Here is a 144,179-nt window from a genome sequence, read left to right on the forward strand (position 1 = left end):
TGTCTGACTTATTTCGCTTAGCATCATACTCTCAAGATCCATCCATGTTGTCACAAATGTTCCTATATCATCTTTTCTTACCGCCGAATAGTATTCCATTGTGTATATATTCCACAATTTCTTTATCCATCATCTATCAAAGGATATTTTGGTTGTTTCCATATCTTGGCCAACAAAGCAGCAAGGAACATTGGAGAACATGTGTCTTTATGGATAAACGTTTTCAGATTTTTTGGGTAGATACCCAGGAGAGGGATTGCTGGATCATATGGTAATTCTATTCGTAATTTTTTGAGGAACCTCCACACTGCCTTCCATAAAGGCTGCACCAGTCTGCATTCCCACCAACAGTGTCTGAGGGATCCTTTTTTTCTACAGCCTCTCCAATACTTGTTACTATTTGTCTTGTTGATGATAGCCATTCTGACTGGGGTGAGGTGATAGCTCACTGTGGTTTTTATTTGCATTTCTCTGATGATTAGTGATGTTGAGCATTTTTTCATATGTCTATTTGCCATTTGTATGTCCTTTTTGGAGAAATGTCTCTTCAGGTCCTCTGCCCATTTTTCAATTGGGTTGTTTGTTTTTTTGTTGTTGAGTTGCATGAGTTCCTTGCATATTTTGGATATTAGCCTCTTATCGGAAGCACTGTTTGCAAAAATCTCCCATTCGGTTGGTTGCCTCTTTATTTGGTCAATGGTTTCTTTGGCTGTGCAGAAGCTTTTAAGTTTCATATAGTCCCATTAGTTTATTTTAGCTTTTACTTCCATTACCTTTGGAGTCAAATTCATAAAATGCTCTTTGAACCCAAGGTCCATAAGTTTAGTACCTATGTTTTCTTCTATGCAGTTTATTGTGTCAGGTCTTATGCTTAAGACTTTGATCCATTTTGAATTGATTTTGGTACATGGTGACAGATAGCAGTCCAGTTTCATTCTTTTGCACGTGGCTTTCCAATTCTCCCAGCACCATTTATTGAAGAGGCTGTCTTTCCTCCATTGTATATTTTTAGCTTTTTTGTCAAAAATTATCTGTCCATATTTATGTGGTTTTATGTCTAGGTTCTCACTTCTATTCCATTGGTTGATATGTCTGTTTTTCTGCCAATACCATGCTGTTTTGATTATTGTAGCCCTGTAGTACAAGCTAAAGTCAGGGAGTGTGATACCTCCAGTATTGTTCTTTTTTCTTAAGATTGCTTTGGCTATTTGGGGTCTTTTGTGGTTACAAACAAATCTGATGATTTTTTGTTCTGTTTCTTTAAAAAACGCCATTGGGATTTTGATGGGGATTGCATTAAATCTGTATATTGCTTTGGTTAATATGGCCATTTTTACTATGTTGATTCTTCCAATCCTTGAGCATGGAATGTCTTTCCATTTCTTTGTGTCTTCTTCAATTTCTTTCAAAAATAGTTTTCAGCATATATGTCCTTCACAACCTTGGTTAAGTTTATTCCTAGGTATTTTATTCTTTTTGCTGCAATTGCAAAAGGAATTGTTTTTTGTATTTCTTTTTCTGAGATTCCATTGTTAGTATATAGGAATGCAATGGACTTTTGTATGTTGATTTTGTAGCTGGCAACTTTACTGTATTCGTTGATTGTTTCTAATAGCTTTTTGGTGGAGTCTTCAGGGTTTTCTATATATAGCATTATGTCATCTGCAAAAAGTGATAATTTAACTTCTTCATTCCCAATTTGGATGCCTTTTATTTCTTTCTCTTGCCTGATTGCTCTGGCAAGGACTTCCAACACTGTGTTGAAAAGCAGAGTTGAAAGGGGACAGCCTTGTCATGTTCCTGAACATAGAGCAGTTTTTCACCATTAATTATGAGATTAGCTGAGGGCTTGTCATATATGGCGTTTATTATGTTAAGGTATTTTCCTTCTATACCTATTTTATTAAGTGTTTTAATCATAAATGGATGTTGTATCTTGTCAAATGCTTTTTCTGCATCAATTGATATAATCATATGATTTTTGTCCTTTATTTTGTTTGTGTGATGTATCACATTGATGGATTTGCGGATGTTGAACCATCCTTGTGCCCCAGGGATGAACCCCACTTGGTCGTGATGAATGATCTTTTTCATGCATTGTTGTATTCGATTTGCTAGAATTTTATTTAGGATTTTTGCATCTGTATTCATCAGAGATATTGGTCTGTAGTTTTCTTTTTTTGTGTTGTCCTTATCAGGTTTTGGTATCAGGGTAATGTTGACCTCATAAAATGAGTTAGGGAGTACTGACTCTTCTTCAATTTTTTGGAAGAGTTTGAGCAGTATAGGTATTAGATCCTCTTTGAAGGTTTGGTAGAATTCACTAGTGAAACCATCTGTTCCCGGACTTTTGCTTTTGGGAAGGTTTTGGATGACTGATTCAATTTCATTATTGGTGATCGGTCTGTTTAGATTTTCCAGTTCTTCATGGTTTAGCCTTGGAAGGCTATATGTTTCTAAGAACTTATCCATTTCTTATAGGTTATTGAATTTGGTGGCATATAGTCCTTCATAGTATTCTTGGATGATCCTTTGTATTTCTGTGGTATCTGTGATAACTTCCCCTTTTTCATTTCTGATTTTGTTAATTAGTGACTTCTCTCTTTTTATCTTAGTGAGTCTAGCCAAGGGTTTGCCAATTTTGTTAATCTTTTCAAAGAACAAGCTCTTTGTCACATTAATTTTTTCTATTGTCTTTTTGTTCTCTATTTCATTTAGTTCTTCTCTGATTTTTGTTATTTCCTTTCTTCTGCTGACCTTGGGTTTTACTTGTTCTTCTTTTTCTAGTTCTTTAAGGTGTAACATGAGGTTATTTATTTCGGATTTTTCTTGTTTCTTGAGATAGGCCTGTAATGATATAAATTTCCCACTTAAAACTGCCTTTGCTGCATCCCAAAAATTTTGGTAGGCTGTATTTTCATTGTCATTTGTTTCTATGTATTTTTGATCTCTCCTCTAATTTCTGCTTTGACCCAGTCGTTCTTTAAAAGTATGTTGTTTAATCTCCATGTATTTGTGTTTTTTCCTGCTTTCTTTTTGCAGTTGATACCAATTTCAAAGCCTTGTGATCAGAGAATATGCTTGGTATGATTTCAGTCTTCTTAAATTTGCTGAGGCTGATTTTATGTCCCAATATATGGGTCTATCCTTGAGAATGTTCCATGTACACTAGAAAAGAATGTATAGTCTGATATTTTAGGACGAAGTGCTCTATATATGTCAATTATGTCCATTTCATCTAATGTGTCATTTAGGGCTGCTATTTCGTTATTTATTTTCTGTTTGGATGATCTATCCATAGCTGTCAATGATGTATTTAAGTCCCCTAGTATAATTGTGTTTTGGTCAATTTCTCCCTTTAGTTCTGTTAGTAGTTGCTTGGTATATTTTGGTGCTTCCTGATTGGGGGCATAAATATTGATGACTGTTATGTCTTCTTGTTGTATAGTCCCCTTTACCATTATGAAATGTCCATTTCTGTCTCTTGTTATTTTTGTCACCCTGAAGTCTGTTTCATCTGATATCATTATGGCTACACCTGATTTTCTCTGGATACCATTTGCTTGGAGTGTCAATTTCCACCTTTTCACTTTGAGTCTATGCTTGTCCTTGTAGCTGAGATGTTTCTCTTGGAGACAGCATATGTTTGGGTTTAGTTTTTTGATCCAATCTGCTACTCTGTGCCTTTTTATTGGTGAGTTCAGTCCATTTCCATTTAGGGTGATTATTGATATGTGAGGATTTCCTGTCATTCTAGCTTTAGTTTTCTGGTAAGGCTGTGTCTCCATTGTTTCTTTGACTATTTGTTGTTGTCTATTATTTCTGTGTGGTGGTATTCTATGATGTTTCCATCTGTTTCTTCTTTTATTACAGTATCTATTTCAGTTCTGGATTTTTTTTTTTGAGTGGTTACCCTTAAGTTTATGTAAAAGAAAGTTTGATATTTAGAGTATTCCATTTTCTTCAGCACGCTTACTTTCTCCATTCCCATATTCCAGTTCAGGCCTTTACTCTCCCCCTTTTTATGTTTTGGTTGCCACAAATTGTTCCTGTTGGTGGTGGTCGAATAGCCTCCTTTAGTATTTCTTGTAGTGCAGGTGGTGTATTAGAAAATTCCCTCAGCTTCTGTATGTCTGGAAAGGTCTTTATTCCTCCTTCACATCTAAAGGATATCTTTGCTTGATATATTATTCTTGGCTCATAATTTCTCTCTTTCAATAGTTTGAATATTTGGTTCCACTCCCTCCTGGCTTGTAGAGTTTCTGCTGAAAAATCTGATTATAATCTAATGGGCTTTCCTTTGTAGGTTACCGTCTTCTTTTCCCTGGCTGCCTTGAGGATTCTTTCTTTGTCGTTGATTTTAGACAGCTTCAATACAATGTGCCTTGGAGAAGGCCTGTTGGGATTGAGGTAATTAAGTGTTCTATTTGCTTCTTGGATTCGAGGATCCAGTTCTGTCCGCAAGTTTGTGAAGTTCTCGTCAACAATTTGTTTGAATATATTCTCTGTTCCCTTCTCTCTTTCTTCTCCTTCTGGTATGCCCGTTATTCTTATATTGATCTTTCTGATGGAGTCAGAAAGTTCTTGTAGAGTTCTTTCATTTCTTTTAAGTCTCAAGTCTCTTTCTTCTTCCATCTGTGTCATTTCCAGGTTTCTATCTTCGATGTCACTGATTCTTTCGTCCATCTGGTCAACTCTACTACCTAAGCTGGTTATTTCATTCTTAATTTCTTCTATTGAGTTCTTAATCTCCAGAAATTCTATTTGGTTCATTTTTAGAATTTCAATCTCTTTCATAAAATGCTCATGTTGTTCTTTGATTGTGTTTCTGAGTTCATTAAACTGCCTTTCTGTGTTTTCTTTCATCTCGTTGAGTTTTTTCAGAACTGCAATCTTGAATTCTCTGTCATTTAAGTCACATATTTCCATATCTTTAAGTTCCTTTTCAGGAGACTTTTCACTTTCTTTTGGAGCTGTGTTGTTGCCTTGGTTATTCATGGCAATTACTGATTTATTATTTCTCTTCCTAGACATCTACAGGAGTGGCTTCTGCAACAGGTTGATAGGAAGAGGTCTTTCTTTTGTTTTCCAGTACTTGTTGGTAGAACGTTTTATTCTTCTGACTGTAGCCTTTTTATTCTCTCTCACACAGTAGTGCTATGGTTTCTCTGCACTATTTCAGCTTGTCACACAATGGGGGGATTCCCTAGGAGACGGGCTTCTCCTCTGTTAATAGTTTGCCTGGGTCACATGGTGCAGTGTCCGTGTGGGTATGCGGAGAGCTTTTGAAGTTCCAAAGCTCTTCCTGCACCAGATTCAGAGCCCGTATGTTTCAGCAGTTCTGTTTATTCCTGCAGGGATCTGCCTAGATAGGTGGGGCCAGGTGAGGTGTGAGTTGTGAGAGGTGGCCCAGAGCAATGGCAGCAACCACCACCACAACCGGTCCTGCTTCCACAGCTCCCTCCCCTCTGCTGGAACTAGTTGGGCTGCGAATCTGTGTCTGTGGTCCACAGTTCTCAGAACAGCAAATATTCTGTTCTTTTGATCTGACACTGCTACTATTCCGCTTCTAGCACCGGCTAGGTGGGAGTGGGGTGAGCTCTGGGAGGGTAGGGAGGGGGCAACTAGTCTCAGTGCCTAAGGCTTCTGTTCTGTGTGGCAGTGAGGGCTTAAAGCACCGTTTTCAGCCTTCTTCCCTCAGTCTTTTCTCTGAGGTCTCTGACGTGAGTGTTGGGTTCAGCCGTGTTATATGCTGCCCCCTAAACCTTGTGGGCCATAAGTGGAGCCCTAGTAGTCCGAGTTCTTCCCTCTCCCGCAGCTGCGGTAGTTGCAGGATGCAGCGAGCTCGGAGCACTGAGCACGGCTCCGTTTCTGCACTTCTCCCTCTACCCTCCTCCCCCGCTCGCACGATTCGCCCACCTTTAGGTGAATTCAGTAGTGGGCCTCTTCGTCTTGCCTGTCTGCTGTGCAGGGAGTCCTTTGTGGAGTTATTGTTGTTCGATTAGTTGTAAATTCCAGGGGAGCTTTACAGAGGGTCACCTGATGCCGCCATTTTGATGACGTCAAAATCGATTCTTTAGTTTTCTAATGAGAGAAATGTTTTCCACATCATACTGGATTTACATCTTGTGGAAATTGTTCCTGAGACCTCTAGCACAATGAGTTAGCCATTCCTTCTTCTCTATTATTTCCTACCCAGATGGCACAGAAGATTCTTTATGTTGATGACGTCTTGACATCGTCCTGTAATTTACTTGTGTACTTATCACCATCCTTTTCTGGATCCTACTGTCTACATGGTAGGACTTGTTTACTTTACATCTAGCAGTGTACCCAGCTTATAATAGGTGCTCCATAACTATTGTAGTGAAAGCTGGAATGCCTGAATGCATCTTGGCATGTACTTTGTGGTCAGATACTTCTTTGTTCCATAGATGGAAGAGGGATCAGATAATCTTAGGGTATGGAATGAGAAGTTCCTGTGGGGGAGATGTTGAATAGCTCAAATGTGTGGAACATCCAGACTGGAATCACCAGCAGACAATTGACTAAAATAGTCAAGTGTGGTTTGACTAATCCAACTATCCATAGTAAATAAAACTTGGGTGAGTTCTTTAGGCATCTTGAAAATCACGGAAAAGTGGTTGTAAAATAACTAAATCCATTGCATGGGAAGAGAATTAAGTACAGTTTGCTCTATAGTTAAGTGGTATGATATCCAGCCAATTATAAATGATATGGAGACCTCTTGTGTAAAGCCTGCTAACTTTTTCTCAGTAAAGATATGGAGAAAATTCTAAAGCAGATTAGAATCATTTGTTTTTTGCTATGTATGAACTCCCTGTTTATTTTGTTGTTTCAAGTGTCCTAGGTCCTGTGGTGATCTGAGCCAAGATTTTGACTGCATTAGAAGTCTTACTATTCTTTGCAGAAAAATCTCAGTCTTTACTCAGCATCTTTATCGATTAGATTCCAAAGATAGTTTGATTGTAGTAATGAATTGGTACAAATGCTCTTAGATAACGTTCTGTTTGTGGCCCTGCAATTCTTTGTCTTTCTTTGATATTACAAGGCATGGCCTCTGTGGGGAAGAGACTTCTCTTTTTCTCAGCAGGTCCACTGTGGTAGTGTGAATTACCATCATTAATTCTTCATCTCTTCCTCTACCCGTGCCCTTTAGATGCAAATGGAAACTTCTTCCAAGGTTGGCTAAGTGTACTTTTCCATCTCTAACTTGGAGCTTGATCTCGTGCTTTGCTTTGGTGAATGGGATATTATTAGCAGTCAGGAAACAAGCAAAGACTTGAAATGAGCTTGCATGGTTTGGCTTTTCCCTCTTGTGTCTTTGCCACTGTTACGTGAAGCGTTTCCCTTAGACAACTGCTGTCCTTTCAGTGTGGGCACTGGAATGAACATACTTAATGCAGATCTGAGCTCAACCTGCATAGGACAGATAAGCCCAGTGAAATTCGCAGTTTGAAACAGATTCAGCTGTCTTCCCAACACGTGACCAGCAGTCATGTGAGTGAAAATAAATGACGGCTGTTTGAAGGTAAGGGTTCCGAATCGGATGCGATTTTGCCCCTCTAGGGACATTTGGTGGTCTGGAAACATACTTAGTTGTCACAATTTGAGGGATACTATTGGCATTTAGTGGGTCGAAACTAGAAATGCTGATAAACATCCTACAATGTATAGGACAGCCCCCCACTATAAAGAATTGTCTGGCCTTAAAATGTCAATAGTGCTGCTGTAAGGAAATCCTATTTTTCAGGTATTAGCTAATTGATGCACCCCCTCCCCCCATCTGCCCTCTTCTACTGGATGCTCCCTGGCCCAGTAGAGTCAAAACCGGTCAGAGCCCACAATCAGCACTCGACTAAGGTTTGCTACTGAGCAGAATTTTATGCCTTCGAGGGCATGACTATATTCTATGTGCTCTCTTGTGTTTTTTTTGGTCACGATACTAAATGGATGTCAGTAGGGCCCTTGTGGGGTAAATCCAACTATCTTCTTATCTTTTTCTTTTCTTTTTCTAGGATCTCTTCTGATTTCTTGCTCATTCATGTTGTCTCTTTTTGGATGATCTTGAACTTGCTTCCAAGTCCCATGATATAGGTTAGGTTCGATTAAGCATGAGGGCTTTCTGCAGCTTGCTTAGCTGTAAATACGATGGTACTCTGATTTCCATTCTGCTGTTTTTTTAGTGTATAGGGCTCCCTGAGGAACCCCATGGAAAGAAGGTATTTGACATGACAGGCAGTTCTTGCTCTCAAGTGGCAACACCACCAAGTAGCTTGAAACCTTTCCCTGAGGTCCTCACAGGCTCACAGCTGTTCAATTGTCTGGTAAACATGTTAAATTCTATAGAATTTCAAAGAAGAAGTTGTGAAAATCACTGGCAGAGACTTCATGGAGAAAATAGGAAACATTCAACAAGTATTTTTTGAACCAATTTCAAACAGGCACCATTGGCTTTTAAGCATTTGACACGCTTCAAAATGTACGTGTAGTCTCAACAATTTTTCCTTGTCTTGTCTACAGTAACCAAACCAGACGACTCTCTGCTTTCCAAATAAGCTTGTGGCTTTACACTGCCATAGTATCGTGTGTGCTCTTCTTTCTGCATCGAACTCATTCCCCTGTATTTACAGACCCCTTTACACTTTAGTGTTTGTAACCAACCTCTAATGCCATCTTCCTGGTCTTTTCTAACTGTGTTATTTTCTCTTCTTTTGAACTTACAAATAATTGCATTTGTTTATTTCTTGGGGTAAATGGGATCAAATATATAGTGGTGGAATGAGAACTGACTCTGGGTGGTGAACACACAATGTGATATATAGATGATGTATTACAGAATTGTACACCTGAAACCTATGTAACTTTACTAACCATTGTCACCCCAATAAATTTAAATTAAAAAGAAAATTCCCGACAGATATTAATCTTTGGGATTCAGGAATAAGAAATTGGAATTCCCAGGAATTCCTGGGAATTTCTGAAGTCCTAAGTTAATCTTAAAATACTTCATTCATACTTTTTATGTGATGGATTTCTTTAAAAGTTGTGCAGTAAATAGGAAATGTTAATTTAAGACTATTTACAAGAAGAATAGTTATAGTACATATTCAATCACTGGAAAATACCAGCCAACATTATTCAGTAGGGTTCAAATAGTGTTAACATTTGGATTTCTAAGCGATATTAATAGCACTACACAGAAGCACCTGTCAAAATTGCCAATTTAAGGACTTATTTTCCTACCATTACTTGTAATTTCTTAGAATTTCACTCATAGGATTTGTTTACCATAAATAACGAATATAAACCTATTACTACTTATTTCATTTGAAAAAAAATGACCGATAACATAGATAGGGCCATGAATATACACTTACAACAAGGCAACAGGTACGAGACTCACTGACCGAACAGGTTATGAACCCTTCTCTCCTACTTGCTCCCATGTCAGTTCCTGGAAATGTGGACTTTAATCTTCCAGTCTGTGTGTCAGTGTTTTCTGTCTTGCTTTCAACTTGACATCAGGAGTCCCTGTCACCAGGAATGCCTTTATTAATTGTTAAACTTTAATTTTTGCAGGAGAATTACAATACTTTTCTATCTTTCTGATTTCTTGACTGATTGTTATTGGTAGTTGGAGAAACATAGGTTTCCCAAGAAATGCCAGGAAGAAATCCCAGCACAGAATTACCAGTGGCCCTCCGCTTACATATCCTTTCTCCTATGTGCACATTCAGACTTGTACATGATACACGTCTGCTTTTGTGAAGAGGACCAACGTGCTAACTGTAGGCCTTTAGCAAGATTCATCTAAGAACTGAGAAATGTCAAGCTGCAGGCGGTAGGGAATAGGATGGCAATAAGTGAATTCAGAGAGTAGAAATAAATTATAAGATGCGAATGGAGTAATACAAGTTTGAAGAAACCTGACCTAGGATAGGAGAAGGAAGAGTAGGGACACGGCTTGATAGTGACTTAATAAAGACAATAGAGCAGAGAGAATGGTTTAAAATCTGAGATATTAAGCATGGAGACTAACAAAGTTGTGGAGTATTAATAGAAATATGGAATTTGAGAACAGAAGCTAACCCTTAGGAGCGCAAGCTGATATGCCAGGAACTGTTCTACTCACTTTTATATATTATTTAATTTAGAAGTAGAGTCAGTCAAAAAGGGAAGGTAATATGTTTGGAAAGAAAATCTAGATTTGAAGGAGACAGAATATTGAGTGGTGATGTCCACTTGGCAATTGGAAATATGGGACTTGAATATAGGTGAGAGGTCAGGGTTGATTATGCAAATGTAGTTTTGAGTAATGACAATAGAGATCTGCTAGGCTCATGACTTCCTATGCTGACAACATGACCCGTAGCCTTTGATTTAACTGGGGAAGTGACTTTTGGAAATTTTTGGAATGTAATCAAATTGCTCTTTTTAAAATCAGTATCATGGGTGATTTATTATTCGAATCAAGAATGAGCAACAGATATGGTCTTAGGCTTAGAGATCAAGCTTCAGCGCTATTCTCAATTCTTATGTTGGTTCTGTGAGTGATTAAGTAATTCACTCTTGGACCTAAGAGAGTTCAGAGGAAGAATTATGATCCAAATGCTCTGACCCCAGGAATTTTCCCCACTGACATCTCTGGGATCTGAAATGTAAACCTCTTCAGGAAAAAAACTGAGGAAGAGTGACTTGCTAATATAACTAGTAAGCACGGTTAGGATGGGCTTGGTCAGGGATAGTGTATTAGTATATGCGTTAGCAAAATTATTTTCTCCTGGAAGAAAAATTAAAAAGTGATAAAGAGATTAGGAAAAAACATAAGAAAGTGGTTAGAACGTGAAAACACTCCTGACCTTCTTGCTCTCTGACTTTTCTCATCCCATTTAATTTTCAGTTGCGTGCTTGTACTTGCTCCTTAAATTCCTTTTCTTTCTTGACATCTATATTTATAGCTGTTCTTTTGCATAATAGAATACCCTGCTTGCATGAGTTTGATGTGTCTACTTTAAATATAAGATGAAAGTAGCTTCTCTCCAAGCTGCATCAAGAATATTTCCCTCACAAGCCCAGGAATAATGTAGTTAAGATGCATTAATGGAGTGAAAGCTATTCTTCATTTCATACACCCAGCACTCTTCTTTCAAAGGACAGTGAGTTTATTATTCAAAGCCACATTTTACTAGAAGAATTTTTGCCAGAGTTAGCCACTCAGACACAGCAGAAATGAAAATTGTATGCTGCTCCTAGCACAAGTGCAACTGCCGTATTGAACATTTTAGCAGATTGTACCAGTGCTATGATTATAGAGAATCCATTATGAGAAGTTTTCTAAGTTACCGCCAACGAATGCATTGAATTTCAGTCAGATATGGTACATGTTGAGTTATAATTATTCATGGAGGCTCTATACCCTTCTTTGAAGGGTGAACGTAACAACTCAGTGGCCCTCTTTCTTTGTGTTGCATTCTTTCAGTTTAAGTGACCACATTACAATCTCCTGTTAATTTTTGTCCAAACTCATTTTACTATCAAATAAATGATGTCATTTTGGAATAATTTGTTCAGCTACTATGATTTTAAGATTTCCATTTTTGTTCACTGAACAAATTCTTAATTATCTCAGGGCAATTGAAATGCTCCACAAATCTTTGTGCCGTCAAAGTTATTTCTGTGAATAATGCACAAACTAACCTCTTGGGAGCCCATCTCTATTTGAAAGATTTACTAATGGGCTGCTTCTTCCCCTTGCACATATGCTGGTTTATAATTTACAGCAGGCCTCCAGGAGCTGTGTCTAATCCCACAGCCCTGCTGCACGTCATAGCACACAGCTCTCAGCCTCCACAAATCCCTGGCTAGGAACTCTGTGTTCTCTTCTTTCCCTGCAGTTTATGGTATTTTGTTTCTATGGTTTTAGTATTTCCAGTTATTTAATTGATCCAAAACATGTTAAGTTTTCTGTCATTAAAAATCTTTCAGTGATTTTCTTCTTTGAAGGTATTGATTTACATCTTCTATAATAATTTTACTTTTAAACCCCAAACATGTGGATTATCATTATTTCTTTTTATAATCAAGTGATTGGTTTAGGAGTCAAAACAAATGGAATGTCTGAGAGTAATTTTTAGAGCCGTTTCTCCCATTGCTGTTGATTACCACCCACCTGTGTGCCAGATCTGCTCCCTTCTCTGCCAAAGCAGATTTTGCTTCAAATCAAGGATGACTCTCTTTGGGAATAGAAGTTGTCTTTTGTGTTTGTGGTTCTTAGGCACATGTTCACACTTGGATTTGTGGAATGGAAGAAAGCCAAATTAATTAAACTTTACTCTTTCTGTTTTTGACAGGCAGTTTTGAACAGGCTGCCATCAAATTAGTTTAAAGCCTCCTATGTTAGGGGCCTCTAGTAAAAGAACTGAACTGCTTTATGTTATTTTTAGTTTTGAAATTCCCAAGTAATTTAGAGGACTAAATTTAGGAATATATTTTGAGCATTTTATTTTTAATCAATTTTATTTTCGCCCTAAATACAGCTCAATATCTCTTTGTGATTTTTTTATCTTTTCTGCTAGTTTATTCATTTTTGTAATTGCTCATTTTCCTTCATCCTGCGTCCAGTTGGATGCAAACTAGATATATCAGCTTTGGGATCTGAAACTGGCAATGCTTTCTGATCTCTTTCTTTCAAGAGGAAATTTCTCTTAGTGAGAACCATCTTCTGCTTATTACATTTAAAGCATACCCTGTAATAGGGACATTTCATTTAATAATGAATGTTTTATCTTTCTTCACATTGCTTCAAATGTTATTTTGTTTTTCTTGGTATAATCCATAGGAAAACATAATGTGTTCTCTGTCCTTGATATTTGAAAGTTAGTTTTTGCATCTGTGCTTCTGTTAATTAAAAGCTGTTCTTTTGCAAAAGAACACATCATCAAGAGCAAGTCCTTTGTTACCCTAGTCATTCTTCTAAATCTTTTTGTTGTTTCTTGAGCTTTGTCACATTCTTGGGGCTGTCTCAAAACCATTCAGTTTCCTATCAAGAAGGAAGATTCAGGCTACCTTGAAGACAGCAAGGTGTGATCCCCATGGAAATATAGCATTAGACCAAAATGACTAATTTACATTGGTAATACAACATTCTCCCTTTCCTATTAAACTTTTTGTCAGGAAAAATGATTAATCATGTGACATTTTCTTTTTCATTACATTCTCTGCAATGAGACTATAAGACTGTGAAATGCCTATTACATTTCATGAATTATGGCCAAGTGCAATAACATTTTTGTTTTTATTTTATTTTATTTTATTTGAGGAATGGTAAGTCAACTATGAGCAAGTATTTTATTTAAACATTAAGAGAGGAAAAAAACATTTTGGAGAGCATTCCGAAAAGGTAGTTGACAGAACTTCAGAGAGTCTAACAAAAATGTACCTTCCATCAACTTTTGCTTAAATTCCTCATTTTGACTTCTCATCCCAGTGCACATGGAAACAACAGCTGCCGCCAGAGGTGTGGAGTTGGAGACTCCGGGACAATCAGATGGTGTGGGGATTATACTCTGGCAGTTTCTCGATCTCTTTCTAGGTCTCACTTTCATCTCTCGCTATCACCAAGGAGTGCGAGCAGCCCATGGCAACCTGCTCTGCAAAAATGCCGTCGGGCGTCTTCCCCTACCTGAGCTGTGGTGAAAGACTGGGCTTGTGACCTATAACCCAGTTCCCTGAAGATGGAGGTGGAGGATGGGCCACAGCTGATGTGGTCCATAGCCACGATGATGCTGTTCTTCCCACAAGCCAGGCTCGGGCTTTCTCCAGTAACAGAGGTCCTGGCCAGCCTTCGGGTACAGAGTACGTTCATGGGACGTGTTGGTGGCTCCGGAGAAAAACAGACACCCCCGTCACTGACAGCGAAGGATCAGGTAGAGCTGGTGTAGATCTGGTGAAGTCACACAGCTTCTCCAGTCGTGGCACCATCTCGTCCTCCTGCTTGGTGCGGCCCAGCCAGCTGTAGCCTCGGAAGCCCCAGGAGAAGATGCGCTTCTGGGCGTCCAGGACCAGCGTGTGGTTAGAGTCGCACGCTGCGTCTCGTACACCCACGTTTGAGACTGGCAATATCGGTCCTCCTTCGTCTTCTGGATGAAGATGGCCACTCGCTTGGGTACCAGCTCGGGGTCCTACTCTATCCGCTGCGCCTGGGTGATGAACTTTCCGTCCGAGTTGTGTCCCACCTGACCATGTTCAGGGCACCCAAAGGTTTCCTTTGCAGTCCATTTTCACATGGAATTCAGCCCCTTTGGGTAATTAGTTGGCTGTGGTACATTACCTGCGTGGGGCTGGAGACTGCAGCTGTCTGGTTGCCGAGGCCCAGCTGCCCCATCTTGTTCTTTCCAAATGCAAAGACCAAGCCGGTTTCGGTCAAGGCCAAGGTGTGGTTCCCCCTACAGGCTGCTGACATAATCATTTCGTGGCTGAGATCTTCAATGAGTCTGGGGGCTTTAACTCTCTCGGTGCTGCCTCTTCTCGTTTCGACCCCTTCCATGTTGATGAGGAGGCTGTGGGCAGTTGCATGACTCCGAAACCACTGTCCGCACCTGGACCCCCGACAGGCACCCATATGTGTGGGGCCCCCACAAATTCTCAACAAGATTGCGGTAGACAGCCTGTTGTTTAGGCACTTCTTTTCCACCAATCAGGTCCCAGTTGGTCGACCGCCTCAAAATCAAAAGGCGCCCTTTGCCCTTAGACCCTTTAAGTTTGGTGGGCATCTTGCCATGCTCCTTCTCCGTGAGGACCAGCGCCGTGCTGCCCGCTTGGTCGCTGCAGGCCGCTCTGTGTGCTTGTCCCCGCTGAGGACCCCATCGAGCTCCAGGAAGTCCTCGTCACCGCCACTGCGCGGTCGCCGTTGGTGCTGCGTGTTGGATACACACTTCCAAGCTCGGCTCTTCCCAGGTGGTCACTGCCGCCTTCTTTCTGGGCACCGTAGCGCTGATTGGAGTGATGAGAATCCAGAGTGCAACTAAAAGACGAATACAGGGCGGTTTTTTTTTTTTTTTTTTTTTTTGGTTTACGCTGTATTGTTGGCCAACTGCCTCATTCAGTTTGATTATGCAGCATTCTGACTTATGGTTCAGTTAGAAAACACAAATGCAGAATACTAAGAACCTATCATTCAAAGGCAACATCAATCTCACCGTGCAATTTTCCCATTAAAACAAGATCACAGTGAGATACACCAATATCATAATATGAACTGTTCTCATTAAAAGATTGATATTCAAATTGGACAAGGAGCAAATTGAAACCAATCCTACTCAAAATGATTTATTGCATTTTCCCCCCTTCAAAACATGCCATAATACTGACAGGCCATTGGGCAGTTATATGATTTTTTAATATGGATACAAAAGACATAAGATATACAAGGATCATGCTTTTGAGTTTCAGAATGTTGTATCCATTACTGGACATTAGGTACCTGTCAATCATGGTAGGCTGGCTGTAGCCCTGGGACATAGGAAGGAATCCTGGTCCAGGAAGCTGGGATCTCCTTCCATTTCTTGGGCAATAGGTTGGGCTCCGTGACTATGTTTTCCTTTTTGCAGCTTCCTGCTGCGAGATCCTGCATTCTTATAATCTTGTTTGTCACTCTCCTCTTGGGCATCATGACAACGTTTACTCTGTCTTCCCTGGGAGAACAACTGAACGTTGGGATTGTGGGAAATCTGAGTTGAAAATGTTCTGCAAAATCCCTTTGCTAATGTCAAAGTTTTTGCCGTTCACTTTGGTTCAGGGCTACGGCAGCTCAGCTCAAATTCTTAAGGTGACTCTAAAATGAATTCTGTTGTCTATAGGTTTCTTGGCTTACCAGTAGGGAATGACAACCTGCTGGTTGATACACTGCCTTTGTACCTTGGTCACTTTCATGAACTTATAATCACCTTAAAAGCAGCAGCTCTGTATGAATTTATCGGTGTATTCCCCACAGTTTTAGGTGTGTAGCCTTACACTAAGTAGTTATTCAATAAATATTTATAGAATTGAATTGAGAGCCTAATAGGAGGAAATGAGCCTACATTCCATAGCAGATAGGATTTTAATTGCCTTCACTGTTGAGCTTACAATGAGGATATTAGGAACCACTAAGTGGCAAATTCTAAATGTCTCTTGTTTGTTCAACTAACATTTATTGAATCTACATGCCCAGTATCATGCTGGGAGCTGGGAACAGAGAAGAATCATTAAGAGCCCAGGGCCTCCAGGGGCTTGCAGCAACAGGATATTGTTAGGGATATGTAGTTGGAATAGGTGTTAGATTAGTGCAAAGTTTAGATCACAGCTGTTGCTCAGGTCAACATAATTGGTAATTCTTTCAGTCCCTTTAGTCAGACGCTATTCTCTATGGCTTCTCTCAGGCCTTATATTGCTGATCACAAGTGGGGCTTGGTGACTGACTGTGTGAATCTGTGTCCAGGTGTTACTGCTGTGGGGAAAACTCCTCTAAAACATGTGACTAGGTGGTCAGTAGCATCATCTCCTCTTACAGAGAATGTTTTCAGCTCTAAGACTTTTTTTTTTTTTTGGTTCTTTTAGGCTTACAGTTATGGAAACTAACTCTTTCAATTTCAATTCTTATTTTCAAAATTTACCCTGGATGCCTGATAGGAAACAGGGTTGATGTGTGGGAACTTCTTTGTGTAGTTGTGTTGCGCGGGGCGGCCTGCAGGGTCTCTGCTCCCGCTCCCCACATAAGAACGCAGGATATGGTGAGGCCAAAAAGGAACACCCAGGGAGCCATAGGTAGGGGAGTCATACCACTATAGTCTTGCTGGCAGCTGGGTTGGAGACAAAGGAAGCAGGAGCCACACTGTCTGCAACCTGCTGTCCATTTCTCTGCAATCTGCAACCCGCACTCCGCCGTGCTAACTGCAATCCGCGCTTGCCAGCTCAGCTACCATCTTCTTGCTAGCCCCCATTTTTCTGCTAGTGTAGCCTCGGCAGTTATATTAGTGGCCAATGGCTCACTGGTTACAGCTGACGGCCAACCAGGCACAGCTGACAGCTATCTACTACCTGAGCCAGCACCTTTCCACATGAGGCTGAAAGCCTGGAAACTGCTCTCTGGGGCTCTGTCCCCACAAGTTGCTACTGATTTTAGCTGTTGTAGTGCTAATTGAGCTTGCCCAAGATCTGTTAGCCTAGACAGAATCTTGGGAGAATTATAAAAAAGGAAGCTTTTCTAGGAAGATGAATTAGGAAGAGGCACCCTTTTCCTGGAGACTGATGGAGCCCTACACCAGAGTGCAGGGTTTAGTCAGCAGAGAGTATGGATTGAATTTCAGCTTCATTCATACCCTCTGCCAGATCCCTTTGTGCTTTAGACAAAAGACAAAACTGTAGACTATAGCCCTGACACTCGAAGATGAAATGAAATTTAATTTGCGACTCTGTTATGATACCCACTTAGTTTTTAACCTTTAAGAGAGTGCTGATCCTGTTTCCATAAAGACCAACCATTTAAAAACTTACTCTGCTAATGACATGTTTCAGGACTCATTTCAATACGCAAGTTCTCTCACATAATGGTTGAGCGAAATTGATGCCTTGAGAGAGCAGCTTAGTGCTTACCTCATGAGTTCTCTGGGACAGGTGTGAATGGAAACCTTGGGGAAAAGAGCGTTAAACAGTCCGAGTCTTTCTCAGTGAGTGACAGGTGTGTAGTACATGTTACCATCTTTATGCTATTTGATAAATAATATTTATGCTCTGCAGTTTACATTGCTTTGCTTATTTGTGAGGAGCCTAGCAGAACTATTATATTTTTAACTGCGTCACGGTATATTCTGAGATCTCAGTGTTAAAAGGCTAGGTTTCTCTTTACACTTAACTGATAAAGGAAAAGAGCGGTCTTAATACTAGTGAATCTAAGCAGATGGCTTTGTGGTGTCAGTGACACAGCAGTTGACCGCCTTCACTTACCCAAGTAAGCATGTGTTGCGTGCTAGGCATTTAATATTACTTAATTTGAATGGATTGAGAATGGCTTAAATTCCCCTCTATCTATTTGTACAACAGAGAAATGTAAACAGTACTATGCTGACCTACCTTGATTCTTTCTGACTCTTTCCCTTACAATATAAACTCTGTTGAGAGAAGGATCTTGTTGTCTGGTTCATTTTAATATGCCCAGATCCTGTAACAGTGTCACTACATTAAGTATATTTTCAATATACAGTCTTGAACAACTAATGAATTAATGGTTCTAAATTTGTATTAAATATAAAATGTGCTGATTTTTCACACTTAAACTGGGGCTAGTTGGGACATCCACAGACCAATTGCCAATTCAACTTAGGATATTTTCTAGTGAATTTTTAATTCATATAAATATGATAATGTTTAGATAAAGCATGGAGGAATCCTGCAGGGAATAAATCAATCTATACCACAAATTAAGAGAATATCAGGTATGGATGACTGGAAATAAGAGGTGGTTTTATGGCCCTGCCATTTTCCTAGTCCTAATCCTTTTTTTTTTTTGTGGGGGGTGGTGGTGGTGGTGGTGGTGGTGATTCTGATCAGAAGGACGTTATAGAAATGGGAATGGGACAATTTTAGAAAAATATACATGGATTGAAACGGGCATTTTATAAAGCTTGGATTTACAATAAAATTATATTATTAATTCTAATATATATATTTGCCTACTTTTAGTATCAGTAGACTAAATTTTCTGGCAAACTGCTTATGAGAACCTAACCTTCAAAGATATAATTTATTGTGTGTAAATAGATAACTGTGTAAATTCTACTTGCCAGACACATCTCTGGTTTATTTTAAGAATATGTTTTGAGTTCTAACATGAATTTTCTATAATTGGAAAAAACGGGACATTCTTGACCTGGATTATCTAAAATCACATACGAATGCAAATCAGGCAATTGTTAGCATTTCTATTTGCACTGCTAATTAATTGGCAGATATTTGTAGCTCTAGAAGCCAACACTTGTAAATTATTGCATTAGGTATTCAGAAAGGCAGAACATATTAGAATGACTCTGTGACAGGATCACAATTTGAAGTGATATATGTCTTGTTTTATAGCATCCTGAGGATAGACAAAATAGTTCGGTGTTGTAATTTGATTCATATGAGGCTGACATAGAGTTGACTTTGCGACATGGCATGAAGCAATAACCTGTCATGTTTTAGAATCTCAGGGAAGGGACCTTTCCCCCAGATCTCTCTCTCCTACTTAGGAATGACCAGACATCCCCTTTCCTCCAGGCCAGTTCAGCTTTACATCTGTTTCCCTGGCGTAATTATTAATAGTACCTCCTTTTACATCAAAAGTGTCCCTTTTTTGACAAGAAATTCTTTGGACACACTACTGCCAATAATTTGCCTTGAGAAGCAGACTTAATCTTTTATACTTTAGTGTAAATACAATTTAGAATGTTTTCTAAAACTAGATTTTTTATTTAAAAATTTAGATCAAAAGATGGCACAGTCTCTAAGAAGGTAAAAGGGATACTTACCTTGAAGTTTGGGAAATAGATAGCAACTTAATGTATTGTACAATTTTCCCAGAGAAATACCTTTCAGGAATTTACTTTAAATGTATTTAATCAATTTTATGTTTCTTATTCCTCTTTCATTTCCCTTTGATATAGAAACTGAAATAAGCAAGTCTAAAAACATAAAACCTGGAAAAATTATTTTCTCTTAGGTAGTAAATAACTGCCCACTTTTGGGTAATTTTTACTCATAGCATTTCAACTTTATTTTAATGTCTGTCTCCTGCTTCTCTCTTTGAATCTGGGCTATTGCATTCCCCTCTTTGTTAATCATTCTCTCTTTCCCACATATGTCAATCTCAGCCTCATTCTCTCTCTGTCTCCCTTGTCTGTCTCATTTCCCTTCTACCACTTCCTGTGTTTGATACCCTTTTGCATTTCTGCTTGCTCTTCAAAAACACGTCCAAGACCTCAACATATGTAGCATCTGAATTTCAACATATGTTTATGTAATTGTTGGTTTTGGACAGCTGTAATTTATAAATTTTCCTGTGACCTCATTTCTATTTGCAGAACTTCTATGCTTTTTGATCAGTCAGCAGCATTTTTTTGAACATGTGTGTAGACTCAGGACTTTGATAAGCGTTAGAAGGTTTAGTAAAATAAAGCAGTAGCTCATACCCAAGTGGACAGTTACAGTGTAGTTAGGGAAGATTGATTTTAGTGCACAGTACAAGTCAGAATGTGGACTGCTCCCAATTTATAAGTAAGGTATATTTCAAGACTATTTGGAAGAGTGTCACATAGAAATAAGAATACTTTCTCCTCACAGAAAAAAAAAAAATATTGCGTGGCAATAATATTCCAGACTAGAAAAACTAGTTGTGCTCATTAGTAACTGGATTCATGGTGCTATAGAACTTAAAAGCTCCTAGGAGAACATAATCCTAAATTTTAACTGGGATAGTAGAAACACATCCTCCTGTAGCACAGGGGCTGGGATACGTCTCTAGTAGCTGGGGGATAAATGAGAACCATGAAAGTAAGAGGTGTGACCATCATTTGGATGTGGAGGTGGTGTTCACAATTAGGGCAATTTGACAGGAATAAGGTCTCAACCTGTGTCAGAGAAGGTACAAGAAGGTCCAAGGAAAAGACTCATGAAACGAGAATCCATGGAGTCTGTAAGAAGGGCATAGACTTGAACTGAGCATTAGAAAACGTGATGGCTTCTTATCCACATTGTATATTTTCTACATATTTACTCTAGTTAGTTATTTCTTAGGTTAGTCTCTCCCTTCATCCCCAGATGTCTTAATTGGTTTAAAGTCTGCCAGTTGGCTATTCTCATTTATTGCCATGTCTGTGAAGCTTCTCTCCAGATGACAGACAGCCAAAGTGGCAAAGAGAAGATAATCTTTAAGCCATGACTTCAGCATTACACAACTGATGTACGCTTATCTGAATGAGGACCACCTCTGCTTGTGGATGATCTTTAGAGGTATATAAAGGCTGGGAAAAGTATTCTTTGATGCCTCTCATAAACCCAGGACACATTTTTGCACTGTTCAATTTTATGTTAAGTTTTGTAAATGCAACTCTGCCACGTAAAATTGGAAAGGTCTGCTTTTCTGAAAAGTTACCAGAATGCATTTGAAAATGCAGTTTCAGCAATCTGGATATCAGACCTGTATGAGAAAGCATGTGGTACGGTGGAAGGAGCATTAGATTTGGAGTCAGAAGACCCAGGACTTGGTTGTGTTGGCTCAAGTTATTAGGCCTGTGATCCTGGTGAAGGCATTAAGCTCTTTGAGGCTCAGTTTCTTTATCTGGCTGAAGTAGCTAATAGTACAAACCCATTTTTCATATAGAAGGTTGCGAGGCTCAAATGAGATAAAGACTGGAGGCTCAAATGAGATAAAGACTGGAAATGACTCTACAAATCTACAGGTCACTTCAGTATTCTCTTGGCCCTGAAATACAATGTTGGGGCTTGTGTGCCAGGACATCTACAGTTGGATGGTCCCTCAAGATACCATTAGGCGATCCTGCTGCCTTGAAGCAGACAATTAAATGCAGAAATTGAAACCCAGACAGGACAACTGACTCGGACGTTGTCACACAGACTGTGAGAAGTTGAAAACTGAGGTAGTGTTTTTTCCTTCATCAGACTAGCTTCTACCAAACATAATGCATCTCATTGGAGCAGAATAATTTTAAAATGTCCAATTGTTTTTGCCTTAAAAACAAACGAATATGATGCATTTAAAGAAGAGATATGGGATGTCTGTTATAGTTACCATTTTCAGAGTGTGAGTTTGAGACTTAGGGTCTCAAACTCTTTTGAACATCCATAACTGTATTTCTTTGCGCAATATTTAGTCAGTTTAAAATACCATTAAGATGCAGAAGAGTTTGTATTTGACTCTTTTTACCTGAGTAAGATCATTAGACATTGCACAAGTTACTCATCAGTGCCAAATTTATGGTAATCAGAGGTGGTGTGAGTATCCGGTTAACAAATAGAAGAGTATTTACCAAGTTTGCTAATTAAAGCAATTTATATTATTTAAGTAAACAGAGGGCAAGCTTTTACTGAGCATTCTTCCCAAATGATTAAGGAAGATGGATGGAGCTCAGCCTCAGCTAGCTGAGGGCTGTAAATTAGGGGAAAAATTACTTTTATCCTACATTTACCTCACTTTATCCCCACGGACTTAGGAAGCTATTAGTGAGGTGTGTGTGCAGAGAAGCAACAGACTACAGCATATATTCCTCTCCTGATGAGTCACCACTCTAGCAGTAATCACAGCAACTTAAAAAATAATTAACAAAATAAAAATAAAATCAATAAACAACCAGCAGAATTGTTTCTTAGTCCCAGTTCTAAGAGAGGATTTATCATCTGTTTATCACCAGTGGCCACAAGATGACAAAATCAGAAACTTTCAACCTTGCCTGGCTGTTCTCTTTTCATTTGCACCATTCACTGTGGTCAAGCACTTCTCGCAATTATGTATGAACCTTGATTATGGCTATCTGAGTAGAGTAGAAGCTTGAGAAAATTATCTGAAGTGATATAATTTAATTGGCTTACTACTATGTTTGATCTCTGGCAGTTGAGTACAGTTCTCCATTATAAAGTCTCAAAGAAACAAATACAAGTTTTGCAATTTACTCAAACTTTTCCAGTTAGAAGAATTGAGTTTAAGGCAATTAAAATCCTATCTGCTGTGGAATGTAAGCTCATTTCCTGCTCTCACAGTGTGTGGGGTAGTTGGCTAGGCAGCTTTGTTCATCTTGGTTGGGCGTGAGCACAGGGAGTTAGCCATCCTTGGCTGATCCAGACTGGCCTGCTGTGGACAGTGGGTGGAATCCAAATCTTTTTTTTGTTTGTTTAGCCATGATTCAGAATCTTTTTTTTTAATTGGGATGACAATGGTTAGTTAAGTCACATAGGTTTCAGGTATACAATTCTGTAATACATAGTCTATATATCACATTGTGTGTTCACCATCCAGCGTCAGTTCTTCTTCCATCACCATGTATTTGATCCCTTTTACCTTCATCTGTTATCATTTGTTTCTCATCTGTGTGTAGGCTAACTGAGGCATAATTTTTATGACTATAGCAGAGGCACAAAATCATAAACAAATAAGTGCTTTTACAAACCTCATTTACTTAATGTCTTCTAGAATTTCATTTGCCAAAGGAAGTCACATGGCCATGCTCAGAATCAGAATGGGAAAATATGCTTTTTGATAGAAGGAGGTCAAAGGTCATGTGACAAAAGCTATGAACACAGGGGGAGGTGAAGAATTGGGGCCAGTAATGCAATCAATGGTTGGTTAGAGGACAATACTATGTAATTATTTTAGCCATCTCTATCAGATAAATAAATACGATTGAAACACATACTTAATAATATTGACTTTAGTAGATAGAGGTAATTGTATCCTATCTTCTTAAGTACTCACGTGTGCTAAAGGCTATTAGCCAGCTAAGATGTCTTTTGTGGTCAATTGGAATCCTAATGATGCAATTGCAATTTACCTTTAATTTTGCCAGACAGATAAACTAAATGATTACTGAAGAACAATCCAGGATTCCAAAGGCATCTCTGAAGAATAGGCATTCATAAATTGTATCCTTAATAAGCTGACCATACAAAATATTGCTTCAATAAGAGTATTTCTAAGAAACCTTATAGTAATTATATGACCATGTAGGGGATGATGTCAGGTGCTTTGTCATTGTGCTTCCCCTCACAAGGCCATACCACAAAGTATGCCTTACAGAAAGAGAAGTCAGGGGTGAGAGTTTAGTCTGACCTAATACAGAGCAGAAAAATCAAGTGTTGTTCCTAGATGTGTCTGGATTCAAAAACCTGTTCTTGTTCCACTGCAGCACACTGCTTGATACATATTTCATATACCAGGGGTGCCAAAAATGTGTACAAGTGGACACTTTGGTCAATGTTGCTCAAGCAGTAGTTTGCCATAATTGGAAGTGTCTGGATGCTGATGGTAACCACTTTGAGCACCTCTTGTAAATGCAGAAGTCAAGTGTGACTTGTATTCACCTTCTGTTATCAGTATATATTATTACCATTTTAATAGTTTTCCTTTCTTAAAATGTGTATACATTTTTTGCCACCCTCTGTATATTTATATTAGAGTAAAATAACTTGTATGTGTTTATTGGATAATATAAGATTACCTATTTTGAATATTTTAGAATGTTGTTCTGTTTTTTAAATGGACTTATTGAAGTATAATTTACAGACAATATAATGTACCCATGTTATCTTTGACGAGTTTTGGTAAATATATACAATATTGCAGCTGCTACCACAATCAAGATTTAGAATAGCTCCATCACCCCAGAAAGTTTCACCATTCCCCTTTGTAGTCATTCTGTATCCTCCACCTCTGGTTTCAGACAACTATTGACCTGCTTTCTGTCACTTTAGTGTTTTCTTTCTAGAAATTCAAGTAAATGGCATGATATAATAGTCTTTATGTCTGCCTTCTTTCATTTACCGATTTTTTAAAAAAATTTTATTAGGGAATATTAGGAAACAGTGTGTTTTTCCAGGACCCATCCTCTCCATGTCAAGTTATTGTTTTCAATCCAGTTGTGGAGGGCACAGCTCACTGGCCCATGTGGGAATTGAACCGGTGATCTTGGTGTTACACTCACTGTGCTCTAACAACTGAGAAAACCAGCTGCCCTCACTTACCAAGTTTTAAGATTTATCTAAGTTGTTTGTGTATCATCAGTTAACTCCTTTTTATTGCTGACTATTATTTCATTGTGTTAATATATCACATTTTGTTTATAATTTACCTGGAGATGGACATTTGGATTGTTTCCAGTTTTGGTCTATTATGATAAGTCTGTTATGAATATTAGCATACAAGATCCATCCATGTTGTTGCAAATGGTAAGATTTCATTTTTTCTATGACAGAGTAATATTCCATTGTATATATGTGTACCACTTCTTTTTTATCCAACCGTTTATTGATGGGTATTTCGGTTGTTTCCATATCTTGGCTATTGTGGATAGCACTGCAGTGAACATAAGAGTGCATATATCTTTTCAAATTAGGTTTTGGATTTCTTTGGATAAATACCAAGGAGTGAAATTACTGGGTCATAGTTCTATTTTTAATTTTTTGAGGAATTTTTGTACTGTTTTCCACAGTAGCTATACCAATTTACATTCCCACATCCTCGCCAACACTTATTATTTGTTCACTTTTTGGTAATAGTAATTCTGACATGTGTGAAATTATTCTTTGATTTTTTGATTCTCTCTCTTTGTCTCTCTCTCTCTTTCCTCCCTCCCTCACTCTTTCCCTCCCTCCCTTTCCTTCGTTCCTTCATTCTTTCCTTCCTTCCTTCCTTCTTCCCTGCTAGGTATTTCAAAATGAATATTCTTATAATAAAGTAAAGCAGAGCTTTTAGCCTATTTTTTCATTATCATGTTTTAAAATCTGGAGTTTAAATATGATTTGGGTATGTTTTTCATATCACTACATTGCTGAAAATCATGATTTCTGTGGGAAAGAGATTGATATACTTATGACCTCCTGTTTATATTTATATATGCACATACCTATAGTATTCTTTGAGTATGCCAAATAATTTGTTTTTTGGTTGCACACACTTTCATCTTTGTGGTGCTAGGGTAATTATTCTAGGTTGTCTTGAAATGCAGATTTCAATTATTCTTTCATAGACATGTACCAACCTATTAATGAACAAATTCACAATTAGAGAGCTACTGTAATTTGAGAAAAGCTTTTTGCATTTGCTAACCAATTATCCTGTGAAATCTAGACTTGTTAACCATCTTGGTTTTTAGTGGGATCATCATTGATCTTACTCAGTGGATGAAATAGCGTCAAACTGTTCTGTGCTATATGTGCTCCCACCGACAACTCACATCTGTAATCTATCTGGTGAGTTTCAGTATTTCAGCTTCTGAACTGGCAAATAGATTGCTTATAGCCAAAGGAGTACCTTCTTTTAAAATTTTAGTTATAGAACATTTCACGTTGGCTAGAATTCAGACTATAAGTCTTTTTCATACTACTGGAAAATAATGCCTTGATTTCTTCAGTCTTGCTTCTCAAAATTATAATATAAATAAGAGTGTGTGTATGGTGTGTGTATGTGGAGAAGAGGAGTTGGGGCAGAGAAAAAAAATGAGGGTAGAAAAATATGCTATTTCTCAACACCTCTTACTGATATATTTTTACCATTAAAAAACAAGGTTTGTAGGGAGATATGGGCTCCAGGGATATACAGCTGAATAGGATCTAATTTTTCTGGCTCTGTTACCCAATCACCATGAAATTTCCCCGTTCCCAATACTAAGACATTGCAGTATGAGAAAAATCAGAGAAAATAGGTCCCTGCAAACTTGTGACAAGTCAGGGTGAATGAAGTCTTAGTACTAAAGGGGGATGAGAAACAGGGAGGCTTGAGTTCTAGTCTTTGTATAGTTCTTAAGACAGAGACATAATCCCTTAGAAATTTTAGGTTCATGGTGTCAAGAAGGAAACGAGAGTAATATTTATGGCGATAGGTTGTAGTATTTGCTATACAAGCTGTTGAAGTCATTTATATTTTACCTCTGCTGTTTCCCTATGTCATTTCAATCTTGAGACATTGTCTTTTTATTGCTGTGGTGAAAATGCAAAACAATAAAAACCTCAGATTTTGCAGGATTTGTTTAGCAATGTGTGTGTGGTTCACTCTGGATTACATGAGGGCAATTGTTTCTGTGTTTTGTGGGATACTGGTGTCAGAGGCCAGTGTTTTTCGTGTGTTCAGCAGACAGTAGGTCACAGCCCTGCCTCAGTGTATTAGTTTCTATGCTGTATAACAAATGCCCACAAGCACAGTGGCTTAAAACAATTCTTATCTGTTTATTGCCTTATAGTCCTGTAGGTAAGAAGTCTAGGCACCATGTGGCTGGGGTTTTTGCTCAGGGTCTCAAAAGGCTTCAATCAAGGTGTTTGTCAGGCTATGTCCTCATCTAAGGCCAGAGTTCTTTTCCAAGGTCACATGATTGTTGGCTGAATTCAATTCCTTGCAGCTGTAGATCTGAGGCCCTCACTTTCTTGCAAGCTGTCAGCCTGGGGTTATTCTTAATACTTAAGGGATACTCTCAGGTCCTCATCACGTTGCTCTTTAAGAACCTGATGGTTTATCACCTCAAAGCCAGCAGAAAAATTTCTCATGCTTTAACTCTCTTCCTTCTTGAAGGTCTCCATCCCATCAGGAGGTTCACCTGATTAGGCCAGGCCCATCTAGGATAATCTCCTTTTATTTAGCCCCGAATGAACTAATTTGTGATCTTAATGAATTCTGCAGCACGACTCCATCTTTATCATAAGAAGTCACTTCATCAAGGGATTAAAATCCATCATATTCACAGTCCAGCCAACACTAAAGGGGAAGTGATTTCACAGGGTGTGAGCACCCAGGGTGGGAACAGGGGTGAGCATTTTAGAATTCTTCCTGTTACACTTTGTATAGTCATCCAGGCTGCAGATTTATTTTCATATTAAACTAAACAGGGATCTAAGTCTGCTGAGAAAAAAAAAATGTTGTTTCCTTTGTCCTATTTCCTCATTTATTACTTTTTTCTTGTTGCACAAAATTTTGTAAACATCCCCACAATCTAGATTTTGGAACCAGTGAGATATAAATAAATACTAAGAAATTTTATTCTTTTCTTAAGTCAATGTGAATACTTGAATGTTCACCATTTTAGATTATATGGGCCACATTTCTTTTTATTTATTCCACTAGTTAAGCCAGTGTCTTTTTTTTTTTTTTAAGCCAGTGTCTTTTTTGTTGATAAACTTTTTGTGGTAGTGTGATTCAGTGATCTGTTCTATAATATCAACAGGGATCATTTTTGAGGTTTTATTACTATCCAGATAACTGGTTAGTTTGTTTTGAATAAGTATAGTTATCAAATCAGCAACTTTTTGCTAATTTTAAATAATTACACAAATAAGAGTCAAAAATTTAGAACCTGAATGTTTCCTTGGCATCTCAGGATTTGTTAACCAAAGAACAGATATAGTCCCACTTTCTTTAATACCAAAATATTTGAGGCAACGTCCATCTTGTCATTTCTGGTGCCCTCTCTATGGTGCTGGGTAAGAGTATTGAAGTCAGATACCACTGGGTTTGAGCCTGAACTCACATATTCACTTGCTATGTGAGTTTGGGCATGTTATGAAACTTGCCTACAACTTTTCCCTCCTTTGTAAAATTCTGACAATAATCATCACTATAAGTATATGGCTCTTGTGGGTATTCAATGAAATAGTGCATATAAAATGATTAGCATGGTATATGGCACCTAGGTACCCTCACTAAATGTTAGCTATTAATGCCATCAGTGTTATCAGTAATGCATCAGACCAATGTACTCTTCCTAATGTCAAACTGGTTCAGTTAGTCTTACAATCCAATAATTGTAGTGGAAATGAAATGTGTAATTGAAGGTACACAGCACTGGTAGGGTAATAGTAGGAAGATATTGGTCTTAGGGGGCAAAAATGGGGGTGAATCTGACAGTAAACTTTCCTTGAAATATGGAGAGAGAATTAGGTGGTCACAGACCTGCTAGGAAATGTGGAAGAGGAATGGTTGCATTTTCTAATACTGGTCTTGCCTCCTCCAATTTGTTCTCCTCTCTGCGGTCAGAATGGTCTTTTTATTAAGGAGATCTCTATTCCTCTCTTAGTCCAGATCTCTCAGTCATCACACAGCCCAACTGGTAGAATCCAAACTCTTGCATAGTGTGCAGTGGTTGGCGATCTTGCTTTGTCTGTTCATCCATTTCTACAACTTCTACCCTAATTTGTGCTGTACCTCACCTTTTCCCCACTTATGCTTTGCCAAATTGGAACTAATATATAGTTTTCCAAACATGTCACGGACTCTCATGACACTGTGTTTTGCAGGAGTGATTCCCTCTGCCAGGAATGCCCTCCCTTTTCTTTTGATCTGCTAAATTCTTACCACAAGTCTCACTTCAAAGGTGTTTCTCTTAACCCTCACAGACTCTCAAAGCAGATGTAGACACTTTGTTCCACTGTATTTGGAACAAAGTGTCCTCCATCTGGTAGTTGTCATACATTTCCATCTTTCCCACTAGATTATAAGGAGGGACAGTGTATTCTCAAATCTACCACACCCTTGTCTCAGCACTTGTTCATATATTTCAGCCTCACAATTTCACAAAAATCTTATTAGGTAGGTAGAGGGAACTGCCATCCCATTTTACAAGAGATACACAGCGACTAATTGGCTTTCCTAAAAATTATATAACTAGAAAGTGGCAGATGTGGGATGCAGATAAAGGATTTCTGGATCCAAGACTGTTTTTCTATTGTCGAAATGTTAAATTATAGTAAACACACAGATATTTATTGAGTAACAGCTATGTTCAAATCTCAGTTTTGTGTCCTATGGATGGTAAAGGTTGTAAAGAGCACATCTTTTTCATGGTTCTCTTGATCTCATAACTAATCCTTAGACAATGCTTTTTTTTTATCTGCTGGTAATTAATGTATAATAGGCACTAAAATGTATTTATCAAAGATGGATAGATGGATGAATGCATGGTGATTATCAAGGTAACTCTGACAGTGACCTGCAAATAAAAACTGATGAGTTAGTTACTCCTTTCTTCAGCTATTTTGGGTGTAGAGGAATATTTGTTTATTATGGATTTCAATTTTGTCCATGTTCAGGTAGAAGAGTCTATAAATTATGCTATACAAATAAAATAGCATAATTCAGGTTAAAAAAAGCAAAACAGAGGTAGCGTAAAAAGAATAAATATTAGGAGACATTTGAGATAAACTAACTGAAGTTACATTTATAAGAATGTGTGGTAGTCAAGGTGAAAAGGGGATGCATGTTAAAATATACATTTTTTTAAAAAAGACACATAAATTCATTTGTCAAGATAAATTCCTTAGGAATATAAGGTCGAAGTGATTAATGAGTCAGAGTACATTTTATCTGTTCAGCTCCAACCAATTGTCCTCAGAGGAAGATCTTACGAGAAAACAGCATCTCAATCCAGATACTCTCCACCATATCTGAACCCACGAGAAACCAATGTCAAACACTCACTTTCAAATGTCTCGGAATTGCAATCAACTGCTCCAGGTTTTTGGGGCCTGAAGTTTATTGAGTCTTGGAAATGCCCCGTAAGAAAAATAATTTAAAGTTATGAATATAAAATTGACATATTATTAACAATAAAAAATAAATTATAATATTGCAGATTTGTAAAAGCTGACAAATATCACACAGTTTCTTTTCAGTTGGATTTTGGCTTTCACAGGGATGCTTCCTTTCATACGTTAAAGAATACAATTGATGATCCTTGGACCAAAACGGAGAGTTAAGCAGAGAATTTAATCCAACACAAAGAAGTACCCTGAGAGTTGAGGCTCCAGGGGGTATCCCTGTGCCGTATCATGAAATCAGGCTTTCCAAGTGCCACAGATTGGCTGGTGGGCCAGTTAGAGCAGGTTAAGTATTGAGCTGCCCAGTTTTGGATTTTCTAGGAAGTGATTTTTGTTGCTGTTTGTTTACAACAAGTACTCATTTCCAAACGACGGTGCTTTGTTTTATTTGCTGCATAAGTGAGATGCCCATTTCAGGATCATGGCACCTTTGACAGTTGTTTTACTAACAGTCAGGTCTGTACTACTGTCAGTAATCTGGGTGGTTGTGTCAAGATTTAGCCTTCCCCTTTTCATCACTCTGCTTCTCCAGAGGAGAAGGGCTGACCACGAGGTGTTCTTTTCCCTTCTGGCACAGAATCATCATCTGAATGCCCTATGTAGATAGCAGCTACTTGATAACATGAGAGCACCTGCTCATGCCTTAAATGAAAGCAAAAATAATTCTTACAGAAAAAAAATTCGTTATTATAGTTCAGAAAATTTCATGTAAATCAGCTTCCTATTTGACCTTACCAAAGCTAAGTGAATAAATCCCAAGACTCAATTTGTCTATTCTTTGAGACCAAATCAGCATTCCTCCCCCCCCCCCCCCCCCCCGCTATTGGCCCTGAACCAGAAACTGCAGAAAGCATTAGCCAGAGAACAGATATCCCCTTGTGAGGCCAGTAAATGCTCTAAAATTATGTGACCTCCATTACCATGGTAGCAAATTGCTCTTTGGCGGAGCCCATTTGGCATTTACAGGGTCCTTTGTCATTTCAGTAATGGTACTGTGTGAGCTCTGTTACTTCTAAGCAACTTTCAACGTTTCTCTGTCATTCATTCTGTTTACAAAGCCTTCCTACATTTTTGTTTTTCATATTTTCAACAGTGTTTAAGTCTTCATCCTTCCAGATAACTGTTTACCTGTAATTCAGGAGGTATGTCCAGGACTGATCTTTCAGACCCTCCTTTAAAGAATCCTGATTCAATATTGTTTACAGGTAGCTTTTTCTTTACACTGACAAAGGTATTTCTAGTACAGAACATGTAATAATCATGGAATATGCAGCCATCAAATCAACTCCATTGCCTAACATTCGAAATATGTTTAACTTGAGCCTGTATTCTGGTAAAAGGAAAATGGTAATCATTTAACATACTTGTATAGTAAACACATATTAGTTCATGATTCTGGGGTGCTGTGGAAGCAAAGGGGACTTGAGACATTCAGATAATGTGATAGAAAAACGACATGTTAGAAACCACTAAATATCCAAGAAATATCAGTTGTTAAAGTGTAAACCCAGATTTCTGAGAGTACCACATAGACAAGGGCAATGCTGTCGCTGATTTATCTGCTACACGAGTAGCTCTTTTTACCCTAACCCACATAGATGCCACTAACCTGATAGCAATCCTCATCAAGTTTTCAGAAGGACAATTGGCTAAAATTTGGACACACTATAATTGCCAAATGGAAATTTTTTTTTTATTAGTTTCAGGTGCACAAAACAATGTAATAGTTAGACAGTTATCATTTAATCCCTCACACTGTGTCAACCCATCCACTATCCACTATCCCTCTGACATCCACTGTCCCTCTGACATTGCACACAGCCATTACATTTCCACTGTCTCTATTCCTAATGTTGTGCTCCACTTCTTGTAAATATATATATATATAATTGTAGTTGACATTCATTATTGTTCAGCTTCAGGTGTACAGTGCAGTGATCAGGCATCTACATCTTCCCTGAGGTGGTCTCCCTAACGAGACAAGTGTCCATCAGATACCCTACAAAATCTTTACAACATTATTGATTACATTCCCCAAATTAACTTTCGTAACCCCGTGGCCGTCTTGTGGTTACTGATTGTTTTCTAATCCCCCCACCTTCCCTCTTATCCCTAACCCCCCGCCCATCTAGCAACCCTCAGTTTTTCCTCTATGTCTCCAAAACTGTTTCTGATTCGTTTGTTCATTTATTCGTTTCTTTAGATTCCACATATAAGTGAGATCATATGGTATTTGTCTTTCTCTGTCTGACTTATTTCACTTAACATAATGTTCTTTGGGTCCATCCATGTTGTTGCAAATGGTAAGATTTCTTTCTTCTTTATGGCTGCGTAATACTCCATTGTATAAATGTACCACAGTTTCTTAATCCAGTCATCTACCGATGGGCATTTTGGTTGTTTCCATATCTTAGCTATTGTGTGTAGTGCTGCAATAAACATAGGGGTGCATAAAGATTTTTGAATTGGAGTTTTGGATTTCTCCAGGTAGATACCTAGGAGTGGAATTGCTGCATCATAAGGTAGTTCCATTTTCAGATTTTTGAGATACCTCCATACTGTTTTCCATAGTGGCTGCACCAATTTGCAATCCCACCAACAGTGCATAAGGGTTCCCTTTTCTCCACATCCTCGCCAGCACTTGCTGTTTGTTGATTTATTGATGATAGCCCTTTTGACTGGGGTGAGGTGGTATCTCATTGTGGTTTTTATTTGCATTTCTCTGATGGTTAGTGAGGTTGGGCATTTTTTCATATGTCTGTTTGCCATCTGTATGTCCTTTTTAGAAAAATGTCTCTTCATGTCCTGTGCCCATTTTTTAATTGGGTTGTTTGTTTTTCTGGAGTTGAGTTGAGTGAGTTTTTATAAATTTGGTATATTAATCCCTTATCAGATATATCATTGGCAAATATCTTTTCTCATTCAGTAGGATCCCTTTTTGTTTTATTGATGGTTTCCTTTGCTGTGAAAAAACTTTTTAGTTTGATGTAATCCCACCTTTTTCTTCTTCTTCTTCTTTTTTTTTTTTTTACCTTCCCTTGTGTCAGGGGATATATCAGTAAAAATCTTACTCCGGGTAATGTCTGTAAAGTTTCTTCCTATATTTTCTTCTAGGAATTTTATGGTTTCAGATCTTACATTTAAGTTTTTAAGCCATTTTGTATTTATTTTTGTATATGGTGTAAGGAGGTGGTCCAGCTTCATTTTTTTTGCATGTGTCTATCCAGGTTTCCCAGCACCATTTATTGAATAGACTGTCTTTACCCCACCATAAATTCTTGCTTCCATTGTCGTAGATTAAATGACCATATAGGTATGGAGTTATTTCTTGGCTCTCTATGCTGTTCCATTGATCTATGTGTCTGGTTTTATGCTAGTACCATGTTGTTTTGATTACTGGAGCCTTGTAGTATAATTTGATGTCAGGTGTCGTGATACCTCCCACTTCGTTCTTATTTCTCAAGATTGCCGAGGCTTCCCGGGGTCTTTAATGGTTCCATATAAATTTTAGGATTATATGTTCTATTTCTGTGAAAAACGTCCTTGGTAGTTTGATAGGAATTGCGTTGAATATGTATATTGCCTTAGGCAGTATGGACATTTTAACTATATTAATTCTTCCTATCCACGAACATGGTATGTGTTTCCATCTATTTGTATCTTCTTTAATTTCTGTCTTCAGTTTCTTATAATTTTCTGAGTACAGATCTTTTACTTCTTTGGTTAAATTTATTCCCAGGTATTTTGTATTCTTTGAAGCAATTGTAAGTGGAATTGTTTTCTTAATTTCTCCTTCTGATGTTTTATTATTGGTATATACAAATGCAACTGATTTCTGAATATTAATTTTGTATCCTGCTACTTTACTAAATTCATTTATCAGCTCTAATAGTTTTTTGGTGGAATCTTTAGGGTTCTCTCTATATAGTATCATTTCATCTGCATATAATGACAATTTTGCTTCCTCCTTACCAAATTGGAATGCTTTTATTTCTTTTTCTTGTCTGATTGTTGTGGCTAGAACTTCCAACACTATGTTGAATAGAAGTGGAGAAAGTGGGCAATCTTGCCTTGTTCCTGATCTTAAGGGGAATGATTTTAGCTTTTCCCCATTGAGTATGATGTTAGCTGTGGGCTTACCATATATGGCCTTTATTATGTTGAGATATGATCCCTCTATTCCCACTTTCTTAAGGGTTTTTATCATAAATGGCTGCTGGATTTTGCCAAATGCTTTTTCTGCATCTATTGATATGATCGTATGATGTTTATTTTTCATTTTGTTAATGTGGTGTATCACATCAATTGATTTGCGAATGTTGAACCAACCTTCCATACCAGGAATGAATCCCATTTGATCGTGGTGTATGATCATTTTAATGTGTTGCTGAATTCTGTTTGCTAATATTTTGTTGAGGATTTTTGCATCTATGTTCATTAGAGATACCTGCCTGCAGTTTTCTTTTTTTGTAGCGTCTTTGTCTGATTTTGGGATCAGGGTGATAGTGGCCTCGTAAAAAGTGTTTGGGAGCCTTCCCTCCTTCTTGATTTTTTGGAAGAGCTTGAGGAGGATAGGTGATAATTCTTTTTTTAATGTTTTGTAAACTTCACCTGTAAATCCATCTGGTCCAGGGTTTTTGTTTTTTTTTGGAAATTGTTGATTACTGATTCAATTTCCCTGCTGGTAATCAGTCTATTCAAGTTTTCCATTTCTTCTTGAGTTAGCCTTGGAAGGTTGTATGCTTCTAGAAAATTGTCCATTTCCTTCAGATTGTCAAATATGTTGGAATATAGTTGCTCATAGTAATTTCTTAAATTTTTTTGTATTTCTGTGGTGTCTGCTTTCACTTCTCCTCTTTCTTTTCTGATTTTATTAATTTGGTCCTCTCTTTTGTTTGATGAGTCTGGCTAAAGGTTTGTCAATTTTGTTTATCTTCTCTAAAAACCAACTCTTGGATTCATTGATCTTTTGTATTGTTTCTCTGGTTTTTATTTCACTTATTTCTGCTCTGATCTTTATTATCTCCTTCCTTGTACTTCCTTTGGGCTTATTTTGCTCTTCTTTTTCCATATCCCTTAAGTGTGAAGATAAACTGTTGATTAGTGATTTTTCTTGTTTCTTTAGGTAAGCCTGCAATGCTATGAATTTCCCTCTTAGGACTGCTTTTGCTGCATCCCATAGATTTTGGGTCGTTGTGTTTTCATTTTTGTTTGTCTCGAGATATCTTTTGATTTCTTCCTTGATCTCATGGTTGACCCGTTCATTATTTAGTAACATGTTATTCAGCCTCCATGAATTGGTGTGTCTTCCACTTTTTTTCCTGTTGTTCATTTCTAATTTCATAGCACTGTGATCAGAGAAGACAATTGGTATGATTTCAATTTTCTTAAACTTATCAAGACTTCTTTTGTGGCCCAATGTGTGGTCTATCTGGGAAAACGTTCCATGTGCACTTGAGAAGAATGTGTATTCTGCAGCTTTGGGGTGAAATGCTCTGAAAATGTCGACTTAATCCAAGTGGTCCAATGTATCATTTAAGGCTGTTGTTTCCATATTGATTTTCTGTCTGGAAGACCTGTCCCTTGTTGTCAGAGGTGTGTTGAAGTCCCCTACTATGATAGTGTTACTGTTGATCTCTGTCTTTATGTCAGTCAATATCTGTTTTATATATTTAGGTGCTCCTCTGTCGGGTGCATAGTTGTTTATTAGAATTATGTTCTCTTGTCGGATGGATCCATTTATTATTATATAGTGCCCATCTTTGTCTTTTAAAATATTCTTCATTTTAAAGTCTATTTTGTCAGATATAAGTATTCCAACTCCAGCTTTTTTCTCATTTCCATTTGCATGAAATATCTTACTCCAACCCTTCACTTTCAGCCTGTGTGTGTTTTCTGATCTGAGGTGAATTCCTGTATACAGCATATACAAAGGTCTTGCTTTCTTATCCACTCAGCCACCCTATGTCTTTTGATTGGAACATTTAATCCATTTACATTTAAAGGGATTATTGATAGGTACATAGTTATTGCCATTTTTTAATTTTGTAGTTAGATTGTTTTCATCTTTCTTCTGTTTACAGAAGCCCTTTTAATATTTTCTGCAATGCTGGCTTGGTGTAATAAATTCCTTCAGCTTATTCTTTTCTGGGAAGCTCTTTGTCTCTCCTTCAATTTTTAAATGATAGCCTTGCTGGATAAAGCAATCTAGATTGTAGGCCTTTGTTTTCCATCACTTTGAGTATCTCCTGCCACTCCCTCCTGGCCTGCAATGTTTTTGTAGAAAAGTTATTTGATAGTCTTTTAGGAATTCCCTTGTATGTAACCCTCTGTCTTTCTCTTGCTGCTTTTAGGATTCTCTTTGTCTTTAACTTCTGCCATTTTAAATATAATGTGTCTTGGTGTGGACCTGTTTGGGTTTATCATTTTTGGAACTCTCTGCACTTCCTGGGCTTGTGTGTCAGTTTCCTTCACCAGCTTAGGAAAGTTTTCAGACATTATTGCTTCAAATATGTTCTTGATCCCTTGCTTCCTCTCTTCACCTTCTGGCATTCCTATGATGCACATGTTGTTGTGCTTGATGTTATCCCAGAGGTCTCTTAAACCATCTTCATTGTTTTTTATTCTTTTTTCTTTTTGTTGTTCCGTTTGGGTGATCTCTGCTAACTTGTCTTCTAAGTCGCTGATTCAGTCCTCTTCTTCATCTCACCTGCTGGTAATTCCTTCAAGTGTGTTCTTTATTTCAGTTACTGTATTCTTTAGTTCTAACTCGTTGTTCCTTATGATTTCTCTATCCTTCTTTATGTTGTCACTAAGCTCCTTAAACATTCTTATCATCAGTGTTCTGAACTCTGTCTCTGATAGGTTGGTTACCTCTATTTCCTTTGGTTCCAATTCTGGAGGTTTCTTTTGTTCTTTTGTTTGGGACATGTTTCTTTATTTCCCCATTCTGGCTGACTCTGTGTTTGCTTCAATGTATTAGGTAGCTCCCTTAGGGTTCTTAGTTTTTGCTGGGTTAGCTTATGTAGTATGTGTCCTTTATATTTGACTTGCACCACTCCTTCTTCTCCTCTGCATGTGCTCCAAAGGTGGCCCTTGTGTTGTGGATATTATCCTGTTAAAGTTGATCTTTAATTGCTTTTAGCTTGTGAGTAGGTGGGATTGACTCCTATGCTGACTAGTTGTGAGACTTGGCTCTGCCCACAGCAGGATGTTCTGCTGCGTGAGGGTTGGCCACTTAAATGAGGCTTGGCCCCTATGGTCTTGTGCCTGTGGAGAATTCCGTCTGGGTGTGTCACTAGTAGGTCAAACCTGGTAGTACTCTGGTTTGGTCTGGAGTTGGCCTCTGGGTGTGTTGAATCTTGTGCCTTTTGAGCTGGGCCCTGGTGTTGGGCAATTTCAGAACTAAGCAAATCACCAAGCACAACAACAACAACAACAAAGAAAAAAATCAAATACATTCGTATGTAAAAACAACTGATAATCCACACTCAACATAGGCAAAAATATCAAAGATATAAAAACAAAACAAAACAAAAAAAGCAGTGCCAGTCTTGGCTTAAGCCCACCAAGTAATCTCCAGGTTGTCCTCTGCTGTACCAGGGAGTCCTCTGCGTATTGTGCAGGCAGAGCCGGTCACCTGGTGCCCAGAGTGACCTTGGGACTGCAGATTTAGATGCGTGGGGCTAAGGGGTCTGGATGGTAGTGTCTACAAAGTCAGTGCAGTTTCTGCTCTTGCCTGCACATATGCACAGAGAGTAATACAACCAGCCTTGTGCCCAGTTCTTTGAGTGTTAGGGCACTTTTGTGTGTCTGTGTGTGTGTGTGTGTGTGTGTGTGTGTGTGTGTGGCAGGCGGGAGATTTCTGATTTGCTGAAAGCCCAGAGCTGTGTCTGCTGCCTACTGTTGATCCCTGGGAGTGTCTCCACAGTTGTAATTGCCTTGCCCTAGGCAGGCCAGAAAGGGTGGGGCTGAGGATGGAGGGGTCTTTTCTCTCCCAGCCCAGCAGTGTCACACTCTTCCCGCAGGCCAGAAGAAAGGGGGCGGGGGATGGAAGAGTCTTTTCTCTCCCAGCTCAGTAATATCACACTCTTCCCAGCCTCTTCCCTGGGTCAGAGCTGCAGTTAGGGTCTTCCCAGATCCTGAGCACTATGCTCTTCTGTAATCTGACGCTACTCCTCTGTTCGGGGGGGCCAGATTAAGTCTCTGGAAGGGTGGGGGTAGGGTTGGGAGAGTGGGGGGAGGGGCCCAGGTATGGAGTTTATGTCCTTTGTCCGACCTAGGGCCCAGCTGGAGGTCTCAGCTGAGGTTACTGCCTCAAATGCTGGATATGCTGCTTTCTCGGTGGGAGAGATCAGCGGTGGGACACAGGGATAGAGACCACCTCCTGGCTCTTGTGGTCTCTGTTCCATCCTGGGATCCCCTGTGTCCTCACAGTCGCAGATACGGCCACGTTTCCACTCTGCTCCCTTCCCTCTTCCCCTCCTCACCCAATTTGCCCACCTTCAAGTAATACTACGAGTCTCTTAGCTATTCTGTGTGATGAGCAGAGTCCTTTGATGGGTTATAGTTGTTCCTTTTGTAGTAAGATCCGGAGGAGAACTGAAGAAGTTCACCTTGCTGTCACCATTCCTTTCCAGCTTCTCCCAAATGGAAATTTTATAACTTCATTATTCTCTCTCCATTTACTAGTTGTAATATAAGGACTATTTTTTCTTCTCTCATTAATTTATGTATTCATTTTATGCAAATATAGGCTTATAGGTTTCTTTCTATCCATGAATATTCTGTTACTATCATTATTTCAAGATTTTTATTAAAAGTGTAGCCAACATACAATATTCTACTAGTTTCAGGGGTAAATCATAGTTATTCAACATTTATATACCTAAAGAAGTGATCACCATGATAAGTCCAGCAACCATCTGACACCATACCATGCTATCACAATATTATTTACTATATTCCCTATGCTGTACACTACATTCCCATGACTTGTTTGTTTTATACCTAGAAATTCAAAACTCTTATTACCGTTCACCTTTCCCCCTTTTAAAATTTTTCTATTACAGTTGACATTCAATATTATTTTATATTAATTTCAGATGTATAGCATAGTGATTAAACATTTATATAATTTAAGAAGTAATCCCCCTGACTAATCTAGTACCCACCTGGCACTATACATGGTTGTTACCATATTGTTGACTATATTCCCTATGCTTTATTTCACATCCCCATGACTTGACTATTTGGTAACTACCTACTTCTTAATCCCTTCACCTTTTTCACCCTGATGCCCAATCTCCCTCCCATCTATCACCCCAACAAATCTAGTACCCATCTGACACCATATATAGTTATTACAATATTATTGACAGTATTTTTATGCTATTCCCTACATTGCCTTAACTACTTTGTAACAAGCTATTTGTGTTTCTTAATCCCTTTCCTTTTTTCACCCAGCCTCCAACCATCCTCCCATCTGGCGACCGTCAAAATATTCTCGGTATCTATGAGTTTGTTGGTTAATTTTGTTCTTAGATTCCATATATAAGCAAAATCACATCGCATCAGTCTTTCTCTGTCTGACATACTCCACCCAGCACAACCCACTCCAGGTCCATTCACGTGTTGCAGATGGCAAGAACCCATTCCCTTCGATTGTCAAGCAATATTCCACTGTATACATGTACCACCTCCTCTTTATCCATTCTTCCATCAATAGGCAGCCAGTCTTCCTCCATATCTTGGCCATTGTAAACAATGCTGTAATGAATGTATGGATGCTCACATCCCCTTGAAGTAGCTTTTTTGGGTTTCTTCGGATAAATACCCAGAAGTGGAATTACTGGGTCCTTCATTGTCTCTTCATATGGCCTTTGTTTTAAAGTCTATTTTGTTTGCTATAAGTATTGCTACCCCAGATTTTTGTTTGTTTGTTTGTTTCTATTTTTATGAAATATCTTTTTCCATCCCTTTACTTTCTATCTGTGTGTGTCTTTCAATCTGAAGTCAATCTCTTGTAGGCAGCATGTGTAAGGGTTTTGTTTCCTTATTCACTCAGCCCTCCTACATCTTCTGATTTGAGCATTTAATCCATTTACATTGAAAGTAATTGTTGATAGATATGTAGCTGTGCGATTTTATTATTAATAATTTGATTTTTTTTCCATCTTAAAGAAGTCCCTCTAACATTCCTTGTAATACTGTTTTGGTTGTAGATCTGTTATGTCTCTCAGTCTTAGTAGAGAGGCCTTATGTAGTCAATGTCCTGTGGGTCCCAGTGGCACAGTCTCCCCGGTCACATGAACAGGATGCTCCACGTGTTTCCCTTGTGTGGGTTGAGTGTGCCCTCCTGGTGTCATTGAGCCTTGATTGCTATTGGCACATCAGTGGGTGGGATTGACCCTTAGGCTGATTGTGGGGTTTGACAACGTCCACATCTTACAGGCTGCTGTGCGGGGTACTTACCGCATAATTGATTCTCCCCAGCCAGCTATGGTGCCTGTTGAGACCACCTTTTGTGTGTGTGGCTTGTGGAGCTAACTGGGTTGTGTTCTGCTGTGGTTTTGAAGCCAACCTCCATGTATGTTGGTTTTGGAGCCTCTTGGTGGGGGACTCCAGCAGCCCCATGTCACCCACTGCCTGTGACTCGTCAGGGACTACCTTATAGGGACTACAGAGCAATCTGAGGTTGTTTGCTGCCTGTGCTAAACCTGGAGACACTTGAAAGAGGCAATGCTATGAACCGAGGACATCTGCTACCTGTATGAACCCTGGGGTAACTCCCCAAAAAGTCAGAACACCCCAAGGCCTGCTGCCACCTGCCAGCTTCCTTAAGGTTCAGCCAGTGATAAGTGCCTCATGCTGTATGCAAGTTGGATGAGGCAGCATCTCAGGGAGTCACTAGAGTGGGAAGAATTGTGGTCACCAGTTTAATGTAGTCTCTGGTTTGGTGTCAGTGCTGGCCTGGAGCTACTCAGCAAAAGTCTCAGAGCACACTGAGCCTAGTCACCTCCTGCTGGGGGCCTGCCAGACTGCGATGGTTTTTCAAGAAAGAGTGTAATGTGGGTGGGGCTGGTTTCTATCAGAGAAAGTGCTTCCAGCGTTGGGGGAGTTAGGTGGGGCATGGTCTCAGTGAGTCAGGGTGGAGCTTACCAGGCCAATTAGATTCATATTTGTCCTTGGTGGGGGCAGGCTGAAAACAAGAAAGATGGTGCCTGCCTGCCAGCTGCACCAGAGGAGGACTTCATGCAGGGAAAATGCCAACTGTCCTCCGGTGTGGCCTTGAAAGCCACACACCTGTCTGCCACCACTCCTCCCCCACCCCCATATGTCTCTGATGCTCCCTGAGTCACCGTCCCTCTGCTGGAGACCACATTGAGTGCCTGTGAGTGAGTGTGCACAGGACATTTAAGATGATGTCTGAGTTTTCCAAAGCCTTCCATCCCACCTGGATGGTCAGAATCCCCACTGTTTTTTACAGCGAGATTATTTGGGGGTATGGGGTCTGTTGCTCCTCTGTAGGGAACCTCCATGGCTGAGATATTCCTCAGATATTCAATAGCCACCTGAGGTTTGGGGCCCATTCTGTGTCTCCGCCCCTCTTGCCAGTCTTGATGTGGCTTCTTCTTTGTGTTTTTTGTCATAGGACTTCTTTTCAGGTAGATTTCAGATGGTTCTCCAGGTTGATTGTTCTATAATTTAGTTGTAATTTTAATGTGTTCATGAAAGGATCCAGGCACAGCGTTTGTCTACTCCACCATCTTGGATTTCCTGTTATTATCATTATTTTATTTTAATGCTCAATTTGTTTCATATTTAGCCAGTGGAAACCCTTTAAACAGACTCCTCTGTCCTTTTGGCATAACTCCATCATTTTTTTGAGCAACTGTGTATTTTCTGGAACTACAAGATATTCCAGGCTCATCTTTTATATTCCTGCCTCATCACCAAAAATAAACCATATTTCTAAGGACCTAGATTCGTTTTAATGGGGAATGGTATTTAGAAACCACAATCAGGGTTAAGATGTGCTGATTGATGCTGGGATATCCTTGCTTCTAGGTCCTTTTAGTAGGCAGAGGTGAGAAACATAAAGATATCTACATCCATTTATTTTTTATCTATCTAACTGATTAAAACCCATGAGTTTGTACTGATAACTTTTATTCTAATTCAGCACCACAGGATTCATTCTTTTTGATATTTATAACCACTTCTGATATTTATAACCACTTTAACCAACAGTGAGAAATCTGACTTCTTTAATCCTTTATATATTAAATCATTTGTTCAGTTCTGTAGTACACAGAAGGTAGTTTTAGAATTGCTAACACACTACTATCAAAAACAAACCCTCTAACTAGAGTTCCATATTTGTTTAAAGTTCTTTTTGGCTTTAGATTCAGGGTGTATAGTCAGTTCTGTGTTCTAAGTGACTCAGTTTAGTTCTATTTTCCTGCTGCAGGTTTTTTTTAAATTTGAAATATAGTTAGGGTATATTGTTTCTATTATTTTAGGATTCATTCTTCTAGTATTTTTTATTTTAATTTTTGAGTACATAAAACATTAACATGATTCAAAAAGTCAATGTCAAAACTCTTTATAAATCTATATTCAAAAAAGAGTCACTGCCTTTCCCATAGTCCCTTCTAATCTGTTCCCACTTAGCCCCTGTATGTAACCAATCTCATTAGTTTCTCATATATTCTTCTTGCATTTCCTTTTGTAAAAATAAGACAAATATGTAACACTTTAAGAATTTGTATGTCATCCTTGCATAGTGGCTATAGCTTTTTTTGTGCATAATTTCAGTTGCAGTATATGTGCTGTAGTATCGAATCAGTATCATTTCAGTTTTAGTCTATGTGCTAACCAAGTAAGTACTACTGGCTCTATGTTTATTGTCTGTGATAGCAGTGGATATAATAAAGTGATAGATTATTGGAGGTATGTCATTGTTGGATCCCCAAATTCACCAACTGGGTTTTATTCTTAATTTTTCAGTGTCTTACCTGTTTACACTATCAACATTAATTATGGTTTATATATGAACAAAATTTAACTTGATAGGCTTCCTCGAACAGTTCTTTCCCTTCTTAGCTTAGGAATTTGCTATTTTGAATAGGCTATTCAGTTTGAACTGCTATAAGATTTTTACCTTTTCCCTCATACTCCTTTTATTATTATTATTATTTTGACAATATTCTGCCACTTGTTTTAATTCCTACTTGCCATTCATTCACTTGTGTTCACCTTTCTCATTTGCTATTTCTGTTTTTAACGAATAAGGCTTATGGAACTGGCTTTGCCCAGTTGCTAGATCTGTGCTGGAATATTGTCAAAAAATTTTGACGAGTCTATTTTGAAAATATCTAATTCATTCTCAATATATTTTTGTTTAAAGTTTTGGAAAGTGGTCAAATTAGTTTGATTGGAAAGACTTCTAAAATATCTAAGGGAAGTGTTCTTTTATTTCTTTAGCTCTCCTTCAGCTTTATTTTATTCTTATTATCATATATCATATATGTTGGAGTCCCAGCCAGCCCTTTTTGAATCATCTTTCACCGATCAATGGAGAAATTAGAAATCTAAGTTGATGAAGGTGTGGCAGGCCTGGACTATAGATGTTTATGATTGGAAGCTCCCAGAGTAAAGGTCTAGAGTCAGGGCCTCCACGCAGAGGATTTCCTAGTTTATACTTAGGAAGGGGCAGAACAAGGTCAGTCTATGTCAAATTTTAGCCTCTCCTAGATATAGACAAAGGCATTAGAAGGCTTTTTCCTTTACTTCTCTTTGTATATGTGTATGTATTGTGTGTTTTGGAGAAAATGACATGTCATGGAAAGGCGTATGGTATAATGTAATGTTTGGACTGTGATGCCTTATTGACGAATTATTTTTGCTTATATAGCCTCAATAAAGATATATTTATGTATGTTATATACTTATTCTACTATACTAATATATTTTGTAAGTATAAGAATTAAAAATTATTTATCATATATAACAGAATTTATACTATAAATTTATAGGTATTATATATGTATATAACTAAATACAAGTTTTAATCATTTTTTTTGATGTTAGTCAATGATCTTATATTCTCTTTGGGTGCATAGACCCCACTTTGGAGGCCACTGGTGTAATGGGAACCATGTAGTATTTAGAAGACTGAGCTCCAATTTTGGACTGGGCTCCAATTACTGACATAATAATTCAAGGACATTTACTTATTTGTACAGTTTACTCTCCTCCTTTGTAATGAGGATTAAATAAAGTGATATATGTAAATTGCTAGTATATTACTTGATGTAAAATATTGTCGACAAATTTTAATAGAATCTGAATGGTTTCTCATAGTTTTCTTCTCAAAAGCTACGATCAGGGAAGACATTTAGATAAAAATGCTAATGAAGAGAGAACTTTTATTATGATAATTTGTATTATTTGATGAGGGAAGCAAAAGTTTGCCCAATGGAAAAAAGTTGTCAGTGTGCTCCCTTTTTTAGCTGATCACATTTATGTTTTCTCAGCAGTTAGTCAAATCCACTTACTATATAATAAGTTAAAAAATACATACTTATCAGTTGCTTGCCATGAGCCAGGCTCTGTACAAGGACATAAAATACTTGAAAAGATAGGCGTGTATTTCGTTATTTATTTGAGATTATATGTGCTTTGTTTTTATCTGATTTATTTTTCTCAAGAGTTTAATATTTGAATTATATAAACCATAAATTTGGTATGCTTTACAGGAGAAAGTACACACTTTGGAGTTAAATATAGAGGTTCAAATTCCATCTCTATGATTCATAAACTGTGAAATCTCAGGTAATATTCCTGAACTTTAACTTTCATGTCTGTAAGATGGGGACAGTTATTGTCATTATTAAATTGTTGCGAGGATTAAAATTTGTGAAATGCTTGCACAGTTCTAGGCAAGTAAAGTTGTTTATAACAAATATTAGTTATATTTAGAAAATATTTATTTATTTATAAAATACTTTTTATTTTTTCAATTACATTTGACATACAATATTATATTAATTTCATTGTACAACATAGAGATTAGACATTATATACTTATGAAATGGTCACCTTGATAAATCCAGTACCCATCTGACACAGTACATAGTTATTACAATATTACTGACTATATTCCTTATGCTACATTTTATATCCCCATGACTATTTTGTAACTACCAATTTGTACTTCTTAATCCCTTCTTTTTTTCACTCATCCCCCAACACCCTTCCCCTCAGGCAACCATCAAAATGTTCTTTGTATCTATGTGTTTGTTTCTGTTTTGTATGTTCATTTATTTTGTTCTTTAGATTTCACATATAAATGAAATCATATGACATTTGTCTTTTTTGACTTACTCCACTCAGCACAATACTCACTAGGTCCATGCATGCTTATGCAGATGGCAAGATTTCATTCTTTTTTATGACTAATATTCCATTGTATGTATGTACCATCTCTTCTTTATCCATTTATCCATTGATGGACACCAGGTTGCCTCCATATCTTGGCTATTGTAAATAATGCTGCAATGAACATACGGATGCACATATCCCTTTGAGGTAGTGTTTTGGATTTCTTCAGATAAATACCCAGAAGTGGGTTTACTGGGTCATTCTTTGTTTCTTGTTATAGCTTTTGTTTTAAAGTCTATTTTGTACAGTATTGGGAATATAATCAATAATGTTGTAAGGATTTCATAGGGTGCCAGGTAGGTATTGGGACTTATCAGGTGGATCACTTCAGAGACTGTGTGACCAATGCACTGTACACCTGAAGCTGAAGTTGAATAATATTGAATGTCAACTATAATTGAATACATGCGTACATATAGTCACGAGATGTAAAGTACAGCATAGGGAATAGAGTTAATGGTATTGTAACAGATATATACGATGTCAGGGGCAGTAAATTGGGGGTCATTATCACTTTGTGAGGGGTGTGAATGTCTAATTATTATATTGCTTGTACACCTAAAACAAATAAAAAAATAAAGTATTTTGTCTCATATAAGTATTGTTACATCAGCTGATATTTGTTTCCATTTGCATGAAATATTTTTTTCCAACCTTTTATTTTCAGTCTGTGTCTTGTTTTCTTATCCACTCAGCCAACTTGTCTTTTGATTGGAGCATTTAATCCATTTACAGTTAAAGTAATTGTTGATAGATATGTAGTTATTGTTATATTATTAGTCATATTTTTTATCTTTGTTTTTCTTTTTAAATAGTCCCTTTAACATTTCTTGTAATACAGGTTTGGTGTTGATGAACTTCTTTAGCTTTTTCTTATTTGGGAAACTCTTTATCTGTCCTTTGATTTTAAATCATAACTTTATTGGGTAGAATAATCTTGGTTGTAGGTTCTTGCTTTTCATCAATTTGAATATTTCATGCCAATCCCTTCTGGCCTGCCAAGCTTTTGTTGTTAAACCAGGTGTTTTTGGCTACCTTATCTTCTAAATTGCTGATTCAGTCCTCTGCTTCATCTGATCTACTGGTGATTCCCTTTAATGTACTCTGTATTTCAGTTACTGTATTCTTCATTTCTCACGGGTTCTTTTTTATGTTTTCTATCTCCATTTTTATGTTTTCTCTCTCTTTGTTGAAGTTCTCTCTGAGATCATCACACATCATTATAACTAGTTTTGGATTCTGCATCTGGTAGATTGCTTGTATCCATTTTGTTCTTTCTCTGGAGTTTTGTTCTATTTTTTCACTTGGTACATGCATTTGCCTCCTCATTTTGCTGCCCCATTGTGGGTGTTTCTATGTATTAGGTACAGCTGTTATATCTCCTGGTATTAGTAGAATGGCCTTATGTAGTAGGTGTCCTGTGGACCCCAGTGGCACAATCTCCCTGGTCACCTGAGCCGGGTCCTGTGGGTGTGTCCATTGTGTGTGTTGTGTGTACCTTCCTGTTGTAGTTGCATTTGAGATTTAATTGCTTTTTGCACATCAGTGGGAGGGATTGAACCTTGGTCTGATTTGCTGTGAGTACTGGCCATGGCTATAGTGGAGGAGTTGTTGTGCAGGAACTAACGCTATGGAGCAGGATTAGCTTTAGCAGGTCTCAGGTGCCTGCCCAGTCTGACCTCTGGATGTGTTGTTGGCAGAAGCAGCTGGGTGGTGTTCTGGATGGATTTGAGGCTGGTCACCAAGCATACCAGCCCTAGGGTATCCTGGGAGAGGCCCCACTGTAAGCCAAGTCCAGCCTTAGCCTATTCCCTCTCTGGGGCCACCTACAATGAGCCACACAGCAATCCGCAGATGGCCATCACACATGCTGGGCTTGGAGGTGCCTGGGAGAGGCTAAGCCTTGAACCAAGGCCAGTTTCCCCCAAAGCTGGGCTTGGGGCTGCTCAGCAAGAGGTACAGGGCATGCTGAGTCCAGATGCTGCTTGTTTGAGGCTTATGAACCTTTGAGAGATTTCAGGAAAGTCCACAGCATGAACCAAGGAAGGCCATTTGTATGGAAGAGCAACTGGAAATGGCTTGGATGGATTTGCAAGTTGGGTGGGGTGGGATCTCAGGGAATCACAAGGGCAAGGTTAGCCAGGTTTGAGGGAGACTTAGATATGGTGTTGGCTTCTGTTTGCACTCCAGGAGTGGGGAAGCCTCAACAAAAGAACAATAGCTTTTGCCAGCACTTCTGTTTAGAAGAAAGCTACCCCTCCTGCTCTTGCTCTGAAGCCAGATAATTCAGTTCCTCCCTGTATGTCCCTGGCACCTTTGGAGCTGCTGCCCCAGCTCTGGAGCTCAGAGCAAGTGAGTCTGTCAGCAAGTAGGTTCATGTGTGGGTCCTTTGAGAAGATCTTCTGGGATTCTAGCCACCCTCCGTCTCACCCAGCCATCATCTCTGTTTGTTTCCACAGAAATTATGGGGTCTTCTCTACCTAGCACTGGAACACTGGGCTAGGGAGACTGGTGTGAATCTGGGACCTCTCACTCCTCAGTGGGGACCTCTGCAACCAAGATATCCCTACTGGTTTTTAATGGTCACATGTGCTTGTAGGACCAGCAAATTTTGTGTCTCTGTTTCTCCTACCAGTCTCGAGGTGGCTTCTTCTGTATATCCTTTCTTATAGGACTTCTGTTCAGCTAGACTTCAGGCAATTCTCAGTGATGGTTATTCTGTAGTATAGTTGAAATTTTGATGTTTTAATTTTGTCCTGAGAGGAAGCAAGCATAGCATTTATTTACTCTGCCAATTTGACTGGAAGCCACTATAAAACCTTTGAAAGGACCTTGGTAACCATAAAAATAAGAATCTGCATCCCAGTTATAGTGGACTTGTCATATAATTCATGCCCTTGTCTTCAGATAAGCGCTAAATTAATATTAACATGGCAGTATCTAATCCTTACTATAACTGCTTTTGCGTTTTATTCCTATATTGAACTTAAATCTTATATTACCATTTTGCATGTCAGGTTAACCTTTATGTTTTAGAAAAGAATTTGTTTATATTCTTTTTTTTTTTTTAAGACATACTATGTGAAACAATTACGTTTGTGAACACATCCTAGAAAAAGTGCTACATACCTCATTGTTGAATATCAGTACGGTCACCTTTGAAGTACTCCCCTTGGGAAGATAGCAACCAGTACCTAGTCCACCCTTCAAAGCATTTTGGAACTTTTTTTCTGGAATAGCCATCAGAGCTGTCTTTGTATTACCCTTGATATCCTGAATGTCATCAAAATGTCTTCCTTTCAATATTTCCTTTACCTTCAGGTAAATAAGGAAGCCACTGGCGGCCAGGTCAGGTAAATAGGGAGGGTGTTCCAATTCAGTTAGTTGCTGACTGACTAAAACTCCCTTACAGACAGTGCCTTGTGAGCTGGTGTATTGTCGTGATGCAAGAGCCATGAATTGTTGGCGAAAAGTTCAGGTCATGTAATTTGTTCACATAGCTTTTTCAGTACTTCCAAATAGTAAACTTGGTTAAGTGTTTGTCCATTTGGTACAAATACATAATGAATAATCTCTCTAATACCAAAAAAGTTTAGCAACATTGTTGCAACAAGTTCTTGAACTTAATTGCCAGACCTCAGATAACCTTCAGGGATGACATAATTTAGATATTTACAAAGCAATAAGTGTTGCACTTGTGTGTTCAGCATTTTTCCTGTGAGGATTTCAGAAAGAAACCCAACACTACATCTAAGGAAATAATTAGGTTTTAAAAATTTGCTACTTAGAGCTACTTCACAGGGAGCATTTACTTATTCATTTTTTATTCAACTATAGTTGACATATATTAGTTTCAGGTATATAATATATTGATTTGACATTTATATATCTTATAATGAGATCACCACAATAAGTCTAGTAACCATCTGTCACCATACAAATTTATTTTGATATTATTGACTATATCCTCTCTATATACTGTAAATTACATACCTATGACATTTATTTTATAACTGGAAATTTGTACCTTTTATTCCCCTTTGAATATTTCTCCCATTTCCCCTTTGGCAAACATCAGTTTTTTCTCTGTATTTATGAGTTTGTTTCTTTTAGTTTCCACATATAAGTAAAATCATGTGGTATTTGTCTTTCTCTTCCTGACTTATTTCCCTTAGCATAATACCCTCTAGGTCCATGCATGTTGCTGCAAATGGCAATATTCCATTTTTCTCCATTTCTGAATAGCGTTGCATTATTTAAATATACCACCTCTTCTTCATCCATTCACCTATCAATGGTTGCTTCCATATCTTGGCTATTGTAAATAATGTTGCACTGAAATAGGGGTTCCTTGGTTGGGCAGGCTGAAGGCTGTATTCAGCAGTGTGCTGGGCTATTCCCTTTCATCTTGGTATGTTTTCTTTATATTTGTACTCTATTTCTTTTATTGTTATATAGCGTGTCTGTGGTGTCTGTGTGTGTTAAGTCAGACAATTACGTTCGTGAACTCATCCTAGAAAAAGTGCTACATACCTCATTGCTGAATATCAATACAGTCACTTTCAAAGTACTCCTCTTGGGAAGCTATGCACCAATGCCAGCACCTCGTCCACGCTTCAAAGCAATTTTGGAACTCTTTTTCTGGAATGGCCATCAGAGCTGTCATTGTATTATCCTTGATATCCTGAATTTCATCAAAATGTCTTCCTTTCAATATTTCCTTTATTTTCAGGTAAAGAAGGAAGTTATTGGGGGCCAGATCACGTGAGTATGGAGGGTGTTCCAATAGTTATTTGTTGACTGGCTAGAAACTCCCACGCAGACAGTGCCATATGAGCTGGTGCATTGTTGTAATGCAAGAGCCATGAATTGTTGGCGAAAGTTCAGGTCGTCTAACTTTTTCCTGCAGCCTTTTCAGCACTTCCAAATAGTCATCTTGGTTAAGTGCTTGTCCATTTGGTACAAATGTATAATGAATAATCCCTCTAATGTCAAAAAAGTATAGCCACATCGTTGCAACAATTTCTCGAACTTAATTGTCTGATCTCGTATGTGTGTGTTACTTGCAATTTTATCTTCATTTCTGTGATACTTTAATTATTTTCCTGTTTTTTTTTCTTAAACATTGTCAATGGCATATTTTTATCTTTTTTTTTTTTTTTGGTATATTAGCACCACGTTTGGTCATAAGGTTAATTGCCCCATGGAAACATTTTTCTTGTGTAAATAGTTGTGCTCCTTCTCTCCCCCCATTCTTTTTCTTATGTACGTACTCTCTTTGTAAATATCTTATGTTGTGCCTTTTTGAGTACTCATCTTTGAATATAGGGAATTTCTCCTGGACCAGGTATTTGCAGGTTTTTTTTTTTTTTTTTTTTTTTTTCTATAGGGAGGAACCAGAGCTGGCTTGCAGGTTAGCAGGAATTTTCTCTGTTGCCTAGGGGTCTGTACGTGGGTTCCTTTAGCCTTGACTTTTTCCCAAACAAGGTAGAGAGGAAGCTGTGGGGTTGTTAATCCTGTTTCTTTTTTCCTTGCTGCTCACCAACAGATTAGTTCCTGCAAATATGCCTTATCCATGTGATTTCTCCAGAACTGTCTCTTCTTATTCTAAAAACTAAATAGCTTCCTTGAAAGCTCATACTGCCAGTCTGTTCAGCCCTTTCCACTGTTGGAAATAAGGGATTTTAGTTTTTAACTGAAAAGAGGGGCCTTTAAAATTGGATATCTTGCTTTTCTGAGATCAACAACAGCATGTACTCTCCCTCCACATTTTTATGAATTCCTATTTGATGTCTATTGCTTTTAATAATGACTGCATCTATTTTTTGATTTGTGATTTTTAGCTGTTTGATTTTTGTCAAATGTGTATTTTTATTTGTTATTCTTCTTGTTCTTTTAAGTGACTTCTAAGAAGTGAAGAGAGAAGGTCTAAATTTACTCTGCTTTTTGAAATTGGAGGGATCTCATGGCATCTTATGAATGAACTGGCTCTGTTTACACCCAGTCATGAAGGGGAAACCGAGGTGGCCATACTTGTACCACACGTTTCCCTTGCCCATAACTGGTAGGATCTGGAACGAACAACTTTCCCAAGACAAACTAATCAATTAAAAGGAGATGCACCCGTCAGATTTCTCCAAGAATTTGAACTCTGACTTTGAGGTTAGTTTGTCACAGGCACTTGAAAAATCATAGAAATTCAGCTGAGGTAACCAGACTGAGCTATAATTCAGATAAGTAAGTTGAGAGAAGAGAAGAATGGAACACAGGGACGGAGCAAAGTGGAGAAGCAATGAAAAAGAGAAGCAAAGATCAAAGAAACGCTGTGATTTCTGAAAGAAAGAAAATGCGTCCTATTTCTAGTCCCTTTTCTGTTTCCATGAAGCCTGGTTATAGTATGTCTTACTTTTCTATTCTGTGAGACCTCTGTTTTTCTACACCACCCTTGACGGGTGTAGGAGGTTCGCTAAGTCTTTGTGTCTTGAAACCAAAGAAAATACACACACACACACACAGACAGCACACAAAGACACACACACCACACATACACACACACACACACATCACACACACCACAAACACACCACACCACACACCACACCCATACGTACACACACAGCACACACACATACCACAAACAGCACATACACAGAGCACACACACCACACCACACACACCACACACACACACACACACACACACACCAAGTAATGAGAGGTTCCAAACACAGGACTGATGGCACTTAATTAGGAATGCTAAAATTAAAACATGTTATCATACACACTAGAATATTGATTTAAATAATGGAAATTTTTTTCACTATAGCCAAAATCTTGGAAATGTCTATATGTATACTGAGGAGCATTTATAAAAGTTAAGGTGGGTGCTATATAGTCCATATTACTATGAGTTCATCCCAGAGAGGGCATGTTGATTTGGTGTGAGACAGTTAGTTAATTAGTGCAGTAAATTAAGATAGCACACAAGTGACAATACTTTATCCAAAGCAATTTATTGGTGTTAATTTCTTCATTTGCAAATGCACAAAGTTCACTTGTTGAAATGGATGTTTTAATGTATACTATAAATTATTTCTGAACTTGCACATTTTTTTGATTAACTGTAGTTTAGTTAAATTTGTGTGAGAGTGCTAGAGAGGACGTTTTCCTTTTAACCATGCAAAATTGAATAGCTGTGTTTTGTATACAGGGCAGTAGGCACTGCCAGGGTGACGGGCAAAATGATGAAGGGTGACTTGTCTTCTGGTGTTTTGAGTCTCCCCTTTCTTTGCATTTACTTTAATGCGAGCTTACTTTCCTTTTTCTCACCTGAAGTATTCAGGGCCCAGTCTCTTTCTTCTTTCAGACATTACTCATAGGACAGGATCTGAAACCTGTTCACACTAAGATTTAAAAAAAAATGATAAAAATGTCTTATTCTTAGCCTTACTGTCAATAATATGCCTGCTATTTATTTAGCATTTTATACTTTGCAAAACACTTTCATATACCTTGTATCTTTTAATCACCACTAAATCATACATCTCTAACGTAGATGGCATCTCACATTTATGAATGATGAAACCAAGACTCAGATACTAAAACCAAGCTTTGAGTTCAGGTCTCTAAACTCTGACTTTCCATATAATGGCTGACATGTTTGCAAAGATAAAAATCTTAAGCCAATACAATGAATCTCTGATTAGAATTTCTGGTGTCACTTGTTGTCTACAGTGAACAAACTTTCTCTGTTTAACCATTTTGTTCTCTCCATGTTCAGCTCATGGACAGTAACAAGAACTGACAGATTACTGGCCTGGTGGCATGAGAACCCTATGTGAAAAGGACAAGGGAGATGTCATTTAATTTAGGGGAAAATACCTCTCTGTACTTCAGTAGCCTCTGAAGACAATTACTGTGTAATTATTAAGGCACTGTAGTATAGTGGAAAGAGAACAGGCTTTGAAATCTTGCAGACATGGGATCTGAAACCAATCCCAGATCTGCCACTTGCCAGCTGTGTCACTGAAACTCTTTGAGTGTCGATTTCACTATAACTAGAGTTATCAATACTTGTTTTATAGGACTATTGTGGGAGCTCATTGAAAAACATGAAATTAAATTGATAGCAACCATTTACTGAGCACTAACTATGTGTTCCCCTAATTTGTACCAACAACTTTCAGGTAGGACTATTGCTACTAGATTTTAACAGATCAAGAAACTAAGCTGAAAGAAGTTTACCAACATACCCAGGGTCACACAGAGAGTAACCTGTAGCACCACAGTTCATACCAATTCCACCTGATTCTAATGTCTGTGCCACATAGTACACAGTACATAGTACTTGATACTTGCTACCTTTCCTATAATGATCTGCATTTGTAATGATGGCTGGAGTGGACATCTGGTGTTTTGGTCTGTCCATAAATACTCCCCCCACTCTTCTAACAGCACTTTCCTTCCACTGGGGAAAAGTTCTCAGCCACTTCAACTAATGGAACTGCCATCACCCAGCCACAGGGTGGTGGCAGTTCCATTAGTTGAAGTGGCTGAGAGGAGGGCATGTAAGTCCAGTAAGGCCCTCCAGAATACTTCCTTTTGTTATGTGCAGGGAAGTAAGAAGTCTTCTAGTTCCTGTAGGATTGCTATAGTAGGATAATGTAAGTGAGAAGCTGAATAATAACGGAGTTACTGATAATGTAATCTGTGCCACTCTCCCTCCATACATATACTTGGAGAAAGTCCTCTGAAGCAGGAGACATGTCAATGCAGAGAGAAATTAAATGAGGAATGAAGAAAAATCTTGATGATAAAGAACTTTCCTGAATCGAGATTTCATATGGTCCAGTGAACCAATACAACAGCCTTATTTGTATAAACTCATTTAAGTTGAATTTCTGTTATAAACAACTGAAAGTAATAAAGAGAATATAAAATGTCATCTTTTTTTTTTTTTTTTTTTAGAAATCCTGAAACAAGTGTGTTGTCTATTGTATGAGCTTTTACTGTAAGGGTTTAAAATAAAGTAATTTTATGCTTAAAGAGGAAAAACATGAATTGTATGAAAAATTTCAGTTATAATTTCTCAGAAAGACTGAACAATGAAGTATTGTTTTATTTTAGTTTTCTTCAAAATGTGATATAGTAGGTAGTGACTGTCATGATTTGCTATTTATTAGAATTATCCAAAACACAAGGGGAAAGAGTTTTTGGACCGAGTAATTTGACACTTTTATAAAAATTATTACATTCCTTCTGCTTGGAAAGCTCTTCCCCCAAATACTTAAACAGACCCCTGTCATGCTTCGTTCAAGTTTCTGCACCATATTCCAGTGACGCTTTCCCTGATTCTTCTATCTAAAAAGCACCCTGCTTACTTTTTACCCTCTTCCTGGCTTACTTATATAATGTCTGGCTACCTGATACTGTACTCTTTATTGGTTTATTTGTTTATCGCTAGTTCCCACACTAGACTATAAGATCCACGCGAACAAGGGTTTTGTGTCAATATGATGGAATGAAGGAACATTTTCAGGTACAATATTTGCGATGGAACTTCAGTGGGGCAAAAGTGAGAGTAACAAACAGGCTGGCTGACTAGCTCGGATCAAACATCCTTCTCTTCCCGGGGACGTGCTGAGTCCATGTTGCTCAGTCTACCTTGCAGTTGGGGGTGGTCCTGTGATAAACTGGGATGTGAGCAGAAGTGCAGGCATCGCTCTTGGGCCTGATCCGTAAATCGTCCAGTGCATGAGGCAACCATCAGTGTCTAGGGCAGTTGTGGGTTACACTTGTCAAGTCTGGTTAGCAGCCTTTTCACTCTCTCAAGTATCCTAGTTCCCACAAATTGGATACACTGTAGCTGTGCATGACACTCTAGGCCTTTCCCTCTTCCTCAGGGCCTTCCTGTGAGTTTGGAAGCTGCACATTACAGATGGTGTAGCCACAAGAAGGAAGCACCCTGGATCTTTAAATTGCTACTTGGACTTGGAGCAAGAAAAAAATTCATTTTGTGTTGAGCTATTATACATTTTTGAATTTACTTATTATAGCAATAAGCCTACCCTAACTAACATAGGAATCTAAAAGTCAAATTGTTAGTATTTAAAATGTATAAATTAGGAAATAAATGTAGATGCTTATTTTAACTGATACCAACACAATTCAACTTTCCCAATATATACGTAATTCATAATTTGTTTTATAATGCCAATATTGTTAGTTAGGAAAAATCAATTCAGAGTCATATAAATACATTGAGTCTTGGGTGCCTGTTCCCGCAGGGATGGTTAATCTGGCTATCCTACTGTGGATATCCCATGTGCCTGTAGGAAAATATTACAGGCTTGGTTGGAATAATTTGATTACTGTATGTTCACCAACTGGAAAGTCTAGTCATAATATCATTTTTGTCTTCATTTTGTCCCTTGATAACCAATTCATGAAGCTAATCAAGCTGAATCAAATCTTTCTGGAAGGCAGAAGTCTTGCAAACTGTCTCTGCCACCATCTGCTGCACAAAGAAAGAAAATATGGTGTACTAATTAGTATGTTATGAAATAGCTGAGGAACTAAATGGTGGTGGTTTTGGAGTCAGCGGTTTTCACTGAGCTCTCAAGTTCTGACAGATGCTAGAGAGTACACAGTATCTGGCCCTTGAAATACAGAGAGAACCTCTTTCCTGAAGTTTGATCTGCTTTGTGGTCACCAAGATAAGAGAGCAAAAACAGATTTCTTTCAGGCAATTACATGCATCTTAAATTTTAAACTGAACAAACATATGCCTACTGAAACTATATCTCAAGAATACAGAATTGCATATTGAAGGATAAAGCAAGTATCCTTCATGCCCCTTCTGATTTTTTGCAGGTAGCTGTGACTAAAAATTATTTGTCTCTGCTTTTTACATTAGAAGATTTTCACAAAGAGCTGGTGACTCTTGATTTTTTTCCTTCCTTAAGAGTGACAAAAAATGTTGCTTGGGAGCTCTGTGTGGAAGCAGGTCCTTTTGACAAGTGCCTTTAACCATAGGCTGATTGCGTCTGGCAAGCTCACTCAGGCAACCTCTGGAGAATGTTTCAACATCTGGAGAATGTTTCCCTTCTGAAGTCATTTGGGCCCCTGCCTGAAGAGTGTAATTCTCTACACCCACCTCTTGAAGTTGGACAAAAGGAAGGGGGCTGGGGTCCCAGAATTCAATATGCAAATTTCTCTGGAATCCCCAGATTTCCAGGCTTGCATCTCAATCCGTCTCCCAAGCCGAATGTTCTTGAGGTCCCAAGTTTAGATCCTCTCAGTTCAGTTGATGCCGGGTAAGCCTCCCCTCCCTGAGGCAGAGTTGGATATTCTGACTGTGGGGTAGCCGCTGGGCTATGTGAGGGAGGCGGAGTTCTGGAACTTTGACCTTCCCCCCCACCCCCATGCCTCATCCCCCCTTCTTTGATACCCAGTAGCTCCGTGACCTTTCAAGTGGAGTGAAATTAGGAGTTTCTCCCCAAATTTCTCTGAATAATCACGTGGTGTGGACTTAACAACTTGCAAACTGTTTTACATGATACGACAAATATGGGCAAACATACAAACGAAAACAATTGGCTGAAGTGTAACCTTTGTCATGTACTGGTGACGTGCTTATTGCTATCAGCCTCTGAATTCACCGAGTGGGTATTTTAAGGCAATACTTTTGCTTAATGATGATAGCCAGTGTTCAGATATCTAGGTGTTGTCCATGTAACTTCTTCTTCAGCAGAAAAGTTCTGTAATTTGATTTGAATAGAAAATTGAATGACACGTGACACTTTCCTGCTAAACTTGGAATATATAGCTCAGGATTTTCTTAGTGACAGTTAGAAGAAGGTAATTACTAGGCAAAACTTTTATGGAAAGTTATTCTCATGAAACAAAACATTAGAATATTATTTGGTAACTTAATGTTGCTAAGATAATGCAACTATCGCTTTTATAGGCAATCATAAAGTTAATACAGTAGTGCAGAATTTTCATAAGAGTAGGGTGAGATTGTAAGCCACAATGGCACTCTGTCTACATCAGCACACATCTAGCAGGCAATGTAAGGAGAAACTGGGAAATTCTAATTTGAACTAGGGTGATAGAGACATATTTCTTTACGCTATTAGTAATATGTGTTATCCACAGTAAAAACAACAGAAATATCATGTAGTCTATAGAAGAAAAAAGATGGATCAAAATACTTTGTATTCTATTAAATCTCTGAGCAAGCTTAAACAACTAATCTTTTTCAGTGTGAACAAATCTCTTTCTAAAGTAAGTAGGATGAGCAGATAGAGGTAAAGCTATCTAAAGATATCTTAGTTTGAGAGAGTCTACAGTCATTACTTGAATTTGTTGTTTAATATCCAAGATGTTTACCAAAATAAACAATCAGTGTTTATTGATGTGCTTATTTTGATTGTTTTGTTTAAAAAATATATTGAAGTTATTTTATTATAAGCAACACCATATGTGTGTAGCGATGCAGGCTCTAAGAAGGCAACCTCAGCTATGTATTAGTTTCCTATTGCTGCCATAAATAATATTTCAAATTTAGAGGCTTAAAGTGGCACAAAATTATTATTTTACAGTTTTGTAAAAGTCCTACACTGGCCTCAAGGGCTAAAATGTAGGTGTCTGCAGGGCTGCTTTCCTTTCTTGAGGCTCTGGGTGAGAATCCACTTCCATCTTTTCCAGATTCTTGATACTGCCTGAATTTCTTGGTTTGGAACCCCTGCCTCCAACTTTAAAGCCACCTTTGTAACATCTCTAAGATCCTGTTTCTGTTGTCCCATCTCGGTGGCTGGAAAGAATCTCTCCTTTTAAAGATTATGTAACTAGATTGGACCAACCTGGATAATCCAGGTTAATATCCCATTTTCAATGTCCTTAAACTTAATTGCATCTAAAAAGTCCCCTTCGCCATGTAAAGTAACATGTTCAAAACTGGGGATTAGGTGTGAATGTATTAGGTTGGTGCAAAAGTAATTGTGGTTTCAGACAGTAAATTTTAAATCATTATAACTAGGTTCAAACATATCTTTATTAACCAAAATAGGAACCATTACAATCAACACATTTTTGCCAAAGAGAAATAAGTTTGTTTATTCCTGTAGCATAAAAATCCGTGCTTTGGGATTCGTCGAACTCTTGGAAAGCATTTTCTGCATCCTGCTGGTTGTAGAAGTATTTCCCCTGCAAAAAGTTGTCAAGATGCTTGAAGAAGTGGTAGTCATTTGGCGAGAGGTCAGGTGATATGGCTGATGTGGCAAAACTCCATAGCCTAATTTATTCAACTTTTGAAGCGTTGATTGTGTGACGTGCGGTTGGGCACGTGCGGTTTGTGGAGAAGAATCGGGTCCTTTCTGTTGACCAATTCTGGCTTCAGGCATTGTAGTTTTAGGTCTGTCTCATCGATTTGCTGAGCATACTTCTCAGATGTAATGGTTTCACTGGGATTCAGAAAGTTGTAGTGGATCAGACCGGCAGCAGACCACCAAACAGTGACCATGACCATTTTTTGGTGCAAGTTTGGCTTTGGGAAGTGCTTTGGAGCTTCTTTTTGGTCCAAGCACTGAGCTGGTCTTCGCTGGTTGTCTTATAAAATCCACTTTTTGTCTCACGTCACAATCTGATCGAGAAATGGTTTGTTGTTGTTGCATAGAATAAGAGAAGACAACACTTCAAAGCGAGGATTTTTTTTGATTTGCTGTCAGCTCATGAGACACTCACTTATCGAGCTTTTTCACCTTTCCAATTTGTTTCAAATGCTGAACAACCATAGAATGGTCGACATTGAGTTCTTTGGCAACTTCTTGTGTAGTTGTAAGAGGATCAGCTTTGATGATTGCTCTCAATTTGTCATTGTCGACTTCCAATGGCTGGCCACCAGGCTTCTCATCTTTAAGGCTCTCTTCTCCTTTGCAAAACTTCTTGAACCACCGCTGCACTGTACGTTCGTTAGCAGTTCCTGGGCCAAATGCATTGTTGATGTTGCAAATTGTCTCCGCGGCTTCATGACCCATTTTGAACTTGAATAAGAAAATTGCTTGAATTTGCTTTTTGTCTAACATAATTTCCATAGTCTAAAATAAATATAAAATAAACAGCAAGTAATAAGTCATTAGCAAAAAAAAAAAAAAAAAACACAAAAGAAAACACATAAAGCAAGAATTGTGCGTTAAAATGATGTATAACATAACCACATTTATTTAAGAATGTATTCCAATATCAAACAGCAAATTACAACAATGCAAAAACCGCAATTACATTTGCACCAACCTACTATTTAAGGACCATTTTTCTCCCTATCACAGCCTCTAAGTTTGAGTTCTCTGGCAAAGCAGAGATGCAGACCAAATATCATCTCATGTCTGCAGCACAGTTCCTATACTGTTTTGCTGGGGGCATTGTCACCGTACCGTGATAAAGCCTTTTTTTCATGAATTTTTTTCACAAATTTTTTTCATGAATTGGGCAAATACACAATTTCTATTGTGTTTCAGACACCGTGCTGGTATTGAGGAAATAAAAGTGAAAGACGGGCTCTTTTCAAGGATCTTATAGTGTCACGGCGATCAGCACAGTACACCGTGGATCTCACAGGTACCCCCCCACGGCCTTAAGCTTCAGCCAAGATGTCTCAGAGAGAATTACATCTAAATTGTTCTAAATCCTTAGTGAAAAAGGACCGTTTGTGGAATTGTGGAGATTACAGGACCATTACATTTTTATTTATTTTATGCTACATTCTGGGATAATGGTGGTACAAGAAACAGACAAAACTTTGCCTTCATGGTGCTCAAAAAATAGTCCAAGAGCCAAGGAGTTTAGTGTCCTAATCTACTAGACTTAGCAGGAGTGAGAAGCATGATATGTCAAAGGTAGGACAAGAGAAAGAGTAAAGAACTGAAGTGGCTGAAAGGGCTGACAATAAAAAAAATGCAAGATGTTAAGAAGTGTCCACTTGAAAGCCTTATTTTTAGGTTATAAGAACATTGAAGAGAGCAAAGGTGTTGGTTATAAACTTGAGGAAGTTTACCTTCTAGGAGTGATTTATTTTTTTTAATCTCATGGAAAATGTTTGGATATTGATCATTTTGTGTTTTTACCCTTTAGTTGACCTTTTAAGATGGACTTCTGTTCCAGTAAAGAAGTCACTTTGTGCAGATAGAGTAAAAAAAGCTCTAAGCAGGAGAAAATAATTTTACCAAACCTTGTTACCATTTACTGGGAGAAAGGATTAATTTACAAAGCTGATTCATTAGCCTCATTTTATTTTTTGGATTAAGGTGCTGAGCGGTTTATGACCTAATGGCAATGATCACTTATCATTGCAATTCCCAGCAAACTTCTGCAGAATGCTTTCAACTGTTCCCTAGAAGTCTCTCCCACCATTTACCCCATCCTTAAAAAAAAAAAAAAAAAAAAAGAAAAGAAAAAATGAAAATGTGAGTTTGGGTGATACCACTATCTTGTGAACTCCCAAAGGAACTGTGTGAATTCTGGAGAAGTTAGGAGAATGTTACCAAAATGATGGAGGAGAGCATAATAGCATCTGTGAAGTACTATCTGGAAAGACAACCCCTCTTTTTAGTTCTGCTACACTGCGTTTTGCACTTCGTATTTCTTTCAAGTCTGAACTTTGGTCTTAAGTTATTTGTACTAATACATCTCTGGAAAAGGTGGATTGCAGAGAATCTAGTTTAACTGCAGAAGGCTATTGCTTCATCTTACCATCAGATTTTTATCACTTTCAGATAAAAAAAAAAAAGCCCCTCAGTCCTTTTGTATGTTGTGTTAATTATCTAAATTAATCTAAATGTCACATTGACAAAAAAATAGATGAGTAAGTACATTTTAGCTTAGAGTGGTAGGAGTTAAAAAGAAAAACAGAAAGAAAAGACAGATTTGCTTATTAGTGGTTTTGTCCTAAGAACTTGGAATTCTTTTTATTTTTTTCAATTAAAATTTATTGGGGTGACAATGGTTAGTAAAGTTACATAGGTTTTAAGTGTCCAATTGTGTAATACATCATCTATATATAACATCGTGTAGAACTTGGAATTCTTAAATCCTGTTCTCATATTGTAATTTAAGAGGATAGGAACTCCAGAATTTTTAAGTTGAGTGGGGAATTCGTGTAATAAAGTATGAAAAACATGCATGCTATTCTATTATAAAGATTGCAATTATGCCTTGATCGCAGTTAAGGGATTACATGTTTCTACTGAAGTGCACAGTGTCAGTGTGAAAAGAATAAAATGGAAAAAGTTATAGAACTGAAAATTTAATATATATGATAATACACATAAATTTCTTTAGAGGAGAAAGAGCAGAATTAATTATAATTTAGTACCCAGAGGGTGAATAAAAATGGTAAAGAATTATGACATAAAAAATTCATTTTGTAATTAGCTTAGCATAGTAAAACTAGAAGTTTTTTAAAGGTTCTGATAACTTATAAAATATTTTATGAAAGGGAAACAGGGAAAATGTTAATTATAAGCAGTACCTAAAAGAGGAATCCATTCTATCTTAAAATAATAATTATTAAATTTCTAATTAATTCATGATTGCATTTTGAAAATTAATTACAACAGTGTTCTGAATATTCTAAATATTCAAGTGAAACGTAAAGATATACTTAAAGTATTTGTGAAGCTCAAGTGGGTTTGAGCACCAATAATGCCCTTCAAGGCTTTTTGGAAAAGTAATCTGAAGTTAGAATTGTTACTTTTTTCTTTGGGGTCCTTTCAAAGAATTATTAGTATTTGTGGTAGTTCTGATGGGCTATATGTCTATTTATGGATTTTGCTGTTCTTAATACATTAGGAAATACACTTTTTATTATAGTGTTGCTGTGTTCACAGTAGGTTTATTATGATGAAAAAAATGTCTTTAAAAAATGAAGTAAAGATACAACAGTTAGAACCTATTCTTCTAGTCTTTATAAATAATGAGTACCGTAAATAGTCGTATAGCCTACTTAGCTGAAAATTAGGCTTGATATATGCACGTGGTTTCTGAATCATCATAGAACGGTGGAGCACACAATTTTGGGTGAGCTACAACCTTAGCTAGTGCAGGGTACAGAGAGATCAAAATTTGTGTTTGGTTATTGCGCATAGTTGATAGATTTGACCAAAAGTAATTCTTTTTTTTTTTTTTTAAAGATTTTATTGGGGAAGGGGAACAGGACTTTATTGGGGAACAGTGTGTACTTCCAGGCCTGTTTTCCAAGTCAAGTTGTTGTCCTTTCAATCTTAGTTGTGGAGGGTGCCGTTCAGCTTCAAGTTGTTGTCTTTTCAAGTTGTTGTCTTTTCAGTCTTAGTTGTGTCAGGCGCAGCTCAGCTCCAGGTCTAGTTGCAGCCCACTGGCCCATATGGGAATCGAACTGGCAGCCTTTGGAGTCAGGAGCATGGAGCTCTAACCGCCTGAGCCACTGGGCCGGCCCTGACCAAAAGTAATTCTTAAACTGTTTAGTAGCTGCTCTGTTTCCTGAAGGAATAGGTGTATCTCAAAAGAACTCCTAGGAACAATTATTTTAATATATTGTGTTATATTTCAAGGCGATTGATACTGACATTTACTTGACCACTTGAAACCTCAGCTAAAAGTTCTGATTGAATTCACCAGTTCATCACCTAGAAGGACAGTGTGCTTGGTTAGTATTTTTAGATGCCCCTCAAAGGGCCCCTGGCTTCTTGTTTGCCAGATTTTGTTACTTAGTATATTATTTTTATGCAACTGATTTTCCTTGTTTATGTGGCATGGGGTACCTGTTATAGATTTAATTTGGTCGCGTCCCCAAAATTCATATGTAGAAGCCGTAACCCCCAATGTGATTGGATTTGGAGCTAGGGCCCTTAGGCAGGTAATTAAGGTTCAATGAGGTCCTAAGGTGAGTCACTTATACCACAGGACTGGTGTCCTTACAAGGAAAGAAAGAAACACAAGAAATCTCTCTCTCTAGCTTTTTCTCTGCACGCACCCAGAGAAGAGGCCATGTGAAAACACCATGAGAAGGTGCCCACTGACAAGCCAGGAACCAGCCATGAAGGCACCTTGATCTTGGACTTCCAGCTTCCAAAACCATGAGGAAAGAAATTTCTGTTGTTTAAGCCACCTAGCCTGTGGTATTCTGTTAGGACAGCCCTAGCAGACTAATCCAGTACCCAAGTGGGAGAGTGGATTGGATTAAATTAATTATTTTGTGATCATAGATTTTGAGGCCCTTGCGTAGGGAGCTTGGAGATTAGACTGTGAGTGCATTGGAGGACCAGATCATGCTCCTTGTATGTGGTTTTGGAGCTTGCTTTATAATGGACGCTATGTAAATACTCGGGAAATAGTGAGTGATCAACTGAGAAGCCTCTTGTTTTTCTCAGCTTCGCTTTATGTGAATTGTTGTTTTAATATATATATTTATTCATCCATTTTATGATTATTGTAGTGGAATGTTCACCATATTTCTAATGGTTTCAGAGCAGTATGCCATGACACCAATCTCAGTACAGGTTTACCTCTTAGTTCAGATTTTGGTGACTTTTTAATGTTTGAAGAGGGTTCACAGTGGATAAAGATGTATTAATGTGCATAATTCTATGGGGAGGATATAAGAAGGATACTAACTCCCTCATATAAAATCTATTTAACTGTTTATTTTTATTAAGAGAAAACAGAACTTCATAATTCTGTTTTTCAATAACTTTTGGTTAAGAGCTAAATCGTGGTTAGGAATCAAGCTGTGATAAATTAAAAAGCACTACTTTCATATCCTCTTCTCCATTTCATTGGACCGTGTACTTTTATTCCTACCACATAAGTCAGCTGAGATGAAATAGTTTTTAATTTGAGTGGCATGCTGTCAAAAAGAAAAAAAATATGTTTTGGGGATACATACCATTCCAAAAACTACTTCTATTTTTCAGCTTTGCAAAAAAAATGAAAGCATTTATTTATTTTTCTATCATGTGACTGAATATAAGTACCACTATTTTACAGCATTACACCTTTTTATTTGTAGCAGTGTGCTATTTATAGAAAAATATGGACAGACTGGGGTTTGAACTGTGGCTCTGTCACTTGACCTCATTAAAGTCATGTTACTTCTTTTGGCTTTAAAATGTGGATATAAATCATGTCTTAATGGAGTTGTTGTAAAGACTGAGTAAAAGAAATTATGTATATTATATTTAGCCTAGTGACAGGCACATGGACAATGAAACTAATTCTCTAAAGAATGAACTTTTGAAGGGCTTATATTAATTCACTACACTTCAGGTTGCCAGACATTGGGCTTGAGATCAGCATGGATGTTTTCCCAGAGTGTCCTCTGTTTCCAGGAGGTGCTGAGATCAATATACAGACATGGGCTAGCCTCCTGTTTTGCCCTTGCTTTTCAGGGCCTGTGAAAGGATGAACTGAAGTCATGCACGTCTCGTCAGCGCTTCGCAGAGCCCCTGAGATGCGGTAGGTGGCCGCTGCATACTGAAGTGTCGCCAGTGACATTGTGGTCACTAACCACCCTTCAGGGATCAGTTACTGCTCGTTTTGGGATACCTGGGTGGTGGTTCTGGGCAATGACGCAGTGATTTGGGGTCTGGCTGAATCTCAAATTCCATGGTTTCATTTGTAAGAGAGTCTTCATGGAATCAAGCAGTAGTAAATAGAGAGAGACAGCGTGAGGGCTCCGTAGTGTACTCTGTCATTATTCCATCTAATTTTTGACATGATTTAAAAGGTGAATACAGAAATGATTTGAAGAGAAATAAAAAGTACAGGTCTCTTACATGGACTTCCTCTTTTTTTTTTTTTTTTTTAGCATATTTTTTTTTGCAACCAGGGAAAGATTTCAGTACTGTATAAAAGGGACAGGATATCGTTTACTGGTAACGATTGATACACTACGTAGTAATGTCACTGGAGGCTCACCGGATGTCTAAGAGAGGACTCAACCCGGAGCAGTGGTGACCCGGTTCTTGTCTCTGTGAGAAAAAGAATTCAAGAGCAAGACAGATGCAGGAAAGCGAACGTGATTTATTGAAAATGAAAGTACACTCAGAGAACGAGTGACCACGAAGAAGTCTCAATCAGGGGATTTTACCCTCCTGGAGTGGGAATTAGTGACGTCCCATTATGTGGTTCATTTGTCCTCCCCCTGAGTGGGACCCTCCATTTCCTTCTTTTTCTTCCTTATTTGGTTCCTCTGGAACTGTCATGGCATCATATGCATGATGGGAGTCGTAACCACAATGCAAATGAGATTATAATGACATTATAATTAGCTAAATGTCAGGTCCTGGTCATAGGGATCTGCCTAGCTGGAAGAAACTGGCTGTTGTTTTTCTCCAGCTGCAGGTACTGGATACATTCACTTTGTTACTAGTGTAAGCAGTGAAGCACCTCACAGTTGTACCCTGGAGGGGGTTGTCAACTTCCTAGGCTACCTGTCCTGCCTCAATAACATTTGAAACATCAGAAGTACATTGGAACTAGTACACATGGTCACAACAATTAGAAATAAAACTCATTCATATAGCATTAGAAGTAGAAATAAATTACCTCATTGCGTTTTTTATGACCCTGTGAGTGTATTTCTAGATGTATACATACAGTATAAAAGACATTCGATGTTTTCCTTAATGACTGTTGTTTCTAGTAAGGTTGTTAGTGGATACGAGTAAATTACACACAAAGAAAGAACCCCAGTGTCAGGAAATATCACATATGGTAGATACATGTCATAAAAATAAAGTACTGAATTATCATAATGATCAAATTTGGTACTAGAAGGAAACAAATATTAGCACAGGACATAGACACTAAATACATATATTTTTAAATGAATAATTCCCTGGTGGAGCAAAGCTTATGTATCTTAAGGATAACTCCTTAGGTGTGACATGTTTCTATTTCATAGGTGTATTACCATGTACATGTGTTCTTAGTATTAATTAGTCTGTGATGTGACATAAATACTGGGGAGGAGATTGAAAAAAATCTTCTTTTTTAAATGCAGAAACAATAAAGACCTATTAAACAGACTAGACTTCTCTCTGATGACATATCACCAAACTCTACGGTTCTCTCCTGGAATTTGACATGCCTTCATCCAGGCTTATTGTGGTCACTTATTCGTAGTAGCAGGCCCATTTTCTCAGACAGTGTCTGCTCTCCTCTCCCTCCATCTATCTGCATCTTGGATATCTTGATTGTCAGGGTGCAGTTAGCCCTCTGTTAAAAGGGTGGAAGGGTCTGAGAACTCCTTAGCATATAATTAAACCAGTATTGGCTTGCTGTGACTTGGCAATACGCTTGGCATTCATGGAGTCACAATGAATAGTTGCTGAATTAATTTATTGACAGAGGTCATGTAGGTGAAGAAAGACAGGCAGGGAAAGGGATGTAGAACAAGCCATACATAGAATATATTCCATGGTGTCCTAAATGAGGATGGCTGCGTAGCAAGGGGAACAACTGAGGCTGGAGATCAGGCCTGGATTACCGGGAGGCGAGCAAGACATTTTGTCTCCTATCCCCCTACTGATTTATTTCCAGAGTGGCTGGTTCTGACCTGGTTGCCTCTAAAAGGGCTATTCACATTTCAGACGTTACAACTCGACAAATTATGGAATTAATATTGTTTCCATTAAGTTATAGGTGACACTATTTTGACTAGGTTTCTAATACTTTGGAAAGAGGTATAGGATTCCATGTGTCACACGATAAATCAAAAAAATGTTTCACCACATTGAGATTAATTTTTAAGGGAGCAGTATGATTTAATATATCAGAGATATTTTTAATTTATGCTGATATAAAATGTCAAAAAAACCATAAAAACCCTGAATAGAACAAGTAAATCACTTAACCAGAATCATAAGTTTAAAGTGAGTAATTAACAGTATTGATTTTGAAAGGTATCAGAAATATTTGATAGTAGAGAACTAGAAATAACTATTCTGGGATATTTATTATTATTCAAATTTTTATTAAGGAATAGCTCTAATTTTGATTTTTGGGCTTTAGTAAATTTCTAGAGAAGTGAGAGTTAAGAGGATGAAATATCATAATGCACATTTTGGAAAGAGATTCTCAGAGTTAATATATTGAGGGTTTTTTAATTAGGATGGAGAAGATTCATAAGTGTTTTCAGGCATTTGAAAGGGAATTATGAAAACGATTGTGTCCAATTATCCTGCGTCTCGACTGGGGATTGAAAGAGAAGCCAGGGGCTTAATTTGCAGCAAGAGGAAGAATTCATTTAGCTAGAGATTTTTTTTTTTGCCCAAATTGTGATTAAACATTGTAATAGTCAACTGAGAACTGTTGAGAGTCCCTAGTTTTCTTTTCTTTTCTTTTTTTTTTAAAGAAAGAGTGAATAGAGATGAACCTGAATTCTTACTCATGTGATTGTACGTTCTCACTTCATGATTCTTTGATGATCCTATATGGACTCGAGCATTTCTACAGAGTTAAAAGCATTAAGGAGAGATATGTTTGCTGAAAAATTTTTTTCCCTCCAAACACATTTTTGTTTTATCCTCTAAGGTAAAACCCAGCACACGTTGTCTGTTTTGATATCTAAACAAGCTTATGAACATCTATGCTAAAAAGCAATGCAAGAGGCCAGATAAAGGCCGTTTAATTCTTTTTTGCCTTCCCTCTCTCTCTGTCTCTGTCTCTGTCTCTCTTTCTCTCTCTCGTGTTACAAGGTAAATGTAAAATACATTTGAAATGCTGCTGTGCAGTTGTGTGGGCTGTTGCATTCTCTGCCAGCACAGTGCGTGGCCTGACAGTGCCTCTGACAGCAGACCGGCTGGACCTGTGACAAACTCCAGGTCTGTTTCTTAAACTCACTTCATGGTAAACAGGTTCGGTGAGCCTTGCAAGTGGGGCCCAGGAGATGGAGCACCTCCCTGCTGTTCTACATTCGAGTAAAATTTAGCAGAGACAAAAAAGCATTTCACAGATTCAGGACAGAAACATAAAATAAATTCAAGTATTTGAAAATTTGCCAAGTCTTTTAGTGGGTATCTCTTGAAAAGTCCTCTTTTTCTAGTGGGTATATCTTGAAATTTCCCTTCAAGTTATTGTTAGGTAGAGAGATCTGTGGTTCGCACCTTTTCAAGTCCAGACATAGAAATTCATTGCCCTCCTAGGGTGTTTGCTTGGCATCAGTAGAGCCCAGGTTTGGGACCGGGCATGGTGTGTGTGTGTGTGTGTGTGTGTGTGTGTCTGTTCTGTGTTTCTACCCTTGTAGCAATCAGAGAGCAGGTAGTGACCTAGAGGGAAGGTCAAGAAGACAATAATTAAATATCTGTAATTTAGAAGCAGGTCAAAGAAAAATCTAGGAGCCATCATGATTTTGAAGGCAAGTTCTAGAGATGCAAGCTTCTAATTCCGGCTCTGCCACTTCCTTTCCACCTTGCAAGTCCTTTGGCAAATTCCTTCATCTTTCCAGTCTCAGTCACTTCATCCATAAACAAGGAATAATAAAAATAACTATCTCAAGAACTGTTACGAGAATTAAAGCAGCAGAGGAATGCAAAATGATTATTCCACGATAAGCATTCAATATGTTAGCTATGATTGCTAACATTGAGGGAAAAAAAAATCAAAGACTACCGTAATGACAAAGATCTGTGGCTGAATTACCTGTTTTCACAAGAAGTGAGTGACCTCTTAGCCTTCAGCAGAAAAATCCTGGGTAAGGGCAACATATTGGCCTTATGGGTAAGGGTAGGCTGGATATTACTGTTCGCTGCCATGCATTTAGCTCCCAGAGGTCTCTGGCTAACGGCTTTGCAGAGCACTTCCTTGGCGCTCCTGTTGGCTGTCTCTTGAGGATGCAGGGTTTGGGGCCAGGGCTGTGGCTCAGCCTTGGCAGATCAAGTGGGATGGTTTTCTGTCCCGTGAATATGCATTGCTCAGGGGTTTCCAGAGGCTTCCTTGCCATTTTTTCCTAGATTTATCCCTGTGAGGTAGATGGGTAATTAGCATGGATTTTATAGCCACCTTAGGAGAAAAAAGGAACTAACCAAGCAAATATGAACGTGGTGGAGAATTTAATTGTCCGCTGCTTCCTTCTTAGCAACCTACACGCATTGTGCAAATATTTTCCAGCTGCTAAAGTTCACCTGTGGTGGAATGCTGGTTCTTTCTCTTTTAAATAACCATTTGTCCCAAAGGAAGTTTTCCTCATTAACAGCAACAAAAATGCAGAAACTTTGCCGGTTGTCTGTGAGGATGTTTATTCTCTTTCATTTATTTAAATACTTGCAGTTGGAGAAGAAAACAATAACAATCAAACCTTGGGTTTCTGGGTGTCAAGCTGCATAAAGGATTTTCTTTGACCTTTTGAGAAAGTTAAAACAACATGCCAGAATTCAAATAATTATATTGTTACATGTTCGCCCACTCCTTTCTCTCTCTGACCCCTTTAATTCCTGTGTATTTACAGAATCTAAATTTTTGATTCATGTGCACTCTGAAGAAATAATAATAATAAACAACATTTGTTGGGTGCTTTCTGTGTGCCAGGCTCTTTCCTAAGCCCTTGCACATGTCGGCGTGTAGAAGACATCAAGAGAAACAAGAAAAGTAAAGCTGCATGCTTTTTGATATTTTTTAGAGTAAAAGCTCAGTGACCCACTCTATTTCTTTTGGTGGAGGCATCCATACTTCTGAATTCTCTTCTAGCGAAGTGAGAGCAGTCCGGGTCTGGGTACATGTTGATTTTGCTTTGGAAACAAGGTACTAGTTTATCATCAGTCAATTATTTTTGTAAGTGCCTGGGTCCTCGGTGGCTAATGTTAAATCTTGCTCAAGTTTCTCTTCTTTTACACACTGGGACTCCTATTTTAGGTTCAGATTACACAGGCTTATTATTATTAGTTTAATTAACGTACATTTTGAAAATTTGTCTCATTAAACAACCAAAATGTATTTCAAAGACAGCTGTAAGTTGACTTCAGGATTGTTTGAAGCTTCCTTTAAGAAGGGGGACAATTGACTATAGCCCTAAAATGAGGGGGAAAATGCCTACTACATTCAACAAATATATGTTTTTTAGTTTTTAAACTTTATTTTATTTTTGGCAGCTAATATGAACACAATATCATTCTAGAATCTGAAGAAGGGTACAGGCAACTCTCCTCATCACTAATCTATTTTAAAAGCTCTTTAGTTCATCCCTTTTTAAAGCTATCTCTCTAAGGCCCTGTATTCCATCCTTCCTTGCCTTCATGCCCTCCCTGGATGTTTTATGCTCTTTTCGAGCTGCTGCCCCGCCCCTACCGACTGAATTTGACTTGAAGATGATTTTATCCAAGACCTAGTTTCATGGAAACACTGCACCACAAACTTCCTGTATAGAAGTCCACAAATGGCCATGGGTTAATTTGAGATTAGACTACTAGGCTGATGATTATTTAAATTCATTCACGTATAAGGAGAGAAGAAGAGAGGGAAAAGAATAAAATGTTCAAATAGTTGATATAAAATGTAGTATTACTTTGGAGTTTTATACTATATGAAAACTGAAAAATCTGATTAGTAAATGGAAACAATCAACTTTAAAATAAGCCTTCATTATTCCATGTATGAGAAAGATAGGAAGAAAATGTTAAAATTTATTTCAAGTATCTACCAGGTCTAAATTATATCAAATTATGGATTTGCTTGGTCCATAACAATGAGGTTAGTGTTATTTGAATTTATGTTTACATGAAATATGGAATAAAAGGAAAACAAAGTTGTCTTTGGCTGTTATACTGTATCCATTCACTCTTGCTTACAATTACATGAGCATTTAAATGAGGTAAAACATGAAACTTGGAACCTCGTCATTTGTTATATTTCCAAATTCCCACAAGATGGCAGAATTTCCGAGCATTTTAGAATATGTGCCTAGATAGGTAGCTAGAATTATTTTACATCTCGTAACTAGGTTAAGCACAAATCCTGTTTTCTGATCAGTGATGCAAATAATACTCACACAAAGCAGGGTCCAATGTGTCCTCTTGTTATTTACAGATTCTACTAAACTGAAGTAATAAAACAATGGATCGTGCATGGTTTGCAGTACTCCTCAGGTAGAGAACCACGTTCTTGTTTTGTACCTCAGCTTTGAGGTCATCCATAATTACCCAGGAACGCTGCCTCATCTATGTGCTTCATTTATTTTATTCATGAGGATCAGAGATGAGCTGGGATACAGGTTTGAACAGATGGAACTCTACGTCCTGGTATTTCAGAGGTTCCGGCCACATGGCATGGTTGTTCTGCAAGCAGTGAGGGGTAGTCAGTCCTGTCCATCACCAGCTTGCTCCTGTAAATATTTAAATGATTAGGTGTTACTCGATCAGGGCTTGGTATGCCATGGGAGATACAGGCTTGCTGTTGGAATCCTTGGGGAAGCAAACTCCTGTTCTTTCTTTCCTCCTTAGTCTCTCTCTCTCTCTCTGCTATTGCGGCTGTTAGTGACTTAACAAAGAAAGGTCTTGAGGCAGCCATTTATGCTTTCGTAGCCTAAGAAAGGAGAGGGGGTTACTGGAACCAAACTGGAGTAAGCTACTCTGCCTGCCTAACAGACTGAGAAGTAGAGGTTTGAAGTTAGCACCTATTTCAAATTTTGCTTGAGTTCATATCTGCTTTGTTTTTGACTTTATAGGTGGGGCTTTTATATTCTTTAATGTATTGCACTTCTTTATGGATAGGGTCATATAGAGATAAATGACCTTTATTTTCTGAAGTCACTTTTGTAAATTAGAGTGTTAGTTAGACAGCTAAATTAGTTAGCTGCACTTTCAATTGATAAGTAGGATATGTACATGTGATTTTGAAAATTATCTAAGTGATAGTATTGGTGCTAATATTATAATTCTGCCTCAATCCACCTGGAATTTACTTACCAACTGCTGAAGGGAGGTTGTTTGTGTTACAGGATGCTAAAACTCGAGATGAAAACAGAAATGACTGAATTACTGATGGTAAGCCTCTCTAAACTGATGATGAAGAATTTCTTATCTCATAATGTTGGAACTGTGAACTATGAGATTTGGTTTTTAATGGTGTTAGTGAGGGTATCTGAACTTGGGAAGTGATTGTATTAGGTGCTTAGGTGGAGGCTGTGTTTATTCCTGATACACGTTTTTGGGGGGGGAGTTTATTTATGGGAGCTAAATTTGACTTGTTGCCCCAACTGCTCCCAAGATATCTGTGGGCACCAGAAGGGCAATAGTTCTTAATATTCTGCAAACCTAATTGTTTCAGCTCCACATCAACTCCATGGGGGGTGTAGCCACTGAAAGAGGCAACTCTGTGGCAATAGCAAGTAGCAACATTGAAATTTGCCTAATTGTGTACTCGTTACGCCCAAGACCACCTCCAGGGGATACAGGAGTCTCTGCCTCCTATGTCTCCATCTCTGGGGTGCAGACTGAATGGCATCTCTCCTGTCCCATTTCAACGCGCATTTGAGAGAAATTCAAGGCTTCAAATTCAAATCCACTGGCTTCAGAACACTGTCTCTTCTGCCATGATCCATCCACCTCCCCCCCTCCCACTCCCGCCCCCGCAAAGGAATGTGTCCTCCTTGCTCCAATGTACCTCAGTTCAGAAATCATGTCTCTCATAAGCGTGTTTAATGAAAAAAGCAAAATCATTTCTGGAACACGAGCTGCAAGGGAGTTAGGCATATTTTCCACAATGAAAATTGCAGCAAGAAAGATAACTGAATTTTTAGGATTAATTTTATCATTATCTGGATAATATTTAACACTTGTGATGCTGAATTATATTGTCCCAAAGATTTATTCAAAATCGTTTTACGAATTTTCTTACACCTGCCTTCTTTTGGGTTTACTTTTATATCAAATGTAACAAAGTACTGGATGCAGGTCTAGTCTTAATACATACCAGGGGTGCCAAAAAAAATGTATACAAGTGGACACTTTGGTCAGCGTTGCTCAAGCAGTAGTTTGCCGTAACCAGAAGTGTCTGGACGCTGATGGTAACCACTTTGAGCACCTCTTGTAATTGCAAAAGTCAAATGTAACTTGTATTCATCTTTTGTTATCGATATATATTGAGTACTACAAATTTTAATACTGTGTTTTTCTTTCTTAAAATGTGTATACATTTTTTTGGCACCCTCTGTAGAGCAAAAGGCAAGCAAAGCTTATGAAGGAAAATGTACTTAAAAGAATCAAGATAATAGAGGAGTTTTTGATAAGGCTGCATTGAAAATCTAAGACTCCTCAGTCTGGGAAAGGTGAGTAGGCAGTGTTTTTGGCAGCTGTGAATTTGAGGGAATGGATAGGAAGAAAAGACAAAACCAGGCTTTGAATCTTGAATAGGTGGTTTTAAGGTAGATACAAGGAGGGGCCACTCAGCCAACCAACGTGTGTCACTTTATTCTTACCATATATGCAGCACTGGCTGGACCCTCTGGGGAGTTTACCAGTAGAAAGTGAATTTGTGTACCCTGAGGAACGTGAGCGTTGTATGTGCTCAGATATTCCTTTAGCATGAATACATTCATTAGAATATAAAATAAAAATCATTCAACCCTTATTATATTAATTCAAGGAAGGCAGATCATCAAAGGAAGTCAGCAAATCAATATCTCCAGGCCTTTGGATTAGGTCATGCAGCACAATGGAAAGGCTTTGGGTTCAAGCCAGGATTTTAATCCAACTTTGCCATTTGCTAGTTGTGTGATCTTGATCAAATAACCTCCAGTAGCTTCAATTTATTTCTCTGTAAATCGGAGATAATATAGCCAGCATTAAAGGTTGTTGTTAAGATTAGGGATGGAAGAAGTGAGAAATAGAGCTACATGCTCTGGTACATAGCAGGCATAAGAAAGTAGTTATTTTTTGATTGCTACTTTTTTAGAGACAGAATGTCTGCTAGCGGGGAGGACAGCTGATACAAACCCATGTGGACCACATTCAGCTGATGTGTCTGTGTACGTCCTTGTGGCATTCCTCGTGCCCTTCTCTCCACAGACTTTGAAATCTTGCATGTCGTACCGTCTTCATATTACCGTACGCTTAACTGATTGCAGTAGCCTCACAGAGGAGCATTTTGGTCTTTCCCGTTCCTACCCGTCCTCATTCCAGCCCACGTACTGCTCACATACTCATTTTTTATCGTGATAGTCCCCCTGACAGACACCTGCAATGGCTTCGTATTGTGCTTACAATTGTCTTTAAAAAGTACAGTTCCATGTCACCAAATCTTTAAAGTCTTACTTGGTGAGGAGGGGGAGGAAGGAAGATGGTTGAGAGGAAATGAAGATGGATGTGAAGGTATGTAGTTAGAACACAGGTAAAAAGACAGATAGACATTAGGTAGGTAGGTGAGTAGGTAAATGGATGATGATAGATAGACGGGTAGATAATAAATGACAGCTGGATGAGAGGTGAAGTGAATTAGCAAGAATAGGAGCTGGGAAGGGGTGTGGTGAAGCAGAGTCTGGCTGGTCTAGAGCAGACAGATCATTCCATGCGCATTGGGACATGCAGGTTCTGTACCTTGTAACCTGACATAAGTCTCTAAGTCTTTCTCTACTGTGATACGAGCTGTTTGGTTCGTGTGATCTGACACCATATGATCTAAATGAAGAAGGGCGATACATTTTTGAAGGCAGGTTTACAAATATTATGCCTTGGTAACAAATCTATGATTGGAAGCATTGTGCAGAATGTTTTTGCCTTCCTTCCTTCCTTCCTTCCTTCCTTCCTTCCTTCCTTCCTTCCTTCCTTCCTTCCTTCCTTTCCCTTTCTCTCTCTCTCTTTCTTTCTTCCTTTTTTTCTCCCTCCCTCCCTGTCTCCCTTCTCTCTCTCTTTATTTCATTCTCTATTCTTTTGTTGTAATTTTTCCATTACTATTACATTTCCCTCATACTTTCCTAAAGAAATCAATATTTATTTATTCTTTCTGGGTAGGAAAATAACACATGCTTGTTGCAAAAATAAATATTAAGAATAAAATGCCCATATTTTCACATTGGGCATTTATGTTTTTTCTGAATTTTTTGTTATTATAAGCAATTTTATAACGTTAAACATTGGGACATGTGAACGATCATTTCCTTTGGACAAAATCCTAGAAATGAAATTCTTGACAAAGAGTGCACATATTTTGAAGGGTTTTGACATGTTTTTCTCATTTCTGCCTCCCTCTCCCTAACCCTCGGGGCAAGTACAGGGTATGAAAACACCTGTTTCCTCATGCCCTCACCAACACTGGATATTATTGATCTTTTAAATATTTTCCAATCTATCTGGTAAAAATAACATGTAATGGATATTTTAGTTTGCATTTCATTGGCTGAAAACATTTTCTTACAGTTTTTGGCCATTTGCAGTGGGCAATATTATACCATGACTTATCACCACAGTCTTTGTTCAGGGACTGTCATTACCAACTGCTCTGTACCAAAAGTAGTGAATCTAGGTGAAACAAGTTTCTGTGTGCAAGTTATTTTACACGAAGAAGAAGAAAAAAATAAAGCTATGTTATTTGGTAGTGGCCTAATATATGCTATCCAAAATATTATAAAAGGGTTCAGAATCTATGCTTTATATCCTTATGCAACATTGATCTAATTTTAGATTTGCTGTTTTATTCTGTTTTGCCAGCGGGGGTACTATGATAGAAATATGTATGGCATGTGCTATTTCTAGTGATTTGACCATTTTCACTCTGCCATAGCTCTGTCTATGTCCCAGCATCAGTTAAACTTGGACCAACTTTACTTTTCAGTGCTTGCTGAATTGGGGCCCCATCTGCTTTAGCATGACTATCTTTATAGGGAGATTTCTATGGATAACGATAGAAAGTGACATGGGCCATTGCCTAAAAAACAGTAATGCTCACTTTACAATTGTCTTTTTATAAACTCTTTACAGTGCTTCTGTGGCTTTAACTGGTAGGTGTCTTCATTTTCTTTCTTCATAGAGCTGGGCTCCTGAGTTTGAAATGAACAAGCAAGGGCAAGTCAAACATTTTCTGTAATAATGTTGAAGGGAGTGAGGAAAGAATCCGGGGACTTTATCAATGTTTCCTTTTTCATCACAGATTTCTGATTTTCATTTAAAGCCCTCTTTCTTTACTGATGAGTTCTGCATGCATAGTTGGCTAATGTGTGACTAATACACTAAGTGCTTTTTTCCCCAGTGAAGAGAACAAGATCAGTTGGAAGAGATTCAATTCCAAATTTCCTCTTATCAGGTTTGCTTTATTAGCTTTGTGTCTGGATATACACAGTGCACCTTATTCCTGCTGCAAGTGGAATTGTTTGCTAGGAGAGGAAAATATTCTTTGCCCTTGAGAAACCTTCAAAGTGAGTGAAAATTGCTGTGATGCAAACTCTGAGAAGCGATTTGTAAACCTTTAGGCTGTAGGCATTGCTTTTTCATATCTTAATGTCTGTCCTTCCTATTTCTCCACATTCTTAAAAATCTACCTTGTTATGTCATAAGAATTATTTTGTTTGCTATCGTCGGCCCAGGGATATGATCTGGGGAGAATGTCAAAAAGCCAAGACAATGTAATCTAGCAAGTGAGGACAATGTTGGAATTTAAGGAAAATTCCATACAAATGAAATTTCATTGACTAAGCTTGTCACTTTTCCCCTTTTTCTTTCAGTCACTTCTCTAGCATCTTACTGGTTAATGTCCTTTATACTTCTACACTTCAAGCAACAACCGTATCACACTATTTTTCTACTGAGAATCGCCTTCCGCTTCTTCAAAAGCATATGTGGTTTAAGGGCAACATTCTGTGTCTGTTAAATAGCTGAGTAAATGTTTAATAACTTGAACTGTGTTAAAAGAAGAATCTCTAAAGATTCCAGGGCACTGTCTAGTTTAGCCTTGGAGTTCTCAGTCAGTTCCCTAACATAAATGCTCTGTCCAAATTCTTCACCTCAGGGTGGAATCTTTTTCATTTTATTGAAGAAGAGGGGAAGTGAATAGAATAGCTTGCATTGACTTAAAGAATGCAAATATTCTATGTTACAGACTATTCTAAGACATTAAGCAAAGTAGCAAATTTGGAGACATAAAATTTTTAAAATAAGAAATCAGAACCGTCTTTCAAAAATATGTGAGAAGAGAAAGGGAGTTGCATAAAGCACCCAAAGGCTCGAATTTTCCAATCTCTCCACACTGTTACAAGAAAAAGGGAGCACTGATATTGCTAAATATTAACCAGTGGGTAAAATTTAAGTTTTGGAACATCTGGGAGTGAGTTCTATTGTGGCAATAGCTGTCAGAAGGAAGTTGGGTGGGACAAGTGAGATGAGCCATGTGACGCAGTACGGAGAACGGCTGGAGCAACCGGCAGTAATTGAGAGGGAAAGGAGGGTTGAGACAGTCGCGAGGCGACCTGAGAAGTACAGCGTGACCACTGAAACAAGCGGAAACTTACCCCAGAAGCGTTATAGCCACAAGCTGCCATAGTCCTGCCCTCAGAGATTTTACTGGAAGCCTGTTGCAATCCATGAATGGAATCAGGCAACATCTCAATCCCAGCCTGAGTTAGAGAGCGGCTTGCCACAAAAGTTTATGAGCTCCAGGGTAGTGGTCCTCTCATAGGCTCCATCCTCTTTCTAACACATCTGGTCTCATTCCTATGATGGAAAACGGTGCAGTCAATGGGAAAGATTTGAACCCTCAAACTTTTCTCCATTGATAGTCCCATAGGTGAAGATTAAACTCAATATCTGGTTCTTCTTTTTTTGTCCATCCTCACCCTCTTGATCCATTTCATTTTTCTCTGCCCAGTTCTGTGGACTGCTTCCCTACCTGGGTTTCCTTGTTGGCCGCTTCCAGTTGTTTCACCAATGAGAAGCGCAGGCAGGAGACTAGAGGATGCGGGGAGAGAGGCGAGGCTAGTTCTTCTTTATTCCTCCCTGACCATCTCTGGTCATTGCTGTCTACCTCCTCCTGCTTCCACAGGTGGCTCCTTCTCGGCAGTTGCAGCTTGTATGGGTTTAGTTAATGCTTTTCTTTTAGTCCCTTCAGCCCTTGGGGTGGTGATGACTTTCCACTAATGCTGACTTCTGAGTACCCCCCAACCCCTTTCTTATTCTTTTATTTTTGCCCATACTGCTCACCTTCTTAAGGGGTCCCTCATCAAAGCCTCGTTATTTGAATCACCTGGGGGTGAATTCTGTTTCCTGCTGGGGGACCTGACTGATACATAGAATATGAAACTTCAAAGGTCTTTTATTCTTGAGTTTCTATATGAAGAAAAAGACAGAAAATTTTCAATACTCTAATCATACCCTTGTTTATAGGAGCCTGTGTCATGGATGTATATGTTTGATTCAATTAAGTGAGAAGAAAATGAAAAAAAGAGTTGGCCAGAATCTAGGTCTTCTTAAGCTGTTCTGCTTTAGTGTGGTGTGTTCAGTGGTAAATGGGCTAGGAAACAAATCAAAATGTTTTTGCCCCCACTAAGCTCACTAATATTTAGCATTGGAAATTTTGTTATTAATAATAATTATTAAACCAAGAGTATATAAGAGAGCAGAGTCATGGAAGTAAACATTTTTCAAATTATGACACAGGGAGGAGAGGTGAACTATAAATATTGTTGGAGCACATGCTTTTAGATACATAGAAAAACATTGTCATGTGATACTGTGTAATTACTGCTACCTAATTTAGTTATTTTGTGAGTTTGCAACACTTTGCATGTGTCAAGGAGAACTGTAGTATTTGAATGGGTCTTTAACGAACAGACTGAAACGCTTCTAAGGGAGTGGAAGCCTGTGCTGTTTAGTTTTTCTATATTTTGCCTGAGGTGGTGTACCCTTAAGTACAGAGGGTGCCAAAAAAATGCATACACATTTTAAGAGAGGAAAAAACTGTATTAAAAATTATGCTGATGATAACCACTTTGAGCACCTCTTGTAATTGCAGAAGTCAAAAGTGACTTGTATTCATCTTTTGTTATCGGTATATATTGAGTATTACAATTTTAATACAGTTTTTTCCTTTCTTAAAATGTGTATACATTTTTTTGGCACCCTCTGTACTTTTGGAGGAAAGTAACTATGGTCATAAAACTGAAAGAATAGGTGGCTGTGAATTTTTATTATACTCAGGAATTAATTTGTTGACTTTTCCTCCCAAATTTCCATTTAATGAGTTGTAATGTTCTGTTGGTAGTACAGGGATGAAAAATGAAATCAATGATAAAATGTCTTTTCCTCAAAGGTATTACTGTTTAATCAGAAGGAATGTATGAATGAAAAAAATTAGAGAACATTTGTGAGGTGACAAAAAAGCTCTGACCATAAATGTATTATTAAAGATTCGTAGTTGCAAATGACAGAAACCCTAGACCAATTAACTTAGGGAAAATGGATTTATTGGTTCACACAACTGAGAAGTATAGGGGGATAGAGCTACCTTTTGGCTAAATGGATGCCATTAGGTCACTTATTCTCTCCCCATCAATCATCTCTCTTCTCTCTTGGCTTTAGTCTCAGTTGGTATCTTCCTGATTGGTGGTCAAATTGTCTATTGGAGCAATGTTATACACTCATATTATCTTTATAGCTTGGTTTCAATCAAAAGAATTTTGATTTTAATTTTCTGTTACTTGTAGCTAAAGAACCCAGGAAGGTTGTGATTGCTAGGGACTAGATCATGTGCCATCCCTGAATATCCTTGTGATATTCAGGTATTAGGGTGCTCTGATTGGTCCATCCTGGGTCATATGCTTATGCCTGTAGAAAGTGGGGATCAGATGTAAGGGTCATGAAATTGAGTTTCCATGAAGAAAAGACAAGTGGTGTAACAAAAAGAAGATGAGAAAAAGCACCTTGAACAGACAAAAGCTGTGGTTAGGTTATCACAGTCCACTACCATTTATTTCTTGACTGCTCAAAAACAAACTGTCTTCCCAGATGAATCATTTCAAAATGCCACTGTCTCGCAATGGAAATATTAGACCTCCAACCAGTAATGTTTTCATCCCCAAAGCAAAGAGAAGCAAGTTAATGTCTCATCCAGGTACTGCCTTCACCTCCCAGCTCCTCACCTCTGTTAATTTAATCCCTTCACATTTTAAATTCTGTTTTTTTGCAACATCCTACTTATATTTCTGTCAGGGCTGTCATGTATAAAAGTGACAGAAAACTTGTGGACACTATCTTAACCCAAAAAGAAATCCATTGACTCCTATAAATGAAAATTTTATAGTTAGATCCCAAGAATGAGGATTCAAGGATAAAAATGACGCTATCAGGACATCGCCTTGCCACACTTGAGTCCCACTTTCCTCTTCGTTAGTTTAATTTGGGGGCAGAGTTTCGAATATGCTGGTAAAGCTGATTACTCACATCTCCAGTCTTACCTCAACGGTCAGAAACTCCAATGATTAGTGTCCATTTCTTCAGGGTCCAGCAAAAGTTCCAGAGATTGCTCTGATTGATTTGGGCAAAATGCCCATCCCTGAGCCGATGGCTGCAGTTCGGTGTGTATTTATGTGCGTTGGAGTGTGTGTGTGTGTGGATGGAGTACTCTGGTTTGATGGGCTTGTGTCGTGTGGCCACTCCACAAGTAATGGTAGGGAGAGATCTGCTCCACCTGGACCACGTGGAATCGGTTTCCCATGAAAATGAGAGCCTACTACCAGCAGAAATAGATTACGTATAAATATAATATATAGCCAAAGACCATAACTACAGCACTACATGATAAACGATAGAGTGAAGGGGAAAAAATTAGTCTTTATCGAGTTCCTGTAAGGCACCAGGTACTTGGTACATTATTTCTCATGTATCAGATAAATTTGCCCCAAATCACACATAGTGAGTGGTACTACTAGAATTTCTCAATCTGTCTAGTTACTCATGGCATTCCAGTATATTCCCTACCATGATAGAAAAGGTGACTCTGGATTTCCTTCTTGGAAGAAGTCTTAGATTTGGAAAACTAGAGAGAGCCCTAGTGCATATAAAGAGGAAGATGGATAATATGGAGATGAGAAAGAGGAGTGCAGGCAAGAAATAAGGTTGGAGACTGATCTGATCAGACCTGATGAGGGACTCCAGAATGGAGCCATGAGAAATGTCAGTGGGCCAGACACACCGCGATCCTTTCATAGAAGTCCTTAAATGCTCTGTAGGAGGTTTGGATTTGAAATGTGATTATCAGTTAAGAATTTTGAGCAGAAGGGATTTGTGATGAAAGGATTTTGAGAGATTTACACAGTAGCACGCAGGGAGTACTGGAAAACGCACTAGTGGCAAAGAGATAAATGGCTACACTGTTATCAGCCTCTCCATATGTAGTGCTAAGGATCCAGACTAGAGAATACAGACTAGGGGAGTTACAGAAGTTTCAAACCCCAGGAGGGACTGGAAAGCAAGACTCAGATAGGTGATTTTGAAACTCCGGGGTACAGAGGAGTATCTGGTGGAGTGTTCTAACACACACATTCCAGGGGTCCTCTTCCAAATATTCAGATTCGACAGGTCTGGAGTGGGGCACAGTGATACACACTTACCAAGCCCTCAGGATGATTCAGATGGGGGTTATTTATAGACCACAGTTTGTTTCAGAGGGAGGACTGGACAGGGGTTTGATTAACTATGAAGGGCAGTCAAGCTGGGAGGGGAGGGGAGCCTGCTGCTGATGGCAACGGGAAGCTTGGAAAAGGGCCCTGATTCTGGGGAGCATTGATGGATTAATTTTGATACTTCTTTTTCACGTTTGTGTTTCAACCGTCAGTGTGCAGGTTTCAGTTTGTGTTCTCTGTGTGTATGAAGCTGTTGATAAAAAGTTGTCCCGGAATGAAAACTGTTAGGCACTTGTCCTTGATATACAATACTGGAATCACATCAGGCACTTACTGGCTTTGGCTGGTTTGGAACAGAGTTTGAAGTGGAATAGGGAAGTGACTCTAGTAAAAGCTACTCTGAAGCTGTTGCATCTTTCGAAATGTCTGGTTGGACATTGTTTTCCATCTCTAGAAGTGATGATGGTCAACACTACTCTGTTGGTATCTGAAAAATCAAGAGGAGTCAGTTTTTGCTGGCATGACATGACACATAGATTCTAAAATTATCTCAGCATATCTGGCAGTGACCAAGGTATTAATAATGTTACTAATGAATTTTTACCCCATTGAGGCAACGGTACTTCATGGGAAAAAAATGTTTCTTTTAAGCTAAGCCTGTCAAGTTATAGTACTTTTTAAAATTTGCCTAAATAGTTTAAGAATGGCTCTGGGAGAATGCAATGCTGGTTGTTTCCTCTTTTATCGTTTCAGGTCTGGACTATCCCTTCCTGGAGTCCTGTGAATTGCTGGGCAACTAAGATATTTTTGTGACATGATCATGGCTTAACCTCTCATAGCTCCCTTCTACAATTTTGGTTATTTCAGTGAGGATGGGAAAAGTTGTCTTCATAAATTATTCAACATTCTATGTATCATTTACTAAGGAAGCCCTTCACCTAAAGCATTTTCTCTCTGTGAGTGGTTTCATAAAATGTGATTTATGGAGGTTTGCTCAGAGAGGGAGGAAATGCTTTTTACTTGGCCTTTTTTTCTTGATGCTCACTCAGCCAAGATGTCTGTGTGACCTAGTGGGATTAAGGGTTCATTTCTTTCATCCTAGTGTATGGCGACTGAGGTCAGTGTTTGTATTTGTACAAAAGTAAAGCAGGCTTAAATGAAAACTTATCCTTTCCCCCCTTAGTATTTATTACCCTGATATATCTGGTCATGGTCTACTTTTCTCAATTTTTTTACTGTGAGTGAATATAATTTTAATTCTTTGAGAATTTCTCCCCAATTCTGCTGTGTTTTACTGTATACAAATCCATACTACTATTATATGCCTTTCACTAAAGAACAAAACCCTCTACAGTGATACAGATTCATGTATTTGTAGCAGCAATCGATTATTCCTAGAAGCTTTCCACTGCCCTTCTCCTTTTGTTAAGGAGTTTATTCTGTGCAACAATATACATTATTTCAGTGCAAGCATCAAGACTAAGGGGATAATAACTTAGGAGTTGACATGATCTGCTTCCTTCTTTGTTAATTCTCTCTCTCAATGTAATCTCTAGTGCTATCTTCTCAGGATATCAGGAAGGTATTATTTTAAATTATTTTTTCACATAGAATCCATGAATTAATATCTCTTCCCCACAAAATCCATGTATACTTAACTTATATAGCATGGATGCATTTATTATGCTCCATGGTCGATCTCTCTTTCTGTCTATCTTTCAATTGATTTGGGAGTGATGGGAAGCTAAGCTTTGATTATGCATTCTGAAAGAAAGCAGTGATTATAAAGTGTTCATATTGTTTCCTCTGCTACTTTGTTCAAATCACATGAACAACTTTTGATACTGATTAGGGGAGTTACAGAAGTCTCCAGCTGAACCATAAAGATATTCATAATTATGACTTGACAGATAATGCTGCCCTACTGAATTATTATCTTAGGCAGGTTGGTTCCCTTTGGTGTCATCTTCTGTTTATAGCCCTGGACCAGGGTGCATTGGGCTACGTCTCTAATCTCTTTACTATGGCATCAAAGAGTGAATAGCTACAAATTTAAAATAAATGAACACACACACACACACACACACACACACACACACACACACAGCCCAGAAAAACTGAGGATAGCATCTATCAGAATGAAGTGCGATTTAATTTTGTCATATGTTGGGTATATTCTGTGTTTTCACCAGTAGGGAGAAGATGGACAAAAAATATTTGCATTTTATAATCTGTATCTGAAATGAAAATATGTCTGATTCGGCATCAGATAGGCAATGTGCCTGAGGGATATTGGGTTTGATATTCTTAATGAAGAAACCACCGCAGTCGTGTTCAGAACATTTTTTTCCAATTCTATGAGCTTTAGTTTCTCTTTTTGAAAAACAAAAATGCTAGAACTCTCTATCATTAGACTTTGTGAAGACTAATGAGGAAAAACTATGATAGAGGGAATATGAATAAAATCGGGGAAGTGGTTTTTGCAATCTAGCACTAATATTTTAGGAATAATTTCAATGAATAATGACCAAAGAGGAGATGGAAACATATTCTAAAATAGTATTTGAAATAGTACATAAAAGTTAAAAAAATTGGGAAATGTTAGAAAAATTGTCATTAATTTATAAACACAGTGTTTGTTTGGGTAGAATATTGTGACCCAGATTTGTTTTGGTATACGTGTATGTTCCCCTGTATTCCCACTTTGTTTAGAGTTGTTTTGTTTTTCTCTTTATCATAAATGGATTTTGTTTGCAGGCAGTTTTTGTATTACTGATTCGATTTTGTTAGTGGTAATTGGTATGTTCAGATTTTCTGTTTCTTCTTGTTTCAACTTTGGGAGATTGTATGTTTCTGGTAGTAATTTATCCATTTCTTCTAGATGATTGAATTTGTTGGCATTATAATTGTTTGTAGTATTTTCTCATAATCCTTTGCATTTTTGTGGTGTCAGTTGTCACTTCTCATTCATTCCTGATTTTTAAAAATTTGGGTCCTCTTTTTCTTGATGAATCTGGTCAAAGGTTTATCAACTGTGTTTATCTTTTCACAGAACCAACTCTTGGTTTAATTGGTCTTTTGTATTATTTTTTTAAGATTCTGTTTCCTTTGTTTCAGCTCTAATCTTTATGATTTTCTTCCTTCTACTTACTTTGGGCTTTGGTTGTTTGGTATAAGATTTAAAATCTTATAGCCTTTGTTTTAAAGTCTATTTTGTCTAAGTATTTCTACCCCAGATTATTTTTTCATTTCCATTGGCATGAACTATCTTTTTATATTCCTTTACTTGTAGTCTGTATGTGCCTTTTGATCTGAAGTGGGTCTCAAATAGACAGCATATGTATGGGTCTTATTTTCTTATCCACTCAGCCACCCTATGTCTTTTGATTGGAGTATTTAATCCATATATATTAAAGTGATTATTGATAGATACATAGCACTGCCATTTTATTATTCATATTTATGTTCTCCCCCACCCACCCCTACTTCTTAAGAACTCTCTTTAACATTTCTCGTAACGCTGGTTAGGTGGTAATTAATTCCTTTAGCCTTTTCTTCTCTGAGAAGCTCTTTATCTCTCCTTCAATTTTAAATGCTAGCCTTGGTAAGTAGAGTAGTTTTGGTTGTAGTTTCTTGCTTTTCATCACATTGGATATTTCCTACCAATCACTTCTGGCCTGTAAAGTTTTTGATGAGAAATAAGCTGACAGTCTTATGGGAGCTCTCTTGTAGGTATCTAACTGCTTTTCTCTTGCTGCTTTTAAGATTCTCTCCTTGTTTTTAACCTTTGGCATTTTGATTATGATGTGTCTTAGTGTTGGCCTGTTTGGGTTCAACTTGTTTGGGACTCTCTTGTTTCCTCAGGTTGTACGTCTAATTCCTTCCCCAGATTAGAGAAGTTTTCTGTCATGATTTTTCATATTTGAAGAAATATGAAGTTTTTAATTCCTTGCTCTCTCTCTTCTCTTTCTGATACTCCTATGATGTGAATATTGTTATGCTTGAGGATGTCTCTGAGGTCCCTTAAAGTAGCCTCAATTTTTTGATACTTTTTTTTTCTTTTTGCTATTCTGATTGGGTGTTTTCTGCTACTTTGTCTTTTACATTGCTGATTCGATACTCTGCTTCATCTATTCTGATGTTGATTCCTTTAAGTGTATTCTTCATTTTAATTATTTTATTCTTCATTTTTGACTGCTTCTTTTTTATGGTCTCTATGTCCCTTTTTATGATAACTATCTCTTTATTGAAGTTCTCACTAAGTTCCTTGAGCATCCCAGAGAGTCATCAAGGTGAGTGAGCAGAGCTCACCAGTCCAATGAAAATTCTGATTTGACTGTGTGGTGGGAGGCTTAACACAGGAAAGATGGCCTCTGCTTGCAGGCTACACAGAGCAGTGCTCAACACCTGGACAATGGCAGCTTTTCTTCTAGCCCTCATCTTAAGCCACACAACTCAGTCTCTTTCCATATGTCTCTGATGTCTCTGTTCCTCTGCCCGAGTCCAGGGTGAATGCCTGAGAGCGGGACAGTCTAAGAGGGTTTCTAGCCACCACCTGTCTCAACTGGACATGTGGAATTCCTGCTGATTTTCACAGCCAGATGCCATGGGGGCTCCTCTTCCCAGCACTGTTGCTCTGGGCTTAGAAGCTCAATTTGGGGCTGGGACCCTTGCTCTTCAGGGTGGACCTCTGCAGCTGAGATATCTCTCTCAATTCTCAACCCCCACATGTGGGTATGGGGCCAGCCCGTTTCATGTGTCTGCCACTCCTACCAATCTTGAGATGGCTTCTTTATATCCTTAGTTATAGGACTTCTGTTCATCTAGACTTCAGATGGTTCTCCAGGTAGATTGTCCTATCATTTAGTTGCAATTTTTATGTGGTCATGGCAGGAGGCAAGCACAGCATTCACCTATTCAGCCATCTTGACTGGAACTCTCAACAATAATACATTTTCTAAATGCTAAATTAAGTGTGATATTAGGGTCTTTGAAATATAAGGGATGTTAGAAATTTCAAAAGGCCCAATTTGTGAGTATCTTTTAGCAAATACTAGTTACACTTGTGAAAATCACGTTAGTGTGAGTGCACAAGCCTCGGTCACTTTCCCAGTAAGTCATAGCTCAGCCTGGTTAAAAACCAAAGGATATCGTTCACCCATTTCTTCATTTATGTATCTGTTTACTTAATAGATATTTATTGAGTAATTAATAAGTACAAGGCACTGAGCTAGGCCAATGGACACACTGGCAAGACAAGTGTGGCTAGAAATATCTTGGGGGAGTCTTTGCTGCAAACCCCCACAAATATTTGGCTTATGTTTATGACGCTTTTGTTGCTATAGATTTTCTGAGTCAGAATATTTGGATACGAGCCAGGTATATTTTAAAATGTGCCAATATGATCCTTTTGAAAGCCAGTTATCTAAGAGGCTGCTTTCTGTACGATCTCATTCCATTTCTATGAAAACTTTTTTACCCTTAGTGTAGGTTTTAGCGATAAGATTGGTGTGATATTTTCACATTTTAATTTATTCCCACAGTTGTGATTCAGGGTTTTATAGACCAGTAAACTATTATTTAGAACAGTGTTTCTTAATTGGAATTCAGATTCATTTTTTGAAGATTTTGAAGTCTATATGCCTGAGCCATGTGTTTGAGTCCACCAAGGAACAACAAGAAGTCAGTTGTGACTGGAGTGGGGAGTGTGGCAGGATATGAGGACTTAGAAGCAGGAGAGAGCCAGATTACATATGAGGTGTGACAATTAAGTTTGCGAGCTTTGTTGCACCAATGTTGGTAAATTTTTTTGACAGCAGAGGGATTATTCATTATGACTTTGTACCAACTGGACAAACAGTTAACAAGTTTACTATTTGGAAGTGTAAAATGGCTGCATGAAAAAATTAGACGACCTGAACTTTTCACCAACAGTTCATGGCTCTTGCATCATGACAACGTACCAGCTCACACGGCTTTGTCTGTGAGGGAGTTTTAGCCAGTAAACAAATCACTGTATTGGAACACTCTCCCTACTCACCTGATATGGCCCCCAATGACTTCTTTCTTTACCCATAGATAAAGGAAATATTGAAAGGAAAACATTTTGATGACATTCAGGACAACAGCTCTGATGGCCATTCCAGAAAGAGTTCTAAAATTGCTTTGATGGGTGGACGAGGCGCTGGCGTCGGTGCATAGCTTCCCAAGGAGAGTACTTGGAAGTTGACTGTAGTGATATTCAGCAATGGATGACTTTGCGAACTTAATTGTCAGAACTCGTATCACGAAATTAAAAAGTTAGTTGTTTATCTGTTTTTATATTTAAATATTTAGATGAAAATAGCTTTTCTTCCATAATTCTACCCTAGACTGTTTCAGTTCACATGGATATCTCTTGTCTTGAAAATCTTACTACATAGGATTGTCATCATGACATACGACCTAGCTCTTAATAATGTTTTTACTACTTCTGTTATATTACTCTTGTTTATTTGAGGACAGATTCTGTATTACAGATAATTTTGCCTAGCACAATTCTGAACCCATACTAGATATTCCATAAATATTGGTTAATTGTTTCTATTTCCAGAGAGGTTGGGGTGGGGAGAGGAAAACCAAAAAATGGATAGGTGATATGAAAATATGGGTTATTACCATTGAGAAAAATGAAGTCATTTACTTAAAGATTGGAGAATCAAACCATTTCAAATTATTTCCTGGCGATTTATGTCTCTTCTTTCAAGCCGTGTTTTTAATTACTTATCAGTTTTTATTTTTAAATGCATCTATCATTAATTTGTTATTTCAGTAAGAAAGCTTTATATTATCTTTCTTCCCTGTGTCCTGATTTAATATTCATTTTTGTCAAATAGTTTCGTCATGGCTGAGATGTTACTGTGAAATTGGGAAGAGTACAGCATTGTTCCACTGTGCTGTTGAAAAACTGTATCTTTTATATTAGGTAAATAGACACTGTGCCAAAAAGGAACATGCATTTCTATTCTAATTCTTTTCATGCTGATGTTACATAAAGCATGTACTGAGAGCCAAGAATGAACAAGACCTGCTTCTTAAAGAAGAAAGGATAAAGCAAGAAAAAAACATCAAAGCTGTTGCCATTACATTTTATCCTGAAAGAAACAAGAAATTACCAGGAAGGATCAGAACTTAACGGAGAAGGGTTACCGCTACAAATCCTCCTAAGAATTTCAGAAGGGAGTAGGAAATTTTCAGGGGAGGAGATATATTTATCCAACTGACAATGTGTCTGTGTGAAATTTTCTAGTTAATGCATACAAAAGGCAGGGACTTTAATCTATTTACTGGGTACTCGACGTGTCAAAAACCAGGTAAATATATCTAAAAATGCATAAAGCAAACAATGTCCACTGCCAGATTTTGAAAACCTTTTAAAGGCACTTTTCAAGTTTTCTCAAAGTACAGTTTCAAGTTCAATATGTACTCGCTGAAAACCGGTTTCACTAAGAACCACCATCAGCAGCACCAAGTTTCCCATGGTGCCAGGTATTGAAAAAGCATTTTTTTTTTTGTTATTTTGTAATATTTCATTTGTTCAACAAGTACTTTAAAGCTCACACTTCTGCCAGGTACTCTGCTAAGGAATGTAGAGATTCAAAGATGTTTGAGGTAATTATTATGCTCTTAAGGAGAAAACAATAGAAGAAAGTAGCAATTGCTGAAATCTTTTAAAAAGCTTATCAAAAAAAATAACCAAAATTGATGCCTTATAATAAGAACTAAAATATCTCGTAGTTATATGAAATTTCAAGGAATATTTTTTTCTAGCTGCACAACAGATTTCTCTTCTATGAATTGTGTGAAAATTATCCCTCCCTCATTTGGCTCTGTTCAACTGTGTTGTATGTGTCCTGAGGAACCTAGCACCATTTAGGAGTGCAGGGCGGTTGTGAGCCCAGGCTCTGGAATAGGGAACTTGGGTTAGAACACCTCTCCCAGCACTTGGCACCTTTGTGATTTGAGCAAGTCCCATAATCCCCCTCTACCTCAGTTTTCTGTTCTGTAAAATGGGGATAATAAGATTGACTTTGCAGGATTGATATAATGATTACATAACATTTGTGAAGCATTTAGCAAATTGCCCCACAATGGTAAACACACATTAATTGGCTATTTATTAGTTAAAAAAAGTAATATTACTCCTGTGTTTAGAACTCTCTAATTGCTTTTCATTGCACTTAGAATCAAAACTGCCCCTTACCACTTAAGATGGCCAACAATAGCGTACAAAATCTGTCCTCCACTTGCCTTAGTGCCTTCTTGCACAGCTCCTCTCCTGTATTCCAGACTTCTCAGCCACCCTGGGCTCCTTGCTGTAACTGGATGATGCTATGTATCCTCCTTCCTCCAGCCATCTCTAAACTTGTGAATGACTTTTTTTTCCCCTATGGATAACAAGTCCTATGCTGCCAAACTCTATTTCTAGAGAAAAATGATAGTTTTAAAAATTAAATTCTTTATCGATGGATTTGTGAATCACCATAGTCTCCTTAAATATACAGAAGTTTTGGATTTTAAAGAATTCAGTAGTTGTAGATAAGAACAATAAGCAAATTCAGGTAAGACCTACTGACACTCATTTGTTGTAGCTCAATTATAAACGTTAATTATTAATCCTACTTTTATAACTTAATTATTACCTAGTAAATGCATTTGGAGTTTTAAAATCATGAGTTCTGCACTTCATGTTAACAAATAAGATGGATTATTACTAATCCAAATGTTATTTACTCTTAAAAGTGCAAAGACAAAGTCATACTGTGTTTCCCCGAAAATAAGACCTAACCAGAAAATAAGCCCTGCCAATATTTTTCAGGATGACGTCCCCTGAACATAAGCCCTAATGAGTCTTTTGGAGCAAAAATTAGTATAAGACCCAGTCTTATTTTTGGGGAAACATGGTAGTTCTATAATTATTAGCCCTCAGCTTCATAATAGAGTTTATGCTGTTGTGTCTTGTCCTAATGGCTTTATGTGCACACATCTCTGTGAATTCCTCCAGTGCAAACACATTTCTCTGATACCCTTAGTAGTTGGTGCAGCTTAAGACAATGAAAAGTTTTTCCCAAATAACTTCCGTAGAATTGGATTAAAGGATTTGAAAAGTGTTTATTTGTTGGTATTCCAGCGGCAGATGGACTTAAGATAGAAGGTATATACAACTCTGCTTTTTGGGGATGAATATTTCACGAATGGCGTCTTTCAGCCTGACTTTTGAGCTTTTATTGTAAATTAGCCACTCTGCACTGAATAGTGAACGCGGGAGAAGCTTGAACGATATAGAAGGTGTTTATAAATTTAAGAAGGCAAAATTATTCCCATTTCGTCTTTCTATGGATAATAAGTTGTGTAAGATTAAGAAAAGGTATGAAGATCTTTACACAATAGAGTTTGAATTAAATAAACATTTGTAGTACATGGTGTTTGCAATATAAATCACATTATTAAGTTATTCCCATTAACTATAACAAAATCATTCATTCATTTAGTAAATATTTGTGTACCCACAATGTGTCTGGCACTGGGGATACATGAATGAACAGACAGACAAAAATCTCTGCCTATAGTAATTATTAGTTACTATTTTAAATAATGTTTAACTTGGGCAAACAAAGTTTCTTCAATATCCTCTACTAAATTTTCCATTTTATAAATGTACCATGGGCAACTTTATATATATTGATTTTTTCCCCCAATTTGTATTTTGCAAGCATCTGGTTACTTCTAAAGCACAAAATTGGCTACTTGAATAACTAAATAAATGAAATACTTTATTCTTAAGAACTGATACTAATTCAAGGGAAGCATGTCTATCCTGGAAAAAACTAAGTAAACATAGAAATATGCCTATCAAAGTAGGGATTCAGGATACTGATAAACACCTTTGATGTTTAGAGACAGGCCACTAGGTATGAAATTATTAAGTAGATGAGGTTATTGAGTAAATCAAATGCTCATTTGTGTTTCCTATGACTGTATATTTTCATTTGCCTGGCTGTTTCTTGGAAGGCAAAGCCTTAGATAGCAATTTTACTTGACCTTAGGCAAATATTTTAAATACTCATATTATATAATCAAATTTGGAGATTTCCTGAGGACTAGACATATTTTTATAACATTACCCCAGACCTATTTTGGGGGCCCATTTGTTTTTCACCTTGTTAGGATTAAATCCTAAATGATTTGGATTTAGATAAATATCTTTTTGTTTTAATTTTTAAGTATATTTATAGTGTGTTTACCATGAAAGTGAGTATTAAAAGTATTAAACTCTTACTAATGATTTGCCTGTCGGTTATTTTATTTATGTAACTTCTTTGATGTACGGGGACATGGCAAAATCTTATTATAAGCATTTTGACTGTGTTTACATTTCAGTTAATACAATTATTTCAAGACCTTTCCATTTCTACTTCTGGTCACATTGACAGCGTCAGGTTGACAGCTGTAGTAACATTGGCAGCGATAGACTGCATTGATAGTTTAGGAAGAAAAGTTCCAATAAAGATGCATTTATTGAGTTCTTACTGGGCTGCATCTCAGTGTGCTGTACACAGAGTGTTTCATAACTGTCTTCTAGTATCTTGCAATCTTCTTAGAAAGGGAGAATTTGTGTACATCAGACATTTAGAATATAGTCCAAGGAGAATGACCAGTTGAATATAACCAAGCACCAACACATATGACGAGTACAATGGGTGTTCTGTGTTCAGGGAAGGTTTAGTAGGAGAAATAAACCTGAAAACAGATCTTAAGGACCTGGCTCTTCTTTAGAACTTGAAAAGCGGAATAGAACAAACGGTCCATAAAATCATAAACAAAACTGTGAGGAGAGAACAAGAGTGCTTATTGTAAGAAACTGAAGAGGACAGCTGGGCTGGAGAGACTACACAGGGGAGGGGAGCGTCAAAGGATTGCCTGGGGCCTGATGATGCCTGAGCTGCAGAGGTGTCCTCATCCAGAAAGGACTCTATTCACAAAGGCTTCTGAGTATAGGGCAGTTACAATCCTCAGCATTGTTTCCCACAACACGTGTACAAATAACTTCAAATAAATCCACATGTGTATTTGTCCTGATCCAAACAAATATTTAGAGAAGGACAAGTAATTTCTAGTTTGTATACTATATAACTGGATTTTCTTCTTAGTCCAACATTTATAAAACTTCTGAGGTAAGGTATAGCCTTTACTCAAGTCTTATAATCCTTTACCGAAGTCTTATGATTATTTTCTTTCTTTAAAGAATATATGCTAAAATCAGAATTTTGACTGTTTATAATTTGATTAAAAAAAGAGCAGTGTTCTAGGATGATTGAAGATCAGAGGATGTTGAACGCAGAGCTGTACGTATAATCTGGAGACAGTCTCTATATTAGGAATGGGGAATTTCTTTTCTTGTTAGCGTGGATGTATATATGTAACAATAGTACGAACACTGTGGTCAGAACTCTATGTAAGTAAAAATAAAGTGTAGGTTTTGGTCAATCTACATAATTAATAAAGGATTTTTTTAAAAAAAATTGGGTTAACTAAAGAAAACCCCAGTAATTGGCTGTATATATTTAATTTATGAAATCATCATTTTTCTGGAATCACAAAGAAGGAACTCTCTGAAGACAGAAATGTTAACAGAATTCTGCATAGGTAGAGTAACATTTACTCAGAAAAAAGTAAGTGTAGGACAAAAGTTGAGAACAATACTTATCGGTTAGCAAGAACATATAAAGACTGAGGAAGTATTTTAGAGGACAAAGTCTTTGTTCCTATGCCCTACAGGGAATCCCTTATGCTCTAAAATCTGTGTGATAGAATGTCATTTGAATATTACTTTATGATACTTCCTAAATATTCCCTAAAGGATTGGTTTATTTTAATATGTCTACAGGATGTTTTCAAGGAATGTCATTTCTCAATGACGAGAAAATGATTTCAATGTGAATGGAAAATGAAAACAAAATTGTAAATACATTATCATTTCCATTCAGCAATTCATTAAACAAAAATATAAAAATGAATTTTAAGAAATGTATCACAATGCTTTTTGGGAGTCCTTAAGTTATTATTTATATTTTGGTAGATTTATATATTTCAAATTCGTAGCATTGAACATTTATTCTTACATACTGGTAGGGAAGAACATGGTCTATTTACAGTTGTGGCTCTTGTCTTTTTTTTTTTTAATTGAACCTTCAGTATTTTTATCATAGATTTGTATACATTTTATGTATATCAAGAAAAATATTCCTTGAATGTTATATTAGGTGCATAATTCAGTTTTGCGAATATAGTGTTACAAATAGTTTTAAATCACCCTGAACAACAAATCTTTTTCAAGTTCAGGAATTTGTTATGTCCATTCTGATTGCAATATACATGATGACAAATTTTCATTCATGATCAACCTTAATTAAAATGTAGATCTGTTTTAGTTCAAATTTACGATTTGTAGCTGAAAGTACAACATGATGAATGCATTCAAATTACAAGGCAACAGATAACTGCCAACATAGAAACATGTACTAGGGACAAAGTGTATGTTGTTTCACCTAAGCTACAAATGCTTTTATGATTCAATGTGGAATCATTAGTTTTCAATGGAAAGGTGGGGAAAGTTCCAACTTCGGGTTGCTGCTTATTCTGTCAAAAAGTTAAAGACCCAGTTATGGTTTATTTTAATAGTGAATGCTTTGGAGCTGGCTGCTTAGGTAATTTCATTTTTCTTGAAGGCCCAAATATTTACTCCCGGAGGATTAGTTGCCTCTAAGTAGTGTTGAAACATATAAGGGGTTGTTCACAGAAAAAGAGCTTAAAGGTGTGAATTCTATGTACATTGCTGAACAATTCTGTGGGCTTTTTTACAGACCCCAAGAGTGAAAAATGAATAGTTCATTGTTTAAAATAGAAAACAAAACAAAACTTATTGTTGAGTGCTGAATTATTATATTGAATTTAAAATGGCTTCAAATGCAATTTTAAAATCTTTACGATTTATATTTGCTCTGAGGATTTGGGGGATAGTGGAGAAACACCTCAAAAGTACAGTAACCTAATTGGTATGCTTTAAGTAGTCTCTTGGGAGTAAGGATGGAAAACTGGACCTATCGTCGGCTCCAATGTAGTCTTTTGTGAGAATGGATGTGCCTTGTAGAAAAATTTTGTCCTATTGTATAATCGGTAAAGTCAAAAGAGCAAGGGGATATGAGTTCATATTATGGTTCTACAGTTAACGTATGATCCTAGAAAAGCTGTTGCAAATATGGTGGAAAGAACACAAATCATATCTTTTCAGGTTGTGTGACGTTGTCTATGTGATTTACTCTCTCAATTTTATTTTTGTTATTTGTTACGTGGCAATAATACTAAATAGTTTACAACAGTTATTGTGAGGATTAAATAAAATATATAAAGTGCCTAGGATATTACCTGGTATTTTTTGCAGATTCAGTAAATGGTATTTTATATAGATGTTTGTATGTCTTCTTTCTGTGTGACTGTGGGTTTAAACTGGGGTCCAGGAACATGTAGGGGATAATGGAGGTTCTTCGTTTAAAGAACTTCTTAGATTCTATGCAAAATTTTGTGTAGGTGCTTGTTTCTGTACAGAGTGTATAGCTTTCATCAGATTTAAAACCTCTCTGTTAAATCCCTTGATTACTAACATACATGTTAAATTCTGTTCAATTTAACAATCAATTTATAGTGTGGCTCAACAATTTAATTATAGACAACTCAATGGAACGACTAAATGAATTAGAACCGAGACCTGTGCGCATAGGCCAGGTTATGGCAAAAAATTGCAAAAGGAAATAATTTGAAAATGAAATATTTAGTCCACAGACAGATTTTTTTGTTGTTGTTAAATGTAAAGAATAAAATTGATTTTCATAAAATTTTCTCAGCTTTGAGTTGAATTGATTGGTTGTTTTGTACAAAATCGTACAAGATGAGACCTTTGTTATGGTTATGAGAACAATGAGAAATTCCAATGTTTCATTTTAAATGCATGATGTGAAATTTATCTACAAAATATTTTATCTTGCACTGGGTTCATATAAAATGAAAGGCTTTTATTTTCTCAAACTTTTTAAATAGGGCTCTTTGAGTCTTTGATTTTTATATAATATTTAAATATTTACAATATATAAGACTTCTGAATGTTTGCCTAATAATATTGAGGTCTGCACATATGCCAAATATTTGCCATTTGATTTTTTTCCAGCTTTATTGAGATAAAATTTACATTTAACATTTTGTAAGTTTAAGATGTGCAATGTGTGATTTGATACATGTTTACATTTGAAATGATTACCACAATATGGTTAGTTAACACCTCCATAATCTCACATAATAAACTTTTGTATCTCTGTGTGTGGTGAGAAAATTTAAAGTATTACTCTCAGCAACTTTCAAGTATGTAATACAGTATTGTTAACTATAGTCATGATGCTGCACTTTAGATGCCCCGAACTTATAACTGAAAATTTTACCTTTGGACAAACACTCCCCATTACTCCCACCCCCGAGCCGTTGGCAACCACCATTCTACTCTGTTTCTGCGAGTCTGACTTTATTAGATTCCACATATAAATGTGATCATGCCATATTTATCTTTCTCTGTTTGACTTATTTCACTTAGCATAATGCCCTCAAGGTCCATCCATGTTGTCACAAATGGTAGGCTTTCTTTCTTTTTCATGATTGAATAATATTCAATTGTGTGGACATAACAAATCTCTTTTTTTATCCATTCATCCATAGATGAACACCTAGGTTATTCCCATGTCTTGGCTATTGTGTATAATGCTGCAGTGAACATGGGGTTGCAGATGTCTCTTCAAGATCCCGATATTGTTTACTTTAAATATACAGAGGGTGCCAAAAAATGTATATACATTTTAAGCAAAGAGAAAACTGTATTAAAATTGCAATACTCCATATATATACCGATAACAAAAGATGAATACAAGTCACGTTTGACTTCTGCAATTACAAGAGGTGCTCAAAGTGATTACCATCAGTATAATTTTAACACAGTTTTTTCCTTTCTTGAAATGTGCATACATTTTTTGGCACCCTCTGTATACTCAGAAGTTGGATTGCTGAGTCATATGGCAATTCTATTTTTAATTCTTTGAGGGACCTCCAGACTGTTTTCCATAGTGGCTGTATCAATTTACATCCCCACCAAAAGTGCACATGTGTTCCCTTTTCTCCATATCCTCACCAATACTCGTTATGTCTTGTCTCTTTTATGACAGCCATTCTAGCAGGTGTGAGGTGATTTACATTGTGGTTTTGATTTGCATTTCACTGATGATTAGTGGTGTCAAACACCTTTTCATGTACCTGTTCGCCATCTGTATGTCTTCTTTGAAAAAACATCTATTCAGATCCTCTGCCCGTTTTTTGATTGAATTTTTTTTTTTTTTTTTTTTTTGCTGTGGAGTTGTAGGATTTCCTTATATATTTTGGATATTAATTCCTTATCAGATATATGATTTGCAAATATTTGTTCCAATTCCATAGGTTACCTTTTCATTTTGCTGTGCAGAAGCTTTGTAGTTTGATACTGTCCCACTTATTTATTTTTGGTTTTTGTTGCTTGTGCTTTTAATGTCATTTCCAAAGAAAATATTGCCAAGATCAATATCAAGAAGCTTTTCCCTATGTTTCTTCTAGGTGTTTTATGGTATCATGTCTTATTTAAGTGGAAATGTCAAGTAAGCAGTTGGAAATAGAGCCTAGGGTTCAGGGAAAAGCTTATACTTAAAGCCATGGGATTGGATACAATCACTGGCAAGTGTGTGTAGATACACAAGAGAAGAGGTCTGGAGAAGATGAGGAAAATCAGGCAAGATACTGAGAAGTCAAAGCCAATGAAGTAGTGGCGGGGAGAGAGAGGGGGAGAGAGGGGGAGAGAGGGGGAGAGAGGGGGAGAGAGAGAGAGAGAGAGGTTTTCTAGAGGTCAAATGAAGAAAATGTTTCAGGAAGGTGGAAGTGATTGACAGGTGGAGTTCTAAGAAAACTGAGCATTGACATTTGGATTTGCAATATGATGATCTTTGCTGACCTTGATAAGATGGTGGCAGGTTGGAGATCTTTGGTGCTCCCTTTTTCACTATAAAATTAAGAGCAAAGAAATTAGGTGAGAGTTAGGAGGAAATGTTATCAGAGAAAGGTGAGTAATTGTTATGTAGGAGAGTGGGAGAATAATTTTACTATAACACTTTCATGGAATTTTGGGCAACATAACCAACTCCTCTTGATGTCTGTGATCGTGTACTTAAGAGGAATACGATTTTCTTTAGCAAAATTCAGCTTCTCAGGTAAAGGAAGTAGGAGAGGACTAGAAGTGAACCAGAGTTGGTATCTTGCCAATATAGTATCCTGGAGGGAAAGATGAAGAAAATAGCGAGTATTGTGATGGACCATGTAATCTAAATAAGGATATAAAAAGCAATATATGAAAGAGATCATGGAGAAAAAAAAAAGAAAAAAATTTCAATTGATTAGAGGTCCCACCGTGAAGCAAAGAATTGTTGGAGTTGGGATAAAGAGGATCCAACACTGTCTTAGTTGTGGAGAGTGGGATAATAGAAACAGACTAGAATGAGTACAGTTAGTGGTAATAACAAATTATAGGTACTGAGCCAGGTGATTTTGCTGATGACTGATTGTGAGTTACCTAGGGTAAAGTAGAAGCGTATGTGGAGATGACAGAGTGGGAAAGTGTTAGAGGAGGGGTTGTATGGAAATGTATCCCAGGGATCACAGTTCAGAGGGGCTCACAGTTACAGGCTTTGTGTGGTTTCTGAAGGCAATCAGGATCTTAATAATGTCTTAGGAGGTGGGAGCTATAATTAGAATCACCTTCTAATTCAGTTGTTCTCAGCCTTGGCTGCACATTAGAATCATCAGGGGGAACCTAGAAAATCTCCAGTGCCCAACTTCACCCCAGACCAATTAAATCAAAATCTCTCGGGGTGGGACCCAGACATCAGCGTTTTTAAAAGCTCCCCAGGTGATTCCAATGTGCCGCCAAGGCTGAGAGCCAGTTTTCTAATTAGTGAAGCCAGAAGGATCAGCAAGAAATTTTGACTCTGGCGTTTGGTCCCTGCAAAGAGAGATGGACCACTTCCTGCACGGTCTGCACATAAGATAGGAGTCAGATTTGCCTTTCTCTTGGGTCTGCTCATCTAATGAGCTAAGGTTTATGAGAGAAGCCAACTGAATGACTCAAAACGGTCCACTAGATATGTTTGTGTATATTAGCCAGTAAAAAGTGAAAAAAAAAAAGTTTCCTCCCCTTGAGCTGAACAATCAGTTTGAGGCTCTGTTCCACCAGACAGCAGGTCACCACTGAAAAGGCAATTGATTACATATACATCGCTCTGAGCGGCTCCCTGAGAACTTTTTAATCTTTCCGAAGAACGCCAGGTGAAAGGTTCACAGCACAACTTTTCACGGTTAATTAGCAGTTAGAACAGCTTCAAGAAATTGAATGGGGAGGAGCAGATGCACTCCCAGCTCACCTTGGGGGAGTAATTTGTGTGTCCCAGCCATCACTCTCGGTTGCTAACGACATCATCTAGAGGTAAAGTGATCTTGTATTTTTTGCTGATTTTCCATTTGGTTGCTAAATAATTTAACTCCAAAATGTAACTTCTGTTGAAAAGGAAAAAATGAAATGAAATGTTTATGTAAGAGCTATTTAATTTGTAACATGCTGCCAGCATAATCTCGGGGCATTAACGTAATGCCATAAAACATACCCGATTGCTCTAAGTACTCAGACAATCCTGATATGCTCTGATAAGTGAAGAATTCCTGCTTGCCAATCACAGAGAACACTTTCTATTTTACTGGCATCTCAGTAAAATAAGTTACAGAGGAGTAAAGGTTTGCTTTTGGATTTTAATTAAAAACCCCTCTTATTTTATAATTTATCTCCCCAAATTGTCCTGTTCTTTTTTTTTTTTTTGAACAAAACTGGTTGCGATATTTCAGAAAGCCAGTATTTTTTGTTTTGTTGTGGAAGCAGTTAGTTGTGCTGTATTTTAAAAAGAAATGTTTACCCCACCAACATTCATTGCATCCCGAAAGGGCTTGAAATGGTTTTGACTGGTGCCATAGCTCTTGAAATGGAGGTGTAGAAGTGGCGCCTGCCATAAACTCTTTGGCATTTTGTTAAATCAGTGGGTCTAAGTGACAACATTCTCCTGGGAGAGAGTGTGGGTCCTCCCGCTTTCCTCTACCTGGAAATGTGTGTCAGTTCTTCTTGAAAAGAAGGCATTACTTAAGTTTAGCTTGTGATTATTTTCCCTGTGGGAGTGATAGAGAATGCTGGGTGACCTTTGTAGGGTTACTTTTTGTCTCCGTGAAAATGTTCTCCATCTGAAGTAGAGCAAATACCTGCTGAGCTAAGGACTATGGCGAAGACAATGCTTGCCAAACATTTTTGTGCTGCTTCTCAGAAAGAAGTCGACTGGGATAGACTTTCAGGACAAGTTTTCAAAAATTCACCTTGTGCCAAACTTTTCAAGTCCATTTACTCTTCATCAGGCTCTTGCACCCTCAGTAAGCCATGATGATGAGTCAGAATTGGTTCTAGGCAAAATATTACAGTAAACAGTTTAAACTTCTCCCTTGTCTTTTTGTATCATTCTCCTCTATACCTGTACCGTGGGCCTATGGGTTTCCTCTCCTCTTTACTCTAACATATGCATACGTAGCATCAGATGCAGTTTCTCCTTACTGCATAAGAACTGCAGTGCCCCAAATCAGCCCTGTTTTAAGTCTTCTTTTGTCACTAAACAAAAAAAAAAACTTGTTTGTACTCTAGCCCAAACCAATTAGATCAGAAACTCTAAGGATGTAGCTTAGAGAATATTCAGGTTTAAAAGCTTCCCAGGTGACTCTAACGTATAGCCTTGCCGAAGTATCACTGTCTTAAGGCAAAAACCATGGACTCTTAAGGTTCTAATTTTAGAGTGAGCAGGTATATAAAGAAGACATTTATAGACCAGAAATCTTTACAGGCTATTTATGAGCCCCAAACTACTGAGAGGATATCGTTTCGTTAGTCTGAAGGATGACAGAAACTACATTAACGATGATATTTTATATTGCTATGAAATTCCTCAGTGGCCATGATCTTACTTTCTTTGGTCTCAGCACCATGTCTACCTTTAACCATCTACCTGTAATCATCTACCACACATTGAATGTATTATTGTTTTCCTTGTATCTGATAGCATAATGTCCAGTAATGAGATACTAAGTAAGTTCCTAATTTGGTGGGGGTAGGAAGAATTCCAAAGTCACTAGACATTATGTCACAATGAATCTCTTATTCTAAGAAACATCTACAGTCACCACAGTGACCGTAGAATTATCTGTTCTTACATGCTGTAGTTCATTTAGTGAATCTTTGCCTGCTTGGAGTTTGGTGCCGCTCTGATCAGAATAATTACGAGAATGTCCTCAGAATTATAAGAATACTACGATGTTTTCCATGGCAATAGAAAACTTGTTTTCAAAACCATAATTTCCTCAAGATCCATTCATGTTGTTGCAAATGGCACTATTTCATATTTTCTTATGGCGGAATAGTATTCCGTTGTGTATATATACCACATCTTCTTTATCCAATCATCTATGGAAGGACGCTTTGGTTGTTTCCATAAATAAAGCTGCAATGAATATTGGAGCACGTATCTTTACGGACAAATGTTTTCAGATTTTTGGGGTAGATACCCAGGAGAGGGATTGCTGGGTCGTATGGTAATTCTATTCTTAATTTTTTGAGGAACCTCCACACTGCCTTCCATAGCAGCTGCACCAGTCTGCTTTCCCACCAACAGTGTATGAGGGTTCCTTTTTCTCCACAGCCTCTCCAACACTTGTTATTATTTGTCTTGTTGATGACAGCCATTCTAACAGGTGCGAGGTGATGTCTCATTGTGGTTTTTATTTGCATTTCTCTGATGATTAGTGATATTGAGTGAAATAAGTCAGAAAAGTTGAGAACCATATGATTTCACTGATATGTGGGATATAAAACTTAAAACAACAAAGGAACAAGACAAACAAATAAGGAAATAAAAATTGATAGACGCAGACTATAGTGGTTACCAGAGGGTAAGGGGGGTGGGGTGGTAGATGAGGGTAAATGGGATCAAGCGTATGGTGATGGAAGGAGAACTGACTCCTGGTGGTGAACACACAGTGGGATATATAGATGATGTATTACAGGATTGTACACCTGAAACCTATGTAACTTTACTAACCATTGTCACCCCAATAAACTTTAGAAAAACAAACAACGAAACATCATTTCCTAAGCTGATTGCTTTTTGGAGTTTGGGTCAGGTACTAGAAAATAAATAACTAAAATTGGCAGCTCTTTCCTTGTATTTTTGAAATAAGAATATATACATATATTCTTATTCTGTCATATATATATATATATATATATATATATATATATATTTATGACAGAAGCCTTTGATGGAAAGTTCTATATGATAAGGATCAAGATGCTAATTTTTAATTTCAGTTTTTGAACTCAAGAAAGTGTACACTAATCCTGGTTAGAGCAAATAAAACCTAATTTGTTGCTGTTTGAGCAACTTAGTAAAATGGAGAAAGCTGCAACATCTGACTCCTTTAAGCCCTTATCTCTTCCTCTAAGCTGTGGTTTAGAAGACATGTCTTTTAAATAAATTTTAGGAGCATTAATCCTGCTTCATCCTCACTGTAACCTTTAAGTGGAGTGCTAATGGGTCAAAGTTAAGGATTCTATTGATTCACAATTTAGGAGTTAAGTTTTTATATAATGCTGGAAGAGATGAAATCTATTTTAAGATTTCCAATTTCTGGTTCTCATATAAGGAGCTTGGAAGTCACCATTCTGTCCTAACAACAAGTAAAAAGCTGAAGAGACTAAGAAAGTCAACAACTCTTCTTGGACCTGTAAGAGAGGGGAGACACAGGGCAAACCACTTCCCCAAGACCAAAGAGTCAGGCAAATACAGCACAGCATGGAGAGCTTCTGGGAGTGGAGACACGGGAGCAGTGAACTGTGCCCTCCACAACTAGTTTGAACCAACTACTTGACCCGGAAAAACACACTTAAAAAGAAAAAAAGAAATCACCTTAGGAACCAGGGCTGGCATAGGAACACCTGATCTGTCATCAATGAATTGCTGGAGGCTCAGGTAGGGCAACTCAGAGAGTGAAAACCTCTAAGGAGACCCAGTGTTGTAAGGTTCACCTCCTGGAGCCTGACCAGATTCCCACGGTAAATATGGGAGAACATTCCCCGCGGGCTTCTGGCAGAGGGAGGGGAAAAGGAATCATTTTGAAACACTTAGAGCATTCTGTTCTCCTTCACAAAGTCTGTCCTCAGGAGAAACTGGCTAACTGGAGCCTAACTGGCCTGGGGTAAGGGAAATACCAAAGTCTGGCAACTCTAGCTCTACTGTTCCATGTAAGCGGGGAGAAAACTGAACACTTAGGAAGTTCACAGTGCAGAAGCATAGGCTCATTAAAAGACTGAGACCGATTTCCAGTTCACGGGACAAAAAAAATTCTCCCCTGCCCCGCCCCCACACCTAACTACCATATTACTAAAGGCTTCTGACAGCAGTTCCTTTCACCCAGTATCTAATACTATCAAGAAAAAATTTCAGGCCGCATTAACTGAACAAAACCACAATCTGAAGAGACAGAACAAACATCAGTACCAGACATGGTAGGGATGTTGGAATAAAATATATTCTATTAATTCAGTGGCCCTTGGGTTGTTCCTCTGTGATATACCTTGTTGAATATTATTTGCCAATTAATTGTTTCAATAAGACTGTCCGGCGGATGTTTCCTGAGAATGTAGGCATAGGAGGTGTTTTTACTTGCTCTGGGCACGAAAAACTTTAGCCAAATGCTTTATGCTTTTGGGAGAAATGGGTTTTTCTCCTTGATGTGTTGTTACCGTTAGCAAGATGGAATACTGATCTGAAGAACATTGTGGCCTCAGGGACTTACTTGGCTGCTTTGGCCTGCTTATTATTGTAAACAAGAAGATGATCTATGATTTACAGGTGCTTTAGTCCCCCTGTTAAAGCTGTGGCCCCCAAAGTAATTTGGGGCCACGTCATTTTTAACCATGGATATTGTTTCATTTGGATGTTTAACATATGTGATTCACTTGTAATCAGTGCACAATTTTATCTTTCATGACCATGAATATGCATTCAGAGAGGCAGTGTTCTTATCCTGACCCTTGATGAAATCTTGACAAGCCCAAGACATTTCTTATTCCTCTCTGATAACAACATTTGATGGTTCTAGTTCTTCTAAGTTACAAGTCCACTATTAATTCATTAAGTCAAGTCTCACTATATAACAGTCAAAATTTTTACCTTCGTTGAAGATTATAACTCCTTCTTTTTCTACGGAAAAGTCCAGCTGTTGGTGGTTTCTGCCTTCCTTAGCTAAGACCTATAGCAGATCTTTATCTGACAAGGGGAAAATAGTACACTCAGCTTTTTATTTTCCATTCCCCTTTCTTCCTCACTTTCTCTCCCACTCTTTAGCTTCAACAAATGGAAACGTGGAGAGAAAAGGACAAAGAATAGAGAAATATCTTACTTGGGAGATGTCTGGTGATGTCATAAGCTGACTTCAAGTTCTTTGGGCCTGATAGATGTTACAGGCTGATATTTTTCTTATGGGTGCCTGTGAGTGTGTGTGTGTGCCCTGAAGATAACATCACTGAGGACTTGTCCAGTTTTCTATTTCATGGTATGTACAGTACAATCTACCCCCATCTACTGCTCTTCCTTTAGCCCCTGGTTCTCAGAGGGGCTAAGACTTTGTCTCACAAAGTCTCACAAAGCAGAGACTTTGTGAGTGGGTAACCCACTCACAAAGAAGCTACTGATGTTTCCTACCTTTTCCAGGAGGAAAGGTAGGAACTTGGACTTGAAATGGCTCGAGCCTTGCCTTTTCTCTTTCTGACATGGCTCATCATCTTGGACCTGGAAGTCTTTGAATATAAAGGCCAATCCCAACACAGCCACATTTGTTCTGCTGCCACAAACCATGTTAAGACCCTGAAGCATCACCTGTAACTTCAAACTTTAGAGAGTTGACATTCTAGGATCTGGGAGTAGTGCAATGGAAAAGACCATTGTAAGGCTTTAGTGGAACCTCCCACATTTAGCACCTCCCACATTGATCCCATCCCTCTTGGAGGAGGGTGGGGATTCCACCAATGAGACTTCAGAAATCCATTCTTCATACCTTGACCCAGTTCATCTCTGATTTGCTGAGGAGTCCAAGAATCGTTGCTATTGATATTTTCTGTGTAAATTTTGCATATGGTCATCTGTCTTATACTTATTTCTGCATTTGAGGTATATCCTATTTTTTTGTTTCAGTTGGAATTGAAGCAGAGACTTGTGTTTTAGAATCCTGTTACACGTGCATTTATGTGGAGTGTCTCCTCTTAGTATCTCATTCAAAACCCAGGGATACTAGTAGGCAGGTAAGAAACAATTCAGATACAGTCTGTGGAATTATCCCGTTTCATTATGACCAACCCTCTTCTGGTTAATTAGAATACTGGAGCTTAGCTTGCCAAATGCAGTTTCTCATAGATTTTGGATCATTTACCAGCACTCCGAGGAAATAGCTGTTTGAAATAACTACTATAAAAAGACAAAAGTCTAGTGGGGAATGTTGAGCCCTCCTATAGGAATCGTTTTCTATGAATTGAGTCACAAAAGTTGCGTTTATTTTATAAGGTCTCCAGTAGGTCGGATGATTTAGCAACAAAATGGCAGCAGAGTGCGCTGGGTCTGTCCTAATTCATGAGGCTGGGAAAATACTTCCTAACTCATCTTTAATTGGCTTTCTCTATGCACGCTTCATAGCTCACATTAAATGTACCATGTGAATTAAAGTACTGCTGTGCTATCTGGACACTCACATTAGAGCATCAGACTGTACTAGCTTTGTAGGATTTACAGAGCGAGGATATTTGAGGCATTAATAACTGTGATTATATTTTACACAGTTAATTATTTTTGCCTCTGAAATATGGTGAAATATAGTTCATTTCCTGCAAGGTGTGTAAGTTTTTGAGCTATAGATTGTAGCTCTATCTTTTATCCCTTAAAGGTGAATAACTATCAAAATTTAGATTATAGTTTTATACGTTTATCCCTGTTTACCATATTTATGTGCTGGGAAGTTGCTTGATAAAGAGGTTTCCTAGTGTATTTAGATTCAGTCATTTTGTTTTATTTTTTTAAGAAAGATGCAATCTTAATACTTTATATGGAATGGAATTAGAGTTTGAAGTCTTTAGGGAATCATTTAAAGGAATATAATGCATATATGGCTTTTATAAAAAGAGACTCCAGGAAGATGTTTAAACCACTAGATGGAAAGCTCCTGGGCCCCTAAATGATTATGAGAAGACCAGCACCACGCCCCTCCCCCAACATGCTCTTAACTATGACATCTGCCATGACAGGTGACATGTTAACTATGGGAGAAGAAAGACTATTAATAAGCTAGTGATACTTTAGGGTTGTTTTTAATTTAATTTAATTTAATGAATCTCTGCTTGCTTAAAATTGGTTGCCTCTGTGTTCAGAATGATTAGAAGGGATTTTCTCAGAATTTAGAACATACTGATATAATTTAATTATGTTATAACCAGTGTCACTTATGAGCTATATTTTAAGTGAAAAGGCCAGAGTTTTTAAACATGTAGGAATGTACGGACAGTGTTGCGTTATCCATTGTAATATAGCTCAACTAGTTGGGTGTGATTGGAGACGTCATGACTATGTGTTACTGAAGTAGTTTTATTCCAGTGAGTGGGAGGAGCCAAAAAACCTTGCTCATTAGAAAACACAGAATTTTAACAGTGGGAAGGATTGCAGTTGCAAAGGGGAAAATATGGAAAATACACAGAGGGTGCCAAAAACTGTATACACATTTTAAGAAAGGAAAAAACTCTACTAAAATTTTAATACTCAATATATACCAATAACAAAAGATGAATACAAGTCATGTTTGACTTCTGCAATTACAAGAGGTGCTCAAAATGGTTCCCATCAGCGTCCAGGCACTTCTCATTACGATGAACTACTGCTTGAGCAACGTTGACCAAAGTGTCCACTTGTATACAATGTTTTGGCACCCCTGGTACATATATATGGGGAGAGAGGGAGGGAGAGGAGGGAGAGAGAGAGAGAGAGAGACAGAGAGAGAGAGAGAGTTGGGTCATGAATTAACACAGTGATGCCAGGAATTGAAAGCAGCATATTGGAGATATTTTATAAAACAGTGAATCTAATGCCTACATGCATCAGAAACATTTGAATATTTGTTAAGAATACAGACTCTTGGGCCTCAAACCAGACTTACTATATCCCCTGACAACTGAATAAATATCTGCACTTTAATGAGATCTCCAGTTGATTCATGTGCATATTAAAGTTTGGAAGCTGCTGCTCTAAATCCTGCCACTTTCATTGCCTCCTCGTGCTCCATGATCAACCTGTGCCCTTTCATTTTACACATCTGGTCATGCTGCAAGTTATTAGCATGCCAAGAGAGAAGGTTAAAGAAAAGATCTATCAACTAATGAATTGATTATACCCAGAATCTGTGGGGAACAGTCATAACTAACAAAAATTCCCTAAATTGCATTAACTCAAGGAGCGCTGCTGCACTATCAACTATTAATAAAGCTATTGTTTTTCCCATGATGCTGTTTGCTTCTTAGCTTCTAACCATTACCCCAGGTGAGAGCCACTTTCCTGAGTGCTCCGGGCGACTTCCTTAACAGTGCCTGTAGCACATTATCACCAACCCCAACATGCATGCCCTTAGCCCAAAATCTTCCAGCTTCACCTCTCCAATGCTGTTTCTCGGCAAGCAGCACTGAACTGGGCCATGGTTTGAGCTGATGATAGCCAACTTTCTCTTTTTCCAGTATTTTCTCTCCTCTCTTCTTCATCAGTAGCTGCTCATGCCCAGATTCTAGGACAGACCAAACAGGGCCATAGACTTAAGTAATTTAATGACGCTCTTGGCTCTGTCCAAAACATATATTTTGGTCGGGAAGAAAGAGTTTAATACTTTCCCCTCTCTCTGTCCCACAGTTGGGAAGCCTGCCTACCTCTCTGGTTCTTTTTACCTCTTTCTCTTTCATCCTTTTACTTTCAGCCACTCATCTCCTCCCTTAGTTAATTCAACTTAAGCCTGCCACTCCTTTCTTTTGTTGTAACTGTCAGTGGCTCAAATGTTCCACAACTAAAAATATTGGTTGCATAGAATCACTACCTTTCCAATTAAAATGCAAGTTACTATGAGAACATAATTCATCAAAATAGAAATTAATGTTCATATATATTATCAACTCTGAATTTTATTAGTCAGGGTTTTCTAGAAAGATGTTAATTAACATTGGCATTTGGTCTGCACGTTTAATAAATTTACTTATTAAAATGGACTTCAGAAGTATTCAGCTGATTTGTACTGGAGGGAAATACTCTGTTTAGTAATTTGAATTCTATTTCTAAGATAAATAGTTTCCTACTTCTCTAACACTAGATGAATATGCAAAGTGATAGAATTAAACCAACTGAAAGGCTAGATGGGTCTTTTTTTTTTTTCCCACTATGAAGCTATAGCAGGGGACTCTTTGTTACTTTTTTTCCCTTAAAATAATGTTTTCAGAAGTCAGAGTAAACTGGATCAACTCAATGTAATTTTGCTGAAGTCATTAGTCCTAGCCTTATATTTATTATTATTCACAGTTTATTATGCATGTTTGATGAAATTGGACAAAAATGTATTCATTTCATTTTGGATTAATCTTGAGAACTCAGTATGAGAACATGAAACTATTAAAAGTAACTGACTTAAGCTAGGATTTGTCAAAGTAATTTTTAAAAACTTTGAAACATACTGTACTCTAAATTTGTTCATATTACCATTTATACCTGCTCTCACTATTCTGAATCATTCTAAAATTCATGCTCTTTAGATGTGCAAGATAATGAATTCATTAGATGTGGCAAACAAATGTCTAAAAAGAAAGAAGCAGAAAAGTTTTCATTAAAAAAATTTCCTCTTGGAGTCCAGTTTTGATGGAGTGTTCTACTGTCTCCAATTTCAGGTCAGGTAATAAAATACCTCCCATGAATGGAAGACTGCTATGACTTGCGAACTCATTGGGTACTTGGGTACTACTCTAGATGGGATGGGGACTCTGAGCTGGGGAATGCATGTGACACATGTGATATGCCTAATTATGATAATCAGGATATGCCTAAAGATGGCTTTCCATAAAGTATTTGGAGATCATACAGTCCAGAGGCAATTTACCATTCAGAGATCATTTTTACTACAGGTTGCCTAATAACAAAGTTGACATTCTGTATCAGTTTTCCAGGAAAAGCTGAGCTGGAACGTTAACCAAAGGTCGAATTCTTACACAGAAGAGAAATGGATATTGTCAACACTCACCTATAGAGCTTAATTAAAAGTAACCATAATGACAATAAAACAGTAATTGCAGCAGTTGTAGAGTTTTCTTTGTAAGATTTGCAAAACTTATCCCTTAATACTCTGACAGTGAACAACTGTCAGAAGTAATCTGAAAGCTTTTGTCGACTGTCATCAAAAGTTAGCATGTGGCCCAATAAGCAGATAATGCAAGTCAGAGACAGAAGGAAAAGATAGATTGAAAGAGGGTGGACTCCAGGACCTTGGACAGAAACTTACTTCTGGCTACACTGAGATGTGTTTATTCTCATTGAGGAAGGATTTGCTTTGTGATGAAACAAGACTGCTTCTGTGTTGTACACAGTAAAATTAACTACCTCTGTGCCTAAGTTACTGTTAGGTGTGTAGCATTGTTAATAAATATATACATATAAATTGACACAGGGTTTTTTGAATATCAGCCCTCACTCAGACTGCCTGGACTTGTCATGTCTTAGCTATGTGACCTAGAGGGAGTTAACTTAAGCTCTCATGCCTCGGTTTTCTATTTGTAACATGGAGATCATAAATATGTCTTAGTCATAGGGTTGTGTGAAAATTAAATGAGCGAATATAAGTAAAACTCTTAATAAAGTACCTAGAATATAGTAAAATCATTAAACAAATGAAAGTCATCATTAGTAAATAGTTAAGTAAGTGTTTATCCATAATACTGTTTGTTATTTTAAGTTTATTCTAATTTTAACGCCCAGAGTTAATGAGCTCCATCAAAAAATAAAAAATATATACGCATTAGTTTTGATCCCCAGTTCCTGACATAGCATGCCCAAAACCTTGTAAATGGGGGTACTAGGAGAATGTTTTGTTTTCATATTTGATTTTTGACCCCAGTTTCTGACCTAGAGTTTCTAGGACCCTTGTACTTTTCTCAGTGATAGGTGCATCTGACATAGAGTTCCTAAATCCCTTGAACTTCCTGAATGATAGGAGTGTTTTTTGTTCTGATGAGGCAACTCTTCGTGGGCTCCTGGATGGGGGCCTGGTCAGCAGAAAGATCAAGCCACGATGAAGCTTTATTTGGGAAGTTCAAACTAGGTAAAAGCAAATGAAGTGAGTCCACATGACACAATTATTTCCTAGGCTAGGGATATGCAAACAGGGCTGCACATTTGACTCATGTAGTTTTTTTTTTTTTTTTTAAACAAATAGAGAACCCCTAGGCCTACTCCACATTTTAGCCAAAGTGTATGTCTGGGAATGGTTCTCTTGGAGACTGTCAGGCATGAACCTGCAGACCAAGTGATTGAGAATTGATAGTCAAAGCCACTAGTTAGCACCTACTGTATCATAGGTTCTCTAACTGGAACTTAGGTTTTGAACATATAACTATGTTATCATTGAATATGCACCATGATTTATTTCTTCCACGAATTATTTTCATAATTCAGAGTAGAAGTATCAAGGTTACGAATGTCAAGACTTCCCAAAGTGTAGATAGCTGAATCACTGATTATAGGTTAGGTCTCCACATCTGTTCTTCATGCATTAAATTAAGCGAGCAAAATGCCATCAGTTTCCAATGCGTGATGGTGTGGTGGTGTGTGTGTGTGCGTGAGCATGCACACATGGATATTTATTGTATTAGAGTGTCAACAGTGCTCAACAACTGTTACTCATGAACTGTTTCTCTCCTCAGAGAAGCAGTCTTACAATGTGATTTGGGCAATGGTGGTCACTCGCTGGCCTGGGAATGGGCACGTCCATACACTGGACAGTGATTTGTGAGGTACCTTTATATGGCAAGTTCTGGATATATGACATTGGTTGAAAACCTTCTAGATGTGAGAAAAAAAAAGAAATATTTCCCTTAATTAGTGTGGGAAATATTTAGCAAAATTAATTCATCTATTTTTCTCTGGAATTAAGACTGGGAAGAGTAGAGAAGTGTGGCTCGTTAGTGGTGAGAAGTGAACAATGGAGCTGAGTGTAGAGAGAAACATTCAAGAGCTTAGTGGAATCAGTGAATGATAGTCAAAGGTTGCAGAATAGCTTTCCTCACTCCACCCACTGGCCAATCAGTTCAGGGAGAACCAAGGCCTGATAGCATCTGAACCAGCAGTTGAGAAAGAAAGCCAGAACCTCAACATCGATAGATATTGTGAGGAGACAATGCTGCTGGCAGTGTCACTAACTGAAGCACCACGAGAGGCAGGGCTGTAGGGGGAGATACCAGGATGGCCGAATATCAGAGCAGAGTTGCTGTTTTAACCTTTCAGTAAACTCCTATTGTTTAGCCAGTCTTTCTTTTCCTTACAACTCAAAGGATTAAAAAAACACACACACACACACAAAAAAAAAACGCATGTAGTCTCTCCACTGTAAAGCAAGATTGAAAAAATCATAAAGGCTTAGTCTAAGATCATAAATTTTCCACTAACATTAAACCATTATCAGTCTGCATCCTATTTACCTGTAGTCACTGTCAGGGGAGGTGATTGACTTAAAAGGGGCAGAGGAAATGTTTTAGGGTGATGGAACTGTTCTATGTCTTGATGGTAGGTATGGTTACATAACTGCACAATACCCCCAATTCATCAATTTATACACATAATTATAAAGGATGAATTTTGTCTAACATAAATTAGCCTTCAATAAAGCTATAAACAAACCCAGAAAAAATGAAGGGGGGCCCCCTAAGTAGGAGGAAAGTAAAAGTTTGGGTCAGATGTTTTTCTCTTAGTAGAGGGCTAATTGTACCTTAACTCCTGAAGTACAGGAACCCTTCAAATTATTGGTTGAAAAAATTACATACAACCTAATAGCCTGAGTATCACTGTAGAATTAATAATACCACAGGGAATTTGTGAAAGAGATTGAAATTCTTTATGGGGTACACTGAGAAATTAGCTCTGAGAGTGATTAAGCAATCTGCTGAGGTTACAGAAAGGAAGAAACACTAAAACAAGAAAAAGAAAACAAATTGTTTGAAAGTTAATAATAAATTGGCGAAAACATTTCACCCCGCCCCCGTTCTCTCGTAGATTAGGTAGAATGAAAGCTGTTTACTTTCTTATTAACAAGAGATTAAGTAGGGTTTCCAAACTTTAATATTTCAAAACGACCTAGCATTTGTTATTGAATATCCATTTCTCAGGTTAACTTACAGTTTTGGTTTCATAATTCCCTCTTTCTTACTGGCACTCAAAATTAGTTGTGTAGGTACTGAGAATTTCAGGCTAGCTGGTAGATTGGCCCAGTAAGTGCATTTAAAAATAGCAAATGGTCACATCTGACCTTTGGATTGTGACAGCTGAGGTGTAGTTGCATTGAAACCATTACCCGTTCAGGGAGGAAAAGCTTACTGAACATTGACCTCCTGCTTAAATAAAATAGGGTTATTCTTTCCTTGTTAGGTGAATCTTTGGATACTTTGATGCCAAATGTCATTACCTCTGTCTGGCCTATGGATTGCTAAATTCTCTGTGTGATTTAAACGCCTGAATCTATCATGAAATATTTACAACGTTTTTGTGCTTTGATGATTTTGAATTTTACCTGTAACCATATTATTAATGAAATGGCCTACATAGAAGACGCCACAATGTATCATGTTTATCTTGTACAAGTACAATTCCAGTTGACTCTTGAACAGCATGGGTTTGAACTGCATGGATCCACAGATGTGCAGATTTTTTTTCAATAAATATATTGGAAAAATTTTGGGAGATTTGCAACAATTTGAAAAAAAAATCAAACTAACCTTACAATTTTCTTAATGACATTTTCTTTTCTCTGACTTACTTTATTGTAAGGATGCAATATATGATACATATAAAAAACTAGATACAAAGTATGTGTTAATTGACTATTGATGTTATCAGAAATCTTTCGGTCAAGAGTAATTAGTAAACTGGGGAGCAAAAACTTCTATGCAGATTTTTAAGTGTGTGGGTGGTCAGTGCCCCTAACCTTTTCATCGGTTCAAGGGTCAACTCTATTCTCATACAAGGATGTGTTTGGGATCATTTTATGAAATTTAGATAATATCTAGTGAAAAGTAAAATATTTGGTTAACCATGTGGGCGCCAACTTGTAAACTTTAACAGGATGTTTCAAGAGAAAGAAGTATTTTTAAGTCAGTTATACTAATATTTTTAATAAAGTTTTTAAAGTAAAGTTTAAAAGCAGAACTGAGTCATGTTCTGAAAAACATACACAAATAATAAATTAATATTTATTGACTACTAATAATCAGGCACTGTGCTAAGTGCATATACATTGATGAAACAGTATTTTCTAATCCAAAGGAATTTCCCTCCATTCTTATTATTTAGGTATCTTCTTTTCTGAATATATATAATATATATGTATATATGTATATATATTATATATATATAATATATATATATATATATATATACCCACATTATTCACGTAGACATATATATTTATATGCTATGGAGTAAGTGCTTTTGTCCCCCCCCCAAAAAAAAATTCATATGTTGAAGCCCTAATATTAATGTAATGTTTCAAAGGTGGGGTCTTTGGCAAGTAGTAAGATTAGATTAGGTCATGAAGGTGGGGTCCTCATGATGGGATTAAATCTGCCAGCACCTGATCTTAGCCTTCCTCTGGAGCTGTGAGAAATCAATATTTGTTGTTGAAGCTTCCCAGTCTGTTTTATTTTGTTACAGCTTCCTATGCTGACTAAGACAGTATAAGTATATATTTATACGGTGTGCTCAGGCACTAATCTAAGTGGTTTACATATGTTAACATATTTTATATTCACCACAAATGGATGGAATCGGTGCTATTATCATTTGATGTTAATGAGAATTGAACTGGAGGCATAGAGAATTTACGTATTTCTTCAATTCACCATTCTGGTTGAACTCAGACAGGCTACTCCAGAGCTTAAGCTCTTTACCACCAGAGTCACTTCCCATATTTGGTAAGGAAAACAAAATCCAAGGGTTATACCATGAAAGGAAAATATAAATGTAATGGCCTAAATTATTTAAATTTAAAAAAGTAAGTTTTCTATACCAGTCTTTGTTGTCTATTGTGCAATGTGAGATGTGGACATTCCAATTGTATAATATTTAATTAATGATAAAAGTAGAATTTTAGAATTGATAGCAGATGGGTAAATAGAAATATTAAAATATTTGATAATTGATTTTCCTTTGAGAGAATAGTTAGCTGTCAATTACTTAGTGACACTTATTTTGTGTCATACCTTATTTTGCTGAGAGCAAAATTTCCTATCTTGTAAAGCAAAAAAACCTGGTGAAAGTCTAAAGTGGAAGAAGGAAAAGTAGTGAATCAATGAATCTATTCCTTTATATTTTTAGCTGTCAAGGTTAGTTGTTCAAGTAAACTTTTAGTAACTGGGATTTTATTACTGAGAATATTTTCCTGATGTTAAGGTGGAAACTTACAAAATACAAACACAATTTACAAATAAAATCTATCAAATGAAAGACAAACTTTACAGATTTCATAGAAATTTGAATTGATCTTAAGATATTGCATCTTAACATCACATAATTTAAAACATGTTACATGTATTTTAAGTCTAGTCACACTAAAGAATAAAAATTTACTAAAGGAAGTTGTATTGGAAAATATGTACTTTTAATTTTGCTAAGAAAAAAAAACAAGAGTAGTAAACTAAAGGGGATTGTTTGTGCTAAAATTATTTCTACAATATAAACTAAATATATATCTTTTTCTGATATAGGTATTAAAAGCAATAAATTTCCCAATAAGCACTACTTTAGCTGAAGTCAATGAATTTTGATATTGATTTTTGGTTTTTTGAGTCCAAAATATTTTCAAATTTTCTTTGTAATATCTTCTTTGACACATGGGTTATTTGGAAGTGTAGTGCTTAATTTTCAAATATTCAGTGATTTTCCATATTTCTTCCTGTTGTTGATTTCTAATTTAATTATGTTGTGGTTGGAGAACATACTTTGTATAATGTCAATCCTTTTAATTTAATTGAGACTTGTTTTGTGACCTAACATATCTTCTATCCTAAAGAATAATTGGTGTGTACTTTAGACAAGTGCATTCTGTAGTTAGGATGGAGATAATTCATAGTGTTCAAGTTTTTATATATTTGTAATGTTCTCACTAGTTGTCTTATTGATTATTCAGAGTGGGATATTGAAATTTCAAACTAAAACTGTTGAATTCTTTTTATTAGTTTTTGCTGTATTTAAGTCTCTTAATAGGTGAATATACTCTTATGGTTATATTTTCCTGGTGAATTGATTCTTACGTCATTATGAAATGCTCCTCTTTTTTTCTAATAATATATATATTTTTTTGCTGTAAATTCTATTTTGTTTTACGTTTCTCTAGCCACTTCATGGTTCTTATTTTTGCAGTTTGCATAGTATATATTTTTCCTTCCTTTTGATTTCATCTTATTTGTATCTTGAATCTAAAATATTTCTCTGATATGCGGTATATAATTGGATATTGCTTTTGTAACCTGTCTGAATATTTACGCGTTGTCTTCATGATGTTTAGACCACGTATATGTAGTGTTGTTATTGATATGTCTAGATTTACACTTGTCTAGTGTTTTGTTTAGTATTTATTTGTTTTCTTTGTCTTTCTTTTGTATTACTGTGTTCATTCTTGACTGTTCTTTTTTTTGTGCTAAATAAACACTTGTTTTAGTGTACCACTTTAATTGTTTATTTTTTTTAACTGCATGTTTTTTTTAGTGATTGTTCTGTGGAATACACTAATGCATCTTAATTTATCACAATTTACTTTAGATTGATACTAATTTAATTCCAGTAAAACATAGAAACTTTTCTCCAATATAAGTCTTCCTTTTGTCACATTTATTTGTGCTATTATTGTCATCTTCATTATAGCAATGTCTGTTATAAAACTGGCATTATAGTGTTATAATTATTGCTTTGTACAATCTTATGCTTTTTCTTGAAGATAAGAGAAGAAATGAAAAATAAATTATAGAGTCTTTTAAAGTAGTCCCCATATTTACCATTTCTGGCACTCTTCATTTATTCCTGTGGATTTCTATCATTTTTACCTCCAGGAGTCATTTTTTTTTTTCAGTTACTGGGGTTTCCATCATCTGACAGTGGGTCTGTGTACTGGTAGAACACGTTAACACTTTAGGCTGTTTTTAGATCTGCCCTAGGTCTGACTTTCTGCTCAGTGATTTCAAATCTCTGCATGATGTTTACAGCCTCAGATAGACCAGGAGTGTGTGAATAGCTTGGCACTCTCAGACAGTTGTGCAGATGCAGAGCTTCTCCTAGGAAAGCTTGGTCCAATGACTACCATAAGCTGAGCCAAAACTCACACTAACCAAACTTCGGGATGGGTACCCCCAAATCAGAATGCCACACATTTTCACTGTGGGTACCTGAATTTTAGCAGTTTTTCAAGCATAAATGATTCTCAGATTGTTGTTTTTCTTTGGTTGGGTTCTAAAGCGCAGGTTTTCTCTCCTCCTCTTCCTTCTTGGTCAATTTCGTCTAGGTTTAGTGCTTTGTAGAGAATGAAATTTCCATTTTCCTCACTTGGCTGTAGCCAGAATTCTCACCGAGGGCAGTATGTTTTGGCGGATAGGGAAATAGTGCCTAGTGAAAGAAATCATCCAAATTAGAATTTAGTTCATCCCGACTTGTTTGGCTATAGCATTTCAGTTAAAAACTTTCAGTGATATCAAATCATTAACATAGGAGACAGAGCCTAACAAAGAGAAATACTATGATTATCTATGAGGAAGATAAAGAAAGTGGCTATGCAAGATTAAGCAAGAAGTATCAGATTAAAAACCATGTGTATACCTTAAGTCTAGTGTGCAGGACTCAAGAAAGTATGTGGTGATTTTAGAAAACATTAATAGTGAGAAAATATGGCTTTGTTAAAATGCAAGAAATTAGTAATCACCAATTAAATGCTGCCGGAATTCCTGGATTCATATTGTGATTTAACTTGTATGATAACATGTAAGAAGTCTCGCTCTTAATAATAAACTGCTTGCCTTGCCTTTTTAGAGGATCTAAATCTGTGAAGTGATCTTATTCTAATTTAGTTTTATCTACCTCTTAGGGACGTTTTGAAGTGTAATGCTTATTTTTGCAAGGTAGTGTTTCATTAGCCTCTTGGAAGAATGTGCAGCTCTATTGATAATATATTAAATGGGTGATACATTGTAGGAAAATTTCTAAAGCCATAACCCTAAAAGTAAAACAAAATGTATTTAGTTTTTGAGAAGTAAACTAAACTGAGGGAGTATCTAGGAATTAAGTAGATTTGAGTCTATTTTTAAAGGGGATGATATTTTATGTTGGCTTTGAAGTTTCTCTTCATAGTAGAGGTAGACTACAGCAGTAGAGCCTAGGTGATGTGTAATAAATCTGTTTTTTTAAATCTATGGCTTTACATTGCCAACATGTGAGAGGTTGTGTCCCACGGTCAGCTTTACAAGCTGGATCTAATTTTGAATATTTTTCAAATTAAAGTTTAGTTTTCAAATTAAAGGCTAGAACTAGAAGGACATTTTGACTTGTCACTGGGGAAAAAATATTTCAGAGAGTCTTAGTATGGCACCATGTGATCCTTTGTTGGGTCTCAAAACTGATTGAACCTTTCACAGTGATTGGGTTCTTGGAAGAATTTTGTGATTTGAAGTTTTTACGTGTCATTGTATTAGTCATCTACTGCTATGTAACAAATCATCACAAACTCAGGGACTCAAAACAACACCCACGTAAAAACTTGGAAATTGTAACTCCTATCCTTACAAGAAAAAGCTGGACAAACAAAATCAATTTTTCTTGCACCTGTCAGAGAACTGAATTTATACAGTAAACTGGCACTCAGAAATTTACAGTGATAAGTGAATCCCAAGAGTCATAGCCATTATCAGTTCAGCTGGAAAAATTACAAAAAAAGTGTAATATATTCATAATAAGTATACCATATGGAGAAGAAAGAGAGAAGAGAGCAGAAGAAAGATTGGAAGTAATATTATTCAAGAACTTTCTAAAATTAATGGCACTAATTGAGGATGTTTAGAGAACAGCAAGAAGAATGAATACTAACACAACAAAGTAAAATTATCATACTCAAACTGCAGAAAACCAGAGACAGAAGATCCTGGAAGCAGTCAGAGGAAAACAACACCTAATCTATAGAGGAACAAGAATTAATAATTACATTGGACAGCTCTTCAGAAGACATGCAAATAAGAGGAGAGGAGAGGGAAATAGTTAAAGTGATGAAAGAAAAAATGTTACCTACCTAGAAATCTATATTCACTGAAATCCTTCAAAACGGGAGGATTAAGACTTTCTCTGACAAACAAATCTCAGGGACTTCATCTCTAGCAGACCTGCCCTGCAAGAGATGTTAGCACAAGTTTCTGAGGGAGATGGAAAATGACATATCAAAAACGTGGATCTCTAAATAAGCATAAGAGAAGATATAAACGGAGACGAAATAAAATTGTTTTTTAATTCTTAATTGATCTATAAGATAACTGCTTATTTAAGGTAATAATAGTAACAATGTATTAGGTGATCAGTGCATAGAAGTGAAATGAATAACAGCAGTGTCACAAGGGATGGGAGGGAGAAATTGGAACGCTTTATATTTAAGGTACCTGAGCTACACATGGGGAAGAACCACATTATTTGAAAGTGGAATTCTATTAGTTAAAAAAAGCTTATGGTAAATGCTAAGGTAACCACTAAAATAATTTTTAAAGAGGTATATTTGATAAGCTAAGAGAGGCCATCCTCAGTTCCTTGACAAGGATCTCTCCATAGGGCAGCTCACCACACGGCAGCTTGCTTTACCCATACCAGCAAGGGAGGGAGACTGCGAGAATGGTGGACGTTATAGTTTCATGTAACATCAACACAAATGTGAACGTGACATCCCATCCTCTTCATTTTACTATATTCATTCGGATTAAGTCACAGTTTCCAACCACTCTCAAAGGGAGGGGATGACCCAAAGGTGTGACTACCAGATGTGGATCTTTGGGGGCCATCTTGGAGTTTCTCTGCCACAGTCTGTTGTTTTTCATATTTGAGGAGCTTGGTCTATGGAAAAAGTTACTAATTGTGGCGTGACATACCATCTCAAGGCGAGAAGGCAGTGCTGATGTGTATTAATGTTTTAAACTATTTTTACTGTTTTCAATTCCCCTTTCCTATCTTTCTTTTCCTTTACTCCACAGCTCCTGCGCCTTTTTTTTTTTTTTTTATCAGAGAAGACAGATATCACCATCCTTGAACTACCTGAGTTTTCCTCCATGCTAGATACTCATATGCTACTCTCTGTCTTTATGTTACAGGTCATTGCTCTGGCTCAGATGGAAAGGAATCTCTCTTTCCTTTTTAAGTGACATGACTATTATCATCTGCCACTTTTCTTTGTATTGCCAAGCTCTTTGTTCACTAGCCTACCAACACGATCATATTTCCATGCATAAAAAATTTCTCTATCCATCAGATATTCTCCTATTTCTCACTTTAATTTTTAGAAAGTCTTGAACAGTAATTCCAGTCACTGATTTTATTTGCACCCTTCCCATCTACTCCCCAACTTAGTATCATGTGGCTTCTGCTTCTAATATTCTGAGGAATCCTTTCTTTGCAACATTATTTCTTATTTGCCAGATTCAGTAATTTATCAAATCTTAGACTAATTCACCATAATTTTCTCTTATTATGTGTTTTTGTGGACTATTGTAATATCCTTTCACTTGGTTTCCCATTTCCCATCCATCCTCATTCCAATCTATCCTATACACTGAAGATCAATAAATCATATACAGATCCAATTATGTCACATGACTCCCCCAAATATTTTAAGTTCACTGTTAGAAATCTTAAATCCCAGATTTTAATACCACCACACAAATTGTTTAATGTAATTATTTTAAAAATGATAGCCAAAATTATTCTATAATTATAAGTATGGTATTGTTTATCCTTGGGTGCCCATTGGACATTTGGATACTCTAAAATAAATACAAATTTTCATTAGTACATTCTCAACCTTTTTACTTTTATGACTCTGAAATTAACTGGCTATGTGAGTTCAGATAACTCGTTTTACTTCTCTGCTCCTCACCTAGTCCCTTAGCTGTAAAACAAAACAATTGCTTTGTTTGATCTTAAAGGGTCTTTGCCACTCTTAAAAGCTACATTTTTATGAACTACATTTTTTATGACTGAAACTGCTATTTTATTGCATCTGGTCCAAATCAATTATGACTCTATAAGGTAAAAACTCAACTACAGAAGTACATAAAACTATAACCCAGTTTTATCACATAGAGCTATTGCTATATTTGACTGAGTTGTACCACTTTTTCCTCTCCAAATTAGATATAATTATGACTTTTCTCAAATAAATACATTTGATATTCAAAAACTCAGTCTTAAGTACAGGTAATTCTCCCATTCTTTCGACTAATGTCTAGAGTTTAAAGTAGCTATGCAGACATGATCTTCTGTCAGTTTGAACAGAATCTGACTAATCCACCTGACACTAATTCATTTAAGTCCTCTTCTTACAAGCAGTAGAGAGGAAAGCTGTCAGAAAGTTCCTATCATAGCTGAAATGCAGCTGCCAAGGTTTATTTTTCATACTGTCAGAGGTAGAGAGAGGCTTATTCTTAGTGTTCCAAATATACTTTCATTATTCTTGACTTTACAAGCGTAGAATGGTGTTTAATGAAAGTGAAGTAGATTCTTGTGGTCTACAAAGTGTCAATGTGTAGTACGCTCAGAATTGGAAGCATTTGGAACTTCAGTATTAACCAATCTTTGATATTTTCCTTTGGAGATAATACAATGTAATTTTTAGATAACCAGTGTGAAAACAGTTCCCTCAAAAAAGAACAAATGTTCCTAGCCTTGTGAGAGCCAGACAGAATTCTTAAACCCACTTTACAACATGTTGATCACCTACTTAAGTTATTTTTACTGAGTTAATGAAATGTTTCTGGTGGTTTCAATCTCATATTTTCTAGTATCAAAAATGCATGGTGCTTCATCCAATCTTTTTGTATTTAAAATTACTGACCTTGAGCCAAGCTCCACAAAGATTCTGTGTTTGTTCTTCCTGCAGTCATCTTATGTGGTAAACATCAGGGCAACGTGATATTCTGAGACACTGTAGAGAGAGAGTATATGAAAAAACAATTGGTGTTGCGGGTGTATAACCAGTAAGTTATGAGTTCATTCATTCATTTAATAGCTTTTTATGGAGTATCCCAAAGGTAACACTGAGTGACATTTAACAAGGGACCACTTCCTCAACATACTTCATAGCCATCTGCTGGACAACTGTTGTAAAAAATGCACAGATCTGTGATAACCAAAATACGAATGTTCCTCCTACAGTTGTGCACAATTCATCCAACATTGAAGGTTACCAGGACAATCATGCCCTTGCCCTCTTGGAAAGAGACACAAAAATAAAGATATAAAGAAATAGTTAAATGGTCTGGTAAATGTTTGGTCAGGGGGAGGGGAGTGGTAGATGAGGGTGAAGGGGATCAAATATATGGTGATGGAAAGAGAACTGACTCTGGGTGGTGAACACACAATGTGAGATATAGATGGTGTAATACAGAATTGTATATCTGAAATCTATGTAACTTTACTGACAATTGTCACCCCAATAAACTTTAATTAAAAAAAAAATGTTTGGGGTGGGGGAGGAAAAACACTTGGAAAAGAATAATAATTGAGAAAGAACTAAGTTGCTAGGGGATACTGATACTGAGATTTCAAAGATGAGAAGAAACTGGCCATGAGAAAAGTGTGGGAAAGAGCAGAGTAAACCATGTGTACACAGGCTGTGATGCATGAAAAATGCAGCTACATGTGAGGAACCAAAAGAAAGGAAATGGGAGAGGGAACAGAAAAATTGGAAACAGCTACATGTCTAACAATGAGAAACGGTTTTATAAATTATGGTCCATCTGTACAAAAGAACACCATGTTGCCATTAGTGGACGTTTCTGAAGGATATTTTATGGTGTGTGAAATTGTTCATCGTAAGTTAAAAGCGGGATGTAAAACCACAATGCATGTATGGCATGTGATATACAGTTTCCCAATTTCATTGTCTCTGAAATTAAAAAACAGGCTATATAAAGATATTTAGAGCAATTATCTCTCGTGGTGAGTTTATTAGTGGTTTAAATTTTTAGTTTTCTCTGTATTTTTTAAATTCTTGAGATATTCTAACATATGTGCAAGAGGCACAGAAAAATTGTTTGATGCTGCATTTTTTGTCATAGCAAACGAGTAAAACTAATTGTCTCTCAATTAGAGAATGGATTAATAGAATGTTTTGGTGGTGTAGTAGAACATTACATCAGTTAAAAAAAAACTAGAACACTTATCATTATACATAAATATCAAAGCATAATACCGAAGCAAACAAAAGTTAGAAAATGTAGCTGATGTGATAGTTTATATAAAGTTTAAAACTAATTTTCTAGTGTATATTATTTATAGTTACTATATATATATATGTATATACATACATATATATTTTTAAATACATGCTAATGATACTCCCTAGTTTCAGAAAAATAAAAAATGATTATCCCAGGGAAGGGAGGGAAGAGAAATGGCTAAGAGAGTAGCTTTAGTTACCTTTATAATTTTTATTTTGTAAGTAGGCTTATAGGAAGCAAATATGACAGAAAATTTAGCTCTATTTAATTTTGTCTCCTTTAGACTATTCTGTATGTTAAACTATCAACACAAAAGTACTTTAAAAAACCTTATATTAAAATTGTTGAGACTTATAACCACATATGGATATTATTATGTTCTTAAGTAATAATAAGGAAAGACATGTAATGGAGCTGCTGAGTCAACTTAATTTAAAAGTTTTACTGTAGAAATAAAATACATATATTGAAGAGAGCATAAAACACAAATACACAGCTTAACAGCTAGTTATTAAGTAAATGCTTACAAAATCACCACTCAGGTCAAGAGATAGAATATTACAGCAGAGCTAAAATGGACTAAGTTCTTCTATCTATGAACATTTTATTAATGAAATTATGCTATACATAGTCTTTCATTTGCTGCTGCTTTCGCTCAGTATTGTGTTTGCAAGATTATTATCCATGATGTTGCATTTATGTATCATTATCTCATTTTTATTGTCATTTGGTATTTATCCATTCACCTGTTAATGGGAATTTGGGTTGTTTCCATTTCTTATTATGTGAGGAATGCTGCTCAGCACGTTTACATAGTGTATAAATATCCTAGTGCTCACATGTGCAAGTTTCTCTAAGGCAAATGCTTAGGAGTGAAATTAAAGGGTAATAGAGAATGCTTATCTTTAACTCTACTATTATACTAAATAAACTGTCTTCCAAGCTGGTAATACAAGCTGGTAGGTTTGCACTCTTAACAGCAGATTATCAGAGTCCCATTTACTCTACATCTTTACCAATATTTGTTATCATATTAAAATTTTTTCACCAATCGAATGAGCTTCTAGTAGTATCTCTTTGCAAGCAAAATTATTGTCTCCCTGATTAGTAATGAAGTTGAGCCCAATTTCAAGTGTTAATTGGATTTCTACTTAACTTTTTGAAATTAAATTTATTGGGGTGACAATGGTTAGTACTATTATCTAGGTTTCAAGTATACATTTACATAATACATCATCTATCTATTGCATTGTGTGTTCTCCACCCAAAGTTGAATCTTCTGTCATCATATATTTGGCCTTCTTTACCCTCTTTTACCATCCCTTCTTCCCCTTTACCTTCTGGTAACCACTAAACTGTTGTCTGTGTCTGTAAGTTTTGCTTGTTTGTCATGTTCGTTTGTTAATTTATACTTTTAAAAGAATCCTGTGCATATCTTTTGCTCATTTTTCTTTTAGGGTGCTTGGATTTTTTTAGTGATGAAATAATTTTATGTCTTCTGTATACTAGTGTCTTTGTTAGATCATACGAGGTCAGACAAGTAAGTACGACTTTGTATGTCTTGCAGGGTTCTTTTCCCATTTTGGTGCCTGTTTTAAACTTTTCTTTAAAGCATCTTTAAGTGAAAAGTTCTTAATTATTATTTGGCCAAATTTATTAAACTTTTTTTATGGTTCATAACTTGTGTGTCTTGTCTAGAAATCCTTCCCTACACTGATGTTATGAAAATACTGTACTGTACTAACTTCTTAATTGTAGTTTTGCCCTACTTATTTGGCTCTATCTTTGATCCATCTGGAATTGATTCATTTCAGATTTAAATTTTTCTTCTCCTATTCCTTACTTACCTCAGAGTTTGATGAAAAAAAAAAAAAACAAAAAAAAACAAAGCAAAAGACAAAAACAACAACAAAAAACAGTACCGTGTCTGAGAAATGATCTTTGAGGAAATGTTGAAGACAGTCTTCTTAGGAATGGGGATTTAATATGGGGTGGACCAGAAAGCTAGATTTACAATGAAATATAAATTCAAGTCTATTTCATTCAATATTAATTGTGTTGATCTACATAGTTCAGGGGAAATAAATGGGTAAATCCAAGATAATTTCGAAATCAATAAGAAAAGGATGTGTCTGATTTAGATTTTTGGGGATTTAGGCATGTTTTAATGATTAACTAATATTTAACCAAAATCCTAGGTTGCAAATAAAAGCATCCTAACAAAGATTAGGTAGATAAGAGAGTGGAGGATCTGGGCAAGGAAAATGTATACACACAGAGAATTCAGTGAATTTTTGTATTTTCTTTGATGATAAATAAGAACAGAAATATGTTAAATTATAAAAGGTTGATAAATCTAAAATATTTTTAGTTAGCTTAGAAAGTATGTATGTGTGCTATAAGTTAGACATGGAGCTGGATTTTATATGACTGTGCTTAGTGTCTGGAATTTAAATCAAGTAAACTTGTAAATATTATAAAAATTTGATTCAGGAATTTATTTCACTTTCTTCTCCTGAATCTTTATCAGCCTCTCCTCCAGTTTATACTGTCACTGAATTATTTATCTATAGGACTGATGTAAATTACAGACTAAATATTCTTACCCCTCTGAACGGACAAAAGCTGTGTAAAAGTTTGGATTTTCAAGGGTTTGTTTTCATTAGAATTCTGACTACATTCAAAAGAAGAAGAAAGTAATAGATGAACTAGCAACAATTCAATTGGGGTAGAATATTATGGTTTCTATAGTAAACTGTAAAGCAGAAATCATCAATGTAGATTATTTTAAAGTAAAATGATACATCTGAGGTTTGATTTATTTTAATATAAAAAGCAATGAGCATAGATGAATAATGGTAAAAAGTTAATACTTTTGAGTTGGGGGATGGGCATGTGGACATTTATTGTACTCCTTTTTTCTGTTTGAAATTCCCATAGTAAAACATTAAAAAAATAAAGCTACATTTTAGGAAGTTATATGATAAGGGATAAAAAATCTCTTCTGAGCGAGAAAACTTCTCTGTAAATAAACATATGAATTCATCTCTGCATCCATCTCTATCATCTATTTTCACATTCAAACTCTAGGATGGTATGCAGATCACTGGAGAATATGTGCTTAAGTAAAAGTTACAAAAACACTGAATTGTGGAACTTGAAGACACCTTGAGACTTATTTACCCTAATCTACTTTTTATAAGTGATTCCCGAGTCCTCAAGAGATTAGACAGTTTGCTTGAAATCAAACAAAGTTTTTAGTGACAGAGAAACCTAAACAAGATTGTAGAGTTTTCTCATGTTTTATGTGATGGGCCGTATAGACAGACTTGATTTAACAAAAAGATGTGTTGGGTTCCATCTTCTGCAACTGTGAAAGCTGCCATGTGAGTGATAATGGAATTGTGCTTCCCTATATTATCTCATCAAAACACATTTTCTAACCGTAACAGACTGAATCCATTGAGTTTTTCAGTTCTGCTACATTCGGGTCCACAGATATGAGAGTGATAAGAAGGCACTCATTACAAACCTGCGGAATTCTGGCAGATTCACCTCAGGGATTTTGTCAGAAAAGACAGTTAAGGGATAAAGAGTATTTTGACATGGAAATATCTTAATAACTCTGTAAGGTTGTCAGTTTTTCTTACGGGAATTTTCTCTATCAAGATAAATTACAGTTCTGCATTTTTGAGGTCTCGAAATGAAGATTTTAAGGCAGCAAGTAGGTTGTGACTAGAAAAACAATAATCTTCATCTACCTTAGTCATACGTATATGAAAAATACTAAAAACTTTCACAGGGCCTGTCATAAGATAATGTGTGTAATGTGGACGTAAAATAAGGGAAGCTGTGTAGTTTCATGGCTATCTGAGGCCCTGACTTCTACCAATTACTAGCCATGTGCTCTGGGACAAGTTACTAAACCTCTCTGCCTATTTCCTTATCAGGTAAATGAAGCTAATAACTGAATCTACTTCATAGAGTTTGGGTGAGGATTAATGACATATCATGTAAAGTTCTTAGGTCGGTACCTGACAAACTATAAGTGGTCAATACTAGTTAGTATTGTTTGACTGAACTAGTTAACTTTGGTAGAAAGTTGATTAGCTAGCCACTATTAGCTAAGTGGACGAGGACAGTAATTTTCTTTTTTTTTTTTAGCTTTATTGATGTATACTTGACAAATACAATTGTGAGATATTTAAAGTGAACATCATGATGATTGTCTCGTGTGTGTGTGTGTGTGTGTGTGTGTGTGTGAATTGAGAAAGGATTCCTCACATCTAACTAATTAATACTACTTCTATCACCACACATACCAATTTTTTGTTCTGAGAATATTTAAGTTCTAGTCTATCAGCAAATTTCAATCATACAATACAGTGTTATCGACTATAGTCACTATGTTATATATTAAGTCATCACACCTTATTTGTCTTATAGCTGAATGTTGTACCCTTTACCAACCTCTGCCTGACTCTCCCATCCCTACCACCATCCCCTGGTAACTACCAATCTACTCTCTGTTTCTCTGAGTTTGATTTTTCCCTCCCAGATTCCATATGTAAATGGTAATGCAGTTTTTGTCTTCTCTGTCTGCTCATTTCATTTTGCATATACTCTCAAGTTCCACCTGTGTTGTTGCAAATGGTGATTTTCTTCTTTCATGGCTGAATAATATTCTAGCATGTGTGTGTGTGTGTAATATATATATCATATATATTATATACACATGCACAAGTGTGCATACAGCCTGACAATTAAGTTTGCAAACTCATCCTAGAAAAAGTGCTACATATCTCATTGTGGAATATCACTACGGTCACCTATGAATTACTTCCCTTGGGAAGCTATGAACTGATGCCAGCACCTGGTCCACCCTTCAAAGCAATTTTGGAACTCTTTTTCTGGAATGGCCATCAGAGCTATGGTCCTATAGCCCTTGACATCCTGAATGCCATCAAAATGTCTTCCTTTCAATATTTTCTTTATCTTTAGATAAAGAAAGAAGTCATTGGGCACTAGATCAGGTGAGTAGGAAGGGTGTTCCAATAGTTATTTGTTAACTGGCTAAAAACTCCCTCACAGGCAGTGCCGTGGGATCTGGTGCGTTGATGTGATGCAAGAGCCATGAATTGTTGGTTAAAAGTTCAGGTCATCTAATTTTTTCATGCAGCTTTTTCAGCACTTCCAAATGGTAAACTTGGTTAACTGTTTGTCCAGTTTGTACAAATTCATAATGAATAATCCCTCTGATGTCAAAAAAAGTTAGCAACATCGGTGCAACAAGTTCGTGAACTTAATTGTCAGACTTTCGTATGCATTTCTCAGAGGAAAACCATGCCTGTTCCACTACTAATGGGTCGATACTTACATTTTCAAGAAGAAAATTTATCTTTGGAGGAAATAAAGAAAAAACACATTGGATGGACTTTTGAAAATTTTACCAGATGTGTATTAGGTAGCGAAGAAAAATATAGTATCATTTTGCAAAAAAAAAAGGACTAGCTCTGAAATTTTGAAATCTATTGGGAAAAGAAATCTTCACAAAGAAATTCATTTAAAATGGTTAGTTTGTGGTTATCAACAGAGCCAGAGGAAAACTGACTAAGTCATTTTAATAGTAAGATATTTACTGAATAAAAGTAATTTCGGATCAAATTTACCAATAGAGATCTCAAAAAACAGTTATTAAGGCATTAAGCCATGTTTATGTAAAAGAGAAGAAAACTATTCATAGTTTAAGAAAAGCATGCTCTTGAGAATCATTTGCACCCAAATATTTCTTGGTATGTACCACGGAAAATAGCTGCATAACCGGAATTGTACATGAACGTAATAAATGAGCTTAAGACTTTAGCCAGTCCAGACGATGGCAGTTTGATTCAGCAAGATCAAAAAGCCAGTTGCCAGAGTGATGAAACCTTTTCTGTGAACATGGTCTGAGAGGGTGAGCATTAGCCGGCAATTCAACCTTCATTACCTCTCTTTACTTAAAGTAGAAACCCACTTGACTCATTTTAACAATATGTCTCTGTAATAGGTTAGCTGCATTGAGATGGAGGGTAGTAAAAAAGTATGCCAAGGTGATTTGGATTCATTTTGATCCATTCTAAACCTGAGCTCCATAGCTGCAAGGTCAAGGTTCCTTACCACTCAATAGTGTCTACTTAGAGTGGGGCACATAACCCGGTTTCTGACGTATTGGCAGCCTTCTGAAGAGATGAAAATCCAAGGTTATATCACTCTATGTGGGAAATAAGAACTCATGCTATCTCTTTTAGATGAGCGCTTGCACTGCTCCTCGGCGACAGTGTTCTGAGTTTTCGTTACTGTGCTGAGTGCCATCACCCTTCTTAGAGCTGATTGCATTCCGAGTTGGAAGCACTTGTGGGCCCTTTGGGGTGAAAAACACTTTCCCTGCTAAGTGATAACCATTTTTATTGTTATTATTGTTATTAAGTCAATTCCCAAAGTCATATCCACTAACGTGGCATTTTCAAAACTGACATATTGCAGCAGTGTACTGGGAAACACCGTTCAGCTGGCTTTCTGATGCCAACTTCGTAAGCATGGCTCTGTGGTGGTACTTTTGGGAGCAGCACTGCTCTTTGGTGCCAACAGGTAGTCAGCTATTAAGGGAATAATGATGGTCAATAGCAGGTGGCAGATAGTCTATGACAGGCTCATCTTCCACCGATGGCATCTGTTGTTTAAGAGTTTATGTAGTTACTGGACATAAAGACTAGCTCTTGAGAATAATGTGGAATGCTGAAATTCAAACACATTCTTTGAGACCATTAGAGTAATTGGTTTAAAATGCAGTGTGTTACTAGGTATCAATTCCATGAAATATGCCAAGTTTGTAGAAGCATGACTTTTTAATTTAATTTCCAGAGGGAATTTATGTAATGCCTTTTCATTACAGGATGGAAAAATCCTCAGTGCACAGAAACCAGAAATTAGGCAACTATACAGAATGAGAACCCAGGGAACAATGTTATCACCCAGATTTTCATAGCACTAAGTTAAATCATGAGTACATGTCAAGGATACAATTCTAAAAATGTTCATTGGATGATATGATTACTAATATAAAGAAATAGAAAATCAGTTTTGGGAAAGAACCTGTATCTATGCATTGGCTTCAGTATGACATAATTTAGAATTCTGGTATAAAATAACTTGGCAGAGGCTGTTTTTTTTATTTTTTTTTCTCCATTGAACCTGGTAAATGCTGCCTAAGCTTGATAAGGGGCCAAAATGAAGCAGTGGGTGGATTGTGGGCGCAGTGGGTAGTCTCAGTGCAGGCTTTGTTTCATAAGCAATTAGCATGTGTCCCCCAACAGCATTACTTCAGCCATGCCTTATAGATCAGACATGACAGAGGTGGCCAGGCCAGGACCTCCACTCTCCCATTTAATTAATACATTTGTTCAGGGGCCACGGGTAGACATTGTATGATGGTCTTCATGAAACTAGATACTGAGCATCTGAATGGCAGCCTTCATGATATAATTATCTTTATATAACCCACCCTGCCTCAGAGAGTGACTTGAATTCGCATTCCAGTGGTATCTCCTGAATTTGATCTTGACTGAGTCATAGAAACTATAGGGTTGCATTTCAGGTGTTTTGTGTATACTAAAAATGGATGAAAAGAGCTCTTTTAAAAATAATGTACAATTACTGTGTTTCCCCGAAAATAAGACCTAGCCAGACCATCGCTCTAATGCGTCTTTTGGAGCAAAAATTGATGTAAGACTCGGTATTACATTACATTATATTATATTATATTATATTATATTATATTATATTATATTATATTATATTATATTGTATGACCCGGTCTTATATTAAAATAAGACCAGGTGTTGTATTGTATTATATTATACCCGGTCTTATATTAAAATAAGACTGGATTTTATATTAATTTTTGCTCCAAAAGAGGCATTAGAGCTGATGGTCCAGCTAGGTCTTATTTTCGGGGAAACATGGTATATACGTTATTTCATTTTCTTTTCTGGTTCAATCTTTATATACAAGTAGGCCTAGACCAGGTGTTCTTTCTCTAGAGAAAAACTGAAAGGAAGAGAAAATTTGATCACAAATTCCTTATGGAAAATTGAGTCCATTATTAAAAGAATTCTGGGCTTGATATTCATTCTTAGTGGGGCCTACAGATAGCTATAAGTCTGCTATATCCTGAAATTCTTGAACAATTAATTGATAACTGTTGGATGGATTTTTCCTGCGAGAACAGCAGTTAGAGGCTTTCCCGTCAAAACAGTGTTGAGTGATCACAGCTGTTAGGGATGGACCTCCCCGGCACCCCGGCCAGATTTCCCCCCAATCCGCAAGCCTAACCCTATAAAACAAAGCGCCGGACCCCAGTAAGTGCTCAGTCTTTGGGAACAATCCTGCTGAGCCTGCCGGTGTAATAAAGCTGTGTTCTCCCTGATCTCTGTGTGCTGCTTGAGTCTCTCGGTCCTCGCCGCTTTTCCGCAACAATAACCACTGTTTTCAAAAAGTTGCTCTTTATAGAAAAGAGAAATAGAACCTATGTGTTTGATTTTTAAAAAGGAGTAAAGGATACCACCAAAATGTACATAGCACAAATAAATGAGAAGGACTACATTTATACCGTTCAGCTTATCTCATTTTGAAAATGATCTATTTCAGAATAACTATAAAATTCAGGATAACATGTCTGAATGTTTATGAAAGACAACCGCTGCCACCTCTCCCATCGATGAGTTTGCCTGTCTTTTTCTGATACAGGCCAGAGAGGCATCATGACTAGACACTGCCTCCAACATCCTCCTGTGGATAATCAATAAATATGGCAATGTCTTTGCCAAAGTGACAATCTGTAAATAATTTCACATACTTAACTATGTGTTTGAGAAGCTAAAGTCCTTCGAAGTCTCTTCTTTACATCTTAGGATAATTGAGAAAAGTTGGATATGTATTCAATCTTGAAATTAAACAGAAACCAAAAGTTATGGCTGTTTAATTGATGAAACCGCCAGCCTGTAAGGTTCTAGACTGACTGTACTGTCACTTTTATCTCACTACTATGGGCAAGTGTCCAAAAATTAATTGGCAATGCAGATTGTATCAAATTTGGACCTATGCAGATTATCCAGTGAGCAATAAAAGTTGAAATTCCTATACTAGTATAGTAACAATATGTAGGAATAACATAGCTTTTTATCAGTAAGTTAAATATGATTTATTTGTATTTCTGTTGGGGTTTGATAAAAATGAGTGAAGTACATGTTTTATAGAGATTGTATTCAATAAACCATACGTTTAAATAATTGTTACATTCTTTTTGACAGTGATTTTTATTTCCAGTTTTTCAATTTTAATATTCCATAAAATCTAATGAGGAGCCAAGATGTTTATATACAGTTGTGAATAATTTCTATTTCTCAGTAATATATTTGTTACTTTATAGCAATAGATGTATAGAATGTCTTTTATTTTTAAATATTTATGTGGTAAATAGAAGGTTTCTTCTGTTGCTCCATGCAATATATTTATTCGTCTATCTCAAGATTGTCTACAATTCAATTTCCTTTGATCCAAATTTATTTTAAAAATAAAATTAACTACCATTTTATTTCTGGAACATCAATTACTACTCTAAATTTTTTGTCTTGTTATTGTTTTCTCTATACTAATCCACCTTTAATTTTCTTTCCTGCTTGTCTACATCATTTTAGCAAATTTAAAACTTATTTGATTTGCACCATTGCTATTATCTTTCATAAATTGAACTCAACACTATTGATGGTGGCATTAACTACTCAGTAAAAATTAGATAAAAAGCAGATGAAACGAGTTAGCTAAGATAGTACTATTTCTATGTTGGGAACTTACATTGTATTATATGGTAATCCATACTTTTCAGAAATATACTAAAAGAGACAAAGAAGGAATACATGGAAAGAGTGCTATCTTTTTGTAAATTTGTAGCTATGCAACTTTTAAATAATTTTTCTAGGTGCTTTTTAGAATTATCGTTTACAAAAGCACATATTTCTCAGGGAAACAGGTGATTCACAGTATGTTTTGAACATTTGAAGACAGGACAAGTCTATCACACTAAAATGCAGAAGACACCGTTATTGGTGCATAAATGAAGTTCCAATGTACCTAGAATTATACAAGTACAGGCTTATGGCGATTTATTTAAATTGGTACTTTAAAAGTCATTTGAGTATATATTTTAAAGTAAGAAGGAGGATGCATGCTGGAGAGGAGAGCATATTTAGGCTTTGAAGTGAATTCTGGGGTTAGAAATCTCTGCTTTTCCCCTTACTTATTATTCTGTTTTAGGTAGGTTACTTAATCTTTCTGAGCCTCAGTTCCATTTTATATAAAATGGATATAGTAGTGCATACATGATAAAGTTGTAACAATAAATGTGATATGATGTGTAGGCACACAATACAAGGTTCTTTTGCGTCTTTTATCCTAACATCCCCATGGAGATGTGGCCATTTTAGATATGCTGAAATGAATTGATGAGATCGAATTCTACATTACAATTAAATTCAGCTGGCTCTGGCATCCAATAACCCTCATTTTAATTTTTATCTTTTGGGAAAATATAGGTTTGTATTTAATTTCATTCGTACATGTTTGGAGGCACTGGAAATAAATAGGCTATAAACAAACACATTTGTCACTGGTGGTTAGTGAATTTATACTTACATATTGTTACAGTATTGGCTTTCAGTGAATATATTAAGTCTGGTGAAAAATCAAAGACTACAGTTCTACTAAAGTTAAATTTATTGTACTTTTAGGCAAACCCTTTAAACAGCTGTGATCTTCCATTTAATTTGTATTGTGTAGCGGATAGTGGCACTGTTTTTTGTTTCTCTTAAATGACAATGTGCTATCTATTGGTCTTTTCAGCTTGCTCCTTTAATATGCATAAATCCCATTATTCTCTGTGGTTGATGCTTTTAAGATGAGCTGGTGGCTTTTTGACCTATTTGTTGATTTATTTTAGCAACTGAGCAAGTACCAAACCATTGAAGTTGAATCCTATAAATCTTTGCTTGCTTTCTATCTTTTCTCTCTGTAATTTTTCTTCTTAAAGCTGAAAAAGAAAGAGTGTTACCAAATATGCACATAACATAAAAATGTTTTAAACTGGTTGCTAATTACAGTTCGGAAAGGGTGTTCGATGGCACTGGTATAATGAAGAACTATTTTAAAACACATTTATCTGACTTGCTTGTTAGATTCTGTATCATATTAATGTGAAAGTTTTTGAAGCCTAACTTTTCCTTTCTTTTTGCATAGGGTTTATGCAACTGCTATTAGGTTGGTGCAAAAGTAATTGCAGTTTTTGGAATTATTTTTAACCTTTTAAACCACAATTACTTTTGCACCAACAACTTTTGGGAGAAGTAAACTTATATATGTTTCAATAAATAGGTTTTAATTTTCCAAGAAAGTAATTGGTTAAATGTAAAGACATGTCTTATTTTTAAGCTGGAACATACTGATCATAGGGAAGATGTTGTTCAAAACTTGGTCTTTTGATTATGTTCTCTTCGCCCACATTTTTTGGGGAAAACTTTTACGAGAAATACAAACAAGGGTTGAAATTTGCACCTGAAATCTTGTACTCTTCGTTCGTCTTGATAGGAAGCAGATGGTGATTTATAAACTGATATCCTCTAAAATGTAAAAGTACCTTTATAGATATAAGTAAATAAGAAAATTAAGATTTAAAAAAAAAACTACTGGTTTGAATTAAAATCGAAGTACTGCCACAGCTTAATTTGTCTGCCCTGTTTGAAAATGTGTGAGTAGCAATTAAGGGCTTTTAGTGGCCCTGGCATTATTCAGACTTTTTAAGTTAATCAAACATTGAAAATTATAATTTATTGTAAAATACTTATTTATTCATTATTTGTTTAATCAACACAGATTTATCCATCATCTGTTTTCGTTATCTATTGCTGTGTAACAAATCACTCCCAAATATTCCAGTTTTAACCACAAACATTTATTATGACACTGTTTCTGAGAGTCAGGAATCTGAAAGAAGCTTAATTAGATTGTTCTGGCTTAAGATCTTTCACAAGGTTGCAGTCAAGATATCAGCTAGCACTTGAGTCTTGTATCTGAAGGCTTGACCGGGCAAGAGAGCGGATCCATTTCCAAGCTCATTCACGTGACTACTCGTGTTGGCAGGAGATATCAGTTTTTCATGTTTTATCAGTTTTTATGTTCATGACATAAAATTGCCTTTTCCTTCATAAAATAAAAACAAAACAACAACAACAAAAAGAACCAAAACATCTTCCCCCAAATCTGCAATATCTTTTTTATAACCTAATCTTGGAAATGGCATTCATCATATCTGCCTCATACTATTGGTTACAAAGACCAACATGTACAACGTGGGGTACAACGTGGGGTACAACGTGGGGTGCTAATACCAGGAGATGTGGGGCTCATTGGGAGCCATAGTCAAGGTTCATTCCCACACCTGTGTGCTCCACCTGGTGCTAAACACTGGACACATACACGGATATTACTCAGACTCCCATCCTTTAGATTGTTTTTGTGAGAGACAATAAATTCAGCATCAGATTATTTTCTTGTTGTTCTGATAATACCTTTAGTTGCAGCATGAAAGCACTCATATCAAAATCATATATCAATTTCCTTTAAGGAATACTTCAGCATAATTTAGGGTATATATTCTCAGAAAATAATTTAGGACAAAAATTCCTAGTTTTTTTTTTCCTCTCCCTATTCTAAAACTCTAAGCCAGACAAGTTAATATTTATTAAGTGAGAGGTTTACTGCAGAATGGGAGAAGCAATTTCCATTGGTTACGCTTTATTTCTTGAGCATTGAGTGCCAATTTACTCAGCAGCTTCCTTTAATCCCAGCTGTTAAGTTTGTATGCTTAGTTAATGAATCCATATATATATGGATTTTTGCTAGAATTTCAGACAAAGGTAATAGTAATTTGAATGTTAACTGACGTCTCATGGTTACTTCACCTTTACATATCCCGTTTCTTCTTTTTCTTCCATAGGATAAAATAATGAGACAGAAGTGCTGAAAACTCTTGTTAGTTTCATTATTATTTTTTTTTTTACTTAAACACTTTTCAATTTGTTCACAAAGTCCCTCTCTTCTCCAAAATATGATTACAAGCAATAGGGTTCATGCGAATAAGCTCTTTTGAAATTTCCTCTTTCATAGCTGTTTCCATTTTTAGAGACATTGATTAAACAACTATTATGAGTAAGACACCTTATGCCATAGTTTCAAGCAGAAACTGGCTTGCAACTGCCTAAGAAAAATGGGGAAATTTATGATAAGGACATTGGAGAATGTCATGGGATACAGGGAAAAAGTGTACGTCCTTGTTTCTGGCATGAGATTCACCTCTGATTTATGTCTTACCTTTAAATGTCTGTTTCATTGTTTCTTTCTTCTTTCACACTGACATTTTCCCCCCCAGTGTGCAGTTTGGAAAGGGCTCTTAAAAGGTTCTGCATTTTACCTATTGTCTATCCAGCCATGAAGATAGAGACTGACTTAAATCTCGTAGCTCTAGTTCCAAGTTGACAGGGAAAGACCTTTTAGTCCCATTTGGTTGAGTTTTTCATCTCTCTGCTCTTCAGATGAGTTTGACAGAAAGTCTGAATGACCCAGTTTTTGTCTGATTGATTCTGGACCAATCACACTTGTGATGGAGGTGATATCATGTTTGTGAATCTATCTTCTTTCAACCATGTGAATTTGGGTAAGGAGTTTTTTCCTAGAAAGTTTTGGTAGATAATAGGTCTTTCATTTGATTTCATAAAAGTCTAGCTGTGTTTCTTATTCAATGTGGAATATTCTCTTTCAGTGTATTCTTCTCATTTTTCGTCTCTTTACCTGCCCTTTCCAGTATATTTATGTTAAAATCACGTGCCCAGATTTTCTTTATTTACATTGAAGAAGGTCTTTTGATTTTGACTATTCTACACAATGGTAAATTAATTAAACTTGTTAAAACTTAGAGTGTTTATAAAATATACCTAATAACTGTTAAAAGAAAATAATGTGTGGAAAATAACAACTTTAAATAAATAAAAATTTCGTTTTATATAAACTTCATTTCTTTCTAATCATCAATATATATATATATTTATTTTATAATAGTCAAGTCTTATTTGGTTATACATTATAGAAATAACTTAAGTGACAAAGAGAAATTAATTGGCAGCATAGTGGAGTGGTTCAGAGAGCCAAAGGAGATTTGACCATGGAGAGAAATTTGAAAGTCATTGGGAATCCAAGCTTCTGCCTACCATCTATTTCTCTATCTTTCCATCTTTGGTTTATTGGAACTGTGCTTCTCCTCCCAATCTCCTACTCTTCCTCTCCTCTCTCCATACTATATTCTATCCCATATTCAGTCTAGCTTTTATTGCATTGTTACGCATATGGTTCAATAGAGATTCTTTTAGTTCCTGACATTGTATGTTCATGGTCCAAGTGACATCATAAATAGTGTCAGAGATCCAAATACCTAGAAGAAAAAAATATGATTGTTCCATTTGGGTCAGGTGTCCATTCCTGGTCCAACCAGTTAGTTATGAATGGTGTGACAAAGTTATATAGTAGAAATATGGCTATGAAGACCATGAGAGGGTGCACTGAAAAAGGCAGGCACATAAAAAGGCCTCTACTTTGAATTTGAAGCATGACCATCTAATTCTAATATTGAAATACACGGCTAGGGATGTTTGAAGAACTGAAAAGTATTCACTATGCTTAGAGTAAATGGGATAGGTTTAGGAGGCTTTAAAGATGGGGCTGGAAAGCTTAGCAGAAATTAGGCTATTAAGGATCTTGAACATTTTCCTATGGACAACAGATAACCAGCAAAGGATTTTAAACAGGGAGAGAAAAGGTAGGTTTAGAATTACTTTTTAAGAAATTGCTCTGACAGATTCATGAAGAATGGATCAGAGTAGAACAAAAGTAGAGGCAGAGAGACCAGTTAAGAGGTCTCCAAAGGAGAAATAATGAGAGGACTAAACAAAAGTAGCGCCAGTTAGTGAAAGGATCATTTCAAGAGATATTAAAGTTATTGCGTAAGTAATAGTTGGTGACTGATTAAATATAATAAGTTGGGGGAGAAGCAGAGCCCAGCATTTTCCCTCTTGAGCTGCTAGTAGTGCTGTTTACTGAGATAGAGGAAGTCAAGACTATCTCATGGAAGGGGGAAGAAAAACGAAGAGTTCCCATTGAGCTTGTGTCTGTGGGACCACCAATGACCTGGAATGGGTATCTGAACACATAGGTTCAGAGAAGTTGTGGAAACAGAAGAGAAGAGAAGAGCCCTGGGATATAATAATATTTGAAGGAATTCTGTGACAAAGCAGAAGATGGATTTTAAAAGGACACTGAGGCGTGACAGCCACACACCTTGAAAGGAAACTAGATGAGGAGAATTAAGAATTTAGAGCGGAGAAATGTTTAAGTAGATGTGGTGAATAGAGTTAAATGCTATGGAAGGGTCACCAAATGAAAACTGCCCAATGAATTTCATAACAAATCAGGCATTTTTGACCTGAGCCACAACTGTGTTAGTGGATAATGGAGCCAGAAGTTTTACAGGCATAATACAAGGAGTGAATGAAGGGGAACAAGAAGAGGAAGTGAATGTACACAACTCTTTCAAGTGGCTGAGAGTGAGAGAGCAAGAGTGAGTAATTGCCAGGAAGTCATTTTCTGTCTGATGTATTTAACTTAGCTTAGATATTGTCACAAATGGCAGGATTTCTTTCTTTTTTTATGACTGAATAATATTCCATTGTAAATATATGCAATATTTTCTTTATCCATTTATCTGTCGATGGATACTTAGGCTGTTTTGACATCTTGGCTATTGTGAATAATCAGACATTATTTCTTCAAATATCGTTTGGCACTTCTCTACTTCTCTCTTTTAGGGATTGTAGTTACGTGCACATAAAGTTTCTGGAAGTTGTCACACAACTCACTGCTCCTTTTTACATATTTTAGATTCTGTTTTTTTACTTCATTTTGGATATTTCTTACTGACCTTTTCAAATTCATTAATAGCTTCTTACACAATGCCTAATTTGCCATTAATCCCTTCCAGTGTATTTGTTTTCTTCTACATTGTAATGTTTACCTGTAGAATTTTGATTTGTCTTATTTGTCTTCCATGTCTCTACTTGACTTTGTGAACATATAGATATGATTTTAATTTTCTGTAATGTCCTTATCTACTAACACTAGCATCCATGTCAGTTTTTGGTCAGTTTTAATTGAATTGACATTTCTCTTTTTTTTTCCTCTTATTATGGGCAATATTTTTCTCCTTCTTTGAATGCCTGGTAAATTCTTACCTTTCGTTCTTGGCTATAGTTAAGATATCTGGAAACAGTTGATCCATTTGGATCTTACATCTAATATTTATTTTTTATAGTGGGACTGGAGCAGTGCTTTATTATTTATTTTAAAGTATAGTTGACACACAATATTATATTAGTTTCTGGTCTACAGTACTCAGTTTAGAGCTAATAATTCCTCACTACTGGAGCAAAACCTTTCTGTACTCTAACCAGAGTTACGTGAATCATGGTTTTTCAGTGTGGCTGTGGCTACAGACTCTTATCTCGAGACCCGTGGGAGTGTTGGACACTGTTACTGCTGATCCTTTCAGAGGATTCTGTTTTTGGCCTCACTATGCATATGCTTGCATACGCTTGCAGTGCACTCATATGTACTATGCATTGTCAGCTCAACACTTGGAGAGACCCCCTGCAGCTATCCTGTGACCTCTCTGCTATATGTTAGCAGCCCAAAAGCCATCCCCGCTTTCCTTTACCCTTTCCTTTCCTTCTAGTATTGAATATGGAGAGCTAGAATGCCTCCCAGACTTCCTTGCAGCTAAAGGTGATCCAGTTCCAAATAATGAAATGTAATCAGGAGCCCTGGGTGGGCATTCTGGGGCAGGTGAGGCTGGCATGACCCCTGGCCTTGTCTTTTCCCTATTTACAAGCCTGAGACGGTAATTTGGTGTCTAGAAATGAAGAAGCCATCCACCGACCATGAGTAAAAGCCAAGTTGCAAATTAGGAAGATGAATGTCCTTGTGCAGTTGTATCACCCTGTACTATTGACCTCCAAACCCTTACATTTTTATATGAGCCAAAAGAAACTACTAAAATAAAAGTCATGATTCACAAGGCTACCTACTGCTTCCAGCCTAATATTATCCTGATCGATATGATTGATATTATCCTGATTTTGATGGCAACATCAAAAGATCATGTAGAAGTGACCCCGTGGAACTGTGGACTGTCTTCCCCCATTTCAGTTTGACTGACTGTGACTTTGTCATTGGCTATTGAGGCAGATTGCTATGATTGACAGGCAAGATTCTCACTCTCCACATATACAGAGTGATAATGAGGAATGCAAAAGTCATTTTCTTTGAAAGAAAATGATAATAAAGAAAACACTTTATTAGTCTTAAACATTTTTACTTTGTGTGTTTTGTTCTGCAGGCTATAAATTTTACATTATTTCAACTTGCTAAATACTAACTAGAACTTCTGTGAAAATTTTGCATACAAATATGTGAGCATAACTAATAAAAATGTTCTATTTTGTTATTCATAATATTTTCACATGTTTCTATAAAAGATCAATATAACACTTTTATTTCATTCTTTATTACTGCTGGGAATGGATTTAATGAAAATTTCAAAGAGGATTCTTATCAGTACCACCTACGTAAAGGAAAGCATCATGAAAAATAAAGCTACCTGGGTGACTGACTGCATATTGCTGTTTAAATTAGATGTCAATGAATTTCATTTCACATTTAAAAGAAACAAAACAAAAAAACCTTTATTTTAAAAATATGTTTTTAGAGTCACTAATTTCAAGCACCTGAAAAGCAGCACAAATGGAATAAAAATGCTATAACTTTTATTTCATTTTTTGCCAAAGTAATGGGGTCATCAATATCCAGAAGTATTGAAGTATTTATTTTGCCTGTTATTTTACTTTCTTTTCAATAAGAATACACTGATATTCATCCCTTGTGGAATGAATATCCACTAATTTTAACATATCCTTAATCATCCAGTCATGATTGGTACATTAGCGACTCATTCTAAAATCAAAATTTTAGAATATCACATAATTTTAAAATAATCCCTCTTCTTATCCTGCAAAGAAAGTTGTTAAATAGGATTGCAGAAAGGAACCACTGACATACAATTTTTTAGGTTTTATTTGAGGTTTTTAGTAAGTTTAAAATAGCAAGAAATATTGCTTCCAGGAGAACATGAATTTCTAAGGTAGTTGATTTGAATTAGCCACTTTAAAAAAAGAATGCAACTTTATAATGCAAATTCATCAATTCCAGCCCGACCTTGATTCTTCATTCCATTAGCATCTTTAAATTTTTTTTTTCCTGGCTACACAATTTATTCATTGCTGTCACTTAAAATTAAACATGTCTCAAATTGAAAACATTTTACTCTTAGTTCTTCTACCAGGCTTCTTTGATTTGGTCCAATTGTGTCATTATTTTTCTTATCACTCAGGTTTAACATTTTTCAGTTTGACTCCATCCAATTGCTTTGCTTCCACTTCCATTAAGTCTTCACATTCCACACTGACTGCAATTACTACATGAAATATTCTCCTTCTGCCTCATCTTCATTTATAGTTCAACTATTTTTCAAGTTCAACTCAGGTCTACCTCCTTTAAAAAGTCTAGACCTTGAATGTTCTAGCCCAAAGGAATCATTCCCTGCCTTCATCGTTTGGGCATGTATTGTGTTTCTCCTTGACTTAGTATTTATTTGAAATGTTTTGTCATATGTTTTGAAGGGTATTATAATGACAGTGTTATTTACCTACTCTTTTGGAATTCATGACTAGGACCCAAGGCTGAGGCCACAGAGGCATGAAAAAACCTCACGTTGTAAAGAAATCTACCAATAATTCAGGTCAGACATTCTCAAACTTATGAATAGGCAAAAACTGTAGTCAATACGTACTACCTTAGATTTACCCTATAGTTACCCTTTCAGGGTTTTTTATCCCTTTCTACACTCCATATTTCTCTCTGTGATCATTTTGTCTGAATGAAGTGTAGAATTTCTGCTCTATCAGCTTTTGTTTTTCTGAAAACATCTTTCCCTTTATTTTCAAAAGATATTCTTGCCGAATATGGAATTATAGATTGGCAATTATTTTCGCTTAGCAATTTAAAGATGTTATCCCTTCATTTTCTGGCTTTCATCATTTGTGTTGAGAAGTCAGCTGTCATTCCTGCTTCCAATAAGGGCAACATGTTGCTTTCTGCCTGCTTTGAGATTATATCTGTTTTTGGTTCAGCTATTAAAAATATCAGCTGTAATTTTCTTTGTATTTATTCTCCTTGAGGTTTACTACACTTTTTCAATCTGTGATTTTTTTTTTCTTTGTCAGTTTTGGAAAAGTCTCAGCCGTTATCTCTTCCAATATCACTTCTCTCCCATCATTTTTTTCCTCTCCTTCTAAGACCTCATTTACACATAAGTTAAGCATTTCAGCCTGCCTCACATTTTTCTTATACTTCATCTATTGTTCCTATTCTTTTTGCTCTGTGCTTCATTTTTAAATATTTTATATTGACCATGCCAATCCTGTGTCTGCTGTTAAAAATATCAACTGATTTTTTATTTTCAGAAAAATTTATTTTCAGTTATAGGTCATTCAGTTGATTCATATTTTAGGTATCAAATTTTAGTTAAAATTCTCTAAATTTTACTGATATTATCCATCTTTTCCAGTACTTTTTTAACACATCAGTGTTATTTTAAAGTTTTTGTCTATTAACCCAAATGTCTGGATTATCTTGGTTTGCTTCTGTTTATTTTGAACCCTCCCTTTTTTATTAGTTTTAAGTGTACAAAACAATGTAATAGTTAGACATTTACACCCTTCACAAAGTTAAAACCTCCCCCACTGACATCATATAGATCTGTTACAATTCCATTGGCTATGTTCCCTATGCTGTACTCCACATCCCGTGAATACATATATCACGGGATGAAATTGTGTATATATATATATATATATATATACACACACACACATGTATTTCACATTTTATATTATTCAACTTCAGCTTCAGGTGTACAGCACAGTGGTCAGGCATCTACACAGTCTATGAAGTGATCTCCCTAGTAAGTCCAGTGCCTATCTGATCTGACACCTACATAATTTTTACACCATTATTGATGATATTCTTCATACTGTATTTCATATCCCTGTGGCAATATTGTGACTACTAATTTGTGCTTTCTAATCCCTTTACCTTCTCCCTATCCCTCCTCCTGTCTAGCAACCTTCAATTGTTTTTTTCTTTTTTTCCCCATATCTCTGAGTCTATTTCTATTTTGTTTGTTCATTTATTCTGTTCTTGAGATTCCACATATAAATGAGATCATATGGTATTTGTCTTTTTCTGTCTTTCTATGACTGTCTGACTTATTTTACTGAGCATAATATTCTCTAGATTCATCCATATTGTTGCAAATGGAAAGACTTAATTCTTCTTCATATAAAACACCATTATATACATGTACCACAATTTCTTAATCCAGTCATATACTGATACGCATTTTGGTTGTTTCCATGTCTTGGCTATTGTGAATAGCTCTGCCATAGAC

General features: G+C 37.0%; 1 pseudogene; it reads right to left on the bottom strand.

Moving 5' to 3' along the window:
- Window positions 1-13,566: 13,566 nt before the first annotated feature.
- Window positions 13,567-58,597, bottom strand: LOC117023219 (protein RCC2-like; annotated as a pseudogene).
- Window positions 58,598-144,179: the final 85,582 nt, after the last annotated feature.

Source organism: Rhinolophus ferrumequinum, chromosome 6 (assembly GCF_004115265.2).
Source record: "Rhinolophus ferrumequinum isolate MPI-CBG mRhiFer1 chromosome 6, mRhiFer1_v1.p, whole genome shotgun sequence".
Lineage (NCBI taxonomy): Eukaryota > Metazoa > Chordata > Mammalia > Chiroptera > Rhinolophidae > Rhinolophus > Rhinolophus ferrumequinum.